General features: G+C 46.2%; 2 protein-coding genes and 6 non-coding genes across 8 annotated transcripts; 3 read left to right on the plus strand and 5 right to left on the minus strand.

The window, feature by feature from the left end:
• The first annotated feature begins 5,814 nt into the window (after positions 1-5,814).
• On the plus strand, positions 5,815-5,903 carry trnar-ucg (transfer RNA arginine (anticodon UCG)). The gene is given in 2 exon segments: positions 5,815-5,851; positions 5,868-5,903. It is a non-coding gene; the product is annotated as a tRNA-Arg (tRNA).
• Positions 5,904-10,807: 4,904 nt separating this feature from the next.
• LOC137363001 (histone H2A-like) lies at positions 10,808-73,961 on the minus strand. The gene is made up of 3 exons (XM_068027120.1): positions 73,596-73,961; positions 70,725-70,829; positions 10,808-10,906 (listed from the first exon to the last, which is right to left on the minus strand). Exons 1-3 carry the CDS (start codon positions 73,959-73,961, stop codon positions 10,808-10,810), a joined length of 570 nt encoding a protein of 189 aa, XP_067883221.1.
• Positions 57,843-57,914, minus strand: trnat-cgu (transfer RNA threonine (anticodon CGU)). The gene has a single exon. It is a non-coding gene; the product is annotated as a tRNA-Thr (tRNA).
• An 8,148-nt stretch (positions 73,962-82,109) lies between the features above and the next one.
• trnal-cag (transfer RNA leucine (anticodon CAG)) lies at positions 82,110-82,192 on the minus strand. Its single transcript has one exon. It is a non-coding gene; the product is annotated as a tRNA-Leu (tRNA).
• A 70-nt stretch (positions 82,193-82,262) lies between these two features.
• On the plus strand, positions 82,263-82,616 carry LOC137363031 (histone H2A-like; the record flags this gene model as incomplete). The annotated part of the gene is made up of 1 exon (XM_068027152.1): positions 82,263-82,616. A coding segment is annotated over exon 1 (354 nt), but the record flags the coding sequence as incomplete, so codon positions are not given.
• Positions 82,617-85,856: 3,240 nt separating this feature from the next.
• On the minus strand, positions 85,857-85,939 carry trnal-uaa (transfer RNA leucine (anticodon UAA)). Its single transcript has one exon. It is a non-coding gene; the product is annotated as a tRNA-Leu (tRNA).
• Positions 85,940-109,023: 23,084 nt separating this feature from the next.
• On the minus strand, positions 109,024-109,114 carry trnak-uuu (transfer RNA lysine (anticodon UUU)). Its single transcript is given in 2 exon segments — positions 109,024-109,058; positions 109,078-109,114. It is a non-coding gene; the product is annotated as a tRNA-Lys (tRNA).
• A 5,331-nt stretch (positions 109,115-114,445) lies between these two features.
• On the plus strand, positions 114,446-114,534 carry trnap-ugg (transfer RNA proline (anticodon UGG)). Its single transcript is given in 2 exon segments — positions 114,446-114,481; positions 114,499-114,534. It is a non-coding gene; the product is annotated as a tRNA-Pro (tRNA).
• Positions 114,535-144,179: the final 29,645 nt, after the last annotated feature.

Genomic DNA, 144,179 nt, shown 5'->3' on the forward strand with positions numbered 1-144,179 from the left:
TTTCAACTGCACAAGCATTTGTGATTTTTTTCTGTGGCTTAGTTGGTTAAAGCACCTGTCCAGTAAACAGAAGAGCCTGGGTTCAACTCCCAGCAGAGCCTCATTTCACATTTGTGATATGCTTTAGAAGTTTCCTTATCAATCATTTGTATCTCTGTTTTGTGAACTTGAACTTGGAATTCAAATTACATGATGAATTTCAGTCACAGGAGAAAACAGCCTTTGTGAAGGATGTGAGTTGGGAATGGCTGTTCCTCCTTGTCCAGAAATTCAGTGCTGATACGCCAAAGGCAACTTCTTTGACACAAATTTGTTCACGGTTACATTCAATCTGGAAAACAGCTCGACATTAATCTCACTGAAGGAAAGTGTGACTGCGTTGTATGTTTCAGAGTGTTTGTGTCGTTATGTGTTGCTTTTAACCGAGACTGGGGACATGACGCGAGTGGGAAGGTTGATCCGAGGTTTGGAATATTTGTCAATCAGGAACAAGAAAAATCAAAGGAACCAAATAAGAAAACCTATGTCTCGTGGGTATTGAGAGACGGTGAGAAGATATTAAACTTTGTTCCATTCAATCCAGCTGCGATGAACTTTGAATTTTTCCGCCTTTTATAAACATTATTTGAAGGGTCTCTGTAACAATGTTCAGTGTTGAGGAGAGTGGGGTCTGGGTGAGCAGCTGCTGAGTGTGACAGGGTCAGGACTGGATGCAGGAAGTTCTCTGACACTCTCTCTCCCTCTCTCACTCTGATGGCTTTGAGTTGATTTTCAAGTGTTTGAATAAATGAAGGAAGTTCCCTCCACCCATTTGTTTGGACAGACAGTGTAGTATAAGGATGTAAAGGGTTAATGCTGAAGATAGTGGGATCAACCCCTCCCACTGTCAGAGTGATGATGTAACAGTCACATGAGATGAGGTTTGGGAGAAGAGAGAGCAGCACCAAGGATGCTAGCTTAAGAGGTTTGATGAATGTGTATATAGTATTGTGTAAATTAGAAAAGAGTTCTTAGTTCTTTCAGCAGGAAATGTGTCCAGAAAATATTCAGGAGTCGGAATGCAGATATTAACTCCAAGTGACAGTTCTGGGTTCATTTAACAAAAAAAAGGTAGCGAATAATATTGCTCACCGATTGAAATCCCCCAGTGAGGAGACAGTTAAACAGGTGATCTGTTGGGGCATCCTTCGATCCAAGGTTGCGGCAGCATTTAATCTCCCTTTTTGGTGAAATTCTCTGTTATTTGCATCTTTTTTTAATCAGCATTCATGGGTGAGTGAAAAACTCAAAAAAACTTAACAGTTCCATTCTTCCTTCTTCCCATCAGTTTCTCTTTTCTGTCTCAGATCAATATAATGATGAGAATCCCAATTTAATCTGCTGTTTCTGGTGTTTTATCCATTCCAATCAAAATTCAACATTCCAATCAAATCTATTTGCTATTCCACAGTGTCTCTCCATGTGTTTTATTCTGTTGTATTCTCTCACAGTCTGTTTGATGATCAATGTTACATCTCAGTCTCTGTTCTGGTGAAGATCAGAAGCAGTGTTATCTGTTTGCACCACCCGACAAGTCGGCCTGAGGCTGTGTCTCATCGATAATGTGGAGTTAGGAACATCGAAACATAGGAGCAGGAGTCGGCCATTCAGCCCATCGAGACTGCCCCGCCATTCAATATGATCTTGGCTGAACATCCACTTCAATGCCCTTTTTCCCACACTTTCCTCATCTTCCCTTATGTCATTTGTATTTACAAATCTGTCAATCTCTGCTTTAAACATACTCAACGACTGAGCTTCCACAGCCCTCTGGGGTAGAGAATTCCAAAGATTCACAACCCTCTGAGTAACAACATTTCTCCTCATCTCTGTCCTAAGTGGCTTCCCCCTTATTCTGAAATTGTGTCCCCTGATTTTCGACTCCCCAACCAGGAGAAACATCTTAGCTGCATCTGCCCTGACTGTCCTTTAAGTATTTTGTGGGTTTCAATGGGATCTCCTCTCATTCTTCAAAACTCTAGAGAAGACAGCCCCAGTTTCCCCAATCTCTCTTCATAGGACAATCCCACCATCCCAGGAACAAGTCTGATGAACCTTCGTTGAACTCCCTCCATGGCAATAATATCCTGCCTAAGGTAAGGAGACCAAAACTGTACACAGTACTCCAAGTGCGGTCTAACCAGGGTTCTATACAATTGAAGCAAGAATTCACTACTCCTGTACTCAAATCCTCTTGTGATAAAGGCGAACATACTATTAGCCTTCCTAATTGCTTGCTGCACCTGCATGTTAGCTGTCAGTGACTTATTGACATGGACACCCAGATCACCCTTATATTCTATAACTCAGTTAATAAAGGAAAGGATTCCATTTACCTGCTGAACCACCTTATTGACCTGGAATGCTACTTCAGGAATCTGTGGACAATCACTCCAACGTCCCTCACTTCCTCTACACCATTCAGTGTTTTCCCATTAATTGTGGATTCCTTTGCCTTTTTTGACGCGTGCTCTTGCTGTTCCCTGCTCTCCGAGTGAACTCTTGCTCCCTCTCTCTCCTGGGCTCTTGATGCTCCACTCTGCTCTCACTGTTTCCCACTCTCTTAATGTATCAATATTTGTTTGACTTGTGTTTAATTTAAAATATGGATTAACTGTATTTTACAGTTGTAGGTTTTATTTGGTAGTCCTGTACAAGTTGTGGATTGGTATTTAATATTTAGCTCTGTGAAAACGATTGCGAATGAAAATATAACTTTCAATCTTATACATGGGCTGGTCTGCAAGCTCCAAGTCCTTCAGTTTGTAGTAATGGAATTGATACTGTATCTTTCAGTCTTAATCTCTGTGGGATTTTTGAACTGGTATGTAATGCATAACTTGGTCTAACGTTCCAATGTACATTATTGGGATTCAAAGGATGATAGGAAATAGGGGCATTAGGCCATTCAGCCCATCAAGCCTGCTCCAACATTCAAACAGATCGTGACTGATCATCTACCTCTACGCCATTTTTCCTGCTATCTCCATATCCCTTGATCTTGTTAGTATTTAGAAATCTATCGATTTCTGTCTTGAATATGTTCAATGATTGATCTTCCACAGCCCACTGGGATAAAGAATTCCACAGATTTCCCACCCTCTGAGTAAAGAAATTCCTGCTCATCTCAGTCTCAAATGGCCTGCCCTTATTCTGAGTCTGTGTCCCCTTGTTCTAGACTCACCAGACAGAGGAAACATCCTATCCATATCTACCCTGTCACACCCTGTAAGAATTTTGTAAGTTTCAATGAGATCACCTTTCATTCTTCGAAACTCCAGAGAATTTCGGCTCAGTTTCTGCAGTCTCTCATCAAAAGACAATCCCACCATCCCAGGGGATTAGTCCGGTGAATCTCTGTTGCACTCCCTCTGTGACAAGTCTATCCTTCCTTCAATAAGGAAACCAAAATAGTACACAATATTCCAGGTGCAGTCTCAGCCAGACTTTATACAATTGAAGCAATACATCTTTAACCATGTACTCAAATCCCCTTTCAATGAAGCCAACATACCATTTGCCTCCCTAATTGCTTTCTGCACCTGCACACTAGCTTTTAGTGTCTCATGAACAAGGACACCTAGGTACCTTTGGACATCGACACTTCTCAACCTCTCACCATTTAAGAAATACTCTGTCTTTCTGTTTATTCTCCCAAAGTGGAGAAATTCACACTTATTCACATTATATTCCATCTGCCATGTTCTTGCCCATTCACTTACCCTGTCCAAATCCCCTTGAAGCCTCCTTGCATTCATTCTGTACCTTTCAATCATGCAAATTTTGTCTGTTCTGTTTCAAGGTTTATATTTAAAATGTAACCATGGTGACAGAGTTTATTTAGATCTAATGATGGGTTTGTTTTTGGACTCTGATTGATGTATCAACCTGTCAGCTGTATTGAATTGGAGTGAAATGGAAACAACTTCTGTCTGCCCTGCTGTTGTTTGACTGTTGGATTGAAAATGTGTCTCTCGACTTTGGGATCAGTGTCTGTCTGACTACTTCTTTTGTTTATTCCAGTGGAACTGATGAGCTGGCAGTATCTCTGTGCTTTGGGAGTGATCCTGTACCGACTGTGTGTTGGAACGAGCTCGCTGCACTTTTCCTTGTGTCCAAGAATCACCACATCCAGTCAGGTTCCTTCATGTATTTTCCGGCAGGAATGAAAGAACTGGTGAGATAGAAGATACAAAAGCGATCAATGTAATCGTCCCAATAATAATCATTATGAACAATCGCGAAATGAAAACCAGGAACACAAACAGTGTCAGTGTCTGACTCCACTGCAGTACTGCAGTATTCAGCTTCTGTTTACCAGGTGTTTGCAGTGGTTTTACAACACGTTTGTGACATTCAGAAACAACACAAGCCCTGCACTGCTCAATGACTGGGACTGTCCGATAGAGCAGTGACCTTTACACAGTCACATTTCTATTTCAACGGAAAACAAGCAGCCACTATTTAAAACGTGCCTTTCACTCTTCTCACCTGGTGTCTGCAATAAACGCTCGTTATTTTGCGGCTATTTTTCCGCCACTGTTCACGATCCAACAAACAGTGAGAGACTGGAACTAAAGCAGGAAAATTCCCTCTCCTTTGGGTGGTGAAATTGTCAGTGATTTTCAATAGTGATTTCTTCCCATTGTGTCTCCCTGAGCCTGTACAGACACTGTCCGAGAATGAACTTTCCCTTCCCCGTGTCCCCGGCTCACTCCATGTTCCGGGAGCAGCTCCTGCTCCACAGTGTCTGTTACAAGCACTCCCCGACTCCCCCTCAACTTCCCACCACTCAATGCTAATCTCTGAGCACATCTGCAGACACGCTCCCAAAGCAGTGGCTGCTGGAAGCAGATGCTGTTTGTTCCCTTCCCCCGGGCCCGGGAAGTCTCCATTAGCAGCTGATTTAAAGCATCTTCCCCTGATTGAGTGAATGGCCTCACAGACTGGGTTGGGGAAAGGATGCGCATGCGCTCCACTCCTCACAGTGACGTCCCACAGGGGGCGGAGCAATACCGCACGTGCGCAGATCTTTGCAGCAACACAGCATTCAAACATCAATGGGAACTTTCCCCATTTCACCCTCATCAAAGTCCCAAAGAAAGTGAAGAGGGGCTTGGACTGGAGGGAGGGAGGGGCGGGGTAGGGGGAACCTAGAACCGAGAAAGCTGCCCACTTGCCCCATTTAGATGCTCAATTTGCGGTCATTCCCTGCAGGGGGTTTGTTATTATTGAGCCCCTCCTGGTAAAACAATCCGGTAGAAAGAGGGGAGAAAGGAGGGAGCCGGTGTGTTTGCTGGGACCTTGCAGAATTCATTTCAGCAGCAAAAGTCCCGGGTTATATTAACCCGAGTGAAACACGCTGTCAGTGAGAGGAAAACCGAACGGCCCTTTTCATCTTTTCATTGGAAACAAAGTAGAGCCGGAAGTGCGGCGAGCAGAGCAGACACACAAGCTCAATGACAGGAGAGCTCGGCCGTCCCTGAGTTTCAGCTCCCGGCTCTTACATTTCCTCATCCACACTGTCTTTACTGTGGATGTTCAGGGATTCCTTGTCGGATCTGAGGACTGTATCCATTAAACATTCTGAGTCAGGAGATCCACACACTCTCTGTTATCAAGATTTATGGGCAGGAATGTTTCAAAACTTTGTCTATTAAATCATTGTATTATTCACAGAACTAATGAGGCAATCGGTTCATTATTCAGGACTTGAACTTGGTTTGGGTAGACCGAATACTGAGAGGTTCAGCACCTCTCCAATCCTTCGCTATTGGCCGTGTGGCCTAATGGATAAGGCGTCTGATTTCGGTGTATTTTATGAAGTTATCAGAAGATTGTAGGTTCGAGTCCTGCTGCGGTCATTTTGGGCGATCAGTGTTCAGCACCGCAGCCTCACAGCTCCAGCGACCCGTGTTCAGTTCTGGCTAATGTCTGTGCGCAGTTTGAGTTCTCCCTGTCACTGCGTGTGTTTCCTCGGACAGCCAAAGACTTGCAGATTGATTGGTAAATTGACTATTGTGAATTGCCCCCAGTGGAGGTCGGTGGTGGGGGATGTGGTCGGAAATATGGGAATAATGTTGTATTAGTATAAATGGGTGGTTGTTGGTCGGCAGAGACTTGGTGGGCCGAAGGGCCTGTTTCAGTGCTGCATCTATTAATAAATAACTGATTTTTTTGATGAAATAACAGAAAAGGTTGATGAAGGGAAAGCAATGGATGTTGTCTATATGGATTTTCAGAAAGCGTTTGACAAACTACCACATAAAAGGCTGGGTAACAAAACTGAGCTCCTGGAATAGGAGGGTCAGTATCTGCTTAGATTTAAAAATGTATGAAATATCAAGAAAAGCGAGTTGTGGTATTTGGTTGTTTTTCAGAATGGAAGATGGTGAACAGTGATGTCCACAAGGGTCAGTGTCAGGACCACCATATATATAAATGACTTGAATATTGGAATCACAGAATTGTTACTACACAGAAGGAGGCCATTTGGCCCATCGTGTCTGCACTGACTCTCCAAATGAGCAATTCACCGCATGTCACTTCCCCGTCTTCTCCCCATAATCCTGCACATTCTTCCTTTTCAGATAACAGTCTAATTCCCCGATGAATGCTTCAATTAAACCTGCCTCCATCACATTCTCAGGCAGTTCATACTTTAACCACTCGCTGCGTGAAAAAGTTTTACCCCATGTCGCTTTTGCTTCTTTTACCAATTACTTTAAATCTGCGCCCTCTCGTTCTCGATCCTTTCAGAAGTGGGAACAGTTTCTCCCTATCCACTCTGTCCACACCCCTCATCATTTTGAATACCACTATGAAATCTCCTCGCCTTCTTTTCTCCAAGGAAAACAGTCCTAACTTCTCCAATCTATCTTCATAACTGAATTTCCTCATCCCTGTAACCATTCTCATGAATCTTTTCCATAATCTCTCCAATGCCTTCACATCTTTCCCAAAGAGTGGCACCCAGAACTGGACGCAGTACTTCAGCTGAGGCTAGTGTCTTATACAAGTTCAACATGACCTCCTTGTTCTTGTATTTTATGCCTCTATTACTAAAGCCGAGGATACTGTATTCTTTATTAACCGCTCTCTCAACCAATGACTTATACCCCCAGGTCCCTCTGCTCCTGCACCCCCTTTAGAATTGTACCCTTTATTCTATATTGTCACTCCATGTTCTTCTGACCAAAATGAATCAATTCACATTTCTCTGCATTGAACTTCACCTGTCATCTGTCCTCCCATTCCACCAACTTGTCTATGTCCTTTTGAAGTTCTACACTATCATCCTTCCAGTTCACAATGCTTCCAATTTTCGTATCATCCATAAACTTTGAAATTCTGCCCTGTACACCAAGGTCTAGGTCATTAATATATATCAGGAAAGGCAAGGGTCCCAACACTGACTCCTGGGGAACTCCACTACAAACCTTCCTCCAGCCCGAAGAACATCCATTGCTCACTACTCTTTGTTTCCTGTCACTCAGCTAATTCCATATCCATGTTACTACTGTCCCTTTTATTCCATGAGTTATAACTTTGCTCACAAGTCTGTTGTGTTGCACTGTATCAAACTCCTTTTGAAAGTCAATAAAAGCAAAATACTGCAGATGCTAGAAATCTGAAATATAAACAAAAAGTGCTGGAAATACTCAGCAGGTCTGGCAGCATCTGTGGAGAGAGAAACAGAGTTAATGTTTCAGGTCAGTGACCATTCAGATGCTGCCAGACCTTTTGAAAGTCCATGTACACCACATCAACAGCATTGCCCTCATCATCCCTCTCTGTTACTTCATCACAAAACTCCAGCAGGACAGTTAAACATGATTTTCCCTTAAGAAATCCATGCTGTCTTTCCTGAATTAACCCACATTTGTCCATGGGACTATTAATTTTGTCCCGAATTATTCTTTCGAGAAGTTTTCCCACCACCGAAATTGAACTGACTGGGGAGTGAGACGAGGTGAGTTGCTTTAGCAGAGAGCCAGCATGGGTTCGTCAGGCCGAATGGCCTCCTTCTGTGCTTTAGCCATTCTATGATTGTATGATTCTAGCAGCAACTGTTGGTGGAGAGGCAGTGATGCAGGAATGGGTTGACAGAAAGGGAAAAGTCTGGGCTGGTGTGTGTTTGCAGCATTTGCAGCTTGTGTTCGGGTTTGTGAATAAAGGTGATTTGGAAGCTGTGTTCCAAATTGAAGTGGTTATTGGAAGGAAGAAGTTGATGTAAATAAAGAGTAAAACGTGTTAAGATGAAGCGTGGTGTGATTGTGGATAGCAGTAAATATAGTGTTGGTGAATTATTTGTGTTCATAAACATCCACTGCACCCTCTGCTGCAGGCTGCTGTTTATATCCAGCTGTGTATTAGTGCTGTGTGTAAGCGAGATAAATGTTTGTTTCAAAGCTGTTTATAAAGCAATAGCATTGCACTCAAACAGTCCCAGACATAGCAACACACGTACAAAAGCAAAATACTGCGGATGCTGGAAATCTGAAACATAAACAGAAAATGCTTGAAATAGTCGGCAGGTCTGGCAGCATCTGTGGAGAGAGAAACAAAGTTAATGTGAGCTGAGGAAACAGACCTGAACTGTTAACTGTTTCTCTCTGCACAGATGCTTCCAGACCGACTGAGCATTTCCAGCATTTTCTGTTTTTATTACAGCAACACCTTTGATCAGCAGTAGCGTTGATAGTGCGAGCCTGGGGGCAGCCGGGAAGGTGCGTTTCACTCTCAAGTACTTACCTGGCGATTCGGCGGACACGGACACGGGGACTGCTGGGTAAGTGAACTTATATATTCGGGCAGTGGCTAAACCCGAAACACTACATGTGTAGTGTCTCCCACCCATCCTCCTCTTCCAACCAAAAAAAAGGACTCTTGTGTGGAGGGTTTGGTAAGGTAAGGTTTTACTTTATATTGTTTTATTCTCTGTTGTCAATTTAGAGCAGAGGGGATGGAAGCTAGGGCAGTTGCATGCTCCTCTTGCAGGATGTTGGAGGAAAGGGTCACCACTTGTGTCCCTGCTGACTTCACCTGTGAGAAGTGCACCCAACTCCAGCTCCTCACAGACCGCGTTAGGGAACTGGAGCTGGAGCTGGATGAACTTCGGATCATGCGGGAGGCAGAGGGGATGATCGAGTGCAGTTATAGGGAAGTACTGACACCGAAGTCACAGGATAAAGGTAGCTGGGTGACCGTAAGGGGAGGGAAAGGGAATAGGCGCACAGTGCAGGGATCCCCTGTGGCCGTTCCCCTCAATAATAGAACAAAGAACAAAGAACAAAGATAATTACAGCACAGGAACAGGCCCTTCGGCCCTCCAAGCCTGCGCCGATCCAGATCCTCTCTCTAAACATGTCGCCTATTTTCTAAGGTTCTGTATCTCTTTTCTTCCTGCCCATTCATGTATCTGTCTAGATACATCTTAAAAGACTCCATCGTGCCCGCATCTACCACCTCCGCTGGCAATGCGTTCCAGGTGCCCACCACCCTCTGCATAAAGAACTTTCCACGCATATCCCCCCTAAACTTTTCCCCTTTCACTTTGAACTCGTGTCCTCTAGTAATTGAAACCCCCACTCTGGGAAAAAGCCTCTTGCTATCCACCCTGTCTATACCTCTCATGATTTTGTACACCTCAATCAGGTCCCCCCTCAACCTCCGTCTTTCTAATGAAAATAATCCTAATCTGCTCAACCTCTCTTCATAGCTAGCGCCCTCCATACCAGGCAACATCCTGGTGAACCTCCTCTGCACCCTCTCCAAAGCATCCACATCCTTTTGATAATGTGGCGACCAGAACTGTACGCAGTATTCCAAATGTGGCCGAACCAAAGTCCTATACAACTGTAACATGACCTGCCAACTCTTGTACTCAATGCCCCGTCCGATGAAGGAAAGCATGCCGTATGCCTTCTTGACCACTCTATTTACCTGCGTTGCCACCTTCAGGGAACAGTGGACCTGAACACCCAAATCTCTCTGGACATCAATTTTCCCCAGGACTTTTCCATTTACTGTATAGTTCACTCTTGAATTGGATCTTCCAAAATGCATCACCTCGCATTTGCCCTGATTGAACTCCATCTGCCATTTCTCTGCCCAACTCTCCAATCTATCTATATTCTGCTGTATTCTCTGACAGTCCCCTTCACTATCTGCTACTCCACCAATCTTAGTGTCGTCTGCAAATTTGCTAATCAGTCCACCTATATTTTCCTCCAAATCATTAATGTATATCACAAACAACAGTGGTCCCAGCACGGATCCCTGTGGAACACCACTGGTCACACGTCTCCATTTTGAGAAACTCCCTTCTACTGCTACTCTCTGTCTCCTGTTGCCCAGCCAGTTCTTTATCCATCTAGCTAGTACACCTTGGACCCCAAGCGCCTTCACTTTCTCCATCAGCCTGCCATGGGGAACCTTATCAAACGCCTTACTGAAGTCCATGTATATGACATCGACAGCCCTTCCCTCATCAATCAACTTTGTCACTTCCAGTATATATATATATTATACAGTAAGTATACTGTTTTGGATACGGTTGGGGGAGGGGGACCTACCAGTGGAAAGCCACAGCGGCCAGGTCTCTTGCACTGAGCCTGGCTCTGTGGCTCAGAAGGGAAGGGTGGAGAATAGGAGAGCGATAGTGATAGGAGATTCAATGGTGAGAGGAACAGACAGGAGATTCTGTTGTTGCGAATGAGACTCCCAGATGGTATGTTGCCTCCTGGGTGCCAGGGTCAGGGATGTCTCAGATCGAGTCTACAGGATTCTTAATGGGGAGGGGTAGCAGCCAGAAGTCGTGGTACATATCGGTACCAATGGCATAGCTGGGAAAAGGGATGAGGACCTGAAAAGCGAATATAGGGAGTTAGGTTGGAAGCTAAAAGGCAGGACGAGCAGAGTAGTAATCTCAGGATTGATACCGGTGCCACGTGCTAGTGAGGCTAGAAACAGAGAGCGAGTGCAGCTGAACACGTGGCTACAGAGCTGGTGTAGGAGGGAGGGCTTCAGTTATGTGGATCATTGGGATACCTTCTGGGGAAGGTGGGACCTGTACAAGAAGGACGGGTTGCATATGAACTGGACGGGCACCAATATCCTGGGCGGGAGGTTTGCTAGAGCTCTTCGGGAGGGTTTAAACTAGTTTGGCAGGGGGATGGGAACCGGAGGTATGGATCAGTGGATGGGGTAGATGTTGAACAGGCAGATACCGAGTGCAGAGAGTCTGTGAGGAAGGTTAGACAGTTGACAGGGCAAAGTTTCAGCCAGTATGATGGGTTGAAGTGTGTCTATTATAATGCAAGAAGTGTCAGGAATAAGGGTGGTGAACTTAGAGCATGGATCAGTACTTCGAGCTACGATGTTGTGGCCATTACGGACACTTGGATCTCACAGGGGCAGGAATGGATGTTGGATGTTCCCGGGTTTAGATGTTTCAAAAGGAATAGGGAGGGAGGTAAAAGATGTAGGGGAGTTGCATTATTAATCAGGGATAGTATCACAGCTGCAGAAAGGGAGGTCATCGAGGAGGATTTGTCTACTGAGTCATTATGGGTGGAAGTCAGAAAAAGGAAAGGAGCAGTCACTTTATTGGGAGTTTTCTATAGACCCCCCAATAGCAACAGAGACACGGAGGAACAGATTGGGAGGCAGATTTTGGAAAGGTGCAGAAGTAACAGGGTTGTTGTCATGGGTGACTTCAACTTCCCTAATATTGATTGGAACCTCCTTAGTGCAAATAGTTTGGATGGAGCAGTTTTTGTCAGGTGTGTCCAGGAAGGTTTCCTGACTCAATATGTAGATAGGCCGACTAGAGGGGAGGCTATGTTGGATTTGATGCTTGGCAACGAACCAGGCCAGGTGGCAGATCTCTCGGTGGGAGAACATTTCGGAGATAGTGATCACAACTCCCTGACCTTTACTATCGTCATGGAGAGGGACAGGAGCGGACGGGATGGGAAAATATTTAATTGGGGGAGGGGGAATTACAATGCTATTAGGCAGGAACTGGGGTGCATAAACTAGGAACAGATGTTCTCAGGGAAATGCACGACAGAAATGTGGAGGTTGTTTAGGGAGCACTTGCTGCGACTGCTGGATAGGTTTGTCCCGATGAGGCAAGGAAGGGATGGTAGAGTGAAGGAACCTTGGATGACAAGAAATGTGGAACAGCTAGTCAAGAGGAAGAAGGAAGCTTACTTAAGGTTGAGGAAGCAAGGATCAGACAGGGCTCTAGAGGGTTACAAGGTAGCCAGGAAGGAACTGAAGAATGGACTTGGGAGAGCTAGAAGGGGACATGAAAAAGTCTTGGCGGGTAGGAGTAAGGAAAATACCAATGCGTTCTACACTTATGTGAGGAACAAGAGGATGGCCAGAGAGAGGGTAGGGCCGATCGGGGATAGTGGAGGGAACTTGTGCCTGGAGTCGGAGGAGGTAGGGGGGTTCCTAAATGAATACTTTGCTTCAGTATTCACTAGTGAGAGGGACCTGGTCGTTTGTGAGGACAGCGTGAAACAGGCTGATATGATCAAACAGGTTGATGTTAAGAGGGAGGATGTGCTGGAAATTTTGAAAGACATGAGGACAGATAAGTCCCTGGGGCCAGACGGGATATACCCAAGGATATTACGGGAAGCGAGGGAAGAGATTGCCGCGCCTTTGGCGATGATCTTTGCGTCCTCACTGTCCACTGGAGTAGTACCAGATGATTGGAGGGTGGCAAATGTTATTCCCTTGTTCAAGAAAGGGAATAGGGATAACCCTGGGAATTACAGACCAGTCAGTCTTACGTAGGTAGTGGGCAAATTATTGGAGAGGATTCTGAGAGACAGGATTTATGATTAGTTGGAAAAGCATAGTTTGATTAGAGACAGTCAGCATGGCTTTGTGAGGGGCAGGTCATGCCTCACAAGCTTTATTGAATTCTTTGAAGATGTGACAAAACACATTGATGAAGGAAGAGCAGTGGATGTGGTGTATATGGATTTCAGCAAGGAGTTTGATAAGGTTCCCCATGGTAGGCTCATTCAGAAAGTAAGGAGGCATGGGATACAGGGAAAGTTGGCTGTCTGGATACAGAATTGGCTGGCCCATAGAAGACAGAGGGTGGTAGTAGATGGAAAGTATTCATCCTGGAGCTCGGTGACCAGTGGTGTTCCGCAGGGATTTGTTCTGGGACCTCTGCTCTTTGTGATTTTGATAAATGACTTGGATGAGGAAGTGGAAGTCTGGGTTAGCAAGTTTGCCGATGACACGAAGGTTGCTGGAGTTGTGGATAGTGTGGAAGGCTGTTGTAGGTTGCAACAGGACATTGACAGGATGCAGAGCTGGGCTGAGAAGTGGCAGATGGAGTTCAACCTGGAAAAGTGTGAAGTGATTCATTTTGGAAGGTCGAATTTGAATGCAGAATACAGGCGCAAAGACAGGATTCTTGGTCATGTGGAGGAACAGAGGGATCTTGGGGCCCATGTCCATAGATCGCTCAAAGTTGCCACCCAAGTTGATAGGGTTGTTAAGAAGGCGTATGGTGTGTTGGCTTTCATTAACAGGGGGATTGAGTTTAAGAGCCACGAGGTTATGCTGCAGCTCTATAAAGCCCTGGTTAGACCACACTTGCAATATTGTGTTCAGTTCTGGTCGTCTCATTATAGGAAGGATGTGGAAGCTTTAGAGAGGGTGCACAGGAGATTTACCAGGATGCTGCCTGGACTGGAGGGCATGTCTTACGAGGAAAGATTGAGGGAGCTGGGGCTTTTCTCATTGGAACGAAGAAGGATGAGAGGTGACTTGATAGAGGGGTACAAGATGATGAGAGGAATAGATAGAGTGGATAGCCAGAGACTTTTTCCCAGGGTGGGAAGAGCTATCACCAATGGGGCATAATTTTAAGGTGATGGAGGAAGGTTTCTGGGAGATGTCAGAGGTTGGTTCTTCACACAAGAGAGTGGTGGGTGCGTGGAATGCACTGCCAGTGGTAGTAGTAGAAGCAGATACATTAGGGACATTTAAGCATCTCTTGGATAGGTACATGGATGATAGTAGAATGAAGGGTATGTAGGTAGTTTTGATCTTAGAGTAGATTAAAGGTTCGGCACAACATCGTGGGCCGAAGGGCCTGTACTGTGCTGTACTGTTCTATGTTCTATCACACAGGTGTTGGGAGGCTCAGCCTGGCTACGCAATGTTACAAGGACACTGAGTAACACCATCGACAACGGGACAGGGAGAAAAACACAGAGGAAACTAATAGACTGTGAGGAAGCAAAAGTGAGGAACGGAGAGAGAGAGACAGACAACGAAACTGAGATGGAGAAACAAGGCATTTGTATGATTGTGTTCTCCCTGTTGTGTCACGGTATTTCCTGTTGTGTAAATATGTTTTCTGTTGTGTAAAGATGTACCCTGTTGTTGTGTCAAGGTTTTCCCTGTTCTTGTTGTATTTTCTGTTCCTGACCGTCTCCTCACTGTGACCATTTGTCCTGGTTTTCTTGTGGCCAACATCACCATCTGTTGGTGGAGAGGGGACTCTGCAGGAAGGGGTTGACAAAGTGGGAGAGACTCGGCTGGTCCGTGTTTTCAGCTTGTGTTCGTGTGAGCAAAAGTGATTTGTTGCTGATTGATGTGTTCACGAGAAGGAAAAAGCTGATTGCAATCGAGCGCATCTTGCTATGATGGGGAAACACTTGATATTTTGAAAGTGAACGGTTGGTGTTACTGCCAAACATAAATAGCAGAAAATGGCTTCGATCCATCGACTTCTGGGTTATGAGCCCAGCACGCTTCCGCTGCGCCACTCTGCTAACTGCTAGCTTAAATTTTAGCTGCCCGTTAGTGAAATATGTTCATTTCCCCAATGTTTTTATAAAAATAGGATTGCGGTCGGATTTCTCAAGAATCCCGGACTCAGCAACACACGTGCTGACGGACTCACCCTCACTGCACAATGACACAAGGACTGAGTAACAGCACCGACAATGAGGCAGGCAGAGAAAGACACACAGAAAACCAGGAAGGGATTATCAGGACTCAGAAAGGAACAGACAGAGAAAGACACAGAAAACCAGGAAGATATAATCAGGACCCAGAAAGGAACAGACAGAGAAAGGTACTGAGCAAACCAGCAAGAGACAGCGAAAGACTGATGATTTATGTAATTGTGTTCTCTGTTGTGTAAAGATGTTCCCTGTGTTCTTTTAAAGATATTTCCTGCTGTGTAATATGTTCTCTGTAGTGTAACTATATTCGCTGTTGTGTAAAGATGTTCTCTGTTATTGTGTAAAATGGTTCCCTGTTGGGTCAAGATCTTCTCTGTTGTGTAAATATGATCCATCTTGTGTAAAAGTGTTCCCGATTGTTTAAATATGTTCCCTGCTCTGTCATGTAGAGCTGAGTCTGCACTAATGGAATTGCTACAGTGTCTTCCAGTCTGATACTGGATGAGGGCTGGAATGTGATCCAACGCACAGTCTATACAAATTGAATTGCTATTGTATCTTTTAGTTTCACAATCCGGGGGAGTTTTAAACTGAATTATCAGTTTGTATCTCAGGTTATACTATCTTTCAGATTCTCTCAATCTGATATCGCATTTGACATTTAGACTTAAGAAAGGATGTACTGGCATTGGAGGAGTTCAAAAGAGATTCACTCAGCTGATTCCTGGGATGAAGGGGTTGACTTATCAAGAACGGCTAAACAGGTTATTCATTCGTGTTTAGAAGAATGAGGGGTGATCTTTTTGAAACGTACAAGATTCTGAGGGGGCTTAACAGGGTGAAGAAGGGTCTCTGACCTGAAACATTAACTCTGCTTCTCTCTTCACAGATGCTGCCAGACCTGCTGAGTATTTCCAGCATTTCTTGTTTTTATTAACAGGGTAGATGTTGAGAAAATGTTTCCACTAGTGGGGGAATCACAAACTAGGCGGCATAGTTACAGAATAAGGGGACACTCATTTAAACTGAGATGCAAAGGAATTTCTTCTCTCAGAGGGTAGTGAATGTCTGGAATTCTCTACCCCAGACAGTATTGGAGGCTAAATCACTGAAAGTATTTAAAGAGGATGTAAATAGATTTTTGAAATATTGGTGAGTTGAGGGCTATGAAGAGCTGGCATGAAAGAGGAGTTGAGGTCTGGGGCAGATCAGCCATGATCTTACTGAATGGCGAGGCAGGCTTGAGGGGCCGAATGGCCTACTCCTGCTCCTATTTCTTCTGTTCTTATGTTATGTTATATCTAATGTATATGTCAGGATGCACTAATGGGAATTAATACTGAAACTTATAAACTCATAATGTGTGTAAATATTGGGCTGATATTTAACTTGAATCTCAGAGTACATTATTGTGGTTAATTCTGTAAGTTTGAAAAGGGAACACTGTGCCATAATGAAAACAAGAAATGCTGGAAATACTCAGCAGGTCAGGCAACAGCTGTACAGAGAGAAGCAAAGTTAACGTTTCAGGTCAGTGACCTTTCAGATGCTGCCAGACCTTTTGAAAGTCCATGTGCACCACATCAACAGCATTGCCCTCATCAACCCTCTGTTACCTCATCAAAAAACTACAGCAGGACAGTTAAACATGATTTTCCGTTAAGAAATCCATGCTGGCTTTCTTGAATTAACCCACATTTGTCCATGGGACTATTAATTTTGTCCCAAATTATTCTTTCGAGAAGTTTTCCCACCTCCAAAATTGAACTGACTGGGGAGTGAAATGAGGTGAGTTGCTCTAACAGAGAGCCAGCACGGGTTCGACAGGCCGAATGGCCTCCTTCTGTGCTGCAGCCATTCTATGATTGTATGATTCTCGCAACAACTGATGGTGGAGAGGCAGTGATGCAGGAATGGGTTGACAGAAAGGGGAAAGTCTGGGCTGATGTGTGTTCGGGTTTGTGAATAAAGGTGATTTGGAAGCTGTGTTCCAAATTGAAGTGTTTACTGGAAGGAAGAAGTTGATGTAAATAAAGAGTAAAACGTGTGAAGATGAAGCGTGGTGTGATTGAGGACAGCAGTAAATATTGTGTTGGTGAATTATTTGTGTTAATAAACTTCCACTGCGCCCTCTGCTGCAGGCTGCTGTTTATATCCAGCTGTGTATTAGTGCTGTTTGTTAGCGAGATAAATGTTTGTTTCAACGCTGTTTATAAAGCAATAGCATTGCACTCAAACAGTCCCAGACATAGCAACACACGTACAAAAGCAAAATACTGCGGATGCTGGAAATCTGAAACATAAACAGAAAATGCTTGAAATAGTCAGCAGGTCTGGCAGCATCTGTGGAGAGAGAACAAAGTTAATGTGAACTAACGAAACAGACAGGAACTGTTAACTGTTTCTCTCTGCACAGATGCTGCCAGACCTACTGAGCATTTCCAGCATTTTCTGTTTTTATTACAGCAACACAGGTGTTGGGAGGCTCAGCCTGGCTACACAATGTTACAAGGACACTGAGTAACACCATCGACAACGGGACAGAGAGAAAAACACACAGAAAACCAAGAATAGACTGTGAGGAAGCAAAAGTGAGGGACAGAGAGAGAGAGACAACGAGACTGAGATGGAGAAACAAGGCATTTGTATGATTGTATTCTCCCTGTTGTCTAAAGGTATTTCGTGGTGTGTAAATATGTTTTCTGTTGTGTAAAGATGTACCCTGTTGTTGTGTAAAGGTTTTCCCTGTTATTGTTTCATTTTCTGTCACTGACCGTCTCCTCACTGTGACCATTTGTCCTGGTTTTATTGTGGCCAACATCACCATCTGGTGGTGGAAAGGAGGCTCTGCAGGAAGAGGTTGACAAAGTGGTAGAGAAACGGCTGGTCCGTGTTTGCAGCTTGTGTTCGTGTGAGCAAAAGTGATTTGTTACTGATTGATGTGTTCACGAGAAGGAAGAAGCTGATTGCAATCGAGTGCCTTCGGAAGCATCTTGTTATTATGGGTAAATACTTGATATTTTGAAAGTGAACTGTTTGTGTTATTTCCCCAATGTTTTTATAAAAATAGGATTGCAGTCGGATTTCTCAAGAATCCCGGACTCAGCAACACACGTGCTGACGGACTCACCCTCACTGCGCAATGACACAAGGACACCGAGCAACAGCACCGACAATGAGGCAGGCAGAGAAAGACACACAGAAAACCAGGAAGAGATTATCAGGACTCAGAAATGAACAGACAGAGAAAGGTACTGAGCAAACCAGCAAGAGACAGCGAGAGACTGATGAACACCACTTGGAGGGAGCACTGAGGGTGGCAAGGGCACAGAATGTAGTCTGGCTGGGGGATTTCAATGTCCATCACCATGAGTGGCTCGGTAGCACCACTACTGACCATGCTATCCAAGTCCCAATGGACACAGCTGCTCGATTGGGTCTGCAGTAGGTGGTGAGGGAACTAACAAGAGGGAAAAACATACTTGACCTCATCCTCACCAATCTGCCTGCCGCAGATGCATCAGTCCATGACAGTATTGGTAGGAGTGACCACTGCACAGTCCTTGTGGAGATGATGTCCCGTCTTCACATTGAGGATACCCTCTATCGTGTTGTGTGCCACTACCACTGTGCTAAATGGGATAGATTTTGAACAGATCTATCAATGTATAACTGGGCATCCATGAGGTGCTGTGGACCATTAGCAGCAGCAGAATTGCAGTCAACCACATTCTATAAACTCATGGCCCGGCATATTCCCCCACTCTAACATTACCAACAAGCTGGGGGATCAACCCTAATTCAATGAAGAGTGCAGGAGGGCATGCCAGGAGCAGCACCAGGCATACCTTGAAATGAGGCGTCAGCCTGATGAAGCTACAGCCCAGGACTACTTTCATGCCAAACAGCAGAAGCAGCATGTAATAGACAGGGCTAAGTGATCCCACAACCAACGGATCATATCTACACCCTGCCACATCCAATGATGAATGGTGGTGGACAATTAAACAACCAACAGGAGGAGGTGGCTCCACAAATATCCCCAACCTCAATGATGGGAGAGCCCAGCACATCAGTGCAAAAGACAAGGATGGAGAATTTGCGACAATCTTCAACCAGAAGTGCCGGGTTGATGATCCATCTCGGCCTCCTTCTCAAGTCCCCAGCATCACAGATGCCAGTCTTCAGCTAATTCGATTCACTCAACGTGATATCAAGAAACGACTGAAGGCACTGGATACAGCAAAGGCTACAGGCCCTGACTATATTCCAGCAATAGTACTGAAGACCTGTGCTCCAGAACTTGCCGCGCCCCAAGCCAAGCTGTTCCAGTACAGGTACAATACTGGCATCTACCCGGCAATGTGGAAAATTGCCCAGGTATGTCCTGTACACAAAAAGCAGGACAATTCCAACCCAGCCAATTACTGCCTCATCAGTCTACTCTCAATCATCAGTACAGTGATGGAAGATGTCATCGACGGGGCACTTGCTTTGCAATAACCTGTTCAGTGACGCTCAGTTGGGTTCCGCCAGGGCCATTCAGCTCCTGACCTGATTACAGCCTTGGTTCGAACAAGGACAAAAGAGCTGAACTCAAGAGGTGAGGTGAGAGTGTCTGCCCTTGACATCAAGGTTGCATTTGACTGAGTATGGCACCAAGGAGCCAGAGCAAAACTGGAGTCAATGGGAATCAAGAGGAAAACTCTCCACTGGTTGGAATCGTACCGAGCACAAAGGAAAATGGTTGTGATTGTTGGAGGTCAATCATCTCAGCTCCAGGACATTACTGCTGGAGTTCCTCAGGGTAGTATCCTCGGCCCAACCTTCTTCACTCCTTCATCAGTGACCTTCCTTCAATCATAAGGTCAGAAGTGGGGATGTTCACTGATGATTGCAAAATTTAGCACCATTCGCGACTCCTCAGATACTGAAGAGGTCCATGTAGAAATGCAGCAAGACCTGGACAATATCCAGGCTTGGGCTGATAAGTGGCAAGTAACATTCGCGCCACACAAGTGCCAGGCAATGACCATCTCGAACAAGAGAGAATCTAACGATCTCCCATTGACATTCAACGGCATTACGATCGCTGAATCCCCCACTATCAACTTCCTAGGGGTTCCCATTGACCAGAAACTGAACTGGAGTAGCCTTATAAATAGTGTGACTACATGAGCTGGTCAGAGGGTAGGAAGCATGCGGTGAGTAACTCACCTCCTGACTCCCCAAGCCTGTCCACCATTTACAAGGCACAAGTCTGGAGTGTGATGGAATACTCTCCACTTGCCCGGATGGGTGCAGCTCCAACAACATTCAAGAAGCTCGACACCATCCAGGACAAAGCAACACGCTTGATTGGCACCCCGTCCACAACATTCACTCCCTTCACCACTGACGTACAGTGGCAGCAGTGTGTACCATCTACAAGATGCACTGCAACAATGCACCAAGGCTACTCAGGCAGCACCTTCCAAACCTACATCCTCTACTGCCTAGAAGGAGAAGGACAGCAGATGCATGGGAACACCACCACCTGAAAGTTCTCCTCCAAGCTACACATCATCCTGACTTGGAACTATATCGCCATTCCTTCACTGTCGCTGGGTGAAAATCCTGGAACTCCCTTCCTAATAGCACTGTGGGTGTACCTACCCCACATGGACTGCAGTGGTTCAAGAAGGAAGCTCACCACCACCTTCTCATGGGCAATTAGGGATGGACTATAAATGCTGGCCTGGCTGGCGACGTCCACATCCCATGAAACAAATAATTAAATACAATAACAGCTCATCTCAATTCCTAGTATTTCTAAATCCCACCAGTCCAACATAAGCTGAACAATTATTGCATGTTGTGATTGACGGTCTGGTCTGTAAACTGCACTGTATCACAGATTGCTGACATTTGCTAACTGGAAGTGAGAACTGCAAAATCGGGACAGTAGTTCACATAGTCTGCCAGTGTGAAAGAATCAGGCAATGTGAGGTAATAGAATTTGTCTGTAAATGTTACACTCATATTGCTTTATAATTTTATATTGAAAATAAAAGTAATCATTTCGTGAAAATAGTGACATGTTGTCCAAACTTTGGTAGCCAGTTGTTTTCGTCTTGCACTCAGCAGGGCAATCCGCAAGAATACCAATTTAAGGGAAAACAACAACTTTCTTCTGTATGAGAAGAGAGTGCTGATTGGTTGGCAAGTGAACTCTGATTGGTCGAGGCATTGCCATTCGGAATGCACCAGTTTATGGTAACTGACAGATAACTGCCCAGCCTTGTTTGAAATTTAAACCAGGCAGCTTGACTCTGATTGGTCAAGGCATTGCCCTGTGGAATGAGCCAGTGAATGGCTGTCACTTATTTTGTTTAGCTGAAACAGGCACAACATGTGTGCATGTTCTTTCTGTCTGCAAAGAACAGGGCCCCGTGTATTAATATATGTAGCTTACAGTACACACCAATGCACCACACTGCGAGCCCTACTGACAGTCTTAAATCAGTTGTCAGTGTAATTCTTAGCACACTAAGAATTATTTAGCAAATGTTGTCCTATTGTGGAATCACATCTCATGTTGGATACTGTGTTTTGAGTTTTGCAAGCACGGGTTGGTTGGGTAGGGCCCATTGCGAACAGCGGAAGGGACATGTTATTTGATACAATCCGCCAGTTTTGGGATGTACGGTCTAGAAACCTAGCATCACACTGGTATTGAAATTCATATATCACGTTACTTATGTGTGTGATAGGCAGGACGTCTCTTTTGCTTGACAGCAGCATCCTGTTAGTGGCGAACACCACACTTGTTGCTCCTGCATAGTAACAGCTGGAAAAAGCGAGCCTCACCTGTTACTCAAATACTGGGGATATATTACCCTTCCAGGGTAATTTGAGGGAGACTGGGCACTTTTCAGGGCTCAAAATGACGGCCTTCAGCCCGTTTGTAAGTTTGTGTGATATACAGTGAGAAATGATCTGATCAGTGTTGCCATTGTAATGCAGGATGTCTTTGATTCGCCCTATTTCAGCATCAAGCTTGCATGGTGAGCAAATGGCTCAGCCCTATTTATGAGGTTGTCGATAAGACCAATCTTATAGCGCGTGGAACTGTAATAATCCCAACGCGTGTATTGATCAGTGAAGGTAGGTTTGCAGTAGACCGTGGTGGAGAACCACTTAGCAGATTTCTCAACTAGTACATCAAGGAAAGGGAGCTCATTTGACAGCTCCATTCCAAAGGTGAATTTGAGTGTAGGATGGAGCCCATGAAGACGTGCAAGGAAATTATTTCATGCAGCTGCAGATTCAAATATAGCAAACGTATCATCTACATATTGGAAATATGCAAGAGGTAGGAGGTTAGGTGTCATTCCCTTAAAAACAGGTTTGTCATGGAATCCAACAAAGATGTTTGTGAGAGCTGGGCCTAGAGGGGATCCCATGGCAACACCAGCGATACATGGTGTCAATAAAACTGAACTCAAAAGTGCAAGTTGCCGAGTTCATAAGTTCAATGAATACGGATTCACACAATGGTGACGGGTCTAGATCACCATGATATAGCACTGCAGTGCAAATATCTATGGCTTCCTGAAGTGGTACATTGGTGAATAGGCTAGCAATGTCAAATGACACATGGACACGGCATTGCTATCGATATGCAAGTCCTGGATGGTCTTCGCAAATGTGAAGGAATCCTTCACTGTGTATGTGGAGAACTTGCTCAAAAACTGGTTGTAACAAATTGCCCAAGCATTTGGCAAATTCATTTCAGGATACTATTTACATTACTTCAAATAAAGAAAACACAACGACACAAAGAATTGAGCACAACGCTGAAAGTTTCACAGCAAATAGTCAAATGGGAAAAGGATGAAATACAGAAAGAAAAAGCCTAAAATACTGAAAACACTCAGCCAGTCCGGAAACAACTGTGGCGAAGAGAAGCTCGGGTTAATGGTCCAGTTCTTTGCATAAAAAATAGGAGTAGGCCATTCGGCCCATCGAAATAGCTCTGCCATTCAATAAGATCACAGCTGATCTCCTACATCAACTCCATCTGACCACACTCGCACATATCCCTTGATTCCCTTAGTATCCAAAAACCTATCGATCTCTCTCTTGGATATAACCAATGATTGAGCATCCACAGCTCTACAGTCACAGAGAGATACAGCACTGAAACAGGCCCTTCGGCCCACCGAGTCTGTGCCGACCAACAACCACCCATTTATACTAATCCTACATTCATCCCATATTCCCTACCACATTCCCACCATTCTCCTACCACCTATCTACACTAGGGGCAATTTACAATGGCCAATTAACCTATCAACCTGCAAGTCTTTGGCTGTGGGAGGAAACTGGAGCACCCGGCGGAAACCCACGCGGTCACAGAGAGAACTTGCAAACTCCGCACAGGCAATACCCTGAACGGAACCGAGGTCACTGGAGCTGTGAGGCTGCGGTGCTAACCACTGTGCGTAGAGAATTCCAAAGATTCACAATGCTTTGAGTGAAAAAAAATTCTCCTCTTCTCAGTCCTAAATGATTGAGCCATTTATACTGAGACTGTGATCCCTAGTTCTCGATCCCCAGCCAGAAGAAACATCCTCCCAGCATTTACCCTGTTAAATCCCTTAAGATGTTTAGGTGCCAGTAAGATTACCTCTCACTCTTCTAAGTTCTGAGGAATATTTTTTTTTTCCAAAATATACTTTATTCATAAAAATCTGCAAAAATTACATTGCCAAACAGTTTCAAACAGCACCAAAAATACAAACATTGCATGGGAGATCAATTTCCTTCAATACTGTCATGAGTTTCTTCACAACCCTTCCGTTTCACAATTGTCATGCCAATTACAGTTTTACATTTACAGCAATTGAGAATATTAACGATACAGTTCAAGGGGTTTCCCATGGATCCAGCCCATCAGTCCAGTTTGGTGGGGGGACCTTACACTGTGGTCTTTCCCCATTGAGCCTTTGCTGCGGCTGCCCCAAGCTTTCGTGCGTCCCTCAGCACGTAGTCCTGGACCTTGGAATGTGCCAGTCCGCAACATTCTGTGGTGGACAACTCTTTGCGCTGGAAGACCAGCAAGTTTCGGGCAGACCAAAGGGCGTCTTTCACCGAATTGATAGTCCTCCAGCAGCAGTTGATGTTTGTCTCGGTGTGCGTCCCTGGGAACAGCCTGTAGAGCACAGACTCCTGTGTTACAGAGCTGCTTGGGATGAACCTTGACAAAAACCACTGCATCTCTTTCCACACCTGCTTTGCAAAGGCACATTCCAGGAGGAGGTGGGCGACCGTCTCTTCCCCACCACAGCCAACGCGGGGGCACTGTGCGGAGGGGGCGAGACTTCGGGTGTGCATGAAGGATCCGACGGGGACGGCCCTTCTCACCACCAGCCAAGCTACGTCTTGGTGCTTGTTTGAAAGTTCTGGTGATGAGGCATTCGCCAAATGACTTTGACGGTCTGCTCGGGGACCCATCCAACAGGATCCACCGTTTCCTTTTCCCGTAGGGCCTTGAGGACATTCCGTGCAGACCACTGCCTGATGGACAGGTGGTCAAATGTGTTTTCCCGCAGAAACTGCTCCACGAAGGATAGGTGGTACGGCACGGCCCAACTGCATGGAGTGTTCCGCGGCAATGTGACCAGGCCCATTCTTCGCAACACCGGGGACAGATAGAAACTCAGCACGTAGTGACACTTGGAGTTTGTGTACTGGAGGTCTACACACAGCTTGATGCAGCCGCACACGAAGGTGGTCATCAGGATGAGGGCCACGTTGGGTACATTTTTCCTGCCCTTGTCCAGAGATTTGAACATCGTGTCCCTCCGGAACCGGTCCATTTTAGGTCCCCAGATGAAGCAGAAAATGGCTCAGGTGACTGCCACGGCGCAGGAGTGGGGTATGGGCCAGACCTGCGCCACGTAGAGCAACAACGTGAGCGCCTCGCACCTGATGACCAGCTTCTCACCCACAATGGAGAGAGATCGTTGCCCCCACATGCCCAACTTTTGTCGTACCTTGGCTACTCGCTCCTCCCAGTTTTTGGTGCACGCCCCGGCCCTTCGGAACCATATCCCCAGCACCTTCAGGTAATCTGACCTCACGGTGAAGGGGACAAAGGATCGGTCAGCCCAGTTGCCAAAGAACATGGCCTCGCTCTTGCCGTGGTTAACTTTGGCTCCCGATGCTAGTTCGAACTGGTCGCAGACGCTCATCAGTCTGCGCACGGACAGCGGATCCGAACAGAAGACGGCGACGTCATCCATGTACAGGGAGGTTTTAACCTGAGTGCCTCTGCTGCCTGGGATTGTTACCCCTCTTATGCTCGCATCCATCCTAATAGACTCAGCAAAGTGTTCAATACAGCAAACAAACAAGACGAGGAGAGAGGGCAGCCCTGTCTGACTCCAGATTGGATCGGCAAACTTTCCGATTCCCACCCGTTGATTCTGAGGAATATCGGCCTCGTCGACTCAATCTCTTCTCACAGGACAATCCCCTCATCCCAGGAAGCAATCGAGTGACACTTTGATACACTTCCTTTAAGGCAAGAACATCCTTCCTTCGGTAAGGGGAACCAAAACTGTGCACAGTGCTCCAGGTGTGATCTCACCAAGGCTCTGTCTAATTGCAGTCAAACTTCTTTATTCTTATAAAAACTCTTCACAATGTTGAACACAACTATTAACTGCCCCATTAACATCTCTGCTCTAAGAACAAGGACCCCAGCTTCACACACCCCAGACCTCTATTCTTTCCACATTAGCTGAATTCCTGCATCTCTGATGCATTCTAGTAAATCTCCTCTGCACCCTCTCTAAGGCCTTGCCATTCCTGCTAAAGTATGAAACATGTAATTAGAAACAATGCTCCAGCTGAGGCCTATAACCAGTGAGATTTATAAAGGTTCAGCCTCAATTCCTTGTCTGTGTCCCGTACTCCCATTTCTGGTTTCTGACTCAATGTCGGCTCTGAGCTGTTGAAACTGCCTGAATAAATATTTCCACCCAATAAAGCGCTCGGAATGTGAGAAGGGACAAAGTGAGTGACCAAGTACATCAACTCCAAGTAAAACTCCACCATGTAGTGAAAACACTCAAAACACAACGGCTCTTTTAAGAGCCACCCACAATCTCTCTGAAAAAGCTGCACCAACATCTCTCTGGAATTGGTTTATTTCATTGGTTTTAATGCTCAGTAACTCTCTGGAACTTTCTCACTGTCTTTGTGTTTTCTGTTTCAATCTGGTATGGAGATTCTGGGAAGATGAGTTTCACTGCCTGGGAGGATCTTTGTGGTTTTCCTGCAGAAACACAAAACAAAGTCTCTTTTCAGAGTCACCCACCGCCTCATAGGGACAGCAGTGACATGGGAACGGGAGCTGGGCTGTGTTTTATGCCGGAAATATCAGTTAATGATTGATGTTGTGCTCTCGTTATCTTCCAATCTCTGAATTGAGCCTTTCCACCGCACCAGGGTTATGGGGAGAGTTTTCATCGTTTCTTTTCTAAACGTACAGACGATGTTATAAAGTTGCTGATTTATCCAGATGTCGGATTCTCCCCTCACAGTGAAAAGTAACATCACACCTTCACATCTGCCCATTGTTTTATAATTGAATAATTAGTCAAATGGAATTATTTGTGATGTTATTTCCCCCGAGACGGTGTTTCCTGCAGTGAAACTGATCAGTTTCAGCTCAGTCATTCAGAGACCTGGAATTCCTGCAGTTTGAGCCCGCTGTGACCCCAGCCCACTTCTGATTGGTCACCCTCTTCTCATAAAGTCAGTGACAACACATGAGGAGGCCATTCGCCCCATTCAGTCGATGTCGGGCTTCCAATCTGTTCAGTCCCCAACTCGATCCCCAAAGCCCTGCATAATCCCTTTGGGTCAAAATGACCATGGCGGGACTCGAACCTGCAATTTTCTAATAACATCATGGAATATATCGAAGTCAGACGCCTTATCCATTAGGCCACACAGCCATTAACTCACATGCATGATTCAATCAGAGAACCTCGAAGCACAAAATACAAAAAATCATTGGTTGAACCTGTCAACCTGGCACAATATTTGAATTTGTGAAAGCCGCCAATTTCACTATGGAAAAGAAGTGATCGAGTGGAAAAGTACATAAAAATCTATTTTCCCGTAGCGGTTTAAATAAACTTTTGAAACACAATTTTGCTTTTACCGACTCAAATTGCTGGTGCTATTTTATGAACAGCTTTATTTTGCCAATTTTTGTCAACTTCTCATCCGTAACTGACAGTAAAAGACTCCGTTCAGCAATCTTTCACACGACAAATAACTCAAACTCGGTGTGGAAGTAATAAATTACAGACTATTGGTAATTCCCCTTCACACAGGCTTCAGGGGGACAGTGAGAAGCCACTGAAATAGTTGCTTCATCCTTTTAAATGGTTCCCATTCTGTCCTGTTATTGACGTGTTGGAATCAGATTTGTATTTAACAAGTTATTTCTGTGAAAATAAAAGGCTTTTGATTGAGAAGACGGGACCTTCTCACCAGCAGCCGGGTTACATTCCCCTCACATCCTTATTCAGTGAGCAGCTCTTTCCCTCGAGAAATAGACAGCAGCAGTTGGAAGTTCAGTAAAAGGATCGGTTAATTGAGACAAGTTTCTGACTGACAGGTGGTGCTGAATATTAATACAAGAAGGTCCTGGAATGGGAAACAAGTGTCCAGAGTGGGGTCTGAAATCAGGACAGGGAAATGGCCAGCACTGACACAGATCATTTCATTATTACATTGATATCTGACTGTCTATAAGGAGAAGCGAGTTAAACACATGATGGTGAAAGGAATGGAAGAGAACACTGGTTGTTCTAGATGAAGAGGGATAGACAGAGGTGTGGGTACAGCAGACTTCAGACAGTAATCAGCCCTTTCAGATACTGTGGGTGGATCTGAAAAGAGCCTTTGGGTATTTGATAAAATCCTGGCAGATTGACTTGGTTTTGGTGCCCGGAGCGTTGGTTTTCTTGGGCAGCAACACGGCCTGGATATTCGGCAGCACCCTGCCCTCAGCGTCCTGGAATCAAAAGCAAGTGTCCAGAGTGGGACCTGAAATCAGGATAGGGAAAAAAGCTCTTTGTTTAAAAACCCTCAAATAGCTACCTTGTAATTGGTCAGGTTACTAATATTTTAGTTAGTGTAATTTATGAATAATTACTAATTAGAAAGTGCTGTTTGGACAGAGTGTAAAGCTGTGAGTTGATGTGTGTGGGACTTCACTGACTAGGGGAAGGAGGTGCTCTTTGGTCTCTCTTTTCTTTTCTGCCTTTTCAGCCTCCATGGTACAGGGGAAGAAGCTGATCGGTGAGTAACTGGTAAATTATTCTACTTATTACAATTATTACACGAGCAATAATGAGTTTGTAAATCTAAGTAATGGCAGGGCAGCTCGAAAAGTAAAAGTTCGAAATTGGGGGAAGGCAAATTTTACAAAACTGAGAGGTGATTTGGTGGATGTGGACTGGATACAACTACTTGAAGGAAACCCAAAGAAGTCTTATCAGTCCATTAAGAGCAAGAGGATAACTAAGGAAAGGGTATACAGGAGTCTGTGCTCTGCGGGCTGTTCCCAGGGACGCACACCGAGACAAACATCAACTGGGGCTGGAGGGCTATCAATTCGGTGAAAGACGCCCTTTGGTCTGCCCGAAACTTGCTGGTCTTCCAGCGCAAAGAGTTGTCCACCGCCGAATGTTGCAGACTGGCACATTCCAAGGTCCAGGACTACGTGCTGAGGGACGCACTAAAGCTTGGGGCAGCCGCAGCAAAGGCTCAATGGGGAAAGACCACAGTGTAAGGTTCCCCACCAAGCTGGACTGAGGGGCTGGATCCATGGGAAACCCCTCGAACTGTATCGTTAATATTCTGAATTGCTGTAAATGTAAAACTGTAATTGACATGACAATTGTGAAACGGAAGGGTTGTGAAGAAACTCATGACAGTATTGAAGGAAACTGATCTCCCTTGCAATGTTTGTATTTTTTGGTGCTGTTTGGAAACTGTTTGGCAATGTAATTTTTACAGATTTTTATGAATAAAGTATATTTTGGAAATAAAAAAAAAACTAAGGAAAGGGTATGGCCTATCAGAGATGTACAAGGGAACTTCTGTGTGGATCCAGAAGATGTGGGTGGGGTTCTTAATGAGTTTTTTGTCTCTGCCTTCACAAAGGAGAGGGATGATGCAGACATTGTAGGAAAAGAAGAGGAGTGTGAAATATTAGATACGATAAGCATAATGAGAGTGGAAGTACTAGAGAGTCTGACATCCTTCAAAATGAATAAATCACCAGGGCCAGATGGTTTGCATCTGAGGTTGTTAAAGGAAGCCAGGGAGGAAATAGTGGATGCGCTGAGGATCATCTTCAAATCCTCACTGAATATGGGGGAGGTGCCGGAGGATTGGAGGTCTGCGAACGTTGTTTTCTTGGGCAGCAGCATGGCCTAGATATTAGGCAGCACACAGCCCTGAGTGATGGTCACCCCTCCCAGCAGCTTGGTGAGCTCCTCGTCATTCTGGACAGCCAGCTGTAGGTGTCTGAGGATGTTGCGGGTCTTCCTGTTGTCCTGGGCCGCGTTACTGGCCAACTCGAGGATTTCAGCGGTCAGATACTCGAGCACAGCAGCCAGATAGACCGGGGCTCCGGCACCCACACGCTCAGCATAGTTGCCCTTTCTCAGGAGCCTGTGAACACGGCCCACCAGGAACTGCAGTCCAGCCCGGGAGGAGCGAGACTTGGCCTTGGACTGAGCTTTCCCGCCGGTCTTTCCTCTTCCAGACTTTTCCAAAAATATACTTGAGGACATTCCGTGCTGACCACTGCCTGATGGATTGGTGGTCAAAGGTGTTTTTCCACACAAACATTTCCACGAAGGCACAGTCCAACTGGATGGAGCGTTCCGTGGCAATGTGACCAGATCCATCCTTCGCAACACCGGGGTCAGATAGAACCTCAGCATGTAGTGACACTTGGTGTTTGCATACTGGGGCTCTACGCACAGCTTGATGCAGCCACATACTAAGGTGGCCATCAGGTTGAGCGCGACGTTGAGTACATTTTTTCGCCTTTATCCAGAGGTTTGAACATCGTGTCCCTCCGGACCCTGTCCATTTTGCGTCTTCAGAAAAAGCGGGAAATGGCTCGGGTGACCGCCACAGCGCAGGAGTGGTGTATGGGCCAGACCTGCGTCACATACAGCAACAACGTGAGCACCTTGCACCTGATGACCAGGTTCTTACCCATAATAGAGAGAGATCGCTGCTCCCACATGCTCAGTTTATGTTGTACCCTGGCTACTCGCTCCTCCCAGGATTTGGTGCACGTCCCGGCCCTTACAAACCATATCCCCAGCACCTTCAGGTAGTCTGACCTGACAGTGAAGGGGACAAAGGATCGGTCAGCCCAGTTCCCAAGGAACATGGCCTCGCTCTTGCCATGGTTAACATTGGCTCCCGAATCCAGTTCGAACTGGTCGCAGATGCTCATCAGTCTGCGAATGGACAGCGGATCCGATCAGAATACAGCAACATCATCTATGTACAGGGAGGCTTTGACCTGAGTGACTCCACTGCCTGGGATTGTCACCCCTCTTATGCTCGCATCCTTCCTAATAGACTCAGCAAAGAGTTCGATACAGCAAACACACAAGGGAGGGGAAAGAGGACAGCCCTGTCTGACTCCAGATTTGATTGGAAACTTTCTGATTACCACCCAATTTTTTGGACTGTGCTACTGATGTTTGTGGAGAGCAGTTTGATCCAATTGCAGATTCCCTCCCCAAACCCCATTTTGGAAAGAACGTCCATCATGTGTGTGTGCGATATCCTGTCAAAGGCCTTCTCCTGGTCCAGGCTGATGAGGCAGGTGTCCACCCTCCTGTCCCGTACGTGGGCGATCGTATCCCTGAGTAGCACGACACTATCAGAGATCTTCCTGCTGGGTACAGTACAGGTCTGGTCAGGGTGAATCACCAACTGCAGAGCAGACTTGACTTGACTGGCGATGACTTTGGACAGAATCTTGTAGTCTACATTAAGCAGTGAGATGGGCCGCCAATTTCTGATTTCTGCCCTCTCCCCCTTCTGCTTGTAGATGAGGGTGATGATGCCTTTCCTCATGGATTCTGACATGCTGCCAGCCAGGAGCATACTCTCGTACACTTCCAGCAGGTCTGGGCTGACCCAGCACCACAGGGCCGAATACAACTCAACTGGTAAGCCGTCGCTTCCGGGAGTTTTCTTCGTCTCAAAAGACTTGATGGCCTTTGTCAGCTTGTCCAGAGTTAGCGGTTTGTCCAGATTCTCCTGCATGCTGTCATCTCAGACCTCTGTGATCGATGACAGGAAGGACTGGGAGGACGTGCTGTCCATAGACTTCACGTCTTACAGCCCAGCATTCAAGGATTTGCTAATCCTTAGTATGTCGGACTGCGAAGTTGTGACCGAGCCATCCTCTTCCTTCAGGCTGCTGATCACAGAGCTCTCTCTGTGTACCTTTTGGAAGAAGAAACGTGAGCACTTCTCATCCTGCTCAATGGAGCGGACTCTGGACCGGAAGATGATCTTGGAGGCCTCCGTGGCAAAGAGCGAGGCCTACTGGCTCTTCACCTCTTGGAGCACCTCCTTGACCTCGACCCCCATCGACTGCAGCCAGAGCAGATTTTGCATTCTTTTCTGGAGTTGGGACATTTCCCTTTGTCTCTCTCACACCCTCTGAACACCTTTGGAGATAAAGAACATCTTGATATTCACCTTGATCACTTCCCACCAGTTCACCGGATACTCAAAGAGGGTCTCACTGTTCTCCAACTTTTTCAATCTCTTTTGAGTTCCTCAATGTTCTCTGGGGTTAGCAGTGTAGCATTCAGCTTCCATGTCTCCCTGCCAACCCGCTGGTCATCCTGTAAGTGACAGTCAGCCAGTAAGAGGCAGTGGTCGGAGAAGAACACCGGCTTGACGTCCGTGGATCTGACCGTGAAAGCAGGGGACACATACAGGAAGTCAATCCTGGAACGGGCAGACCCGTCCGATCTTGACCAGGTGTCTCTCCGCTGCGCTCCGTCTGCAGGTTTGCTGAAGACATTGTGCAGTTTGGCATTTTTTAAGAATCTGTGCGGAGCGTCCAGTTTTCTGTCGTGACTGCCAGATTGTCCAGCTGCATCAATGATGCAGTTGAAGTCACCTCCAAGAATGACCGGCCTGGATGTCACCAGCAGCAGTGTGAGTTGCTGGAGGATGGTCAGCCGCTCACTGTATTGGACCGGGGCATATACGTTGCTTAACTGGAGCGGAGCATTGTTTTACATTACATCTGCTACGAGAAGGCGACCGCCCACCAGCATCTTAACTTCAGAGATGGTTAAATTGCCTTCCCGCAGCAGAATACCCAGGCCGGAGGAACAGGAATCATTTCCCCTGGACCAGATCGATGTCCCATGGGATCACCATCGTGACCATTGCCTGTAAGTGCTGCGGTGCAGGATTCCACACTCCTGACAAAAAAGTACGCCGGCTTTGACCTTTGCGAAGTCATCCAAGGTTGAAACACATCACGTGGTGGATTTAACACAATGCATGTTAATCGAAGCAATCTTTATATCCACTATAAAGTTGGGTGTTGCTCACCACACCAGGTGTCCTTGCTAGTCCCAGTCCTTGAGTATGTTCCTGCATACCCACAGTGTACGCAAGCTGTTTCACATTCGTTGAGCCCAGAAACCCCTCATGGTTATTCATGAGGGTTTTGTTCCACTGGGGTGACATCGGCGGGTGGGGGGGCGGGTCTTGTAGGCAGCAAGGCTTGGGTTGTCCTCTGCTGTTGGTGTCTTTCCCCTCGGTCCCTCCTCAAAGACATCACTGTTCCTGACTTCCGGAGCTGGAGTGCGCAGGACACTTCGCTGCTCTCGGTCTCCCGGAGCTGGGGTGCACTGAGCATCTCCTTGGGTTCCATGCTTTTGGTTTGGGGTGCGCTGGGCGTGTCACAGCTTCCAGTGCCCCGGAGCTGGGGGGCTTTATCTTCCAGCTCCTTTGAGTTCTGCTGCTTCTTTTGGAGGTGCCATCGTTCCGGCCCTTCCTCGTCCAGTGAGGAGGAGCTGCTGTAGTCTGTCTCAGACGGTAGTCTCCTCTTGCCACTGGTTTGGGTGGTGACCTGTTCTTTTTTTGGAGGTTTTTTCTTTGTGGTCTTCCTTTGTACCACCTGCCACTGACCTGTTTGTCCATCTGCTGCCTCCTCCTCCATTAATTCTGTCTGTAGAGGAGGAGTTTCCAGGCACGGAGTAGGTGTTGGGTCTCTGGTTGCAGCTGCTTCCCCTTTCTTCTCTTTCTCAGATAGACTTTCATCGCTGTGGGGAGGATTGCTTGTTTCCCTCCCAGCACCAGACGTGTTCACCGTTCCTTAACCCGGTCTTTCCTTGGTCCTTGCTGCCTGAGCATAACTGAGGCAGCGTTTGGGGCAGGATTTGTAGAGGTGGCCTGCCCCACCTCACAGGTTGCAGTACTTACAATGTTTACAGTCCTTGGTGTGATGGCCTTCCTTCTTGCAGTTCTTGCAGACGACTGTGCTGCAGTTAGCTGCCACGTGACCAGATTTGCCGCAGGTACGACAAACTCTGGGCTGCTCCGCGTAGACCATGAAGCCTCGACTTCCCCCGAAAGTGAAGCTGGAGGGAGGATGGATGATGGCTCCGTTGGCATTGACCTTCAAGGTCACCTTGACCTGACGCTTGCTGGTCCAAATCCAAATGGGTCCTTGACATCAGTGCTGCCGCCGGCCACATCGACGTACCTGGTGAGGAAGGTGAGTACATCCACGACAGGAACATGGAGGTTGTAGAGGTGATTCTCACCACCCAGTCACGTTGCGATGGCAGTGTGAAGAGCAGCTCCACTGTGAGGATCGACAGCGGCGCCTGGTTTCCCTTCTCCTTAAACACCTTCAGGAACTTGATGCATCCGCCACGTTCTTGAACGTCACGTCAAAATATCCACAGCTGGGGAAGTCCTGCAGGCAGAAGATGTTCGCAGCTTGGAATCCACAGCAATCAATAAGGATTTTCTTAATGAAGAAGGTACGATCAACCGGTGCATCTCCATCATTATCCTTCACGACCACCCGAACGGTGTTACACACTCCCTGCCCTGAAGTTACAGAATTGGTTTCAGCCATTTTACTCAAAAACCTACCTGAGACAGGATCATGGTCTCTCCCCTGTTCCTCTTCCAGACATTTCCACAATCTCACAAATACTTTCACAAAGAGTAAGGAATTCCTCCCGCACTTCCCTGCTTTACCTTCTGGAGGAATGCAGTCCGGCTACTTCTGATTGGTTACTGTCTGCTGAATCTCATTGGCTGGTTCATGTCACCAATCAGGTAGCTGCTATTTTGCCGATCATCAAAGGGCAATGAGAAAATGGGGCGGAGATTGGCAGCGGCAAATTGTCAGAGCTGAAACCCATTCACAAATTTGAAAAGCCCGCCAAAATATTTGTAAAACAAGAAACAGCTGAAATATAATAAGTAATAACGTCTAAAGAGTAAAATGTATTTCACTCTCTCCTTATATTGTGTTTCTCCTCATTGTCCGTCACAGATACCAGACTTACTTTCCTTCCGGGAGTGGAGCAGAGAGGAGTGGACCTGTGGGGAGAACGCCGAGAGCAGAACCAATAAATTGAGCACAAGGATCGCGGCCCAGTCACTCACCTTCCGGGAGAGGACTGGACCTGAGGGGAGAACACCGAGAGCGGAGCCAATAAATTGAGCCCGAGGATCGTGGCCCAGTCACTCACCTTCCGGGAGAGGAGCGGACCTGTGGGGATAACACCGACAGTGGAGCCGATAAATTGAGCCTGAGGATCGCGGCCAAGTCACTCACCTTCCGGGTGAGAAGCGGAGAGCTGTCCAGGCACGCCGGAGTTTGAAAACAAAGTGAGCAGTGATGTCACAGGAAGGCTGCAAGGTGATTGGTTTGTGAGTATCTGCTGTTGGGGAGTTACTCTAAATAGCTGGGTCAGTAACTAAAAGTAAAGGGAAAGGTCTACAGTTTTTCCAATAAAGGAGGTCGTGTTTTTTGGGGGAGAATCAAGGTCCCTAGTGTAAATAATTTACTTTTTGGGTAATTTAAGGGGATAAATTAAGGGTATGTCATGGCAGGGCAGCTCAGCAATGTGGAGTGATCCTCCTGTGCAATGTGGGAAGTCAGGGACACTTCCAGTGTCCAGGGCGAACACGTGTGCAGGAAGTGTCTCCAACTGCAGCTACTCGAAATCCACGTTTCGGATCTGGAGCGGCGGCTGGAGATACTGTGGAGCATCCGCGAGGCTGAGATCATCATGGATAGCACGTATAGGGAGGTGGTCACACCGCAGGTAAAGACTGCTCAAGTAGAAAGGGAATGGGTGACCACCAGGCAGAGTAGAAGAACTAGGCAGGTAGTGAAGGAGTCCCCTGGATCCATCTCCCTTTCTAACAGATTTTCTACTTTGAATACAGTTGGAGGAGATAGCTTCTCAGGGGAATGCAGCAAGAACCAAGTCTGTGGCACCACAGGTGGATCAGCTGCACAGGAGGGGCGGAAAAGGAGTAGAAGATCTATAGTGATAGGGGATTCTATCGTAAGAGGTACAGATAGGCATTTCTGTGGCTGCAAACGTGACTCCAGGATGGTATGTTGCCTCCCTGGTGCTAGGGTCAAGGATGTCACAGAGTGGCTGCAGGACAAGGGGGAGGGTGAACAGTCAGAGGTCATGGTACACATTGGCACCAATGACATAGGTAGAAAGAGGGATGAGGTCCTGCAACCAGAATTTAGGGAGCTAGATAGCAGATTAAAAAGCAGGACCTCAAAGGTTGTAATCTCTGGATTACTCCCAATGCCACATGCTAATGAGTATAGGAATAAGAGGGGAGAGCAGATGAAAGCATGGCTGAGGATATGGTGCAGGAGGGAGGGCCTTAGTTTCCTCGACCACTGGGTCTGTTTCTGGCAAAGGTGGGACCTACCTGTACAAGTTGGACGGGTTGTACCTGAACTGGAACGGGACCAACATACTTGCTGAGAGGTTTGCTAGTGTTGTTTTGGGTGGTAGGGGGGGTTTGAACTAATTTGGCAGGGGGGTCGGATACATAGTGGAGGTACAGTAGGGGGTTAAACACAGTCAAATTTAAAAGAGAAACTGAGTCCGTCTGGAAGGCAGAGCAAATATAGACCTGTTTTGGCCCAAGTGAAAAATACAAGGCTGGATTGCATCTATTTTAATGCAAGGAGTCTTACGAATAAGGCAGATGAATTGAGGGCGATGATTAGCACATGGGATTATGATCTTATTCCGATCACAGAGACATGGTTGAGGGAGGGGCTGGACTGGCAGCTCAGTATTCCAGGGTACAGAATCTACAGGCAAGACAGGTGAGGGGGTAAAAGAGGAGGTGGCATTGCACTGTTGATCAAGGAGTCAATTACTGCAGTTAGGAAGGATGATATCTTAGAAATTCCTCAAATGAGGCCATTTGGGTAGAACTTAAAAACAAAAAGGGGACAATCACTTGGCTGGGAGTGTACGACAGGCCTCTAAACAGACAGGAAGAGATAGAGGAGAAAATATGTAGGCAAATCTCAGAGAGGTGGAAGAATCTTCTTCTTTGGCCTCCTTGTCTCGAGAGACAATGGGTAAGCACCTGGAGGTGGTCAGTGGTTTGTGAAGCAGCACCTGGAGTGGCTATAAAGGCCAATTCAAGAGTGATAGACTCTTCCACAGGTGCTGCAGATAAAATTGGTTGTCAGGGCTGTTACACAGTTGGCTCTCCCCTTGCGCTTCTGTCTTTTTTCCTGCCAACTGCGAAGTCTCTTCGACTCGCCACACTTTAGCCCCACCTTTATGGCTGCCCGCCAGCTCTGGCGATCACTGGCAACTGACTCCCACGACTTGTGATCAATGTCACAGGACTTCATATCGCGTTTGCAGACGTCTTTTAAGCGAAGACATGGACGGCCGGTGGGTCTGATACCAGTGATGAGCTCGCTGTACAATGTGTCCTTGGGGATCCTGCCATCTTCCATTGGGCTCACATGGCCAAGCCATATCAAGTGAAACTGGCTCAGTAGGGTGTATATGCTGGGGATGTGTTGGAGATACGGTCCTGCCACTTGATGCCAAGGATTCTCCGGAGGCTGCGAAGATGGAATGAATTGAGACGTCGCTCTTGGCTGACATACGTTGTCCAGGCCTCGCTGCCGTAGAGCAAGGTACTTAGTCACAGGCTAGATACACTTGGACTTTTGCGTTCCGTGGCAGTGCGCCATTTTCCCAAACTCTCTTGGCCAGTCTGGACATAGCAGTGGAAGCCTTTCCCATGCACTTGTTGATTTCTGCATCGAGAGACAGGTTACTGGTGATAGTTGAGCCTAGATAGGTGAACTCTTGAACCACTTCCAGAGCGTGGTCGCCGATATTGATGGATGGAGCATTTCTGACGTCCTGTCCCATGATGTTCTTTTTCTTGAGGCTGATGGTTAGGCCATATTCGTTGCAGGCAGCTGCAAACCTGTCGATGAGACTCTGCAGCCACTCTTCAGTGTGAGATATTAATGCAGCATCGTCAGCAAAGAGGAGTTCCCTGATGAGGACTTTCCGTACTTTGGTCTTAGCTCTTAGACGGGCAACCTGCCACCTGATCTTGTGTGGAGGAAAATTGCTTCTTCTGAAGGGTTGAACGTATGTGAGAGCAGCAGGGAGAAGAAGACCCCAAACAATGGAGGTGCGAGAACACAGCCCTGTTTCATGCCACTCAGGATAGGAAAGGGGTCTGATGAGGTGCCGTTATGCTAAATTGTGCCTTTCATATTGTCATGGAATGAGGTGATGATACTTCGTAGCTTTGGTGGACATCCAATCTTTTCTAGTAGTCCGAAGAGATCACGTCTGCTGACGAGGTCAAAGGCTTTGGTGAGATCTATGAAAGCAACGTAGAGGGGCATCTGTTGTTCACGGCATTTCTCCTGTAGCTGGTAAAGGGAGAACAGCATGTCAATGTTGGATCTCTCTGCTCGAAAGCTACACTGTGCCTCAGGGTAGACACGCTCAGCCAGCTTCTGGAGCCTGTTTAAAGCGACTCGAGTGAAGACTTTCCCCACTATCCTGAACAGGGAGATTTCACGGTAATTGTTGCAGTCACCGCGGTCACCCTTGTTCTTATAGAGGGTGATGATATTGCCATCGCGCATGTCCTGTGGTACTGCTCCCTCGTCCCAGCACAGGCAAAGCAGTTCGTAGAGTGCTGGAAGTATAGCAGGCTTGGTACTCTTGATTATTTCAGGGTAATGCTGTGCTTCCCAGGTGCTTTTCTGCGATCTTCTTGATGGTTGGCCCAAAAGCTCTCTTGATGCCATCATACATTCCTCTGATGTTTCCGGTGTCAGAGGCCAGCTGAATATGACTGCATAGGTGTTGCCAGTAGTCATTTGCACAGTGCCTGGCTGTACTTTGTGCAGCGCTTCTGGCTGCTTTAAGAGCTACGGATGTTAACTCGCTGGGGGCTTTCTTGTAGTTCAACAGTGCAATGCGATTAGCGGCTATGACAGGTTCCAGCTCTTCAAAGTGTGATTGAAACCAGTCTGCATTCTGCTTCACACGTTTGCCATCGGTGATCATAGCTGAGTCATAGATGGCAACTCTGATGTGGGCCCACTTGGTCTCTGCATCCCCTGTAGGAGTGTTTTGAAGGACTTGATCAAGTGAATTTAGAAACTTACGTAACAGCTGTGGATAAGAAATTCTGCTAGTTTTGATGCGCGGGCGGCCCTTCCGCTGGGAGTGATGCAGCTTCTTTGGTTTGAGTCTAACCTTGCTGCATACCACACACTGCACACCACACACATCCTTGTCCACTCAACACAGTATGAGACTGGCAGTAAAGTAAGCTTGCATGCAGCTTGCTGTGAAATGGCATGAGACTGACATCTCTTGGTGTGAAATAGAACTGCAAGAGGGAAATTGATTGATAATAAAAAGCAAGGTGGGAATGTAAGCTGTGAGGGGGATACAAAGGGCCGGATTTTATTTGGTTCACTCCCCCCGAGATTCCGGCCCTGCTCCAATTCTGGTCTTTTGAGCATCGCTGATTTTTATCGCTCCACCGCTGGCAGCTGTGCCATCAGCTGTCCAGGCCCGAAGCCTGAGATTTCCCTCCCTGAACTCTCCGGCTCTCGACCTCTCTTCCCTCCTTTAAAACACTCATGGAAGCCTACTTCTGTGACCAAGCTTTTGGCCATCTGCTCTAATACGGTCTTGTGTGGCTTGGGATCCAATTTTGCTTTCCGACACTCCTGTGAAGTGCCATGGGACGCTGTATTACGTTAAAGGTGCTCTATAAATTTACACACAAGTTGTTGTTGTTTTTGGTCTGGAATGTATTGCCTGAGAGAATGGTGGAAGGAGACTCAATCGTAAGGTTGAAAAGGGAATTTCGATAAATAGTTGAAAGGAAATGAAAGAGCTGCCACAGGCACGATGGGCCGCCCTGGTTGCAGATGTCGTCGTCGTCATCCTTCCTTCGATGTGAGATGATGGACTTGCAGCAAATCCATTGGTGATGGGATAGTTTCCCATGGTGCACTTTGTCTGATAGCTGAAGAGGTCAATCTGTGAGAGGCAGGTTCTTCCACAAGTGCCACATATGAGGTGGGATTATCAGGTGTCGCTGTTTTCCATGTTGGCACCTGCTGTCAAGCTGCTATAGTCACTGACTGTCATGGTGACGCACACACCAGTCCAGGGGTAATATCACCATTTCCCTCTGTTGTTGGCCAGTGTCTCCCATGTGTGAAAATCGATGTTTCGGGCCTTCATGTCCTGCTTGCAGGCTTCCTTGAAGTGGGGCTTTGGGCATCCAACTGCTCTTCTGTCTCCGGCGACCTCCCCATACAGAATACCCTTGGGAATGTGTCATCTTCCATCCTGCGAACGTGCCTGAGCCAGCAAAGTCACCTCTGCTTGACGAGTGTGAGCATACTCGGGAGATTTGCTTTTGAAAGCATTGTTACATTTGTGATGTTGTCCAGTGTTTATTTGTGCAGTGTCTCACTGTCTTTTGCACAACTGCCTTGGCTAATTTCAAGTCATATAATGTTCTGGCTGCTGGTTTCATGTTGTGCGTCAGGTCGGTTCTGCTTTTTGCTTCAATAACAGATGTCATCTCTGCTGAGTAGGTGGGGAAGAGACAGTTGCCCACCTCCTTCTGGAATGTGTCTTTGCAAAGCAGGTGTGGAAAGAGATGCAGTGGTTTTTGTCGAGGTTCATCCCAAGCAGCTCTGTAACACAGGAGTCTGTGCTCGACGGGCTGTTCCCAGGGACGCACACCGAGATAAACATCAACTGCTGCTGGAGGACCATCAATTTGGTGATAGACACTCTTTGGTCTGCCCTAAACTTGCTGGTCTTGCAGCGCACAAAGTTGTCCACGACCGAGTGTTGCAGACTGGCACATTCCAAGGTCCAGGACTACGTGCTGAGGGACGCACTAAAGCTTGGGGTAGCCGCTGCAAAGGCTCAATGGGGAAAGACCACTGTGTAAGGTCCTCCCGCCATAGTGAACTAAGGAACTGGACCCTTGGGAAACCCCTCGGGCTGTATACACCAGATATGGTTTTGCTGTAAAATGTACATGGCAGGTAAAATGGAATGGAAGGGTTGTGAGGCAACTCACTCCTGTATTGAAGAAAACTGATTTCTTTCACACTTTTTGGAATGTCATAGTCATGGAGAGATACAGCACTAAAACAGGCCCTTTGGCCCACCGAGTCTGTGCTGACCACCAACCACCCTATTTACACTAATCCTACATTAATCCCATATTCCCTACCACATCCCCACCTTCCCTCAATTCTCCTACCACCTACCTACACTCGGGGCAATTTACAATGGCCAATTTACCTATCAACCTGCAAGTCTTTGGCTGTGGGAGGAAACCAGAGCACCTGTCTGAAACCCGCGCGGTCACAGGGAGAACTTGCAAACTCCACACAGGCAGTACCCAGAACTGAACCCGGGTCGCTCGAGCTGTGAGGCTGCAGTGTTTTTTTCCAGATTTTTACGAATAAAGTATATTTTGGAAAAACAAAATTCTTAATGAAGTAGGTGCAGTCGATGGGTGCACCTCCTTCACTATCTTTCACCGCCACCCTAACGGTGTTACACACTCCCTGGCCTGGAGCTCTGGTGTTAGTTGCAGCCATTTTTACTTGACGTTTTCCTGGGACAAGTACTAAATCCTCAACTGACAGGGAAACCACCACCACGGTAGATCTATAATCCCAAAGGGCGGAATGCCCTAAATACGGTGCTGAAACCACCTCCCACCCCCAAAAAAACACAAAAACAGCACCTGCATTATCAAATGCCACTGATCACGGTCTCTCCCCTGCCAGCTAGGTCCAAGCATTGAGGTGGAGAAGAGCGTCCTTGGAGCTGCGAAGAAACGAGCACGAGTGTTTACAGCAAAAAATATTTGGGAGCAGAAACACTGTCCAGCAACAGCTAGTAAATTCTATTTTTGATTCATATAATCAGGGGTGAGCGCAAAAGCAGACCCCCAACTATCACAAATTCTGCAGTTGAGTATCCCACATTTGAAGACATCGCAGGCATCAGCAAACCCACAGTACAATAGGTTAGCCTCATCCTGGGAGAACTTTTTTCTTTATTTCCAAAATATACTTTATTCATAAAAATCTGTAAAAATTACATTCCCAAACAGTTTAAAACAGCATCAAGTCAAAAAATACAAACAGTGCAAAGGTGATCAGTTTCCTTCTATACAATCATGAGTTGCCTCACAACTCTTCCATTTCATTGTCATTTTACATTTACAGCACGCAGAATTTTCCCGATACAGTTCGAGGGTTTTCCCATGGATCCAGCCCCTCAGTTCAGCTTGGTGGTGGGACCTTACACTGTGGCCTTTCCCCATTGAGCCTTTGCTGCGGCTGCCCCAAGCTGCTCCCCTCAGCACGTAGTTCTGGACCTTGAAACGTGCCAGTCTGCAACATTTGGTCATGGACAACTCTTTGCACTGGAAGACCAGCACGTTTCAGGCAGACCAAAGGGTGTCTTTCACTGAATTGATAGTCCTCCAGCAACAGTTGATGTTTGTATCAGTGTGCATCCCTGGGAACAGTCCACAGTGCACAGACTCCTGTGTTACCAAGCTGCTTGGAATAACAAAAAGCACTGCATTTTTTTTATTTCCAAAATATACTTTATTCATAAAAATCTGTAAAGATGACATTGCCAAACAGTTTCAAAACAGCACCAAAAAATACAAACATTGCAAGGGAGATCAGTTTCCTTCAATACTGTCATGAGTTTCTTCACAACCCTTCCATTTCACAATTGTCATGTCAATTACAATTTTACATTTACAGCAATTGAGAATATTAACGATACAGTTCGAGGGGTTTCCCATGGATCCAGCCACTCAGTTCAGCTTGGTGGGGGGACCTTACACTGTGGTCTTTCCCCATTGAGCCTTTGCTGCGGCTGCCCCAAGCTTTAGTGCGTCCCTCAGCACGTAGTCCTGGACCTTGGAATGTGCAAGTCTGCAACATTCGGTGGTGGACAACTCTTTGCGCTGGAAGACCAGCAAGTTTCGGGCAGACCAAAGGGCGTCTTTCACCGAATCGATAGTCCTCCAGCAGCAGTTGATGTTTGTCTCGGTGTGCGTCCCTGGGAACAGCCCGTAGAGCACAGACTCCTGTGTTACAGAGCTGCTTGGGATGAACCTCGACAAAAACCACTGCATCTCTTTCCACACCTGCTTTGCAAAGACGCATTCCAGGAGGAGGTGGGCAACCGTCTCTTCCCCACCACAGCCAACGCGGGGGCAATGTGCGGAGGGGGCGAGACTTCGGGTGTGCATGAAGGATCTGACGGGGAGGGCCCTTCTCACCACCAGCCAAGCTACGTCTTGGTGCTTGTTTGAAAGTTCTGGTGATGAGGCATTCCGCCAAATGACTTTGACGGTCTGCTCGGGGAAACATCCGACAGGATCCTCCATCTCCTTTTCCCGTAGGGCCTTGAGGACATTCCGTGCAGACCACTGCCTGATGGACCGGTGGTCAAAGGTGTTTTCCCACAGAAACTGCTCCACGAAGGATAGGTGGTACGGCACCGCCCAACTGCATGGAGCGTTCCGCGGCAATGTGACCAGGCCCATCCTTCGCAACACCGGGGACAGATAGAACCTCAGCACGTAGTGACACTTGGAGTTTGCGTACTGGGGATCTACACACAGCTTGATGCAGCCGCACACGAAGGTGGTCATCAGGATGAGGGCCACGTTGGGTCCATTTTTCCCGCCCTTGTCCAGAGATTTGAACATCGTGTCCCTCCGGACCCGGTCCATTTTAGATCCCCAGACGAAGCGGAAAATGGCTCGGGTGACTGCCACGGCGCAGGAGTGGGGTATGGGCCAGACCTGCGCCACGTAGAGCAACAACGTGAGCGCCTCGCACCTGATGACCAGGTTCTTACCCACAATGGAGAGAGATCGCTGCCCCCACATGCCCAACTTTTGTCGTACCTTGGCTACTCGCTCCTCCCATGTTTTGGTGCACGCCCCGGCCCTTCCGAACCATATCCCCAGCACCTTCAGGTAGTCTGACCTGACGGTGAAGGGGACAAAGGATCGGTCAGCCCAGTTGCCAAAGAACATGGCCTCGTTCTTGCCGTGGTTAACTTTGGCTCCCGAGGCCAGCTCATCAGTCTGCGCACGGACAGCGGATCCGAGCAGAAAACGGCGACGTCATCCATGTACAGGGAGGTTTTGACCTGAGTGCCTCCGCTGCCTGGGATTGTCACCCCTCTTATGCTCGCATCCTTCCTAATAGACTCAGCAAAGGGTTCAATACAGCAAACAAACAAGACCGGGGACAGAGGGCAGCCCTGTCTGACTCCAGATTTGATCGGGAAACTTTCAGATTCCCACCCGTTGATTGAGACTGCGCTACTGATGTTTGTGTAGAGCAGTTGGATCCAATTGCAGATTCCCTCCCCAAACCCCATTTTGGAAAGCACGTCCATCATGTAGGTGTGCGATATCCTGTCAAAAGCCTTCTCCTGGTCCAGGCTGATGAGGCAGGTGTCCACCCTCCTGTCCCGTACGTAGGCGATCGTATCCCTGAGTAGCGCGAGACTATCAGAGATCTTCCTGCCGGGTACAGTACAGGTCTGATCGGGGTGAATCACCAACTCCAGAGCAGACTTGACTTGACTGGCTTTGACTTTGGACAGAATCTTGTAATCAACATTAAGCAGTGAGATGGGCCGCCAATTCCTGATTTCTGCCCTCTCCCCCTTCTGCTTGTAAATGAGGGTGATGATGCCTTTTTTCATGGATTCTGACATGCTGCCAGCCAGGAGCATAGTCTCGTATACTTCCAGCAGGTCCGGGCCGACCCAGTCCCACAGGGACGAGTACAACTCTACCGGTGAGCCGTCGCTCCCGGGAGTTTTACTCGTCTCGAAAGACTCTACGGCCTTTGTCAGCTCGTCCAGAGTTAGCGGCTTGTCCAGTCCCTCCCTCCTGCTGTCATCTAAGACCTCTGTGATAGATGACAGGAAGAACTGGGAGGCTCTGCTGTCTGTGGGCTTCGCGTCATACAGCCCAGCATAAAAGGATTTGCTGATCCTTAGTATGTCGGACTGCGAAGACGTTACCGAGCCATCTTCTTCCTTCAGGCTGCTGATAACAGAGCTCTCTCTGTGTACCTTTTGGAAGAAGTAACGCGAGCACGTCTCATTCTGCTCGATGGAGCGGACTCTGGACCGGAAGATGATCTTGGAGGCCTCCTTGGCAAAGAGCGAGGCCTGCTGGCTCTTCACCTCTTGGAGGTCCTCCTTGACCTCGACCCCCATTGACTGCAACCGGAGTAGATTTTGCATAATTTTCTGGAGTCGGGACAGTTCCCTCTGTCTCTCTCTCGCCTTCTGAACACCTTTGTGGATGAAGAACCTCTTGATGTTCTCCTTAATCGCTTCCCACCAGTGAACTGGAGACTCAAAGAGGGGTTTCACGGTCCTCCAACCTTTGTAATCCCTTTTGAGTTCCTCAACCTTCTCTGGGGTCAGCAGTGTCGCATTGAGCTTCCACGTCCCTCTGCCAACCCGCTGGTCGTCCTGTAAGTGACAGTCGGCCAGTAAGAGGCAGTGGTCGGTGAAGAACACCGGCTTGACGTCGGTGGATTCAACCGTGACAGCACGGGACACAAACAGGAAGTCAATCCTGGAACGGGCAGACCCGTCCGATCTTGACCATGTGTATCTGCGCTGCGCTCCGTCTGCAGGTTTGCTGAAGACGTCGTGCAGTTTGGCATCTTTAACTGTTTCTATTAGGAATCTGGACGTAGCGTCCAGTTTGCTGTCGTCACTGCCGGATCGTCCAGCCGCATCGATGATGCAGTTGAAGTCACCGCCTAGGATGACCGGCCTGGACGTCGCCAGCAGCAGTGGGAGCTGCTGGAAGACGGTCAGCCGCTCGCTGCGTTGTACCGGGGCGTACACGTTGATCAACCGGAGCGGAGCGTTGTTGTACATCACGTCTGCTATGAGGAGGCGGCCGCCCACCACCTCCTTAACTTCGGAGATGGTGAAGTTACCTCCCCGCAGCAGAATACCAAGGCTGGAGGAACGGCAGTCATTACCCCCCGACCAGATCGATGGCCCGTGGGACCACCATCGCGACCACTGCCTGTAGGTGCTGAGGTGTGGTATTCTGCACTCCTGCAGAAACAGTAGGTCAGCTTTGACCTTGGCAAGGTAATCCAAGGTTGAAATACATCGCGTAGTAGATTTAATGCTAAGCACTTTAATGGAAGCAATTCTTACACCCATTTTTTACTAAAAATTAGTTGTTGCTTCCCATACCATTTGTCCTCGCTAGTCCCAGTCCTTCGGGATGTTCCTGCATACCCATCGTGTGCGCAAGCAGTTTCACGTTGATTGGGCTCAGAAACCCCTCCTGATTTTTCATGCAGGGTTTGTTCCGCTCGGGTGACATCGGGGGGGTCTTGTAGGCAGAGAGCATTGGGTTGTCCTCAGCTGCTTCCATCTGTTCCTCCTCGAAAACATCACAGCTCCCGGTCTCCCGGAGCTCAGGTGCGCCAGACGTGTCTTTGCTCCCGGTGTCCCGGAGCTGAGATGCGTTGGCCACGTCGTTATGTGTGGGGCATTGGGGTTGGGCCACGCCGGGCCCATCACAGCTTCCAGTGCCCGGGGGCTGGGATGCTTTATCATCCATCTCGGAGTTCTGCCGCCTCTTTTGAAGGGGCTGTCGTTCCAGCATTTCCCCGTCCAGTGAAGAGGAGTTGTTGCAGTCTGATTCAGAAGAGAGCCTCCTCTTGCCACTGGTTTGGGTGGTGGCTTTGGGATGTTTTTTCTTTGTGGTTTTCCTCTGGACCACTTGCCACTGACCTGTTTGTGTAGATAGGCTGACTGGAGGGGAAGCTATGTTGGATTTGGTTCTTGGCAACGAACATTGCCAGGTGGCAGATCTGTCGGTGGGAGAGCATTTCGGTGATAGTGATCACAACTCCCTGACCTTTACTATCGTCATGGAGAGGGACAGGAGCGGACGGGATGGGAAAATATTTAATTGGGGGAGGGGGAATTACAATGCTATTAGGCAGGAACTGGGGTGCATAAATTGGGAACAGATGTTCTCAGGGAAATGCACGACAGAAATGTGGAGGTTGTTTAGGGAGCACTTGCTGCGACTGCTGGATAGGTTTGTCCCGATGAGGCAAGGAAGGGATGGTAGGGTGAAGGAACCTTGGAAGACAAGAAATGTGGAACAGCTAGTCAAGAGGAAGAAGGAAGCTTACTTAAGGTTGAGGAAGCAAGGATCAGACAGGGCTCTAGAGGGTTACAAGGTAGCCAGGAAGGAACTGAAGAATGGACTTAGGAGAGCTAGAAGGGGACATGAAAAAGTCTTGGCGGGTAGGATTAAGGAAAATCCCAATGCGTTCTACACTTATGTGAGGAACAAGAGGATGGCCGGAGTGAGGGTAGGGCCGATCAAGGATAGTGGAGGGAACTTGTGCCTGGAGTCGGAGGAGGTAGGGGAGCTCCTAAATGAATACTTTGCTTCAGTATTCACTGGTGAGAGGGACATGGTCGTTTGTGAGGACAGCGTGAAACAGGCTGATATGCTCGAACAGGTTGATGTGAAGAGGGAGGATGTGCTGGAAATTTTGAAAGACATGAGGACAGATAAGTCCCTGGGGCCAGACGGGATATACCCAAGGATATTAAGGGAAGCGAGGGAAGAGATTGCCGCGCCTTTGGCGATGATCTTTGCGTCCTCACTGTCCACTGGAGTAGTACCAGATGATTGGAGGGTGGCAAATGTTATTCCCTTGTTCAAGAAAGGGAATAGGGATAACCCTGGGAATTATAGACCAGTCAGTCTTACGTAGGTAGTGGGCAAATTATTGGAGAGGATTCTGAGAGACAGGATTTATGATTAGTTGGAAAAGCATAGTTTGATTAGAGACAGTCTGCATGGCTTTGTGAGGGGCAGGTCATGCCTCACAAGCCTTATTGAATTCTTTGAAGATGTGACAAAACACATTGATGAAGGAAGAGCAGTGGATGTTGTGTATATGGATTTCAGCAAGGCGTTTGATAAGGTTCCCCATGGTAGGCTCATTCAGAAAGTAAGGAGGCATGGGATACAGGGAAAGTTGGCTGTCTGGATACAGAATTGGCTGGCCCATAGAAGACAGAGGGTGGTAGTAGATGGAAAGTATTCAGCCTGGAGCTCGGTGACCAGTGGTGTTCCACAGGGATCTGTTCTGGGACCTCTGCTCTTTGTGATTTTTATAAATGACTTGGATGAGGAAGTGGAAGTCTGGGTTAGCAAGTTTGCCGATGACACGAAGGTTGCTGGAGTTGTGGATAGTGTGGAAGGCTGTTGTAGGTTGCAACAGGACATTGACAGGATGCAGAGCTGGGCTGAGAAGTGGCAGATGGAGTTCAACCTGGAAAAGTGTGAAGTGATTCATTTTGGAGGGTTGAATTTGAATGCAGAATACAGGCGAAAAGACAGGATTCTTGGTAGTGTGGAGGAACAGAGGGATCTTGGGGCCCATGTCCATAGATCGCTCAAAGTTGCCACCCAAGTTGATAGGGTTGTTAAGAAGGCGTATGGTGTGTTGGCTTTCATTAACAGGGGGATTGAGTTTAAGAGCCGCGAGGTTATGCTGCAGCTCTATAAAGCCCTGGTGAGACCACACTTGGAATATTGTGTTCAGTTCTGGTCGTCTCATTATAGGAAGGATGTGGAAGCTTTAGAGAGGGTGCAGAGGAGATTTATCAGGATGCTGCCTGGACTGGAGGGCATGTCTTACGAAGAAAGACTGAGGGAGCTGGGACTTTTCTCATTGGAACGAAGAAGGATGAGATGTGACTTGATAGAGGGGTACAAGATGATGAGAGGCATAGATAGAGTGGATAGCCAGAGACATTTTCCCAGGGTGGAAAGAGCTATCACCAGGGGGCATAATTTTAAGGTGATGGAGGAAGGTTTCGGGGAGATGTCAGAGGTAGGTTCTTCAAACAAGAGAGTGGTGGGTGCATGGAATGCACTGCCAGCGGTGGTAGTAGAAGCAGATACATTAGGGACATTTAAGCGTCTCTTGGATAGGTACATGGATGATAGTAGAATGAAGGGTATGTAGGTAGTTTTGATCTTAGAGTAGGTTAAAGGTTCGGCACATCATCGTGGGCCGAAGGGCCTGTACTGTGCTGTACTTTTCTATGTTCTATGTTCTATAACACAGGTGTTGGGAGGCTCAGCCTGGCTGCGCAATGTTACAAGGACGCTGAGTGACACCATCGACAACGGGACAGAGAGAAAAACACACAGAAAACGAATAGACTGTGAGGAAGCAAAAGTGAGGAACGGAGAGAGAGAGACAGACAACGAAACTGAGATGGAGAAACAAGGCATTTGTATGATTGTGCTCTCCCTGTTGTGTAACGGTATTTCCTGTTGTGTAAATATATTTTCTGTTGTGTAAAGATGTACCCTGTTGTTGTGTAAAGGTTTTCCCTGTTATTGTTTTATTTTCTGTTGCTGACCGTCTCCTCACTGTGACCATTTGTCCTGGTTTTATTGTGGCCAAAATCACCATCTGGTGGTGGAGAGGAGGCTCTGCAGGAAGGGGTTGACAAAGTGGGAGAGACTCGGCTGGTCCGTGTTTGCAGTTTGTGTTCGTGTGAGCAAAAGTGATTTGTTACTGATTGATGTGTTCACTCAAAGGAAAAAGCTGATTGCAATCGAGCGCATCTTGTTATTATGGGGAAACACTTGATGTTTTGAAAGTGAACTGTTTGTGTTATTAAGAAACATAAATAGCAGAGAATGGTTCCGATCCATCGACTTCTGTGTTATGGGCCCAGCATGCTTCCGCTGCGCCACTCTGCTAACTGTCGGTTTAAATTTTAGCTGCCTGTTAGTGAAATGTGTTCATTTCTCCAATGTTTTTATAAAAATAGGATTGTAGTCGGATTTCTCAAGAATCCCGGACTCAGCAACACACGTGCTGACGGACTCACCCTCACTGCACAATGACACAAGGACACTGAGTAACAGCACCGACAATGAGGCAGGCAGAGAAAGACACACAGAAAACCAAGAAGATATTATCAGGACCCAGAAAGGAACAGACAGAGAAAGACACACAGAAAACCAGGAAGAGATTATCAGGACCCAGAAGGGAACAGACAGAGAAAGACACACAGAAAACCAGAAAGAGATTATCAGGACCCAGAAGGGAACAGACAGAGAAAGGTACTGAGCAAACCAGCAAGAGACAACGAAAGACTGATGATTTATGTAATTGTGTTCTCTGTTGTGTAAAGATATTTCCTGCTGTGTAATATGTTCTCTGTTGTGTTACTGTATTCGCTGTTGTGTGAAGATGTTCTCTGTTATTGTGTAAAATGGTTCCCTGTTGGGTAAAGATCTTCTCAGTTGTGTAAATATGATCCGTCTTGTGTAAAAGTGTTGCGGGTTGTTTAAATATGTTCCCTGCTCTGTAATGTAGAGCTGATTCTGCACTAATGGAATTGCTACAGTATCTTCCAGTCTGATACTGTATGAGGGCTGGAATGTGATCCAAAGCACAATCTATACAAATTAAATTGCTATTGTATCTTTTAGTTTCACAATCCGGGGGAGTTTTAAACTGAAATCTCAGTTTGTATCTCAGGTTATGCTATCTTTCAGATTCTCTCAATCTGATATCACACTTGAGATTTAGACTTAAGAAAGGATGTACTGGCATTGGAGGAGTTCAAAAGCGATTCACTCAGCTGATTCCTGAGATGGAGGGGTTGACTTATGAAGAACGGCGAAACAGGTTATTCATTCGTGTTTAGAAGAATGAGGGGTGATCTTTTTGAAACGCACAAGATTCTGAGGGGGCTTAACAGGGTGAAGAAGGGTCTCTGACCTGAAACATTAACTCTGCTTCTCTCTTCACAGATGTTGCCAGACCTGCTGAGTATTTCCAGCATTTCTTGCTTTTATTAACAGGGTAGATGTTGAGAAGATGTTTCCACTAGTGGGGGAATCTCAAACTAGGCGACATAGTTACAGAATATGGGGACACTCATTTAAAACTGAGATGCAAAGGAATTTCTTCTCTCAGAGGGTAGTGAATGTCTGGAATTTTCTATCCCAGACAGTATTGGAGGCTAAATCACTGAAAGTATTTAAAGAGGATGTAAATAGATTTTTGAAATATTGGAGAGTTGAGGTCCATGAAGAGCTGGCATGAAAGAGGAGTTGAGGTCTGGGGCAGATCAGCCATGATCTTACTGAATGGCAGGGCAGGTTTGAGGGGCCGAATGGCCTACTCCTGCTCCTATTTCTTCTGTTCTTATGTTATGTTATATCTAATGTGTATGTCAGGATGCACTATGGGAATTAATACTGAAACTTATAAACTCATAATGTGTGTAAATATTGGGCTGATATTTAACTTGAATCTCAGAGTACATTATTGTAGTTAATTCTGTAAGTTTGAAAAGGGAACTCTGTTCCATAATGAAAACAAGAAATGCTGGAAATACTCAGCAGGTCAGGCAGCATCTGTACAGAGAGAAGCAAAGTTAACGTTTCAGGTCAGTGACCTTTCAGATGCTGCCAGACCTTTTGAAAGTCCATGTACACCACATCAACAGCATTGCCCTCATCATCCCTCTCTGTTTCCTCATCAAAAAACTACAGCAGGACAGTTAAACATGATTTTCCCTTAAGATATCCATGCTGGCTTTCTTGAATTAACCCACATTTGTCCATGGGATTATTAATTTTGTCCCGAATTATTCTTTCGAGAAATTTTCCCACCTCCAAAATTGAACTGACTAGGGAGTGAAATGAGGTGAGTTGCTCTAACAGAGAGCCAGCACGGGTTCGACAGGCTGAATGGCCTCCTTCTGTGCTGTAGCCATTCTATGATTGTATGATTCTAGCAACAACTGTTGGTGGAGAGGCAGTGATGCAGGAATGGGTTGACAGAAAGGGGAAAGTCTGGGCTGATGTGTGTTCGGGTTTGTGAATAAAGGTGATTTGGAAGCTGTGTTCCAAATTGAAGTGTTTACTGGAAGGAAGAAGTTGATGTAAATAAAGAGTAAAAGGTGTTAAGATGAAGCGTGGTGTGATTGTGGGCAGCAGTAAATATAGTGCTGGTGAATTATTTGTGTTAATAAACTTCCACTGCGCCCTCTGCTGCAGGCTGCTGTTTATATCCAGCTGTGTATTAGTGCTGTGTGTTAACGAGATAAATGTTTGTTTCAACGCTGTTTATAAAGCAATAGCATTGCACTCAAACAGTCCCAGACATAGCAACACACGTACAAAAGCAAAATACTGCAGATGCTGGAAATCTGAAACATAAACAGAAAATGCTTGAAATAATCAGCAGGTCTGGCAGCATCTGTGGAGAGAGAACAAAGTTAATGTGAGCTAAGGAAACAGACCTGAACTGTTAACTGTTTCTCTCTGCACAGATGCTGCCAGACCAACTGAGCATTTCCAGCATTTTCTGTTTTTATTACAGCAACACAGGCGTTGGGAGGCTCAGCCTGCCTACACAATGTTACAAGGACGCTGAGTAACACCATCGACAACGGGACAGAGAGAAAAACACACAGAAAACCAAGAATAGACTGTGAGGAAGCAAAAGTGAGGGACAGAGAGAGAGGCAACGAGACATAGATGGAGAAACAAGGCATTTGTATGATTGTGTTCTCCCTGTTATCTAAAGGTATTTCCTGTTGTGTAAATATGTTTTCTGTTGTGTAAAGATGTACCCTGTTGTTGTGTAAAGGTTTTCCCTGTTATTGTTTTATTTTCTGTTACTGACCGTCTCCTCACTGTGACCATTTGTCCTGGTTTTATTGTGGCCAACATCACCATCTGGTGGTGGAGAGGAGGCTCTGCAGGAACGGGTTGACAAAGTGGGAGAGACTCGGCTGGTCCGTGTTTGCAGCTTGCGTTCGTGTGAGCAAAAGTGATTTGTTACTGATTGATGTGTTCACCAGAAAGAAGAAGCTGATTGCAATCGAGTGCCTTTGGAAGCATCTTGTTATTATGGGTAAAATACTTGATGTTTTGAAAGTGAACTGTTTGTATTATTACCAAACATAAATAGCAGAGAATGGTTTCGATCCATCGACCTCTGGATTATGGGCCCAGCACACCTCCGCTGCACCACTCTGCTAACCGCTGTTTCCAATTTCAGTTGCCCGTTAGTGAAATATGTTCATTCCCCAATGTTTTTATAAAAATAGGATTGTAGTCGGATTTCTCAAGAATCCCGGACTCAGCAACACACGTGCTGACGGACTCACCCTCACTGCACAATGACACAAGGACACTGAGTAACAGCACCGACAATGAGGCAGGCAGAGAAAGACACACAGAAAACCAGGAAGATATTATCAGGACTCAGAAATGAACAGACAGAGAAAGGTACTGAGCAAACCAGCAAGAGACAGCGAGATAAAAGCAAAATACTGCGGATGCTGGAAATCTGAAATAAAAACAAGAAATGCTGGAACCACTCAGCAGGTCTGGCAGCATCTGTGGAAATAGAAGCAGAGTTAACGTTTCGGGTCAGTGACCCTTCATCAAGGAGGCGAGGACAAATGGTGTGGGAAGCAACAACTAATTTTTAGTAAAAAATGGGTGTAAGAATTGCTTCCATTAATGTGCGTAGCATTAAATCTACTACGCGATGTGTTTCAACCTTGGATTACCTTGCCAAGGTCAAAGCTGACCTACTGTTTCTGCAGGAGTGTGGAATACCACACCTCAGCACCTACAGGCAGTGGTCGCGATGGTGGTCCCACGGGCCATCGATCTGGTCGGGGGGTAATGACTGCCGTTCCTCCGGCCTGGGTATTCTGCTGCGGGGAGGTAACTTCACCATCTCCGAAGTTAAGGAGGTGGTGGGCGGCCGCCTCCTCGTAGCAGACGTGATGTACAACCACGCTCCGCTCCGGTTGATCAACATGTACGCACCGGTACAACGCAGCGAGCGGCTGACCGTCTTCCAGCAGCTCCCACTGCTGCTGGCGACGTCCAGGCCGGTCATCCTAGGCGGTGACTTCAACTGCATCATCTGGAGGTCTAAAATGGACCAGGGGGGGAGGGACACGATGTTCAAACCTCTGGACAAGGGCGGGAAAAATGTACCCAACGTCGCCCTCATCCTGATGACCACCTTCGTGTGCAGCTGCACCAAGCTGTGTGTGGAGCCCCAGTACACAAACACCAAGTGTCACTATGTGCTGAGGTGTTGCGAAGGATGGGTCTGGTCACATTGCCGCGGATCGCTTCATCCAGTTGGACCATACCGTACCAGCTATCCTTCGTGGGAATGTTTCTGCGGGAAAACACCTTTGACCACCAATCCATCAGGCAGTGGTCTGCACGGAATGTCCCCAAGGCCCTATGGGAAAAGGAGACGGGGGCTCCTGTCGGATGGTTCCCTGAGCAGACTGCCAAAGTCATTTGGCAGAATGCCTCATCACCAGAACTTTCAAACACGCACCAAGATGTAGCTTGGCTGGTGGTAAGAAGAGCCCTTCCTGTCAGATCCTTCCTGCATGCCCGAAGTCTCGCCCCCTCCACACGCGTCCCTCGAGGTGGCTGCGGTGGGGAAGAGACAGTTGCCCACCTCCTTCTGGAATGTGTCTTTGCAAAGCAGGTGTGGAAAGAGATGCAGTGGTTTTTGTCGAGGTTCATCCCAAGCAGCTCTGTAACACTGGAGTCTGTGCTCTATGGGCTGTTCCCAGGGATGCACACCGAGATAAACATTAACTGCTGCTGGAGGACCATCAATTCGGTGATAGACACTCTTTGGTCTGCCCTAAACTTGCTGGTCTTCCAGCGCAAAGAGTTGTCCACGACCGAGTTTTGCAGACTGGCACATTCCAAGGTCCAGGACTACGTGCTGAGGGACGCACTAAAGCTTGGGGTAGCCACTGCAAAGGCTCAATGGGGAAAGACCACTGTGTAAGGTCCCCCCGCCATAGTGAACTGGGCAGCTGGACCCATTGGAAACCCCTCGTGTTGTATACACCAGATATGGGTTTGTTGTAAAATGTCCATGTCAGGTAAAATGGTGTGGAAGGGTTGTGAGGCAACTCACTCCTGTATTGAAGAAAGCTGATTTCCTTTGCACTTTTTGGAATGTCAACTTGGTGCTGTTTTGAACTGTTGTATAATGCATTTTTTACAGATTTATATGAAGAAAGCATATTTTTAGGAATAAAATCCTGGGGATTCATATGCATAGTTCTTTGACGGTGGCAGGACACATTGAGAAAGTAGTTAGCAAAGCATATGGGATCTTGGGCTTCATAAATAGAGGTACTGAGTACAAAAGTAGGGAAGTTATGCTGAACCTGTATAAATCTCTAGTTGGGCCACAACCAGAGAATTGCATCCAGTTCTAGTCAACACACGTTTGGAGGGATGTGAGTGTCCTTGAGAGGGTGGAGAAGATTTATCAGAATGGTTCCAGACATGAGGGATTTTAGCTGTAAGGTTAGGTTGGAGAAGGTGGGGTTGTTCTCCTTGGAGCAAAGGAGATTGAGGGGAGATTTGATAGACATGTACAAGATTATAATAAATATGACAGGTTTAGATAACTTATAGGGCTATGGGGATAGAGCGGGGGAATGGGACTGAATGGATTGATTTACATGGGCTTGATGGGCAAAATGACTTCCTGTACTGTAGTGACTCCAGGACTCAATGACTCTCTCTCCTTCTCTCTCTCTCTCTCTCTCTCTCTCTCTGTCTATCGCTTTACCTCTCTCTGCCTCTCTCTCTCTATCTGTCTTTAGCTGGTCCTCTAACTTTCTATCGCACTCTCTCTCTCTCTTTTTTCACTCTCTCTCTCTCTCCATTACACACATATTTGTCAATCACATGTCAAAGAAGGAAGCGTAATGAAGGAATGGCTGCGCTCTTGAAAATGTTTCCAGCAGAATAGTTAAATGTTTAAAGTTTCTGTAGGGAATTTGACCTGAGATGGTGAGACACAAGGATGTGAGGTTATTAAAGTCTTCACCAAATGTAATAGGGAATAATTTTCTTCACTGGTGAACCCAAAGGAACAAATATGGCACAAGAATGAGAAAAGTCAGAGGATTGAGAAACATCCAATGGTTCTTCACATCTACAAGTCAGCAGACCCACAGAAAAACAGTAGGTTGAGAGTTCAGATCCAGTGATAGACTGGACAAATATCGAGCCAGTGCTTTTTTCTTTATAAACCTGACATCTGTCCACTTGGCTATTGCACCTCGTCTCGATGTATCTGATAATACTGATACTATTTGTATTCCACAGTTGCTTTGAAATCACAGGCAATATAAATGGATTGGGAATGTCAATGGTCAGGAACCATTAATGGATTGGGAAAGTCAATGGACAGGAAAATATCAGTGGATTGGGAAATTCTATAGACTGAGTTATATCAATGGATTGGGACAGTTCAGTACATTGTGAAACATCAATGGATTAGGAAACAGGAATTAAAGGGACAGATGGAGTTCAACCTGGAAAAGTGTGAAGTGATTCATTTTGGAAGGTCGAATTTGAATGCAGAATACAGGCTTAAAGACAGGATGCTTGGTAGTGTGGAGAAACAGAGGGATCTTGGGGTCCATGTCCATAGATCGCTCAAAGTTGCCACCCAAGTTGATAGGGTTGTTAAGAAGGCGTATGATGTGTTGGCTTTCATTAACAGGGGGATTGAGTTTAAGAGCCGCGAGGTTATGCTGCAGCTCTATAAAGCCCTGGTTAGACCACACTTGGAATATTGTGTTCAGTTCTGGTCGCCTCATTATAGGAAGGATGTGGAAGCTTTGGAGAGGGTGCAGAGGAGATTTACCAGGATGCTGCCTGGACTGGAGGGTATGTTTTACGAAGAAAGGTTGAGGGTGCTGGGGCTTTTCTCATTGGAACGAAGAAGGATGAGAGGTGACTTGATAGAGGGGTACAAGATGATGAGAGGCATAGATAGAGTGGATAGCCAGAGACTTTTTCCCAGGGCAGAAAGGGCTATCACCAGGGGACATAATTTTAAGGTGATGGAGGAAGGTTTCGGGGAGATGTCAGAGGTATGTTCTTTACACAGAGAGTGGTGGGTGCGTGGAATGCACTGCCAGCGGTGGTAGTAGAAGCAGATACATTAGGGACATTTAAGCGACTCTTGGATAGGTACATGGATGATAGTAGAATGAAGGGTATGTAGGTAGTTTGATCTTAGAGTAGGTTAAAGGTTCGGCACAACATCGTGGGCCGACGGGCCTGTACTGTGCTGTACTGTTCTATGTTCTATGTTCCAGATGAAAGGATTGCATTAATCAATGGATTAGAATGTGGAGAGGCAGGAGAAAATGATGCCATTTTAAGTAGGGGGCCGGGGGTTAGTAGAAACAGACCAGGGCTATTTTACTCTCTATCTCACTCCTTTCTTCTATCTGGCTCATTATCACATCCTCTCTCTCTAAGAGCAGTAGGAATCACTGGAACCCACACTTGCTGCTCAGATTGTTTGGTTCCGGGAAAATACAACTTCCACATCAGATTGACAGGAAGGATAAATGTGATCAGAGCCAATCATATTCCTTTTGGTGATGTGTGCTCAGCTTTGTTATATCAGCAAAGGCAGCAGGAAATGCAAATCCTGAAGAGTTTTGATAGAGTGAAGAAGGAGAAAGTGTTGCCAGTGACAGAAGGGTCAGTAACCAGAGGAAACACATTTAAAGTAATTGACAAAAGAATTCGAACTGTGATGAGGAAGTTGTTTTTTCAGCAGTGTGTTGTTCTGGTCTGGAATGCAATCCTGAAAGGTCAGTGGAAGCAGATTCAATGCAAACTCTGAATGGAATTGGATATTTACCTGACATGGAAAATCTAACAGGGCAATGGGGGAAAGGACAGGAGTGCGGGATGTGGGATTAATAGAATAGCTCTGTTAAATATCAAGCAAATGCACAGTAATAAGGTTCAGTGCTTGGACCTCAGTTATTTTCACTCTATCAATGGCAGAAAAGGCTCGAGGAACCATGTGGCTACTCCTCATGTTCTTCCCAGTGTCCAGGATAAAGTGTAACATCACACTGATTTCCAGATGGCCGAAACAAATGCAACTGACATCTTTTGTGGAAACATCACATTTAAAGTGAGAAACGAATCATAAGGCACGCACGGGGATTGAACCCGTGATTTTCATTTTACGAGACTGACGCCTTACCACTTGGCCACCATGCCTTTGCGTAATGGATACCTGAGGCTCCAGAGGAGGATTTGTGATTCTTTTTCAATTTGGTTGAAACAGCATCGAGAAACATGCACAGAAATAAAGAGGGGAACAGATCAGCCTCATTTACATCATCAGCATCATGAAATCTTCATTCAGACGTTCCATTCCCATCCTCAGCTTTTCTCACATCTGTACAATAATATAAGAGTGGACATTGGGTTGTTACTGGGCAGATTATATAAATAGACTATGTGCATCATCACAGGAAGTGATGTAATATAATCTGTACGGCACCTCATGGAGAGTTGCCGATGAAACCTTCAATGCAAGGTGTATAGAGTAAACTCAGGTTATTTTAACCGTCAGATTCTTATAAATTCTGTACTAAGCCTTGACAGATATCAGAATATTATATGGGGGCCACAGTAAACCAAAGTGAAGATGGAGAAATCTTTGCCTGCACCTTTGAAAAGGTCACTGGACTGAACCAAGCCGAGGAGTGGCCGAGATGGTTCCAGAGGTTTGCAAGGTATCGTACTGCATCGGGTCTCGTGCAGAAGCCAGACATGGAGCAGGTCAGTACGCTATTGTCTGCAATGGAGGGATTGTGCAGGCAACATCCTCATGAAGAACAGAAGGCTACATGTGAAGAAGTTATTAAGGCACTCAAGACCTATTTTAATTGAGGAAAAAAATGTCATCGTGGAGCCAAAGTTAAAACGCTGCATTTGCTGACAACGCAACCACCAGGTGACGCTGTACTAGCACATGCGCAAATGCAGCCTCTTCCACTGAAACGTCACTGTCTGTGACATTCAGGCAGCTGCCAGGATTAAAGATGGAGCTACTCAATTTATCACAGAAAACAACTTCGACCCAAAAATCCACTCAAAGGTTGCCATCACCGCCTCCGTCCCACCCCAACAGTCCCCCGCTACCTCTTGCGCATTCGCCAGTTATATAGTACCAAGTCATCTTAATTCACCGAAAGTGAATTACTTTAGGAGCAGTGACTGTCGTTTCATAAGCAAATATGGCACATATCTACACAATGGACATGTTTTGGTTGATACTCGGAGAACGTTGCGCTATTTGAAGTCTCATTAGAAGGACAGCACCTCTGACAGTGCTGCACACCCTCTGTAATTCAGTGAGGTTTCATAGAGTCATAGAGTTATACAGCACAGAAACAGGCCCTTCGACCATCATGTCCGTGCCGGCCATCAAGTACCTATCTATTCTAATTCAATTTTCCAGCACGTGGCCGTAGCCTTGTATTCTGTGGCGTTTTGAGTGCTCATCTAGATACTTCTTAAATGTTGTGAGGGTTCCTGCCTCTACCACTCCTTCAGGCAATGTGTTCCAGATTCCAACCACCCTCGAGGTGAAACATTTTTTCCTCAAATCCCCTCTAAACAGTGCCATCCCATTCTCCGGACGATCATTCCCCGCTTTCCCCATCCCACTCTCTGACTGCTCACTCCCCGCTTCCCCCACCACCACCCCCATCCTGCTCTCTGGCCGCTCACACTCCAGGCCATGGGCTCTGCCGCTTCCCTCCTCTCGGCCACTCGCTCCAACATTGCCCCATCACCTCTCGAGGCTCGCCTTGCTTTATCGGGTGGTGCGGTGAAGAATGATCGAATGTTGGAGCGAGAGGCCGAGAGGAGGGAAACAGCATGGCTTAGAGCTAGTGTCTGGAGGGACGTGGGGGGGAAGCGAGGCTTGAGTGGACGGAGAGAAGGCAGTGCGGGGGTGGGGGGGGTAGCAAGTGGCCGGAGGGCGGGGGAGCGGGGTAGCGAGGAGCGTGCAGTGAGCGGCCTGGAATGAGTGGCTGAGAGGGGGGAGAGAGTTTTCCCGCGCATGCGCCACTTCGTCCTGAAAGACGTAGGCTGAGCATGCGCAGCATCTCAGAGCGCAGGAGACTGTTTGTGCATGTGCGAGCTTGGAGCGCTCTGATGACGTCGGCTGGCTGCTGCATTGTCAGGAATCACTTTGAATTTAATAAGCGTACAAAACAGAAAGGGGAGAGTATTCATTCATTTATCAATGACTTTTACAATCTCACGGAGGATTGTGAATACCGCAACTTAAGAGAAGAGCTGAATGGAGACAGGATTATGTTCGGGGTATTAGACAACACCATTTCAGATCATCTACAGTCCAGGGCTGATCTCACATTAACGAAAGAGTTTCAATTGAGCAGACAAACAGAGGTTAGAAAGTTTAACCAATCCGTTGTTCGAGGGGACAGGGAGAGTCTGATCTCGAGAGTTGCAGACTCAATTGAATTTGTTCAGAAAACAAAAGGAAAAATTAGTGGTAAAAGACAAGAAAGACGGGAAGAGCATCTAGTGGTAGCTGCAACCAATTGCAGTACGTGTGGCTGAGAGAGACACAAGTGGGAAAACTGCCTCGCCAAAGAAGCTGAGTGTTTTTCCTGCAGCAAGATGGGACACTTTCAGTCAGTGTGTGGCAGTAAAATACCAGCACTGAATATAATTAAAGGGAAATCCCCAGACAGCAAAAACATTAATGAAGTACAGGATATCCAGTGTGGAAATACATTTTTTAGGTGAAATCCAGGAAATAAAGTGAGAGTTGCTGGACGACAGAAATTCTGAAATATTTTAAGATCGAGGTAGATAGATTCTTGATAAACAAGGGGGTGAAAAGTTATCGGGGGCAGGTGGGAATGTGGAGTTGAGGTTGCAATCAGATCAGCCATGATCTTATTGAATGGTGGAGCAGGCTCGAGGGGCCGAGTGGTCTACTCCTGCCCCTAATTGGTATGTTTGTATGTAAGAAAAGATGTTCTAGATACAATGAGAACTATCATTTGTTTGGAAATGGATTTGAACCCCCTTTTATCAAAAGGTTATAGAGCTTTAATTTTTCTGCAATTAACAGGCAAATCCTTGTGGAGTTGAGATTGACAGAAACAATGGGCTGGATTCTATAGAGCCCTCGACGTCGAGATCTGTGGTGGGGGTGGGGTGGGAGCCGCTTGAAGATGGCCCCGGATGAGACCCGCCACGAACCTCAACGCCGGCAGCGCCTGGCTCGATATTGCCGGCGACGGCGAGGCCTTGTGGGGCACCTCCACCGCTCGGCAACGGGACCACAAACCTGCATTAATTATTATCCCATCACTTCCTGATATCCAGCTGCGATCTTCAGCCCAGTGGCCAGCACTGCCGTGCCTTCGGAGCCCCATCCGGGCAAATGAGGTGCAACACTGGTGGGGAGGGGGGAGAAGGTAAGTTTCTCAGTGTGGGGGAGGGGGGGCGGAGTCAAATTAATGTCATGGGTGTCGGGGATGGTGGGAAGGGTTACAGTTTACAGTTTGTGCAGTTTTGGGCGGAAGGTCAGATGGTAAAGGTAGGTTTTGGGAGGGAAGGGCAAATAATTAATTTAACTGTTATTGGGGGGATGGGAGAGAGGCAAAAGCAATGTATTTATTTTATTTCATTTAATCTTCCTTTAAATATTTTCCAGTCGGACTAACAGCCCTTTAAAAATGGCTGACACTCCAGTACAGTACGAAGGCAGTGCTGCACTATCAGAAATGCTGTTTCTCAGGTGAAACAGAAAACTGAGGATCCCTCTGCCCTCTCAGGTGGATGTTAAAGGTACCATGGCACTATTTCAGAGAATAGAAGGGGAATTATTTCTGGGATGCTGGTCATTGTTTAACCCTGAATCAACATCACTTAAAAACAGATTATCTCGTTTTTATCACGTTGTTGTTTCTGGGAGCTTGCTGTGTGCACATTGGCCACCATGTTTCCTACATGACTACAGTGACTACACTTGGAAAGTCCTTCATTGGCTATAAACGGCTTTGCAATGTCCTGTGGTCGTGAAATGCAAGTCTTGCTTTTTCCATTGTTATCAGTGTCATTGTGATCAAAAGATAGGATTCGTGAACACAAAGTTTAAATCAATTTTGATTAAAATAATGTAAAAGCATCGATATTCTTGCACTGTACTTAATAATCTCCATCTTCCTATCCTTACAGAGTGCAATGTCGTCGACCCTGAAATTGATTCCAGAATCTCATAGAATCTTAGACTCAAAGAAAGTTTAAGGCACAGAAAGAGGCCACTTGGCCCACAGACAATTTCAGCCCAGTTCTGATGAAAGGGCACAGACCACAAACGTTAACTCTGTTTCTCTCTCCACAGGTGCTGCCAGGCCTGCTGAGTATTTCCAGCATTTTCTGTTTTTATTTCAGATTTCCAGCATCTGCAGTATTTTGCTTCTGTGTTAATTTGAAAGTTAAAACTGAACCACCTGTTTACAATTCACACTGGGGTCTCCCATGAAATGATTCTGTATAATATTGATATAATGAAAACAGATTCCGACACAGAGCTTCCTGTGGGGAATTGAGGATTTGAAAATCAGCAGACTCTGCAGGAATTTCCACTGGGAGCACAAATTCACAAAATCTACCTTTTATATATCGATTCATTTTAATTGTCCTTCTGGAAAATTATTTTGCAACAATTTAAACATCAACCCACAGCTCCATGACTGGGTCAATTATGAGGTCATCCTCTGACAGGTCATGTGACAGCTGGAGCCACAAGACATCAGAACCAGATTTGTGACTGGATTAAAACCCGGAATCCTGTCCCAATGGCTTTTCAAATAAAGCTGTTGCTGTTTGAAAACACAGCAGTTAAACTTTCTGCCTGACCATGAGGGGAGCTAGGGAGAAATTTACAAAACTAAATCCTTTTACAAAATAGTTCAAAAATCATTAATATAGAAATCATGTGAGGATTTATATGCAGTCGAGAAACAAGCAGATACAGAAAGTACAGAGGAGAGCTGAAAAAGGAAATGAGATCAGCAAGAGAATGTATGAGAAAAGATTAGCAGGTCACATAACTGGGAACACTGAAGTCTTTTACCAACATATGGACAGTCAATGAAAGGGTGGGTCAATTAGAGATCCTGTGGAGGCAGAGGGTGTGGCTGAGGCACTAATTAAGTATCACAAAATAAGCAGATGCTGCAAATGTCACAGTGAAGGAGGAGGAAGTGAAGAAATTGGACAGGATGAAAATAGATAAAGAGGAGACAATTACAAGGTTGGCAGCACTCACAGTAGAAAAGTCACCCAGTTTGAATGGGCTGCATCCTGGGTTGCTGAGGGAAGTAAGGGTGGAAATATCAGAGACTCGAACCACAATCTTTCAATCCTCCTTGAATATGGGAATGATGCCAGAGGACTGGAGGATGCAGGTAAGCTTGGGTAGTTCGATCTTAGTTTAATTTGACCATTTTTATCATGTATCCATTGTAATAACCAACAAGGTCAAGAAAGCCATTTTATAATTAACACATGACCAAAGGAGCCATTTTGTGTTCAATACTAATGTGCCGTGTAGAGGACACTATTTGTGCTTAAACATTAGCACAACACGGGAAGAAACGGTTACCGATTCTAAGTTCTCACTCAATTGGTGCAGAGTATGAGCACCAGGGGTTACTTCTGACAGTTGAAGAGATCATCGCATCTCATTGGATAGCTACCACCCACTCCAAGCTGGGCAGCCCCCAATCAGTTAGGTGCTGTCCTGCCACAACCTGCTTGCTTCAATGGGTGCTTGGAGCTTAGAGAGTCATCTCTCAACAGGCGGATCGATAATCAATGCACCAAGAAAAACAAGCTCAACAAAGAAGACACCAGTCCTTCGCATCACAAGCTGGAATGTGAGGACCATGTGTCCTGGCCTTACTGACACCCTTCTGCAGGTTGATGACACACACAAGACAGCTTTGATGGACAAAAAACTCACAAGGCTCAATGTGGACATTGCTGTGATGCAAGAAACTAGACTCGTCCAAAGTGGATCCCTCAAAGAGAAACACTACACCTTCTTCTGGCAGGGGAAAGCCCAAGAGGCAACTCGTGAGCATGGAGTGGTTTTCACAGTAAAAAACACGCCACTTGAGATGAGTGAACCAACCACAGTAGGCTCAGAGAGACTTCTTACTCTTCACTTGTCAACAAGCGTGGGCCCAGTTAATCTCATGTGCATCTATGTCCCGACACTCACCTCCACCCCAGATGTCAAGGATTAATTCTTTGTGACACTTGACACTGCCATCAGTAGAATTCCCAGCACTGAGGGACTGTACATTCTAGGAGACTTCAACACAAGCTTGGGTACTGACTACACAGCTTTGCCAATGTGCATAGAGCACCAGGGGATTGGCAAGATGAATGAAAATGGACAGAGGTTGCTGGAGCTATGCTGTCACCATGGATTCTGTGTGATGAACAGCTACTTCCAGGTCAAGCTGTGCCACAAGGTGTCCTGGAGACATCTGAGATCACGCCACTGGCCCCAGCTAGACCTTATCATCACCAGACATACCACCCTCAGCAGTGTCCTCATCACTCACAGCTATCACAGCGCTGACTGTGACACTGAGCACTCCCTGGTGTGTAGCAAGGTCAGGCTTCAGCCAAGGAAGCTTCATCCATCCAAGAAGAACGTCGTCCTCAGATCAACACTTGACGAACCACCGATCCAGAACGGACCCAGGAGTTCCTCAACATCCTCGATCAGGCTCTTTCAGACAACAATGCTCAAGGTCTCAGTGCGGTGTCAAAGTGGAATCATCTGTTAACAAGCAGATGGAAAGGTGAGTGGAGCATTCCCTTAAACTCTACATAACGGAGAATATTGTCATTGAAGTGGCTCTCAGCGCCATTCCAGACTTCCCTGTCATGGAGGAGCTGGACAGTGACCCTACCATAGTGGAGCTCAACAAAGCCATTGACCATCTTGCCAGTGGTAAAGCCCCGGGAAAAGATGGTATTCCACCTGGAATCATCAAGAGTGGAAAAGCGGCTCTACTGCAGCATCTCCATGATCTTCTGTGTCTCTGTTGGAAGGAAAGATCTGCACCTCAAAACATGCGTGATGCAAACATTGTCACCTTGTCCAACAATAAGGGGGAATCGCAGTGACTGCAGCAATTAGCGAGGCATCACCTTGCTAAGTATTGTGGGGAAGGTCTTTGCTCACATTGCACTGACCAGATTGCAGACCCTGGCATCACACATCTATCCTGAGTCTCAGTGCAGCTTCAGAGCTGGTAGATCGACAGTCGACATGATTTGCTCACTTTGGCAGTTGCAGGAGAAGTACTGTGAACAGTACAGACCACTCTACATTGTCTTTACATATGAACATACGAATTAGGAGCAGGAGTGGGTCACTCGTCCCTTCGAGCCTGCTTCACCATTCAATAAGCTCATGGCTGAACTGATTACTCCACATTTCCATCTACCTCCGATAACCTTTCACCCCCTTGCAGATAAAGAATCCATCCATCTCTCCCTTAAAAATATTCAAAGACTCTGCTTCCACCGCCTTTTGAGGAAGAAAATTCCAAAGAATCACGACCCTCTGAGGGGGAAAATTGCTCCTCATCTCTGTCTTAAATGGGTGACCCCTTATTTTTAAACAGTGACCCCTCGCTCTAGATTCTCACACAAGGGGAAACATCCTTTCCACATCCAACCTGTCAAAACCCCTCAGGATCTTGTATGTTTCAATCATGTCGCCTCTTTCTCTTCTAAACTCTAGTGGATACGAACCTAGCCTGTCCAATCTTTCCTCGTAAGACATCCCACCCATTCCATGTATTAGTCTAGTAAACCTTCTCTGTACTACCTCCAATGCATTTAAATCCTTCCATAAATAAGGAGACCAGTACTGTACTCAGTGTTGCAGAAGAGGTCTAACCAATGCCCTGTCTAGCTGAAGCATAACCTCCCGACTATTGTATTCAATTCCCCTGGCGATAAATGATAACATTCAATTAGCTTTCCTAATTACGTGCTGTACCTGCAGACTAACCGTTTGTGATTCGTGCACTTGGACATCCAGATCCCCTGCATCTCAGATCTCTGCAATCTCTCACCATTTAGATAATATGCTTTATTATTCTTCCTGCCAAAGTGGACAATTTCCCACTTTCCCACATTATACTCCATTTGCCAGGTCTTTGCCCAGTCACTTAACCTATCTATATCCCTTTGTAGCCCCCTTATGTACTCTTCACAACCTACTTTCCTACCTATCTTTGTCATCAGCAAATTTAGCAACCATACTTTTGGTCCCTTCATCAAAGTCATTTCGAGAATTGTAGAAAGTTGAGGCCCCAGCACAGATCCCTGTGGACCACTCGTTACTTCTTGCCAACCAGAAAATGACCCATTTATGCTGACTCTCTGTTTCCTGTTCGCTAGACTATCTTCTATCCATGCCAATATGTTACCCCTGACACCATGAGCTTTTATTTTCTGCAATAACCTTTGATATGTCACCTTATCCTTCTGGAAATCGAAGTACAATACATCCACCGGTTCCCCTTTATCCACAGCACATGTAACTCCCTCAAAGAACTCCAATAAATTGGTTAAACATGATTTCCCTTGCACAAACCATGTTGACTCTGCCTGATTACCTTAATTTTTTCTAAATGCCCTGCTATAACATCTTCAGTAATCGCTCCTAACATTTTCCCTAAGACAGATGTTAAGTTCACTGGCCTGTCGTTTCCTGCTTTCTGTCTCCCTCCCTTTTTGAATAAATGAATTACATTCGCTACTTTCCAATCTAACAGAACCTTCCCGAAGCGAGGGAATTTTGGAAAATTAAAACCAGCGCATCAACTATCTCACTAGCCACTTCAGGACCTGGCGACTTGTCAGCCCGCAGCTCCAACAATTTGTTTAGTACCACTTCCCTGGTGATTGTAATTTTGTTGAGTTCCTCCCTCCCTTCCATTTCCTGACTTACAGCTGATAATGGGATGTTATTTGTATCCTCAATAGTGAAGACCAATCCAAAGTATCTGTTCAATTCATCTGTCATCTCTTAATTATCCATTATTAATTCCCCAGACACACTTTCCATAGGACCAACACTCACTTTGTTAACTCTTTTCTTTTTAAAATATCTATCGAAACTCTTACTAGTTGTCTTTATTTTTCTTGCTAGCTTTCTCTCGGACTCTAATTTTACCTTCCTTATCAATCTTTTAGTCATTCTTTGCTGTTTTTTATATTCTGTCCAATCTTCTGACCTGCCTCCCATCTTTGCACAATTATAGGCTTTTTCTTTAAGTTTGATAGTATCTTTAACTGTTTTCATTAAACATGGATGGTGAGTCCCACCTTCGGAATTTTTCTTTCTCGTTGAAATGTATCTATTCTGTGTATTCTGAAATTTTCCTTAAATGTCTGCCACTGCATCTCTATTGACCTATCCCTTAACCTAATTTGCCAGTTCACTTTAGCTAGCTCTGCTTTCATGCCCTTATAATTGCCCTTATTTAAGTTTAAAATACTAGTCTGGGACCCACTCTTCTCTCCCTCAAACTGAATGTAAAATTCAATCATATTATGATCGCTACTACCTCAGGGCACCTTAACTATGAGGTCATTAATTAATCCTATCTCATTGCACAATGCCAGGTCTAGTATAGCCTGCTCTCAGGTTGGCTCCAGAACTTATTTTTCCAAGAAATTATCCCAAAAACATTCTGTGTACTCCTCATCGAGGCTACCTCTGCCCATCAGAATTTTCCATTCTATATGGAGATCAAAATCCCCCATAATTATTGCTGTACCTTTCTGACAAGCTGCCATTATTTCTTTTTTTAAACCCCATCCAACAGTGTGGTTAATGTTAGGGGGCCTGTACACCACTCCCACAAGTGACTACTTGCCTGTATTATTTCTCATCTCAACTCAAACTGCTTCTACATCGTGATCTCCTGAACTCAGGTCATCCCTCTCTATTGCGCTAATACCATCATTAATTAACAGAGTTACCCCACCACCTTTTCCAAGCTTCCTGTCCTTCCTAAATGCCATGTAACCTCCAGTATTCACATTCCAATCTCTGTCGCCCTGCAGCCATGTCTCTGTATTGACTATCAGATCGTACTTATTTATTCTATTTGTGCTCTCAGTTCATCTGTTTTGTTTCGAAAGCTCCATGCATTCAGATACAGATCATTTAGTTTTATACTTTTATTATTTTTGTAACCTCTAGCCTTATCTGTCGATTTACTCTTAGATTTGTATGCTCTGTCCGTTCCTGTCACAGTCTGTTTATCATTTCCCATATTTATACCTTTCTCTCTTGCCTTGCCTCTCCTCCTTGATTCACCATATCTTCCCAAACTTGATCCCTTGCCCCCACTATTCAGTTTAAAACTGTCTCTACTTCCCCAGTTATGTGGCTCGCGAGAAAACCGGCACCAGCACGGTTCAGGTGTAGACCGTCCCAACGGAACAGCCACCACTTTCCCCAGTACTGGTGCCAATGCCCCACGAACCAGAACCCACTACTACCACACCAGTCTTTCAGCCGCACATTACTTTCTCTAATCTTATTTGTCCTATGCCAATTTGCACATGGCTCAGGTAATAATCCAGAGATGATTAACTCTGAGGTTCTCCTACTTAATATGGTGCCTAGTTCCTCATACTGACTATGCAGAACCTCTATCCTTGTCCTGCCTATGTCGTTGGTACCGACATGGACCACGACAACTGGATCCTCCCCCTCCCATTGTATGTTTCTCTCCAGCCCTGAGCAGACGTCCTGAATCCTGGCACCGGCAGGCAACACAACCGTCTGGACTCTTGCTCTTTGCTGCAGAGAACAGTGTTAATCCACCTGACTATACTGACCCCTACTACCACTACATTCCTTTGTTCTCACTCTTTGAGCCGCAAACACTTGTTTTTAATTTTCAAAATATACTTTATTCATCAAAATCTGCAAAAATTACATTGCCAAACAGTTTCAAACAGCACCAAAAAATACAAACATTGCAAGGGAGATCAGTTTCCTTCAATACTGTCATGAGTTTCTTCACAACCCTTCCATTTCACTATTGTCATGCCAATTACAGTTTTACATTTACAGCAAAAGAAAATATCAACGATACAGTTCGAGGGGATTCCCATGGATCCAGCCCCTCAGTCCAGCTTGCTGGGGGGACCTTACACTGTGGTCTTTCCCCATTGAGCCTTTGCTGCGGCTGCCCCAAGCTTTAGTGCGTCCCTCAGCACGTAGTCCTGGACATTGGAATGTGCCAGTCTGCAACATTCGGTGGTGGACAACTCTTTGCGCTGGAAGACCAGCAGGTTTCGGGCAGACCAAAGGGCGTCTTTCACCGAATTGATAGTCCTCCAGCAGCAGCTGATGTTTGTCTTGGTGTGCGTCCCTGGGAACAGCCCGGACAGCACAGACTCCTGTGTGATAGAGCTGCTTGGGATGAACTTTGACAAAAACCACTGCATCTCTTTCCACACCTGCTTTGCAAAGGCACATTCCAGGAGGAGGTGGGCGACCGTCTCTTCCCCACCACAGCCAACGCGGGGGCAATGTGCGGAGGGGGCGAGACTTCGGGTGTGCATGAAGGATCTGACGGGGAGGGCCCTTCTCACCACCAGCCAAGCTACGTCTTGGTGCTTGTTTGAAAGTTCTGGTGATGAGGCATTCCGCCAAATGACTTTGATGGTCTGCTCGGGGAACCATCCGACAGGATCCACCGTTTCCTTTTCCCGTAGGGCCTTGAGGACATTCCGTGCAGACCACTGCCTGATGGACCGGTGGCCAAAGGTGTTTTCCCGCAGAAAGTGCTCCACGAAGGATAGGTGGTACGGCACCGCCCAACTGCATGGAGCGTTCCGCGGCAATGTGACCAGGCCCATCCTTCGCAACACCGGGGACAGATAGAACCTCAGCACGTAGTGACACTTGGAGTTTGCGTATATTGGATCTACCCACAGCTTGATGCAGCCGCTCACGAAGGTGGTCATCAGGATGAGGGCCGCGTTGGGTACATTTTTCCCGCCCTTGTCCAGAGATTTGAACATCGTGTCCCTCCGGACCCGGTCCATTTTAGATCCCCAGACGAAGCGGAAAATGGCTCGGGTGACTGCCACGGCGCAGGAGTGGGGTATGCGCCAGACCTGCGCCACGTAGAGCAACAACGTGAGCGCCTCGCACCTGATGACCAGGTTCTTACCCACAGTGGAGAGAGATCGCTGCCCCCACATGCCCAACTTTTGTCGTACCTTGGCTACACACTCCTCCCATGTTTTGGTGCACGCCCCGGCCCTTCCGAACTGTATCCCCAGCACCTTCAGGTAATCTGACCTGACGGTGAAGGGGACAAAGGATCGGTCAGCCCAGTTGCCAAAGAACATGGCCTCGCTCTTGCCGTGGTTAACTTTGGCTCCCGAGGCCAGTTCGAACTGGTCGCAGATGCTCATCAGTCTGCGCACGGACAGCGGATCCGAGCAGAAAACGGCGACGTCATCCATGTACAGGGAGGTTTTGACCTGAGTGCCTCCGCTGCCTGGGATTGTCACCCCTCTTATGCTCGCATCCTTCCTAATAGACTCAGCAAAGGGTTCAATACAGCAAACAAACAAGACCGGGGACAGAGGGCAGCACTGTCTGACTCCAAATTTGATCGGGAAACTTTCCGATTCCCACCCGTTGATTGAGACTGCGCTACTGATGTTTGTGGAGAGCAGTTGGATCCAATTGCAGATTCCCTCCCCAAACCCCATTTTGGAAAGCACGTCCATCATGTAGATGTGCGATATCCTGTCAAAAGCCTTCTCCTGGTCCAGGCTGATGAGGCAGGTGTCCACCCTCCTGTCCCGTACGTAGGCGATCGTATCCCTGAGTAGCGCGAGACTATCAGAGATCTTCCTGCCGGGTACAGTACAGGTCTGATCGGGGTGAATCACCAACTCCAGAGCAGACTTGACTCGACTGGCTATGACTTTGGACAGTATCTTGTAAGCAGAAACTAAACACTTTTTTTTTCCAAAATATACTTTATTCATAAAAATCTGTAAAAATCACATTGCCAAACAGTTTCCAAACAGCACCAAAAAATACAAACATTGCAAGGGAGATCAGTTTCCTTCAATACTGTCATGAGTTTCTTCACAACCCTTCCGTTTCACAATTGTCAAGTCAATTACTGTTTTACATTTACAGCAATTCAGAATATTTACGATACAGTTCGAGGGGTTTCCCATGGATCCAGCCCCTCAGTCCAGCTTGGTGGGGGAACCTTACACTGTGGTCTTTCCCCATTGAGCCTTTGCTGCGGCTGCCCCAAGCTTTGGTGCGTCCCTCAGCACGTAGTCCTGGACCTTGGAATGTGCCAGTCTGCAACATTCGGTGGTGGACAACTCTTTTCGCTGGAAGACCAGCAAGTTTCGGGCAGACCAAAGGGCGTCTTTCACCGAATTGATAGTCCTCCAGCAGCAGTTGATGTTTGTCTTGGTGTGCGTCCCTGGGAATAGCCCGTAGAGCACAGACTCCTGTGTTACAGAGCTACTTGGGATGAACATCGACAAAAACCACTGCATCTCTTTCCACAAAGTTAACTCACATAGCAATAGCAGAAACAGTCACAAACCAAAAACTGAAACATACAGAGTAAAAACCCACATTCTCACACCAGAAATTCACGGCTCAAAGTGAAGCTGACTCTCTCCTCCCAGGCACTGACAGGTACAAAAGAAAACACGCACTAACATACCAGGAAATGAAATTTAGGAAATAAAACCTGATTATCATGTCAGAGATTGGCATTAATGACAGTTGTGGTACCTAGAATGCTCTGCGCTCCAGAATTTGCCTTGTCTCTGATAAGGAGCAGGCGCAGCAGTGGCTGAGCTCCATCTGCAGCTGGAGCAGAATATTCACAAAGTGCAGGGAGACCGCGCCCGTAGCAGGTGCACACAGCTGGAGCAGGGCGTCAAGGCCACAATAGGATGGAACAATCCCGTTTGTGTCCCTGCGGGTGGTGGTGAAGCTTTTCCCTGTGAGGCTTCCCGAAACTGCCCGCCAGCAAGGTCAACTGGTCAGAGAACGTCTGTAAATGGATAGGAATTGGGGCTTGGGCAGGGAGCATCTCTAAATGAATAAGATTTGGGGACTGGGCAAGGAGCGTCTTTAAATGGATAAGAATTGGGGATTTAGCAGGGAGCGTTTTTTCGTCCGTTCGTGGGATGTGGGCGGCGCTGGCTCGATCTCAGCTGCAGCAATGTGTCCAGTTCTGGGCACCAGGTTTCAGAAAGGACATCAAAGCTTTTGAGACAGTTCGGAGGAGATTTACGAGAATGATCCCAGAGATGAGGGGTTTCAGTTCTCTGGACAGGGTGGTGAAGCTGGGATAGTTGGCCAAAAATGTCAAGGGGAGGTGAGGAGCGATCTTTTTACCCAGTAACTGATTCGGATTTGGAATTAATTGTCTGACAGGGTGCTGGAAACAGATTCAATTATAACTTACATAAAGGAATTGGACAAATATTTCAAAGTGAATTTCTCCAGGACTATGGGGAAATAGGCAGGGGGTTGGACTAATTGCATCATTTTTTTCACAGATTCAGCACAGGCACAAAAGACCGATTGGCCTCCTTCTGTGCTGTATGATTCTATGAAATAGTGACAGTCAGGGCAAGTCTGTATAAGAAGGAGAAATGGAGACAGGTCAGGGAGAGCACATCACCAAAACTGGGAGATACTACATTGGACAGGGAGGGTCGGAGGGGGAGAGAGCATGTACATACAGTCAGAATCAGCACCTTCAGGGGAAGAGAGAGAGAGGAACCAGTGAGTGTCGAACTGAACCCAGCCAGAGTCAACCTGCTGAAACACCAGGGAGTTCACACTGGGGAGAGATCATTCACCTGCTCCGTGTGTCGGAAGGGGTTCACTCAGTCATCCAACCTCACTGAACATCAACTTGTTCACACTGATCAGAGACCTTTTTAATGTCCTGACTGTGAGAAGAGCTTTAAAAGCAGTAATGATCTGCTGAAACACCAACACACTCACTCTGGGGAGAGGCCGTTCCCCTGCCATGTGTGTGGGAAGGGATTCACTCAGTCATTCAATCTGCTGCAACATCAGCAAGTTCACATGTAACTGCAGGGGTTGGATTCTGCTGTTGTTGCTGCTATTCATCACTTTCAGAGACAAAGTTGGGTCTTACTTTATAACCAGTGTAGTCCAGAGCAAAAGCGTCTTCTTAATGTTGATATAAACGGGAGAAGAAACCGGGAAGTGGAGGCGAGGATGGGGGAGGTGCTGCACCATCACTTTAATGGTGCACCCTCCCTTCCCTGGGTCCTTGCTGCACGCCCGCCAGGCCTGGCGGCTCTGATTGGGGTCCTGAGAGCCCCTGAGACTCGGTGCAGCTGAGGCTGCGCTCACCCCCGCTCAGCTCTGTTGTGATATTTAAAATACGAAAGGCCTGTTGGACTGAGAGCTGAGCTGGAATTTAGAAAGCAGCATTACTGGAGGCTCATTGCTGCTCAGCACAATCTCACCCACGATCCTGGGAATTGTTGATTCTACACCCTGCAGTTCAGTTCTTCACTTAACTAGAGGGGGAGATGTGTGAGCAGAAAAACAGAGCAAATTAAAAAACACAGCTGGACAGATGTGCAACAGGTCAATCCACTGTTAAAATAACTCCATCACTGACTCCCTCCTGACAGTAACCAGCCCTTTCACAGAGACTGTGGGTGGCTCTGGAAAGAGCCTTTGGTTTATTAGATGTCATTTCGGCTGCTTTACTTTTTCTGGGAGCTCTGAGCGCTGGTTTTCTTGGGCAGCAGCAAGGCCTGGATATTGGGCAGCACCCCGCCCTGAGCGATGGTCACGTTGCCCATCAGCTTGATGAGCTCCTCGTTGTTGCGGACGGCCAGCTGCAGGTGTCTGGGGATGATGCGGCTCTTCTTGTTGTCCCGGGCCACGTTACCGGCCAGCTCGAGGATTTCAGCGGTCAGATACTCGAGCACAGCAGCCAGATAGACCGGGGCTCCGGCAACCACACGCTCAGCATAGTTACCTTTTCTCAGGAGCCTGTGATCATGGCCCACCAGGAACTGCAGTCCAGCCCGGGAGGAGCGAGACTTGGCCTTGGACCGAGCTTTCCTGCCGGTCTTTCCTCTTCCAGACATTTCCACAATCTCACAAATACTTTCACAAAGAATGGATAATTTCTCAGCTTTTGTCATAAACATGAAGCAGTTAGGATATCCGAGTGGTCTAAGGGGCTGTGTTCAGGTCGCAGTGTTTTCTGGAGGCGTGTGTTCAAATCCCAATTCTGCGAAATTGTGTTTTGACTGAACTGGAGGGATTTGGGAGCAGCGGTGAAGGGAGAACATGGAAGAATATTGGCAAGTAAAATGAAAATGGACCCAAAGATGTTTCTTCAATACATTCGAGAAAGAGGCAACTAAAGAAAGAGGAGTGCACTGAAAAGACCAAAAAATCACAGTGATTTTTGACATCTTGCCAGGATTGAGAGGCGCGTGCACGGGATGATGTCATTTTGCAGCGCCAACATCATCACATTTCCGCAACAAATCCATCTTCGTGCATGCGTGATAAAGCGTCATTGGGTATCTAGCCACCCCATCCCCCCACCACTTGGCTGGAGGAAGTGGCTGAATGGGAGATTTTGAAGCTGTAGCTCTCCCCCCTCGGCAACTCACTCCAGGCCTCGACGATTCTCCCCCCTCAGCCACTCGCTCTAGACCTCGCTGCTCCCCCACCCCCACACTCCCCTGGCCAGTTGTTCCTCGCTTCGCACCACCCCACTGTCTGGCCACTCGCTCCAGGCCGTGCCGCTTCCCTCCTCTCAGCCACTCACTCCTACGTCGCCCCGTCACTCCTTGCGGCACTCCTGCTTCTACAGGTGGCGCCTGGTGAAGAAATGTGGGAGTGAGTGTCACGGCCAGAGCTAGCAGCTGTGGGCTGGGCTGGGATAGGGTGGGGGGTGGGGGTGCGGAGAGCGAACAGCCAGAGTGCGGAATTTCGCCAGTAGGGATGGGGGAGAAAGCGAGTTGCAGAGGGGGGAGAGTGGTCAGTGAGGTGGGAGCTAGTAGCTGCGTTCGGGTGAAGTCAGTCCTGGTCAGTTAGATAAACAAATCACAATAACGAATTGGCAGCACATTTTATCCTCTGCCCGATTTTCCTTTCCATCGATCGGGGTGCTAATTCACTATCTTCCAATGGAAATTCAATCATAAAATTCCTTTTGTATTTAATAGGATTACTGAAATGTTAAATGGATCTGAGGATTACAGTTAGTATTAGCAAACGCACCCGAGTGAATTAGCACCCCAATCGATGGAAAGGAAAATCGGGGAAAGTATAAAATGTGCTGCCAATTCGTTATTGAGATTCGTTGAGTCATTCGATTCTGCCCAACACTGAAATTGGCGGCTTTTTTGAATTCAACCTTTCTGCCAGGACGACATTTTAAGCCAATGATTTGCTGTATTTTCTAATTCGAGGCTCGGCAATTGGTTAAGACATGCGAATGGGAAGAGGGTGACCAATCAGAAGTGGGCTCTGGAGAGCGCGGGCTCAAACTGCGGGAATTCCAGGTCCCTGAATGATTGAGCTGAAACTGATCAGTTTCACAAACCCTGTCAGTTTCAGTGCAGGAAACACCGTCTCGGGAGAAATAACAGCACAAGTGGGTCTGGTTCCAGTGACCGATTCAACGGCTGCTGCAAAACTCCCGGATTCCCTCATTGCAGCGAACTCATTTTGAAATTCTATGAAAACAATGAGTGATTCTGGAGGAGTGATGTGGCTTTTCACTGAGGGTATGTGTCGACTGGGGAAATAACTAACTGTAGAGTCTTGGGCACTGTTCACACAGCCCGTTTAGAAAATCAAATCCACTGCACATCCTTGCTACAAATGAAATGACAAATTTGGGGATTCCAGTTTTGTATCTCGAACACAGCACAGATTTATTCCAGACAGTTCTAAACAGCCTATCCCAGCTCCCGTTTCCAGGTCACTGCTCTCTCTGTGAGGCGGTGGGTGGCTCTTAGAAGAGCCTTTGTTGTGTTTGCTGGAAAGGGTCGAGTTGTTCAGCCGCTGAATCCGTAGAGAGTGCGGCCCTGCCGTTTCAGAGCGTACACCACATCCATGGCAGTGACCGTCTTGTGCTTGGCGTGCTCAGTGTAGGTGACCGCATCCCTGATCACATTCTCCAGGAAAACCTTCAACACCCCGCGAGTCTCCTCATCGATCAAACCCGAGATCCGCTTGACCCCGCCACGGCGAGCCAGGCGGCGGATTGCTGGTTTGGTGATGCCCTGGATATTATCAGGAAGCACTTTGCGGTGTCGCTTTGCTCCGCCTTTGCCCAGTCCTTTCCCTCCTTTACCTCTGCCAGACTTTCTTTTATTAACTTCCAAAATATACTTTATTCATAAAAATCTGTAAAAAAAAATACATTACAAAACAGTTCCAAAAAGCATCAAGTCAAACAATGCAAAGAGTGCAAAGGAGATCAGTTTCCTTCAATACAGGAGTGAGTTGCCTCACAACCCTTCCATTTCATTGTCATGCCATGTACATTTTACAGCAAACAAATATTTTCTGGCAACAGTTCGAGGGGTTTCCCATGGATCGAGCCACTCAGTTCAGCTTGGTGGGGGGACCTTACACAGTTGTCTTTCCCCATTGAGCCTTTGCTGCGGCTGCCCCAAGCTTTAGTGCGTCCCTCAGCACGTAGTCCTGGACCTTGGATGTGTCAGTCTGCAACATTCGATCATGGACAACTCTTTGTGATAGAAGACCAGTATGTTTCGGGCAGACCAAAGAGCGTCTTTCAACGAATTGATAGTCCTCCAGCAACAGTTGATGTTTATCTCGGTGTGCGTCCCTGGGAACAGCCCGTAGAGCACAGACTCCTGTGCTACAGAGCTGCTTGGGATGAACCTCGACAAAAACCACTGCATCTCTTCCACACCTGCTTTGCAAAGACACATTCCAGAAAGGGGTGGGCAACGTCTCTTTTCCACCACAGCCACCTCGAGGGCCGCGTGTGGATGGGGTGAGACTTCGGGTGTGCAGGAAGGATCTGACGGGGAGGGCTCTTCTCACCATCAGCCAGGCTACATCTTGGTGCTTGTTTGCAAGTTCTGGTGATGAGGCATTCTGCCAAATGACTTTGGACTTCTGCTCAGGGGACCATCCGACGGGATCCACCATCTCCTTTTCCCGTAGGGCCTTGAGGATATTCCGTGCAGACCACTGCCTGATGGATTGGTGGTCAAAGGTGTTTTTCCACAGAAACTTTTCCATGAAGGATAGGCAGTATGGCACAGTCCAACTGGATGGAGCATTCCGTGGCAATATGACCAGGCCCATCCTTTGCAACACCGGGGACAGATAGAACCTCAGCACGTAGTGACACTTGAAGTTTGCAAACTGGGAATCTACACACAGCTTGATGCAGCCGCACACAAAGGTAGCCATAAGGATGAGGGCGACGTTGGGTACATTTTTCCCGCCCTTATCCAGAGGTTTGAACATCGTGTCCCTCCGGACTCGGATCATTTTGGATCCCCAGATGAAGCGGAAAATGGCTCAGGTGATCGCCACAGCGCAGGAATGCGGTATGGGCCAGACCTGCACCACGTACAGCAATGTGAGCGCCTCGCACCTGATGACCAGGTTCTTACCCATAATGGAGATAGATCGCTGCTCCCACATGCTCAGCTTATGTTGTACCCTGGCTACTCGCTCCTTCCAGGTTTTGGTGCACGTCCCAGCCCTTCCAAACCATATCCCCAGCACCTTCAGGTAGTCTGACCTAACGGTGAAGGGGACAAAGGATCGGTCAGCCAAGTTCGCAAAGAACATGGCCTCGCTCTTGCCGTGTTTAACATTGGCTCCCGAGGCCAGTTCGAGCTGGTCGCAGATGCTCATCAGTCTGCGCACAGACAGTGGATCCGAGCATAAAATGGCGACGTCATCCATGTACAGGGAGGTTTTAACCTGAGTGCCTCCGCTGCCTGGGATTGTCACCCCTCTTATGCTCGCATTCTTCCTAATAGACTCAGCAAAGGGTTCTATACTGCAAATAAACAAGACAGGGGAGAGAGGACAGCCCTGTCTGACTCCAGATTGGATCGGGAAACTTTCTGATTCCCACCCATTGATTGAGACTGCACTACTGATGTTTGTGTAGAGTAGTTTGATCCAATTGCAGATTCCATCCCCAAACCCCATTTTGGAATGCACATCCATCATGTAAGTGTGCGATATCCTGTCAAAAGCCTTCCCCTGGTCCAGGCTGATGAGGCAGGTGTCCACCCTCCTGTCCCGTACATAGGTGATCATATCCCTGAGTAGCGCAAAGCTATCAGAGATTGTCCTGCCTGGTACAGTATAGGTCTGATCAGGGTGAATCACCAACTCCAGAGCAGACTTGAATCGACTGGCTATGTCTTTTGACAGAATCTTGTCGTCAGCATTAAGCAGAAATTGGGCCACCAATTTCTGATTTCTGTCCTCTCCCCCTTCCGCTTGTCGATGAGGGTGATGATGCCTTTCCTCATGGATTCTAACATGCTGCCAGCCTGGAGCATCCTCTTGTTTACTGGCAGACATGTTGATTCTTGCCTCAAATCAGTGCACAATGAAAGAGACTGATTCTGTCAGGCTCCTTTTTATACAGGCCACCCGGACCTGGCTGAGAAAGGCAGAGTGAGAGCAGGGAGGGGAGGAGACAAGAGTGAAGATTAAACAGAGAGCTAGATGGAGGAGACACCCAGAGTGACAGACAGAGAGAGAACGACCCCTCATCTTTCAGCTCCATCTCCAGTTTCCTCTGGGCTGCCAATTTCAAACCCTTTATTTACAGTCGAACCGAAACCCAGCACTCCACACAAACCCTTCCAGACTCGGCCTTCATAGTCAATGCTTTCCAGAAAGCCGAAGCTTTTAAATATGGTCCCGATGCAATTAACACTCAGTAATATTCCCACCTAAACACAGTCCATTCTATACTAAGAAACCTCCTCAGTAACATCACCATTTCCACACACATCCGCTTCCAGCAGTTTACAAACACCTTACTGCAGCTGTTTGGGGAATCTCCTGTGTTAAGATTGGAGTTGGAAAGCGGCCTTTACCCGGCAGTGTTATTGTCTCACACTGAATCTGCTAGACATCCTGTTCTCTTTATTGTGAGAGAGACAGCACGGATTTAGGAAATGTTCATTTGAAATGATCTCTATTGAGAACGAGCCCGGCCGTGGGACAGGTATTCCAGTGCAAAGAGCTGTCCATGACCGAGTGTTGCAGACTGGCACATTGCAACGTCCAAGACTATGTGCTGTGGGACGGCATTAAAGCTTGGGGAAGCCACCATGGAGACTCAATGGGGAAAGGCTGCAGTCTGAGGCCCTAGTAGGCCATAGTACTGTGAGGGGCTGGAACCCGTGTAAAACCCCTCGGACTGTTTGCACCAGAGAATGTTTGATGTGTAATGTAAATACTGTAAATATAACCTGTGCAGGCAGGGACTGTGAGATACATCATGTACATTATTGAAGGAAACTGATCTTTATTGTACCTTATGTAATATTAAATTTGAACTGCTTTGCAATGTAATTGCACAAATTATATGAATAAAATACATATTGTGCAAAAGAAAGCAGCTTTCCTGTCAACATACACCTTGTCTCAGGGCACAACGTTCCTGTGATCTTGTCATACCCAACTTCACTCTATATCTTCTGACACACACACTTTACAGTCTGTCATTTCCAAAAACAAGCATTCTAAAATCAAAAGACCTTTTGTTTGTTTTTCCTTTCTTTTCATTTCTCCTCTATTCTTCTCAATCACTCCCTTCAACAGTCCTATTCAGATCAAGGTGGAATGTGAATAGTGTCACAACTCACCTCTGACACTATTATTACCCTTCTCTTCTCTTGTCTTATTCAATGGGAAAGTTTTATTCACCAGTCTGTTGCTGTTTTACACTCTTGCCATACCGTCTGGTATTGCATCCATCTGAATTCTGTGCTTTCATGGCCTTATATTTCTTTTCCACTTCTGGATGATTTGTTTGCTTCAGTTCCATTCAACCAGGCTGAACCACAGGGAAGCTTAGAACCTTTGCCTTGGACGGGTCCACGTTGATCCATTACATTCACAATCACCTCCTTGAAATAACTCCATAGTACAACTACAGTAACCACACAGCATCTGCTTCAAACACTCCTCCACATTTTATCTGTTCTGACCGTCAACACCACCAGCTCTTTTGTTTAAGTGCAACCCATCAGGTGTGTATAGGCTCCTTCTATTCGGAAAGCTGTCGCACTGGTTCAGGGAATTCCGCCCTGTTTCTCTACTCGAAAGGATCGGCCATTTTTTTTTTCTTTATATATATTTTATATGTCGAGGGGGCCTTTATTCCTCAGGCCCCCATTACATACACACTTATATTTTTAAAATAACTTTATTAAAACCAGATAAATAAACAAAAAAACTCAAATTAAAATGCCATTCTCGGCGTTGACAATGCTTTCCAGTCCCTGCGGTGCCCACCGGTCGCGGAAGGCCTCAAGCGTACCGGCAGACAACGCATGCTCCTTTTCCAGGTACACCCGGGCGCGAACGTCACCGCGGAAGAGGGGCAGGCAATCGGGGAGGACGGACCTCCCGACGGCCCGCAACCTGGACCTGTGAATTGCCACCTTGGCCAGGCCCAGGAGTAGACCGACGAGGAGATCCTCCTCCCGGCCCAAGCCCCTCCGCACCGGGTGCCCAAAGATCAGGAGCGTGGGACTGAAGTGCAGCCAGAATTTGAGGAGCAGCCCCTTCAGATACTCAAAGAGGGACTGCAACCTCGCACACTCCGTACAAATGTGGAACACGGACTCGTCCAGGCCGCAGCAAGTACAGGTGGCCTGGGAGTCCGTGAACCTACTTAAAAGCCTATTGCACGGGACTGCTCTGTGCAGCACCCTCCACCCCTGGTCCCCGATGTAAAGGGGGAAGACTCCCGCGGAGAGAGACCTCCATTGGGGTTTCCCCTCGCCGCCAGATGGCAACGCGGACCGCCAGGGCGTGTCCGGCCGGCTGACGAGAGCGAGGAAGTGGAGAGTGTGCAGGAGCAGCCCGTACAGGAAACCCCTCCGCGCCGATTGGAATGGCACGGAGGGCATTTCCGAGAGGCGGCTCGGGTTGTGCGGGACCGGCTCCCGAGGAGGGTTTCGGGGCCTGGGTCCGATGAGCAGTTCCGGCCGAGCGGGGGTCAGCTCGGCCGGGATCACTCCGCACTCCCGAGCCCCCTCGCCACCTGCAGTGAGGGACGTCCCGGGGGTTTCGGCTACTCCCCCGCCCGCCGGACCGTCCCCGGAGTTAGCCGCCCGGACAGCCGAGGCGCTCTCCTCCGCCGGCGGGGGAGCGCCCTGACTGGAGGCGACCATGTTCCAGACTCGGAAAAGATCCCGGTAAAAGACAGGCAACTCCCTCAGAGAGACGCGGCTAACGGACTCCACCGGGAGCTGCGTGTAGTCTTGAAGGCAGTGACACTGGCGGAAAAAATACGTCGCCAACGCACACCATCTGGGAGGACGCTCGACGTGCAGGTATCTCTGCAGGGTCCGAAGGCGGAGAGTCGCAGCCTGGGTGCGGACGCACACCAGCGACTGACCGCCCTCCTCGATCGGGAGACTCAGGACCGCGGCAGAGACCCAGTGTTTCCTCTTGCCCCAGAAGAAATCGACGAGTTTCTTCTGGATCTTGGTGGTAAATAAAGGATCAGCCATGCTTGATCTGCCTCGTATTTTGCTTTCATTGCAACGTAACAAGACCTCCAATCCTCTGGCACCACACCTGTATCCAGTGAGGGATTGGAAAATGATGGTCAGACCTTCCACTATTTCTTCCCTGGCTTCTTTCAACAGCCTGGGGTACATTTCATCTGGTCCTGATGATTTATCCACATTCAAGGATGCTCATCCCATTTATACTTCCTCTCTCCTTAAGTTATCACGTCCAATACTTCACACTCCTCCTCCTTAATAACAATATCTGCATCACCCTCTCATTCGGGAAAACAGTAAAGTATTCATTAAGGATATTGGCACCCCGATACAAAGGTTACATTTTTGATCTTTTCTGTGCCCTGCTGTTTGCTAAGTTGCCTCTTACTCGAATGTTTTGATGCAACATCTTTGGGTCCATTGTTATTTTGCTTGTCCATGTTCTTTCCTGCTTTCTCTTTGCTCTTCACCGCTGCTCCCAAACGCCTCCAGTTCAGTCAAAATATAACTTGTCAGAAGTGGGATTCGAACCCACGACGCCAATGGAGCCTGCGACCTGAGCGCAGCGCCTTAGACCGCTCAGCCATCCTAACTGCCTGCGATGTGCTAGCAATGCGAAGGAAATTATTCATTCTTTGTGAAAGTATTTGTGAAATTGTGGAAATGTCTGGAAGAGGAAAGACCGGCGGGAAAGCTCGGGCCAAGGCCAAGTCTCGCTCCTCCCGGGCTGGCCTGCAGTTCCCAGTGGGCCGTGTTCACAGGCTCCTGAGAAAGGGTAACTATGCTGAGCGTGTGGGTGCCGGAGCCCCGGTCTATCTGGCTGCTGTGCTCGAGTATCTGACCGCTGAAATCCTCGAGCTGGCTGGCAATGCGGCCCGGGACAAGAAGAGCCGCATCATCCCCAGACACCTGCAACTGGCCGTCCGCAACGACGAGGAGCTCAACAAGCTGCTGGGAGGGGTGACTATCACTCAGGGCGGGGTGCTGCCTGATATCCAGGCCGTGCTGCTGCCCAAGAAAACCAGCGCTCAGAGCTCCCAGAAAAAGTAAAGCGGCCAAAATGTCATCTAATAAACCAAAGGCTCTTTTCAGAGCCACCCACAGTCTCTGTGAAAGGGCTGGTTCCTGTCAGGAGGGAATCAGTGATGGAGTTATTGTAACAGTGGATTGACCTGTTTCACATCTGTGCAGGTGTGTTTTCAGTTCCCTCTCTGGATTTCGCTCTGTTTCTCTGCTCACACATCTCCCCCTCCAGTTAAGTGAAGAACTGAACTACAGGGTGTCAGAATCAACAATTTAATAAATCCCGCTGCCTTCGATTTGATAAATCCCGAGATTATCCCGGTAACTTAACGGGAAATGGTTCGGAGCTGATGAATTCATTTAATAATGGAAGTGTCCGGGTTAATTCTCTGTTTTTCATTTAGACAGTTTGAATTGTGTTTTTTTTTCTCTCTGGTGATCTGAGCACCGCTTCTCAATGAGAATCTGCTCCCAGAACAGAGTAAATGCAGGAAGAAAGAGGCCATTCTCGGGCTGTGTGTTTCTCTCCTAACCTGATCTGTTTCGACCGCACTGTTCCCAGAGGACGGAATCAGTGAGAGTTGTTCACACACAGGAGCTGAGTCCATTGCAGCGCTTTCAGATGTGCCTTCCCCCTGGCCCTCCCTATTCTCCGGACACAGAGCTGTCTGTTTCCCCCGGCGGCGGGATAGAGTCGGGGATTCTCTCCCCGCAGTGTCAGGGTCTGCAGCGCCGGGGAACTGGCGGTTTCAGTCAGAGTGACCGAGCTGCCTTACATATCCTGTGTACTGATCTCCAATGGATTCAAATATTAGTTTAAGTAAACATTGGGTAATGTTTGTAAATAACCCTCATGTGAATGGACCCGGCTCCATTAATGCCTTCCAAATAAAACTGGGATCCATTTCTTTTCCCCAAATGCCAGCTAACGGATCCCAGGAGCGGGGTTGAGATTGTGCTGAGCAGCAATGAGTCTCCGGAAATGCTGCTTTCTAAATTACAGATCAGCTCTCAGTCCGACAGGCCTTTCGGGAAAGTGATGTGACAAAACAGAAACCATGTGACCGCCCCTCCAATCTAATGGGTTTGATGATGAACAGAGATGGCAGCTCTTTCCTTTGCTGATTTGGTGGCTCTGAAAAGAGCCCTTGTTACACTTGTTACTGAAGCTGGGTTTTAGCTGCGTTCCCCGCGGATGCGGCGGGCCAGCTGGATGTCTTTGGCCATGATGGACCGGGATCATTCTGGTGAATCTGCTCATTTTCCGGCAGAAGCATCAGTCGCTGTTTGAACTGTTTAAAGTCAGGGGTGTATTAGCAGCCAGAAAGTGAAGGGCAGTTCATTGCTCCCTGTAGCATTATCCGCCTCTTTCAGGAGAAAAGATCAGAAACCGCTCGTTTCTGTCAGTCCCCGAGAAGCCTGTGAGAAGCGGTTAGTCGCTAATTTGTTCCTTTTACAGAGAGGAAGCTGATATTTGTCCCGTTTTAAATTGCTGAACCGGACCTTCCTCCCGCCGCTTACAGTTAACAGATTGACAAATGAAAACGATTCCTAAAATCGCGTCAGGATTTTGTGACGGTAAATACAGTAAAACAGAACATAAAATGAGAGATTCTAAAATTGTTGCCTGAAAATTGAAATTTTCCATCACTTCAATTCCTTCCTGCTCTGGAATTGCCAGGCTTTTTCCAATTGGAAAATCTAAGCCAATGAGAACTTTGATTTACTTATATGTGATTCTCCTATTGGTTAAGAATTGGATTGAGAAGCGGGTGACCAATCAGAGACAGAGTCAAACTGCGGGGATTCCAGGCCCCCAGTAACTGAGCTGAAACTGTTCAGATTGACAAACCCTGGCAGCAGCTTCACACATTGGACACTTCACACTGAGTCATTCAAGGGCTGGTGTGAGAGAAGCTTCAGATCCTGTCATTACTCTCTGACTCATTATTCATCTCGAACCAAACAATTAGTAAATGTGAAGCAGTGAAGAGACTTTTCACTCTCACTGCAGAATGTGTCATCTGGGGAAATAAGGAACTATTATATTCGGAGATTCCAGGTACATTCCTCCCTGAACAAATCCATTCCTAACATTCCCGATCACAGCCTATCCCAGCTCCTGTTGTCACCCGACTCCAGCTGAATTGGAGAAACTCATGTGTTGGGGTTTGAGTTGTGAGGTGGGGTTTCTCCGCCAGTGTTACTGTCTTACAAACTCTCCCCCTGAATTTGTGAACTGAGACTGCACCGAACACATCTCCAGTCAGAGTGAGGGCCGGATATTACGGTTTTATTACAGAGAGTGGGGAAAGGGCTGGGTGGAGGGGATGTCAGCGAGTCACCAGGGATCCTGGATTTACTCCAAATCATTTCCATGTGGAATCTGCAGGCGGGGCCGGGACAGGGATCATTTGATCAGGGGATCAGCTCTTTCCTGAGAGATGTGGGTGGCTCTGAGAAGAGCCTTTGTGTTCAGATGTTTACAAGTTTCCCGCGCTCTTTCACTTCTTTCCAGACCCTGCTTTCTGAGCCTTCGCTGCTTTCGGCTTGACCTTGCTCTTCCATGTCTGCACTTTCTTCAGCGCCTTTACGCCCGCCGCACTCTTGCCTTTTTTGACCTTCTTCGCAGGAGACTTTTTCTGAAGCGCTGCTTTCTTCACCGCCTTATTTGGCGTTGCCGCCGCCTTGCTGCTCATTTTCTTGGCTGTTACTTTCTTTGTTGTCACTTTCTTGTCTGCTGGTTTCTTCACCTTCTTTCCCACTTTTCCCTGGGTTTTCCTTCTTGCTGATTTTGAAGGAGCCGGAGGCTCCCTGTCCCTTGCTCTGCACCAGGGAGCCTTTGTTAACATTCATCTTGATACTTTGCTTGATATGGGTCTTGAGCTTCTCCTGAGCGGTGGCAGACCTGCAAGGAATCAACTACCAGCTAGCGTATAAAGCGAGACCAAGGCTCAGGGCCTTCAGTTACCTGGAGGGGAGTCGGAGAGGCAGCAGATCCTGTGAGGAACCACAATCCAGGAAGGATGAGAAGATCATTGTCTGGGTACAGAGGAGATTAAGTTAAAGATTTACCAGTTTATACGCAAGCGCAGAGCCAAGGAACGGTGCTGGGGCAGATCAAATAATAGGAAGCTGTGATCAGTTGGAAGGCAAGAGTGATTAAATGACAGAAGAGATGATGGTGCAAGGAAAAAGTCAGGGACAGAATAAGTAACATTTTGTTAGCACAGATACCAGGAGTGGGGTTTGAACCCACACAGACACATGTCTATTGGATTTTAAGTCCAACGCCTTAACCACTCGGCCATCCTGGTACTTTAACTACCATTGAAAATGATATTTAATGTGATCCGGGTGCCATCTGGCCTTTGACAATATCAAGTTGTGACTCCTCTCCCATGCTAAATTGGACCCTTCATTATTTATGAACCTCAATCGGATCACCCCTCAGTCTAGGTTTCTCTAAGGTGTAGGGTCCCAACTCTTTTAGTCTAACTTGATAACCAAGATGTCTTATACTGGGAATTCGTCGAATGTCTCTCCTCTGTACCCTTTCCAAAGCCTCAATATCACCCATCATGTGACGAGACCAAGACTGGATACAACATTCCAAGTGAGTCCTGACCAAGGTTTCATAAAAGGACAAATTCGGGACATCTCGGATACTGAAGGAGTCCGTGTCCAGAAGCAGCAAGACCTGGACAACATTCAGGCTTGGCCTGCTACGTGGCACGTAACATTCACACCACATAAGTACCAGGCAATGACCATCTCCAACAAGAGAGAATGTAACCATCTCCCTTTGACGTTCAACAGCATTACCATCGCTGAATCCCCCCAGCATCAACATCCTGGGGGTTACCATTGACAAAAGCTTAACTGGACCATTCATATACATACTCTGGCTACAAGAGTAAATCAGATAGTGGGAATTCTGTGATGAGTAACTCAGCTCAAGGCACGTGGTGAAATGCTCATTAGTAGAGCTGGAGAAATGGACTGGTCAGGTGGGCAGAAAAGTGGCAAATGGAATTCAACTTGGAGAAGTGTGAGGTGATGCCTTTGGTGAGGTCAAACACAGCAAAGGAAGACACAATTAATGGGTGAATGCTGAGAGGTGTAGAGGAAGTGAGGGACCTTGAAGTGAATGTCCACAAATCCCTGAAAGTAGCAGGACAGGTTGATAAGTTGGTTGAGAAGGCTTATGGAATCCTTTCCTTTATTAGCCGATGTATAGAATATAAGAGCAGGGAGGTTATGCTGGAACTGTATCAATCATTAGTTAGGCCACAACTTGAGTTCTGTGTGCAGTTCTGGTCACCTCATTCCAGAAAGGATGTAATTGCACTAGAGAGGTTACAGAGGAGATTTACGAGGATGTTGCCAGGACTGGAAAAATGCAGCTATGAGGAAAGATTGGATAGAAAGGGGTTGTTCTCCTTGGAATAGAAGAGGCTGAGGGGAGATTTGATTGAAATGTACAACATTGTGAGGGTTCGGGATAGAATGGATGGGAAGGGTCTATTTACCTTAGTAGGGAGGTCAGTGACCAGGGGGCATAGATTTAAAGTGATGTGTTGAACAATTAGAGGGGAGATGAGGAAAGGTTTTTTCACCCAGAGGGCTGTGGGAGTCTGGAACTCACTGCCTGTAAGGGTAGCTGAGGCAGAAACCCTCAACTCATTTAAAAGGAGTTTGGATGTGCACCTCAAGTACCTGAATCTGCAGGGCTACGGTCCAAATGCTGGACAATGGGATTCAGCTGGGTGGCTCGTTTTCTGGCCTGCCTGTGCTGTAAAATTTCTATGTTCGATGATTCTATGCAGACACAATGTGCCGAATGGCCTCCTTCTCCACTGCAATAATTTTGTGATTTTTGACTCTCCAAAACTTGTCAACCATCTACAAGGCACAAGCCAGGATGAGTGCAGCACCAACAATACTCTAGAAACTCGACACTGTTCAGGACAAAGCAGCCGCCTTGATTGTCACCCCATTCACCACCTTAAACATTCACTCCCTTCACCACTGACGCACAGTGGCAGTAGTGTGTACCATCTACCAGATGCACTGCTGCAACTCACCAAGGCTCCGCAGACAGCACCTTCCAAACCGAAGACCTCCACCACCTTGAAGGACAAGGGCTGCAGATGCATGGAAACACCACCATGTGCAAGCTCCCCTCCAAGTCACACACCATCTGATCTGCAACAATATCGCTGTTCATTCACTGATGCTGGGTCAAAATCCTGGATCTTCCTTCCTAACAGCACTGTGGGTGTACCTACACCACATGGAGTGCAGCAATTCGAGAAGGGAGCTCACCACCACCTTGTCAAGGACAATTAGGGAAGGGTAACAAATTCTGGACTTGCCAGTGTCGCTCACATCCCATGAAAGAATATGCCTCATTTTATACTCAATTGTCCTCTGAATGCAGCCCAACCCTCTATTTGCTCCAACTATCACTACACAGCATTGCTGCAGTACCTTGAGAGATCTGTGCACGAGAACATCCAGATCTCTGCTCAAAATTATTTTCTTTTTTCCACCTACTTTAATGTTTTTCCCTGAAGGGTGTATGAATCTTGAGCATTCGCCCTGTCCACATGAATAACACTGCACTTACCCAAATTAAACATCATTTACCAGTCATGAACCCAATCTCCCAACACATTAAGATCAGCCTGAAACAGTCGAGTATCGTCTACAGTCTGAACACTCGCACAGATCTTCAAATCATCTGTAAATTTACAGAAGGTGCCCCCTACACCTACATCCAGATCATTAATAAAAATAGTAAAGAGCAACAGTCCCAACACCGATCCCTGTGAGATACCATTGGTAACTGGTCTCCAAACAGATCCAGATCCATCTGTAACTACTTTCTGCCTACGTCCTGCCAGTCAGTTCCCAATCCAGATCAATATATTACCACTGATACCAGGGACTTTAATCTTATAGAGAAGCCTCTTGTGTGGAACCTGATCAAAATCTTTTGGATGAGATCAGCTAATTGAACACAGGCCGGGGATGAGGCCAGGCCTGTCCTGCTTTGTGTGTGGGTCTCAGGACCACACAAGGTGAGATCAGCTCACTGAGCACAGGCCCATCCTGCTCTATATAGTGCTCAGTACCTCACCAAATGAGAATAACTAACACACCACAGGCCATGGAGCCTCGGCCCATCCTCCCCTGATTGCGGTTCAGTGCCAACCAGGTCAGATCAGCTAATTCAGCACAGGCCGGAGATGGAAGCTGGATCTTTCCTGCTCTGGGGACTCCGTACCATACCAGGTGCGATGAAGTAAAATACCACAGGCCGGGGATGGAGCCTGAGATTTCCATTTTCTGTGTGGGGCTCTGTCCAACAATGTGTGAGAAGAACTATCATCCCTCAGGCTGAGGAAGGAGCCTGGGCCCATTCTGTTCTGTGTGGCTCCGACCACACTGAGTGGGATCAGTTAACTCAACACAGGCCATGAATGCAATCAGGCCCTTTCCTGCTCCGTGTGGCTCAGTATCACACCAGGTGGCATCAGCTAACACAGCACAGGCTGGGGCTGGGGCTGGAGCCTGGGCCCGCCCTGCTCTGTGGGCTCAGTAACAACCCGTAAGATGAACTTTTTTCAAAAGACTTCAGTGTATTTATCTCTGTCCAACACTCGGAGGCAGCTTTCTGTGTTTATGAAGAGTGTAATTTATTGACTGGTCTCTTGGATCAAACAGGGTAACAGACAGAGGTCTGTGTGCAGAGGGTTTGGGAGTGAGCTCTGATTCCTAACTCTTTCTGGACTGTGAGGTATAAAGAATGAATGAGAGAGAGAGAATGTGGGAGAAGGGATGATGGAAGAATTTGTCCGTGAACCTGATTAAAAGTGGCTCAAACGCAAGATAATATTAAGATATCAAGAGCAGAACATTAACATAATCTGAGTTCCGCGATCTGGTCGGGTCCCATTCCCCTGAAGTGAGGAATGAACGGGTGGGGAAATTCCGCCTGGAGTTATATTTGTCTGGAATGAAGATGAGTTCCCAGTGAGGATGGAATAGCTCAGTTGGGAGAACACTAGATTGAAGAACCAGGATACAATCCCTGGTTTCATCAGTTTTAATTTGGTGTCTCCATCAGTTTAAGTAGAGAGAATCAGAGGGGAGATTTTCCACTCTTGACCCCATGGGCTGAATTTTAAACAAACGTTGCGGCTCTCGGCAGAGACACCATGAGTGGGTGCCGTCACCACACGAGTGAAATGTGGCCGGCCGACCCCGATCACGGAGCAGCTGACCAATTAATGAAGGGGAGGCGTGGGGCCCATGTAAACAAGGACCAGAGGCAGGGAACGAGGCAGCGATGGCACCGACATCTGACACAACGGCAGGTGCTGGCGCCATATTGAAAGGACTGCCAGACCTGTATTCACTGCTGCCTGGTTTAAAGGAGTGTCTTCCTGAGAGCCCTCTGCTGTCCCAGAACCCGTTCTGCTGCCTCTGCTGTCCCAGGTCCCGTTCTGCAGCCTCTGCTGTCCCAGAACCCGTTCTGCTGCCTCTGCTGCCCCAGGTCCCGTTCTGCTGTCCCAGGACCCGTTCTGCTGCCCCTAGACCCATTCTGCTGCCTCTGATGCCCCAGGACCCGTTCTGCTGCATCTGCTGTCCCAGAACCCGTTCTGCTGCCTCTGCTGCCCCAGGTCCCGTTCTGCTGTCCCAGGACCCGTTCTGCTGCCCCAAGACCCATTCTGCTGCCTCTGATGCCCCAGGACCCGTTCTGCTGCATCTGCTGTCCCAGAACCCGTTCTGCTGCCTCTGCTGCCCCAAGACCCATTCTGCTGCCTCTGCTGCTCCAGGACCCGTTCTGCTGCATCTGCTGCCCCAGGACCCGTTCTGCTGCCCCAAGACCCATTCTGCTGCCTCTGATGCCCCAGGACCCGTTCTGCTGCCCCAGAACCCGTTCTGTTGCCTCTGCTGCCCCAGGACCCGTTCTGCTGCCCCAGGACCCGTTCTGCTGCCTCTGCTGCTCCAGGACCCGTTCTGCTGCATCTGCTGCCCCAGGACCTGTTCTGCTGCATCTGCTGCCCCAGGACCTGTTCTGCTGCCTCTGCTGCCCAGGACCCATTCTGCTGTCCCAGGACCCGTTCTGCTGTCACTGATGCCCCAGGACCCGTTCTGCTGTCTCTGCTGCCTGATAGGTAAGGAGATGAATGCGAGCCTGCAGTGACCATGGTCCAATAGTTTAGCGATGCCTTCCTGCAGGTTCGCCTCCAGGTGACAACAGATAGGTGGAAGATCCTCTTCCCCAGGGATGGGAGGTGGAGACCTGTCCACCTGACCAAGCAAAGCTGCTTTGAGATAGTAGGTGAAGTCAGCAGCCGTGGGGTCACCCCCAAGACATGGATCCAGTGCAAGAAGTGGGTCAATGACCGGATCCGGGCTGCTCAGGCGCAAACTCAAAACACTTTGGACCCTTCGGACATTGCGCATGGCAGAGTGAGAGGGAGTGTTTGGTGGAAAGGGAGTGACCACCCAGTCATGTGTATTGGGGAAGTACCGCAGGACATGCTGCCTGAGGCTTGACTGCATCTCGCTGGGAGGTGCACATCAGTCATTGTATAAACTCACACAGTCCCTCGAGAGGGGCCACATGCAGGAGGAATATGTGTGTCCACATCATGGACTGCTGGACTATCACCATCAGAGATATTGGGTTTGTCCCCGCTGGGAGACTAACTTTGTTGATCATAGTGGCTGCAGGAGAAGACAGCCCACAATCGGAAAGAGCATGTCAAGACTGGCAGTGGATGCCTTATCTCCATGTCCTCATCCCGATGGAGGAGGAGGCCATGGAACAGGCCGGGCAGCAAAGCAGCTGCTCCATAGCTGATGGAGAGACAGGGACACCTACCTAAGAGAGTGAATGAACATCTCCTGGGGCACAAGGGTGCATCCGCTGCAAAGGAGCCACACTGCTCATCTGTTCACCACTGCATCAATGAAGCTGCACAGTAGGGGTGGTTGGAATGTCACGATGGGCAGACCCTAACACGTCAATGTCCCTGTTTTCACATGCAGGCTAGGATGAACGACAAGAGCGAAGAGCTGGAGAGACTGTGGGACAGCCAGACACCTCTGAGGAGGAGGAGGGAGCCTCAGAGGGTGCACCGTCACATCATTCCCCTGCACCCTCCATCAGCACAGAAACCCTCACTCGGTGGGTATCCACTTGCTGTTAGATTTGGGCACACAAGCTGGTGAGCACGTCACAGACAGGCCCGGGCAGATGACGGAGGCAGTGACAGCCGAGGCCACTGGCAGTTGGAAGTCTGTGGGAGGCCAGGCCCATGCTGAATCCCAGGCTGATGACGTGCCTCTGGTGTCACCAGCAACACGGGAAATGCTGAAGCTGCAGCAAGAGGTCAGGCAACATCTGGCAGAGTTGCCAGAGGTTATGTGTACCCAAGTTCGGATGATGGAAGAGTCCATCCAGGCCTTGCATGCTGCACTGTCTCTGATGGGGGTGTGTCTAGCTTCCTTCCTTGAGAGATTGGTGACTCTGATTGAGAGCCAGATCCAGCCGACCAATCAGTGGCTGCCGGAGATGTGTGCAGACTTGAACTCCATCGCTTTGTCCATGAGCTCCATCCAGCGGTGACAAGGTGAGAGGGGGGACGAGGCACCTGAACTCTTCACCAGGTCCACATCCCTCTCAGGTCAGCAGCGAGTTACAAGTGTGTCTTATAAGGGGGAGGAGCAGCTGGCTGCTACATCTGGGGTCTCCTCTCAGGGTGCTCCTGGTGTGGACAGTTGCTCCAAAGCCCCTCTGCCAGTGACACAAGTGATGCCAGTGCCTGCCTCCATCATCCTCGATGACAGAGGGGGGGTCCCTGTACCTGTGCAGGAGGCCCTCAGTGTGCCGGGGCCCTCCAGGCCTCAGGCAGCAAGAGGACGGCCACCAATGTCATCCCAAGCCATGGGGCAGCAAGGTCAGCAGCCTGTCTCCACCTCAGCTGACAGAGCAGGGGGAGCACCACGTAGGAGCATGCGGAAAAGATTTCAGAAGAGCACCTAGATTCACTTGGGTTCATGGTGAATGTGCATTCCAGATGGATAGGGTTGCATTTGATGTCACACGGAAGAAAGAAATGATGTTCTCTCACTATGTCTCCTTCCTACTGTTGATGCCCTTTGGGACTTCATTTAAACCCTTCCTCCCAAGGGGCTGGAAGTGAGGGACCAAGCCCTGAGTTCTCAAAGCTTCGGCCTTGTCACTGTGCGATGTGTACCTGGACGCTGCAGTGCAGAAGGAAGGAGGCGACAACAGGGCTGCTTAAAGCTAAGACTTTATTGCTGTGGTTCCAGAAGGTGGTAAGGCTCAAAGGAAACTTGAATGTATAAGGGTGTCTCATGTCTCCCTTGTGTGTATCTCATTGCCCCTTTCCTGCTGTGCCTGAGGTTCTTCATCAGGCACTGCTTGGGCAGCATCCTCCTCCACATCCTCATCATCAGAGGAGACATCACACTCCACGATATCCTCACTTGTCAACACCTCACCCCTCTGTAATGCCAGATTGTGCTGTGCACAGCAAACCACCACGATATGTGAGACCCTCGCCGGGGAATACTGAAGGGCTCCACTGGATCGATCTAGGCACCTGAATCTCATCTTCAGGAGACCAATGGCCTCCTTGATGGTCGCTCGGGTTGACCCGCAGCAGGTGTTGTACCTCTCCTCTGCATCCGTGCGTGGGTTCCTCACAGACGTCAGCAGTCATGTCCTCAATGGGTAGCCCTTGTCTCCAAGGATCCATCTCTGAAAGCGGATGGGGCCGCGGAAAGGTTCTGGCACCTGGGAGTGCCTTGGTATGCAGGCGTTGTGGCTGCTTCCCGGGATTTGTGCACACACATATGGGATCCATTTGCAGTGGTTGCAGACCAATTGCACACTGAGCAAGTGGAAGCCCTTCCTGTTGAAGGCTGCTGGCTGGTCTGCAGGAGCCTTGATGGTCACATGGGTTGCACCCTACACCTGGGGGAATCCAGTGATGGCCCCGAATCCTATAGTCCTCTCAGCTTGACTGTTTGGATCGATGTGCACATAGTCACCAGCCCTCCTGAACAGGACATTGGTGACCTCCTTGATGCACTGATTCACCACAGACTGTGAGATTCCACACATATCTCCAGTGGATCCCTGCAATGATCTGGTGGTGCAGAAGTTCAGTGGCACAGTGACCTTCAGTGACACTGGTATCAGGTGCTCACCAAGTCCCATGGGGCACAGCTGCATCATGGCAGAGAGATCAGTGACGACCTCCGTGCAGAGGCGCAGTCTGTGGAGACACTGTCACTCGGACATCTGCAGGTAGTTGAACCTCAGCTGACGTGTTCCTCTGCCTCCTTCTCCAGCCTCCTGTTCGAGGCTGGCCTTCCTGTGGGCCCCCAAGCTGCTGTGCTGCCCCTGCTGGTGCCTGCGCCTCCCTCCCTTCCTCTCTACTCCTCCTCCTCCTCAATGTGAGCCTTGAATGAGGCCCATGACAGGTTGCCCCTCCCTGAGTGCAAGGCCTTCACAGTAAACAACACCCAGCCACATTTACCTCACTTGTCACCCTCAATGAGGTGGCACTGCCCCAATGGTACCCTGGTGTGGCTCCCCCTGCAGAGCTGGCACATTGGCCCCCACTCCTGACAGTGTTTCCCGATGCCCTTTCCCCCTCCACCCTTACTGCCACGTTACGCTGCCTCACCCGATAGCTTCCCAGTGAAGCCAACACTCAGCTCCCACCTCCCAGTCACCTCCTTTAACCAGGCGAGGCTCTGAAGCCCCGTGGTTCCCGTGCACTATTAGTTCAATTGGATCCAGTGAATAAAATTGCTAACAATTGGACTCATAAATACTTTAAATGCCTTCTTGCCGAGTGGATGTGCGAAGTCTGCCCTCCATGTCAGCCGCCGACAGAAAAATCCGGTCCGACGTCTTCCATCCCTATTTTGCACACCCCACCTTCCCCTCCCCAGCCTCCATTCCCGTCTCCAACGGTCCCTTAAAATTCTGGCCCATGTCTCTAAGACTAATGGGAGTGAAACTACATCTGCTCCTTGGCCTGAACAGGGAGAGCTGCTCTCTCTGTGTTTAAAGTGAATGAATCTGATCTTTACCTTGTCTTACTGGAACGTTCACTGTCTGGAAATGTCTGTTTGAAAATGTTTTCCTGTTATATTAATGGAGCAGAGGAGCAGATGTGAGGTACTGTTCAACAGAGAGGTTTGGAAGTGGGTGAAGGGGTGGAGTGACGGTGTGTGTGAGAGGCGCAGTGAGTTGGCCATTCTCAATAGAGTGTCAGGAATGAAGGTCAGAGGAACAGACCAGGCTGGAAACACAGAAAGAGCGAGGAGAAGCTGGTGTGAAAAACAGAGATTGAACAACGGGCTTGTTCATTTGGTTTGGGTCTGGTGTTCAGAATACCCGGAATCTGGGTTCACTTCCCTTCCAACTCAGCGAATTGTATCAACATTATGTTCATAAAACCATAGACTGATACCCAAAGAAGGAGACGATTTGGTCCATTGTGTCAATGCTGTCTCTTTGGTTGTGCTATACTATTAGTCCTGCTCTCAGCTTTTTCCTGTAATCTGTACATTTTTCCTTCCAGTATTTATCCCAATTGCTTTTCAAAGTTACTACTGAATCTGCTTTCAAGTCCTGATCAGACAGTGCATTCCAGATCACAGCATATCACTGCATAAAAAATCATTCCTCATTTCGCCTCTGGTTCTTTTCTCAATCACCTGATAAATACATCCTCTGGTTACTGACCCTTTTGCCACTGGAAACAATTTCTCCTTATTTAACTTATTGAAAACCTTCTTGATGATGTCACATACTAGACTGCCAGTAAAACTGAAGCCCATGGAATAAAAGAGACAATGACAGCATGGATATGAAGTTTGCAGACTGACAGGAACATAGAAGCAGGAGTAGGCCATTCAGCCCATCGAGACCACCCCGCCATTCAATATGATGATGACTGATCATCCACTTCAAAGCCTTTTTCCCACACTATCTCCATCTCCCCTATGTCATTTGTATTTAGAAATCTGTCAATCTCTGCTTTAAACATACTCAATGACTGAGCTTCCACAGCTCTCTGGTGTAGAGAATTCCAAAGATTCACAACCCTCTGAGTAAAGAAATTTCTCCTCGTCTCTGTCCTAAGTGGCTTTCCCCTTATGTTGAAATTGTGTCCCCTGGTTCTAGATTCCTCAACCGGAGGAAAAACTTCATCTACCCTGTCTATCCCTTTAAATATTTTGTAAGTTTCAATGAGATCACCTCTCATTCTTTGAAACTCTAGAGAATACAGTCCCAGTTTCCCCAATCTCTCTTCATAGGACAGTCCTGCCAACCCGGGAACAGGTCTGGTGAACCTTCATTGCACTCCCTCGATGGCAATGATATCCTTCCTAAGGTAAGGGGACCAAAACTGCACACAGTATTCCAAACTGCAGACCAACCAAGGTTATATACAATTGAAGCAAGATTTCACTACTCCTGCACTCAAATCGTCTTGTGATAGAGGCTAACATATCATTCGTCTTCTGAATTTCTTGCTGCACCTGCATGTTCGCTTTCAGTCACTTATTGACAAGGACACCCAGGCCCCTTTGTACATCTACACTTTCTAATCTCTTACTATTTAAGAAATAATCTGCACATCTGTTTCTCCTACCAAAGTGGATAACCTCACATTTTTACACATTATATTCCATGTGCCACTTTCTTGTCCACTCACTAAGTCTGTCCAAATCCCCTTGAAGCTGCTTTGCATCTTTCTCACAACACACATTCCCACCTAGTTTTGTGTCATCTGCGAACTTGGAAATACGACATTTGGTTCCCACCTCCGAATCATTGATATATATTGTGAACAGCTGGGTCACAGTGTGGTGGTGAACAGTTGTATTTCTGTCTGGAGGAAGGTTTACAGTGGGTTCCCCATGGTTCCTCATAACTTCAGTTATGTGCAGAGACTGGAAAAGCTGGGGTTGTTCTCCTTGGAGTAGAGCAAGTTCAGAACAAGTTTGACAGAGTTAGAATCAAGGAATCAAATGGTTACAGTACAGAAGGAGACCATTCAGTCCATCATGTCCATGACAGCTCTTTGCAAGAGCAAATCAGCTAATTCCACTCCTCTGCCCTTTCATTGTAACCCTGCAAATTTTCTCTATTTAGGTGTTTATCCAATTCCCTTTTGAAAGCCATGATTGAATCTGCCTCCAGCACACTCTCAGGCAGTGTATTCCAGATCCGAACCACTCACTCTGTCCCACACCCCTGGTACCATTGCAGAAAATCTCTTCTGTTCATTTCATCCCTCATAAATAATTGAAATGAAATGTTTATTAGGAAATGCACAATATAAAAAAGAGAGAGAAATAAATGCTGAGAAAAATAGAAGTCAATGTTTGGAAGGTAAAAAGAGCAAAAGATGTAACTTTTATTCTGGTTGAGTGAGAGGAATATATCACACTCTGGGGCTTTTTAAGAGGATTTACTGATAAACCTGGGATTTGAGAGGAAGCTGGTTCATGGTTTACAGAACAAATTCAGTCCCTGGGGTGGAGCCAACAGCTGCACCGTCCAATAACAGACAGGATGGGGACACTGTCTCAGGCCTGGTGAGCTCAGTCGATGAAAGCATGAAACTCTGAATCTCAAGTTTTTGAGTTTGAGCCCCACGGTGGGTGTCTTTTATTTCCTTTTTAGGCTGATTTTACAGCCATTCTCCAGCTCTGAATTCCTCGGCAGAGAGTTCAAGGAGTGTTTGAAATGAGATTCAACAGCAGTATGAGAAAGTCTCTCCTTGATTCAGGACTCTTACCTCTCTGCAGCATTTCACTGCTGAAGACTGAACTTTATCTCATTTCATTCTCAGCTCATGGTCAGTGTGGATCACTGGGACTTCTGGCTGTCTCCCACTTCACAATCCATCAGTGCTGAGAAATCAATGGGGAATATTACTCACATGTTGTAATGTTTTATAAATACTTGAATGTATTTCACACTGTGTCTAACAGTGTGAATCTCCCCTGGTATATCAGCTCACCAACACTTCAACAGAACATTCACATAATGTGAGCTCTGAGATCTATTCAGATCCCATTCCCAAGACCTGGAAAGTGGGATTGGGCTGGATCGCTCTTTTTCAGCTGGCACAGGCACGATTGCTAAATGGTCTCATTCTGTGCCATAAATTTTCTCCATTTTCTATGTTCTATGAAGTGAGGTGTGATTGGGAGGGGCAATTCCACCAGGGTTATATTTTCTACCAAAACAATGACACAAGGGATACTTCACTTTTTTATTCATTCATTCATGCGATGTGGGCATCGCTGGCTAGGCCAGCATTTATTGCCCATGAGAAGGTGGTGGTGAGCTGCCTTCTTGAACCATTGCAGTCCATGTGGGGTAGGTACACCCACAGTGCTGTGAGAAAGGGAGGTCCAGGATTTTGACCCAGCGACAGTGAAGGAACAGCGAAATAGTTCCAAGTCAGGATGGTGTGTGGCTTGGAGGGGAACTTGCATGTGGTGGTATCCCCTGCATTTGCTGCCCTTGCCCTTCTAGGTGCTAAAGGTCACTGGTTTGGAAGGTGCTGTCTAAGGAGTTGTGGTGCATTGCTGCAGTGGATCTTGTATACGGTACACACTCTGCAACTGTGCGTCGATGGTGGAGGGAGTGAATGTTTGCAGATGGGGTGCCAATCAAGCGGGCTGCTTTGTCCTGGCGGTGTTGAGATTCTTGAGTTGGAATTGCACCCATCCAGGCAAGTGGAGAATATTCCATCACACTCTTGACTTGTGCCTTGTGGATGGTGGACAGGCTTTGGGGAGTCAGGAGTCATGGATGAGTGAGAGGAATATATCACACTTTGGGGCTTTTGTAAGAGGATTTATTAATAAACCTGGGATTTGAGAGGAAGCTGCTTCATGGTTTACAGAACAAATTCAGCCCCTGGGGTGGAGCCAACAGCTGCACTGTAATTACTCACCTCAGGATTCCAAGCCTCTGACCTGCTCTTGTAGTCACGTTATTTGTATGGCTACCCATGGTAACCTCCATGATGTTGATGGTGGGGGATTCAGTGATTGTAATGCTATTGAATGTCAAGGGAAGATGGCTAGATTCTCTCTTGTTGGAGATATTCATTGCCTGGCACTTGTGTGGTGCGAATGTTACTTGCAACTTATCATCCCAAGCCTGTGAGACTGAAATAGCTCAGTTGGGAGTGTGTTAGACTGAAGATCCCTGGTACAATCTGGGGTTTTGGCAGTTCTCCTTTATTCTGCATCACCCTTTGGTTTTGACTCTTGAGCTGCACAATTTACACTGAAATTATCTACCCAACTCTGAAGGTTGGATTGGAATAGAGAGATATCAAGGATGGGAAATATTTACATTGTCTGCTTTAGCTTATTCTCTACCTCCCTGTGTCCTTTCCCCCAGTTTTTGACTCTCTCGGGGCCGGGTGAACATTTGATTTGCTGCATATGTCCCAAACTGAAACCTTTTCCACATCTCTGGGTGGTCAGAATCGCTCTGTCTGTTTTTGCTGCTCGTGACCATTAACGAGAACAGGCCACGAGTTCAACGTTTATCAGCAAACGGAAGATAATTGGAAAGAATTCTGTGTTACTCCAGACCAGTGACAAAGATACAATGGATGTTATTCAAAATAAATTCCCTTTGACATTTTTTGTAAACTTGTTTGCATCCAAAAGTTGGATTTTAAGTGTAACAAAAATGTGTCAAATTATTGACTGACTATGTGACAGCGCACATGGGGATCAAATACACAGCCTTGTTGTTATCAACACTGCGTCCTAACCAACTGAACTAAGCGGCCTATGGACAGAGCCAGGTATGGGTTTGAGCCGCACGCTGGGCGGTTTGTGTTTTATTTCTCACACTGGGTGACAGAGCGATTGGACAAACAATGGACACATCACATCCCTGAAACATTGTTCTGATATAAAACAGTGTGAAATAAGAACTGAGCATGGAAATGGAACGGAACCAGAAATCAGGACTTTAATCTATTAAAGGTGACCTTGAAATTCAACCATTCACTAAACATTCCAAAAGATCGAACTCTCTTCTGATATAAAATCCAGTAACTTGAGCTGCTGCTAAACACAATTGAGCCTGACGTGATTTGAACATGCAACCTTCTAATCTGGAGTCAGACGCGCTACCGTTGTGCCACAAGCTCACAGATAAAGCAAAGTGTTCCATTCCTGACAGATTTACTTCTTTCTTAGATTCAGTGATTGAAATTAATTCAATCCTCATCTGACCTCCACTCTGTGAAGGCCTGCAATCCGACCTGAACCTGACGGGACCCGACGACCTGTGTCGGGTTCGGGTCATGTCGGGTCGCTCTTCCGGTTCTGGCTTTCGGGCTCGGGTCAGGTTGGGTCAGGTTCAGGTCAGGCTGGGTCCAGGTTGGACTGAGTCCGTGTCGGACACACACAGGAAGTATTACATTTAACTTTGCTGGGAAGTTGAGTTTAATAAGTGTCAAAAGTTGAAAAGCCAACCAAAGCCGGGAGTCCGGGTCATCAAGGAGGGAAACTCTGAGTCTGCGCAGTGAGCAAGTGAGCATCTCTATGACGTCATTGCGCTCATGCTGCAGCTTCCTGCAGATTCGGAATCGGGAGGGAGATAAAGTGAACATTCCGGTGGTCGGGTAAGTCTCGGGTTAGTTTGGGCATGGGAATAAATGGAGATACTCGGGCCGGGTCGGGCTCGGGTCCAATGTGGTTCTGTCAGGTTCGGGTTGGGTATTTTTTCCTGACCCGAGCAGGCCTTTACCGCTCTGTCAGTTCAGTGCCTTATTTAAACTATTACTTGGAGTTCTGTTTTGCAGGGTCTCGGCTGTTTAAGTATTTCCCAGATCCACTACTCTGATTAATCAGACATTTTGCTGCGAACTGCTGCTGCTACAATTGAAATGTAAAAAAGAATTTCCAGTGACCTGCAACCAATGGACAAATACATTTCAGAAAGATAAAGCTCATTCACCAATCCACAAATGTGTTTTTCTGCTTATATTTATAAACAACTCCTTCTCTCCACTATGAGAACTATACAATCACTGCAGTTATTTGAAAGTTAGTATAAGATGTTCCAGTTCATCAATTTTAAAACTGCAGCAGTGATTTTCCAGAAAACTTCTCTGTTGGAACCTCAGTCCCATTTAGATTGAAAGTGGACAATTAATGTATTCACTTGTTCATTGTGGACAGGTGTCTGACTTGGAATAAATCTCATTAACTTTCAATGAGGTGGCAGTATTTCTGTGCTCCCATTTTACACAGTCTGTCCTGTTCATGCACCATATTTTTATTCTCCTCTCCCATTCTCCACAGGATACAGATTACAAGCATCATCAATCTAGCTGTTGAAAAGCATTGGAAGAATCTGGTCACACAGGTATTGAAACATTCATTTTCTGCCATTTTCCAAGTTGGTTGCTTTAAACACAGTACAATGTGCAATCATCTTGAAAAGAGATTCTCTTCAATATCCAATACAAACTGAATTACAAACCTGACAGACAAACACAGGAGAACAAGTGACGAGTGAACACAAACCTCATGGTGCTCATTTTCAGATTTATTGCAGTCATCCCACAAAACAAGTGAAAGAATATTCCAGTGAAATGATTTGGAAAGTAGGTGTGACTTTTGTTGGTGCCTTTCTTTGCTCTGTTGGTGAAACTTTCTTGCACCTGACTCCTGTTCATGTCTCTGTTTCCTCTATTGAATGAGGAAGGAGGTATTTGATCAGAAATCAACTGGATTGTGTACCTTTGAGAGGGGATTTCTGCACCATCAGGGCTGGAAACAGGAGTGAGTGAAAGACAATGTGTGGAGTTTGATTTTGTACAGAGGGAGAGCAAATCTAACAGGACTGTGAGATATTGGCCTGGATTTTACAGCCCCAATAGTGGTGAACTCTGAGACTTTCAATGCTATTGAGGGTCTGAACAGCACTGCAACTGCTGGTACATGCACACACTAACACCAGCATCTGGAAGTTGTGGTGGTGAGAAATGTGCTTAGAAGGAGCCTCTGATCATAATCGCACCAGCCCACTCTTTAAAGTGACAGGGACCTGTAGTTCAGCAATTTGGGCTCATTGCCCACAATGTACCCTGATTTTTACCTGGGTTGGATTAAAGCCGGTACCAACAGGCTCAGGGCTGCTCGGGAAGGACTTTTCTGTTGACACAACAGCTCCACTATTCCAGGAAGACACCGGCAGCAGCAGTTGTCAACTTTAAGAGGGAATTCAGACATTTTAAATGTTGTATTTTATTTCTTAATTGTATGTAACTTTTTAGCATAGCCTGATCAGAGTTCTTAAATTTACATCTGACTTCTTATTAACAAGATTGAAGTGCTTTCAAAAGATCTCTAAATGCATATGACTTTTTATCAAGATTTACTTGGCTTCTTTGAAAAGACTCTTGAGCAAGATTGAAGTGACTTTTAAAAACTACATCTTATCCTTTAAAATCCTGCTTCCATGTAGATGACATTGGAAGATGACTTCAGAATAGCTTAGACTATCTTTCTAACAGGTACTGCAACAGCTTAAGACCTACTTTTCTGCAAAAGCTGGTGAATTACCTTCCGGCAGCGGAGAGGAGCGGAGCAGACCTATCTGGACCGATATGAGGAGAACGCCGAGAGCGGAACCTATAAATCCAATCCGAGGATCGAGGCCCAGTCTCTTACCTTCCAGGAGTGGAGTGGAGCTCTTCCACTGTGCTGGAGTTTTGAAAAAAAAGAAGCCAACTGTGGTGTCAGAGGAGAGCTGCAAGGTGATTGGTTGGTGAGTCACTGCTGTTAGTGTATTTAAATATCTTAAAGAAAAGGGCAAAGTTTTTTACTTGAAAAAAAACCTCTGCTGATAAGATGAGTACTACTAAAGTGTTTTTTTATTCAGTGTAGCTTATTAAGGACTTTAGATTGTCGTGGGTAGAACAAGGCCCCTAGTGTCATTAGTATTTTTTCATTAAGGGAGTAACTAATTAATCTAAGGGTAAGTCATGGCAGGAGAGCTCAGCCCCATGATATGCTCCTCCTGCGCTATGTGGGGATTCAGGAACCCTCCCAGTCTCCATGACGACCATGTGTGCAGGAAGTGTATCCAGCTGCAGCTACTGGCTACTCGCATTATGGAGCTGGACCTGCGGGTGCTTTCACTGTGGAGCGTCCACGAAGCTGAGGGCGTCATGGATAGCATGTTTAGTGAGGTGGTCGCACCGCAGGTAATGGGTGCACAGGCAGAAAAGGGATGGGTGACCACCAGATGGAATAGTAGGAGCAGGCAGGTAGTGCAGGAGTCCCCTGTGGCCATCCCCCTCTCAAACAGATACACCGCTTTGGTTACTGTTGGGGGGAAGACCTCCCAGGGGAAAAGAGCAACAGCGCGGTCCGTGGCACCAATGAGGGCTCTGCTGCAAAGCAGGGGAGGAAAAGGGGTGGAAGAGCTATTGTGATAGGGGATTCTATCATAAGGGGTGCAGATAGGCGTTTCTGTGGCCGCAAACGAGAATCCAGGATGGTATGTTGCCTCCCTAATACTAGGGTCAAGGATGTTTCGGAGCAGCTGCCGGAAATTCTGAAAGGGGAGGGTGTGCAGCCAGAGATCGTGGTCCATATTGGTACGAACGACATAGGCAGGAAGAGAGATGAGGTTCTGCAAAGTGAATATAGGGAGTTAGGCAGAAGGTTAAAGAGCAGGACCTCTAGGGTTGTAATCTCAGGATTACTCCCTGTGACACGTGCTAGTGCGAGTAGGAATAGGAGGATTAGGCAAATGAATGCATTGCTGAAGACTGGCGAAGGCGGGAGGGCTTCAGGTAATTGGATCATTGGGATCTCTTCTGGTGCAGAGGTGACCTGTACAAGAGGGACGGGTTGCATCTGAACTGGAAGGGGACCAATATCCTTGTAGGGAGATTTTATAGTAATACACTGGAGGGTTTAAACTAGTCTTGCAGCGGGGGTGGGACCCAAAGTAGTAGTCTCTCCGATGAGATAGTTGAGGCAAATGGAGAGGTTAAAGCAAGCAAGTCCAGTAGGCAGGCCAGGCAGGGGCAGGACAGGGAGCGTGGAAGGTCTGGTGGGCTAAACTGCATTTACTTTAATGCAAGTATCCTGACAGGTAAGGCAGATGAACTCAGAGCATGGATCGGTACATGGGATTGTGGTATTGTAGCTTTTACGGAAACGTGGTTGAGGGATGGGCAGGACTGGCAGCTCAATGTTCCGCGGTACCGATCCTTCCGGCGTGACAGAGTTGGAGGGAAGAGAGGAGGGGGAGTTGCACTATTGATTAGGGAGGACATCACGGCAGTACTTAGAGAGGATATCCCGGGGTGAATGTCCAGTGAGGCCATACTGGTAGAACTTAGAAATAATAAAAGGGTGATCCCTTTGATGGGATTATACTATAGGCCCCCCAATAGTCAGAGGGAAGTGGAGGAGCAACTATGTAGGGAAATCACAGATAGGTATAGGAATTATAGGGTTGTAATAGTAGGTGATTTTAACTTCCCTAATATTGACTGGGACTGCCTTAGTGCTAAGGGATCAGATGGGGAAGAATTTGTTAAGTGAGTCCAGGATTGTTTTCTGAAGCAGTACGTGGATGGCCCGACTAGAGAAGGGGCTACACTCGATCTCCTCTTAGGAAATGAGAATGGGCAGGTGGTTGATATGGCAGTGGGGGAGCACTTTGGGACCAGTGACCATAACTCTATTAGATTCAAGATAGTTATGAAAAAGAATAGGACTGGTCCTCAGGTTGAAGTCCTAAATTGGGGGAAGGCTAATTTCCATGGCATCAGACAGGAACTCTCAAAAGTTGAATGGGAGAGGCTGTTTACAGGTAAAGGGACGTCTGGCAAGTGGGAGGCTTTTAAAAGTGAGATAGGAAGAGTTCAGGGCCAGCATGTTCCTGTTAGATGGAAGGGCAAGGCTGGCAAGTTTAGGGAACCTTGGTTGACGAGGGATATTGAGGGTCTGGTCAGGACAAAGAAGGAGGCATACGTCAGGTATAGGTAGCTGGGATCAAGCGAGTCCCTCGAGAAGTATAGGGGATATAGGAGTATACTTAAGAAGGAAATTAGGAGGGCGAAAAGGGGCCATGAGATTTCCCTGGCAGATAAGATAAAGGAGAATCCTAAAAGATTCTATAAGTGTATTAAGAGTAAAAGGGTAGCTAGGGAGAGAGTAGGTGCCCTGAAGGATCAGTGTGCAATCTATGTGTGAAGCTACGCGAAATGGGCGAGGTCTACAATGAATATTTCTCGTCTGTATTTACCGTGGAGAAGGTCATGGAAGCTAGTGAGTTCAAGGGAGGGAACAGCGATATCCTGCAGCATATCAACATTACAAAGGAGGAGGTGTTGGAGGTTTTGAAGCGCATTAAGGTGGATAAATCCCCAGGGCCTGATCAGATGTATCCTAGGATGCTATGGGAAGCAAGGGAGGAGATTGCTGGGGCGGTGGCAGAGATTTTTGTATCATCGTTAGCCACGGGTGAGGTACCGGAAGACTGGAGGATAGCTAATTTGTTAATTAATAAATTGAATAAAAAATCATGTCGCCTCTTTCTCTTCTAAACTATGGCGGAGACAAGCCTAGCTTGTCCAATATTTCCTCGTAAGACAGCCCACCCATTCCATGTATTAGTCTCGTAAACTTTCTCTGTACTACCTCCAATGCATTTACATCCTTCCGCAAATAAGGAGACCAGTACAGTACTCAGTACTGCAGAAGAGGTCTCACCAATGTCCTGTATAGCTGAAGCATAACCTCCCTACTATTGTATTCAATTCCCATGGTGATAAATTATAACATTCTATTAGCTTTCCTAATTACGTGCTGGACCTGCATACTAACCTTTTGCAATTCATGCCCTCGGACACCCAGATCCCTCTGCATCTCAGAGCTCTGCAATCTCTCACCATTCAGATAATATGCTTTTTTATTCTTCCTGCCATAGTGGACAATTTCCGACTTTCCCACATTATACTCCATTTGCCAGGTCTTTGCCCAATCACTTAACCTATCTATATCCCTTTGTAGCCCCCTGATGTCCTCTGCACAACCTACTTTCCTACCTATCTTTGTGATCAGCAAATTTAGCAACAATACCTTCGGTCCCTTCATCTAAGTCATTTATATAAATTGTAAAAAGTTGAGGCCCCAGCACAGATCCCTGTGGCACACCACTCGTTACTTCTTGCCAACCAGAAAATGACCCATTTATGCTGACTCTCTGTTGCCTGTCAGCTAGCCAATCTTCTATCCATGCCAATATGTTACCCCCGACACCATGAGCTTTTATTTTCTGCAATAACCTTTGATATGGCACATTATCCTTCTGGAAATCGAAATACAAATCATCCACTGGTTCCCCTTTATCCACAGCACATGTAACTCCCTCAAAGAACTCCAATAAATTGGTTAAACATGATTTCCCTTTCAAAAAACCATGTTGACTCTGCCTGATTACCTTAATTTTTTCTAAATGCCCTGCTATAACATCCTCTGTAATAGCTCCAAATATTTTCCCTCAGACAAATGTTCAGCTAACTGGCCTGTCGTTTCCTGCTTTCTGTCTCCCTCCCTTTTTGAATAAATGAGTTACATTCACTCTTTTCCAATCTAACGGAACCTTCTCGAATCTAGGGAATTTTGGATTATTAAAACCAGCGCATCAACTATCTCACTAGCCAATTCAGGACCTGGCGACTTGTCAACCCGCAGCTCCAACAATTTGTTTAGTACCACTTCCCTGGTGATTGTAATTTTCTTGAGTTCCTCCATCCCTTCAATTTCCTGATATACGGCTAATACTGGGATGTTATTTGTATACTCAATAGTGAAGACCGATGCAAAGTATCTGTTCAATTCATCTGCCATCTCTTAATTATCCATTATTAATTCCCCAGACACACTTTCTATTGGACCAACAGTCGCTTTGTTAACTCTTTTCTTTTTAAAATATCTATCGAAACTCTTACTAGTTGTCTTGAAATTTCTTGCGAGCTTTCTCTCATACTCTAATTTTACCTTCCTTATCAATCTTTTAGTCATTCTTTGCTGTTCTTTTATATTCTGTCCAATCTTCTGACCTGCCTCCCACCTTTGCACAATTATAGGCTTTTTCTTGAAGTTTGATAGTATCTTTAACTGTTTTCGTGAACCATGGACGGTGAGTCCCACCTTTGGAACTTTTCTTTCTCGTTGAAATGTATCTATTCTGTGTATTCTGAAATAGCCCCTAAAATGTCTGCCACTGCATCTCTATTGACTTATCCCTTAACCTAATTTGCCAGTTCACTTTAGCTAGCTCTGCTTTCATGACCTTATAATTGCCCTTATTTAAATTTAAAATACTAGTCTGGGACCCACTCTCCTCTCCCTCAAACTGAATGTAAAATTCAATCATATTATAATCGCTACTACCTAGGGGCACGTTAACTATGAGGTCATTAATTAATCCTATCTCGTTGCACAATGCCAGGTCTAGTATAGCCTGCTCTCTGGTTGGCTCCAGAATGTATTGTTCCAAGAAATTATCCCCAAAACATTCTATGTATTACTCATCTAGGCTACCTCTGCCCATCTGAATTTTCCAATCTATATGCAGATTAAAATCCCGCATAATTATCACAGTACCTTTCTGACAAGCTGCCATTATTTCTTCCTTTATATCCCATCCGACAGTGTGGTTAATGTTAGGTGGCCTGTACACCACTCCCACAAGTGACTTCTTGCCTTTATGATTTCTCATTTGTTCTCAAACTGCTTCTGCATCCTGATCTCCAGAACTCAGGTCATCCCTCTCTATTACGCTAATACCATCAGTAATTAACAGAGCTACCCCGCCACCTTTTCCTAGCTTCCTGTCCTTCCAAACTGCCATGTCACCTCCAATATTCACATCCCAATCCATGTCGCCCTGCAGCCAAGTCTCTGTAATGACTATCACATAGTACTTATTTATTCTATTTGTGCTCCCAGTTCATCTGTTTTGTTTCAAATGCTCCATGCATTCAGATACAGAGCATTTAGTTTTGTCCTTTTATTATTTTTGTCACATCTAGCCTTATCTGTCGATTTACTCTTAGATTTGTACATTCTGTCCCTTCCTGTCACAGTCTGTTTATCATTTCCCATATTTATACCTTTCTCTCTTGCCTTGTCTCTCCTCCTTGATTCACCATATCTTCCCAAATTTGATCCCTTGCCCCCACTATTCAGTTTAAAACCGTCTTTACTTCCCTCGTTATGTGGCTCGCGAGAACACCGGCACCAGCACGGTTCAGGTGTAGACCGTCCCAACGGTACAGCCACCTCTTTCCCCAGTACTGGTGCCAATGCCCCATGAACCAGAACCCACTACTACCACACCAGTCTTTCAGCCGCTCATTACTTTCTCTAATCTTATTTGTCCTATGCCAATTTGCACATGGCTCAGGTAATAATCCAGAGATGATTAACTTTGAGGTTCTGCTTCTTAATTTGGTGCCCAGTTCCTCATACTGACTTTGCAGAACCTCTATCCTTGTCCTGCCTATGTCTTTGGTACCGACATGGACCACGACGACTGGATCCTCCCCCTCCCATTGTATGTTTCGCTCCAGCCCTGAGCAGATGTCCTGAATCCTGGCACCGGCAGGCAACACAGCCGTCTAGACTCTTGCTTTTGCTGCAGAGAACAGAGTCAATCCACCTGACTATACTGTCCCCTACTACCACTACATTCCTTTTTTCTCCCTCTTTGAGCCGCAAACACTTACTGCAGACGTGTTTGCCCTGGATCACACTGGCATCCAGGAACTCCCACATGCTGCAGCTGTGACACATCACCTGTCCTGTCATCCTCAACGTGTTTCAATTAACTACTTAAATATTTTATTCAATTATTCATTTTATTGCATACTTTATTAAACTTACCACTAGTTTGTTTACTATTTTAAACGTTAGGACTAAAATGGATCTGAATCACTTACCAGATGCGCATCAAGCAGGTCGGTTCTTCCAAACCAATCAACTACCTGCTTGCCTGTGATGTCACAGCTTACCAGATCCTCACCAAACAACTCCTTCCACTGCACCGAAGAAAGAACCAAATCCTGTATCCTCACCCCAGCGGCTCTCTGTTTCCATGCTCTCACTCTCCATTGTGATGTCACTCCTCGATTTTTTTCCCCTGCTCTGCTCCTCTCTCTCTCGCTCTGTCTCCGATTCTGTGCTTTTGGCGCATTTCTTCATTTGTTGTTCCGTTGTGCTCCTCTGTTTCTGGTCCAAAATCGGACTCTGGTGGGATTTGAACCCACAACCTTGGAATAGCGTCTTAATCATTATTGAAAAGTCCAACACGCTATCCATTGCGCTACAGAGCCTCACACATTTTTATTGACATCACTAAGGCCTTTGATCTTGTCAGCAGAGACGGCCTTTTAAAACTGCAATGGAACAAAGGCTGCCCTCCTGACCTCTTGGGCATCATCTCTTCTTTCCACGAGAACATGCACAGTTCCATCAGTTACAATGGAGCAACATCAGACGCTTTCAAGATCAGCAGTGGGGTAAAGCAGCGCTGCGCGCTGGCGCCAACTCTCTTAGGAACAGAGGAACATCGGAGTAAGCTATTCAGCCCGTCGAGCCTGCTCTGTCATTCAATTCGATCATGGCTGATCACCTACCTCAAAGCCCCTTTCCCATGCTATCCCCATATCCCTTGATGTCATGAGTATCAAGATTTCTGTCAATTTCTGTCTTGAACATGCTCAATGATTGAGCTGCCACAGCCCTCTGGGGCACAGTATTCCAATGATTCACCACCGTCTGAGTGAAGAAATTCCACCCATCTCAGTTTTAAATGGCCTACTCCTTATTCTGAGACGATGACCTTTGGTTTTAGACTCACCAACCAGGGCAAACATCCTGTCTACATCCACACTGTCACGCCCTGTAAGAATTTTGTCAGTTTCAATCAGATCACCTCTCATTCTTCGAAACTTTAAGGAATACAGGCCCAGTTTCCTCATAAGACAATCCCACCATCCCAGGGATTAGTCTGGTGACATAAAAACAAGAAATGCTGGAACCACTCAGCAGGTCTGGCAGCATCTGTGAAAAGAGAAGCAGAGTTAACGTTTCAGGTCAGTGACCCATCTTCGGAACTGACATATATTAGAAAAGTCACAGGTTATAAGCAAGTGGCGTGGGGGTGGGGCAAGAGATAACAAAGGAGAAGGTGTAGATTGGACAAGGCCACATAGCTGACCAAAAGGCCATGCAGCAAAGGCAAACAATATGTTAATGGTGTGTTGAAAGACAAAGCATTAGTACAGATTAGGTGTTAATGGACTGAATATTGAACAGCAGGAAGTACAAACCTGAAAAAAACAGTAGGTAAGCAAACTGAACAAACTGAGATGAAATTAAATAAATGCAAAAAAAAGAGTAGTCTGTTGACCCTCTGTTTCACCCCCTCTATGGCAAGTGTATCCTTCATAAGATGAGGAGACTAAACTGTACACAATACTCCAGTGCGGATTCACCAAGGCTCTATACAATTGCAGCAAGACATCTTTACTCCTGTACTCATGACCCCTCGTGTGGGTACAACATACCATTTGCCTTCCTAATTGATTGCTGCACCTGCACAAGAGCTTTTAGTGTCGCAGGAACAAGGACACCCAGGTCCCTTTGGACATCGACACTTCCCAACCTCTCACCATTTAAGAAATACTCTGTCTTTCTGTTTATTCTACCAAAGTGAATAACTTCACACTTATTCACATTATATTCCATGTTCTTGCCCATTCACTTAGCCTCTCCAGGTCCCCTGGAAGCCTCTCTGCATCCTCCTCACAACTCACACTTCACCGAGCTTTGTGTCATCTGCAAACTTGGAAATATTACATTTAATCCCCACATCCAAATCATTTATATAGGTTGTTCACAGCTGTGGCTCCAACAATGATCCTTGCAGTACCCCAATAGTAACAGCCTGCCATCCTGAGAAGGACCCGTTATTCCTGCTCTCTGTTTTCAGTCTGTTAACCAATTCTCAATCCATATCAGTATATTATCCCCAAGCCTATGTGCTCTAACTTTGTTTACTCACCTCCTGTGTGGGACCTTACCAAAGGAAAATACAAATACCACACATCCACTGGTTCTCCTTTATCTGTTCTATCGGTAACATCCTCAAAAATCTCAACAGGTTTTTCAAACCTGTTTTCCTTTTCATAAATCTATGTTGACTCTGCCCAATCATGTCATCATTTTCGAACTGTCTAGTTATCACATCCTTTATAATTGGCATATTCTTCTCCATGCTGCTATTGTACACTTTCAATTACTCAGATATAGGTGTTCACCTGCACATCAGAGCTGACGACAAGCTGTTCAACTTGGCAAGACTGTGCGCCAAGACCAAAGTGGATAAATTTCTAGTCTGTGAGTTGCTATTTGCTGATGATGCTGTGCTGACATCCCATAATGAAGTTCAGTCACAGCAGCTTGTAGATCGGTTCTCCCTGGCCTGCAAAGAGTTTGGACTGACAATCAGCATCAGGAAGATGAAAGTTACGGGCCAGGACGTAGAGACTCCACTTTCCATCAACATCGACAACCTCACTTTGGAGGTTGTCAACAGCTTCACATACCTTCAATCAACAATCACCAGCAATCTGGCCCTTGATGCTGAAATCAGCACCAGGATTGCCAATGCTGCAGCTGTCATGTCAAAGTTAAGAAGACAAGTGTGAACCGACAGCAAACAAAGCTCCACGTGCACCAGGCTTGTGTTCTCAGCACCCTCCTTTATAGTAGAGAAGCATCAACAACTTATACAAGCCAAAAAAAGCGGCTGAACACCTTCCACCTCCACTGCCTCAGATGGATACGGGGCATCTCCTGGCAGGACAGAGTGCCGAATGCGGAAGTACACCAGCGTGCAGGGATCCGCAGCATGTTTGCCCTCTTGAGTCAGCGGTGACTCTGTTGACTGGGCCAAATGGATGACGGTCACATTGCCAAATACATGCTCTATGGTGAGCTTGCTATCAGCATGAGATCAACAGGTCAGGGAAAAAAATCAAGTCCTTTGGAGAGGTTTGAGTTTATTCAGGAGAGTGGGCATGGATTTATCAATGGGAGTTCATGCTTGACGAATCTAACTGCATTTGTTGATAAACTATCTGAGAATACTGATGAAGGGAATGCAGTGGATGTTGTTTATATGGATATTACGAAAGCATTTTATAAAGTACCACATAAAAGGGTGGGTAACAAAATTGGGGTTCATGGATTAGGAGGGTCAGTGTCCATTTGGATAGTAAATTGTTTTAAAGACTGAAAACAGCGAGTCATATTAAATGGTTCTTGGTCAGACCGGAGGATAGTCGACAGTGGTGTTCCCCAAGTGTCAGTGCTAGAACCACTGCTTTTTTTGCTAAAGGTAAGTGACTTGGATCTTGGAATACAGAGTAGAATCTCAAAATATGCCGATGACACCAAACTTGGCGGAGTGGCAAACAGTGAGGTTGATATGAACTGCCTGCAACAGGACAGTGATAGGCTAGCAGAATGGGCAGACAGGTGGCAGATGGAATTTAATAGTGACAAGTGTGAGGTGATGTATTTTGGCATAAGGAATAGGGAGAGGCAACATATACTTAATGGCACAGTTCTAAAGAGTGTGCTGGAATAGAGGGACTTGGGGTTCATGTGCAACAATCTTTGAAGGTGGCAAGACATATTGCGAGAGTGGTTAGCAAAGCATATGGGATCTTGGGCTTTATAAATAGAGGCATTGAGTACAAAAGCAGGGAAGTTATGCTGAACCATTATAAAACTCTGGTTAGGCCCCAATTGGAGTGTTGCTTCCAGTTCTGCTCAGCAGACTTTCGAAAGAATGTGAGGGTCCTTGAGAGGATGCAGAGGCGATTTACCAGAATGGATCCAGGGATGGGAGATTTTAGTTACAAGGTTAGGTTGGAAAAGCGAGGGTTATTCTGCCTATATCAAAGGAGATTGAGTGGAGAATTGATAGAGGTGTATAACACCTCAAGAGAACAGGCCATCCTAGACTGAGTATTGTGCAATGAGAAAGGATTAGTTAACAATCTTGTTGTGTGGGGTCCCTTGGGGAAGTGCGCCCATAATATGATAAAATTCTTCATTAAGATGGAGAGTGAGAGAGTTGATTCCGAGACTAGGGTCCTGAATCTAAACAAAGGAAACTATGAAGGTATGAGGCGGGAGTTGGCGATGATAGATTGGGGAACGTTACTTAAAGGGTTGACAGTGGATAGGCAATGGCTAGCATTTGAAGAGCGCATGGATGAATTACAACAATTGTTCATTCCTGTCTGTGCAAAAGTAAAACAGGAAGGGTGGCTCAACTGTGGCATACAAAAGAAATTAAGGAAAGTATTAGATCCAAGGAGGAGAAATATAAAATGGTCAGAACAAGCAGCAAACCTGAAGATTGTGAGCAGTTTGGAATTTAGCAGAGGAGGACAAAAGGATTGATTAAGAAGGGGGAAATAGAGTATGAGAGTACGCTAGCAGAGAACATAAAAACTGACTGTAAAAGCTTCGATAGATATGTGTAGAGAAAAAGATTAGTGAAGACAAATGTGGGCCCCTTACAGTCAGAAACGGGGGAATTTATAATGGGGAACAAAGAAATGGCAGACCAATTAAATACATACTTTGGTTCTGTCTTCACAAAGGAGGATACAAATTACCTCCCAGTAATGTTGGGGAACATAGGGTCCAATGAGAAGGAGGAACTGTATGAAATCTGTATTTGTAGGGAATGTTTGGGAAATTGATGGGATTGAAGGCCGATAAATCCCCAAGGCCTGATAATCTACATCCCAGAGTACTCAAGGAGGTGGCCCTTGAAATAGCAGATGCATTTCTGGTCTTTTTTCAAAATTCTGTAGGCTCTGGAACATTTCAAATGGATTGGACGGTAGTTAATGTAACTCCACTATTTAAAAAAAGAGGCAGAAAGAAAACAGCGAATTATATACCGGTTAGCCTGACATCAGTCGTGGGGAAAATGCTGGAGTCCATTATAAAAGATGTAATAGCAGAGTGCAATAATAACTCGTCTCCACTCCTAGTATTTCTAAATCCCACACATTCACTATTATGTGAACAATTATTTCCTGTTGTGTCTCTCTCAGATTTGTAAACTTCACTGTATTGGAGTGAGGTGACATCTACTGGCAGGAAGCAAGAACTGCAATTAAGCAGCAGAAACTCCACAGTCTGTCAGGGTTAAAGAAACATTGCAATGTGAGGAGACAGCGAAGTGGTTTGATTGGGTAGATGGAGACATGATTCCACTTGTGGTGGTGTCTGAAGCAAAGGCCAGAAATACAAAATTGTCATTAATAAAAGAAATGAGGAATTCATGAAAAATGTAGTAACATAGTGAATGGTTAGAATGTGAATAGAATCGAAAGTGAGATTGGATGGACAGAAGCAGTCTGAAAGGATGGCTGAAACAAAAGGTGAGTTCCCTGAAACGTTTACTGTGTTTCTCTCAGCACAGATGCTGCCAGAGCTGCTGAAAATTTCCAGCACTTTCTGTTTTTATTTCAGCATTTGCAGGATGTTGCTTTGATCTGAAAAAATCAGGATGATTGGCTGGGGGGTTCCAGTGAAATTCCACAGCAGCTAAAGAAACCTGACTGGTCAGTGGCTCGTTAGTCTAGGGGTATGATTCTCGCTTTGGGAATATGGTTAATTAACATGCGAGAGATCCCGGGTTCAAGTCCCGGACGAGCCCTGGCCTGCTGGCATTTTTAGATTAAGGTTATCTATTGGTTTCAGCCTTGCAGAAGGTGGAATTGACTTCCATTCGGAGCTGGCTTGAGGACCAGACAATTGTATTCAAAGAGCTCGTCGACAAAATTGTAATTAACTAAATGTACAGATTGCCAAGTGGGAATATAAAGTTGTTGCAGTAATTGAGACCTGTCTCCAAAAACAACAGGACTGGGTTCTGGAATGGAATGGAATTCTTCAGTGTTTCTGTTGTTTGGCTTGCATTGACTCATCGATTTTCTTGTTTTTCACTTTTTCGATGCCTTTGAATAATTGTGGATCCTTCTTCAGGGTGTCTTCTTTCACCAGGTAGTTCTGACCTCTGATGATGTTGATTGTAATCAGCTTCAATTCACTGATAGTTTTGGAAGTGAGCAGATTTCCTTTGCTTGAGTCTACAACATGGAACTCAGTCTGACATGTGGTCCCATGGGAGAATTTGAATGCCATCCGTGCGTTGGAGTTGCATCCATCCAATAAGAGACCGAGTAGAAGTGACAGTTCTGTCAGTCGAATATGAGACTTTTAATGGCAGGGTTGTGAGTTTGAGTGCCATTCTGTTTTTCCCTTTTGTAAGACTTCATGAGCAGAGAGTACAGGGAGTGTTTGAAATGAGCAAGTCTCGCTTTGATTCAGGACTCTTACCTCTCAGCAGCATCTCACTATGAAAGATTGAATTTGATCTCATTTCATTCTCAGCTCGGGGTCTGTGCGGCTCAGTGGCACTTCTGGCTGTCTCCCGCTTCACAATCCATCAGTACTGAGAAAGCAATGGGGAATATTACTCACATGTTGTGTTCTTTAATTTTTTGGAAAACTTGAATGTATGTATTTTCTTCCAAAACAAGGAAACCAAGCCGCTGTTAATGTCGGGCTGAAATAGCTCAGTTGGGAGAGCGTCAGACTAAAGGTCCCTGGTTCAATCCCGGGTTTCAGCAATTTTGCTTCCTTCTGCGTCCCTTGCCTTGGTTCTGATTTTCCGGTAGCACAATTTACTTTGAGATTATTTCCCAAGTACCAGTGGATTGAATTTGAGAAACAACACAGAGTCATTTACAACATAGAAGGTGGTCATTTGGCCTATCACGTCCATGCCGGCTCTCCCCGGAGCAATCTAGTCAGTTCCACTCACCAGCTCGATCCCTTTCCTCCTGCAAGTTTCTTTCCTTCAAGAATCCATCCAATTTCCTTTTCAAATCATTGATTGTCTCTGCTTCCACCACACTCGTGGGCCAAGACATTACCACCCACAACATAAAAAATTCCACCTCATCAAGGATGGGAAATACTTACATCTTCTATATTTGCTTATTCTCTATTTCTATGAGAATAGACTGGCAGTCAACATGAAAGGAAACCCAAAAATCTTCGAGCAGCATGTAAATGATAAGTGGGTAGTAAGAGGTTGAGTCGGGCCTATTAGGGATAAAAAGGATAATATAAGCTTAGAGGTGCAGGGCAATGTTAATCTACTTAATGAGTACTTTGCATCAGTGATCACTAAGGAAGTGGAATTTGACAAAATATCAGTTGAAGTGAAGAGAGTAGAGGCAATGGAGAGAGTACAAATTAGGAGAGGGAGGAACGAAAAAGGCTGGCTGTGCTTAGGGAAGATAAATCACCTGGTCCGGATGGCTCACATCCCAGGTTACGAAAGGAAATGCGGATGCAGATAACGGAAGGGCTTGCTATAATCTTCCAATCTTCCCTGGATACGGGGGAGGTGCCAGAGGATTAAACAGTGGCAAATGCGACACCCTTATTCAAGAAAGGGTGTAAGGACAGTCCGGGTAACTACAGGCTAGTTAGATTAACAGCAGCGGTGGGTAAGGTTTTAGAAAGAATAATCAGGGTAAAAAATCAACAGTCACTTGGAGAGGTTCGAGTTAATTAAGGAGAGTGAGCATGGATTTATAAATGGGAGTTCATGCTTGACTAATCTAACTGCATTTTTTGATGAACTAACAGAGCAGCTTGATGAAGGGAATGCAGTGGAAGTTGTTTATATGGATTTTAAGGAAGCGTTTGACAAGGTACCACATAAAAGGGCGGTTAACAAAATTGAGGTTCGTGGTATAGGAGGGTCAGTGTCCAATTGGATAGAAAATTGGTTGAAGGACAGAAAACAGCGAGTCTTATTAAATGGTTCTTTGTCGGACTGGAGGATAGTCGACAGTGGTGTTCCCCAAGGGTCAGTGCTAGAACCACTGCTTTTTTTGCTCAAGGGAAGTGACTTGGATCTTGGAATACAGAGTAGAATCTCAAAATATGCCGATGACACCAAACCTGGAGGAGCGGCAAACAGTGAAGATGATATGAACTGCCTGCAACAGGACAGTGATAGGCTAGCAGAATGGGCAGACAGGTGGCAGATGGAATTTAATAGTGACAATTATGAGGTGATGTATTTTGGCATAAGGAATAGGGAGAGGCAATATATACTTAATGGCACAGTTCTAAAGAGTGTTCTGGAATAGAGGGACATGGGGTTCATGTGCATCAATCTTTGAAGGAGGCAAGTCATATTGCGAGAGTGGTTCGCAAAGCATATGGGATCTTGGGCTTTATAAATAGAGGCATTGAGTACAAAAGCAGGGAAGTTATGCTGAACCATTATAAAACTCTGGTTAGGCCCCATGTGGAGTGTTGCTTCCAGTTCTGCTCAGCAGACTTTCGAAAGAATGTGAGGGTCCTTGAGAGGACGCAGAGGCGATTTACCAGAATGGATCCAGGGATGGGGGATTTTAGTTCCAAGGTTAGGTTGGAAAAGCTAGGATTATTCTGCCTTTCTCAAAGGAGATTAGTGGAGAATTGATAGAAGTGTAAAACACCTCCAGAGAACAGGCCATCCTGGACTGGATATTGTGTAATGAGAAAGGATTAGTTAACAATCTTGTTGTGTGGGGTCCCTTGGGGAAGTGCGCCCATAATATGATAAAATTCTTCATTAACATGGAGAGTGAGAGAGTTGATTCCGAGACTCGGGTCCTGAATCTAAACAAAGAAAACTATGAAGGTATGAGGCGGGAGTTGGCTATGATAGATTGGGGAACGTTACTTAAAGGGTTGACAGTGGATAGGCAATGGCCAGCATTTAAAGAGCGCATGGATGAATTACAACAATTGTTCATTCCTGTCTGTGCAAAAGTAAAACAGGAAGGGTGGCTCAACTGTGGCTTACAAAAGAAATTAAGGAAAGTATTAGATCCAAGGAGGAGAAATATAAAATGGCCAGAACAAGCAGCAAACCTCAAGATTGTGAGCAGTTTGGAATTTAGCAGAGGAGGACAAAAGGATTGATTAAGAAGGTGGAAATAGAGTATGAGAGTAAGCTAGCAGAGAACATATAAACTGACTGTAAAAGCTTCGATAGATATGTGTAGAGAAAAAGATTAGTGAAGACAAATGTGGGCCCCTTACAGTCAGAAACGGGGGAATTTATAATGGGGAACAAAGAAATGGCAGACCAATTAAATACATACTTTGGATCTGTCTTCACAAAGGAGGATACAAATTATCTCCCAGAAATGTTGGGGAACATAGGGTCTAGTGAGAAGGAGGAACTGTATGAAATCAGTATTAGTAGGGAATGTTTGGGAAATTGATGGGATTGAAGGCCGATAAATCCCCAGGGCCTGATAATCTACATCCCAGAGTACTTAAGGAAGTGGCCTTTGAAATAGCAGATGCATTTCTGGTCTTTTTTCAAAATTCTATCGACTCTGGAACAGTTCCAATGGATTGGACGGTAGTTAATGTAACTCCACTATTTAAAAAAAGAGGCAGAAAGAAAACAGCGAATTATATACCGGTTAGCGAGGCCTGGACAAGGTATGCCAGCCAAGAGCGACGTCTCAATTCATTCCATCTTCGCTGCCTTCGGAGAATACTTGGCATCAGGTGGCAGGACTATATCTCCAACACAGAAGTCCTTGAAGCGGCCAACACCCCCAGCTTATACACACTACTGAGTCAGCGGCGCTTGAGATGGCTTGGCCATGTGAGCCGCATGGAAGATGGCAGGATCCCCAAAGACACATTGTACAGCGAGCTCGCCACTGGTATCAGGCCCACCGGCCGTCCATGTATCCGCTCTCAAGACGTCTGCAAACGCGACATGAAATCTTGTGACATTGATCACAAGTCGTGGGAGTCAGTTGCCAGCATTCGCCAGAGCTGGCGGGCAGCCATAAAGACAGGGCTGAATTGTGGCGAATCGAAGAGACTTAGTAGTTGGCAGGAAAAAAGACAGAGGCGCAAGGGGAGAGCCAACTGTGCAACAGCCCCAACAAACAAATTTCTCTGCAGCACCTGTGGAAGAGCCTGTCACTCCAGAATTGGCCTTTATAGCCACTCCAGGCGCTGCTTCACAAACCACTGACCACCTCCAGGCGCGTATCCATTGTCTCTCGAGATCAGGGGGCCCAAAAGAAGCCTGACATCAGTCGAGGGGAAAATGCTGGAGTCCATTATAAAAGATGTTATAGCAGAGTGCAATAATAACTCGTCTCCACTCCTAGTATTTCTAAATCCCACACATTCACTATAATGTGAACAATTATTTCCTGTTGTGTCTCTCTCAGATTTGTAAACTTCACTGTATTGGAGTGAGGTGACATCTACTGGCGGGAAGCAAGAACTGCAATCAAGCAGCAGAAACTCCACAGTCTGTCAGGGTTAAAGAAACATTGCAATGTGAGGATACAGCGAAGTGGTTTGATTGGGTAGATGGAGACATGATTCCACTTGTAGTGGTGTCTGAAGCAAAGGCCAGAAATACAAAATTGTCATTAATAAAAGAAATGAGGAATTCATGAAAAATGTAGTAACGTATTGAATGGTTAGAATGTGGATAGAATAGAAAGTGAGATTGGATGGACAGAAGCAGTCTGAAAGGATGGCTGAAACAAAAGGTGAGTGCCCTGAAACGTTAACTGTGTTTCTCACAGCACAGATGCTGCCAGAGCTGCTGAACATTTCCAGCACTTTCTGTTTTTATTTCAGCATTTGCAGGATGTTGCTTTGATCTGAAAAAAAATGGATGATTGGCTGGGGGGTTCCAGTGAAATTCCACAGCAGCTAATAAAACCTGACCTGTCAGTGGCTCGTTGGTCTAGGGGCATAATTCTTGCTTTGGGAGTTTGGTCAATGAACATGCGAGAGATCCCGGGTTCAAGTCCCGGACGAGCCCTGGTCTGCTGGCATTTTTAGATTAAGGTTATCTATTGGTTTCAGCCTTGCCGAAGGCGGAATTGACTTCCATGCGGAGCTGGCTTGAGGACAAGACAACTGGATTCAAAGAGCTAGTCGGCAAAATTGTAATTAACTAAATGTACAGATAGCCAAGTGGGAATATAAAGTTGTTGCTGGAATTGTGATCTGATTCCAAAAACAACAGGACTGGGTTCTGGACTGGAATGGAATGGAATTCTTCAGTGTTTCTGTTGTTTGGCTTGCATTGACTCATCGATTTTGTTGTTTTTCACTTTGTCGATGCCTTTGAATAATTGTGGATCCTTCTTCAGGGTGTCTTCTTTCACCAGGTAGTTCTGACCTCTGATGATGTTGATTGTAATCAGCTTCAATTCGCTGATAGTTTTGGAACTGAACAGATTTCCTTTGCTTGAGTCTACAACATGGAACTCAGTCTGACATGTGGACCCATGGGAGGATTTGAATGCCACCCCTGCGTTGAAGAATACAGTTGCATCCATCCAATAAGAGACCGAGTAGAAGTGACAGTTCAGTCAGTCAAACATTAAACTTTTAATTTCAGGGTTGTGAGTTTGAGTGCCATTTTGTTTTTCCCTTTTTTAAGGCTTCATTAGCAGAGAGTACAAGGAGTGTTTGAAATGAAATTCAGCAAAAGTATGAGAAAGTCTCACTTTGATTCGGGACTCTTATCTCTCTGCAGCATCTCGCTGTGAAAGATTGAACTTCATCTCATTTCATTCCCAGCTCGGGGTTGGTGCAGCTCAGTGGGACTTCTGGCTGTCTTCCGCTTCACAATCCATCAGTGCTGAGAAAGCAATGGGGAATATTATTCACGGCTCTGCAACCAGAGGACACTAATTTAAGGTGAATGGCAAAAGAACCAAAGGCAACATGAGGAAAAACTTATTTTGCACAGCGAGTGGTTAAGATCTGATATGCACTGTTTGAGAGTGTGATGGAGGCTGATTCAACCATGGTTTTCAAAATGGTATAAACTAATTATCTGAAGTGAAAAAAATTGCATGTACAGCAACCTCTGTACATTTTCGTTCATCTTGCAAATCCCCTGGTGCTCTATGCACATTGGCAAAGCTGTGTAGTCAGTATCCAAGATGGTGTTGAAGTCTCCTAGAAGGTACAGTCCCTCAGTGCTGGGAATTCTACTGATAGCAGTGTCAAGTGTCACATAGAATTGATCCTTGACATCTGGGGTGGAGGTGAGTGTCGGGACATAGATGCACATGAGATTAACTGGGCCCACGCTTGTTGACAAGTGAAGAGTAAGAAGTCTCTCTGAGCCTACTGTGGGTGGTTCACTCATCTCAAGTAGCGTGTTTTTTACTGTGAAACCCACTCCATGCTCACGACTTGCCTCTTGGGCTTTCCCCTGCCAGAAGAAGGTGTAGTGTTTCTTTTTGAGGGATCCACTTTGAACGAGTCTAGTTTCTTGCAGCTCAGCAATGTCCACATTGAGCCTTGTGAGTTCCTTGTCGATCACAGCTGTCTTGTGTGTGTCATCAACCTGCAGAAGGTTGTCGGTAAGGCCAGGACACATGGTCCTTACATTCCAGCTTGTGATGCGAAGGACTGGTGTCTTCTTTGTTGAGTTTGTTTTTCTTGGTGCATAGATAATCAATGCGCCTGTTGAGAGATGACTCTCGAAGCTCCAAGCACCCATTGAAGCAAGCAGGTCATGCCTTCACAGCACCTAACTGACTGGGGGCTGCCCAGCTTGGAGTGAATGGTCGCTATCCAATGAGACACTAAGAGCTCTCCCACTGTCCGAAGTAACCCCTGGTGCTCATACTCTCCACCAATTCAATGAGAGCTTATAATCAGTAACTGTTTATTCCCGGGTTGTGCGAATGTTTAACCAAGAAGCTGGAGTGTCCTCTCCAGGGCACAGGCCTGGGCAAATAGTATGGAGACCCTGAGCATCAGGACCCCCTCTCAGCATTGCTAGTATTGTCCAAAGGAAATGAAAAACCAGTACTGTTTGTTCCCAGCTCTGCTGTTGGAGTTGCTGGAAAACTGCCTGATAAGCAACAGGTAACTGCCTCCAGGACTCCACTCCGGATTTACTCTCCAGGTTTACTCCCTCAGCCTTCTTATTCATTTATTTAGAGATACAGTACTGAAACAGGCCCTTCCAGCCCACCGAGTCTGTGCCGACCATCAACCACCCATTTATACTAATCCTACATTAATCCCATATTCCTACCACATCCCCTCAATTCCCCTCCCACCTACCTACACTAGGGGCAATTTACAATGGCCAATTTACCTATCAACCTTTGGCTGTGGGAGGAAACCGGAGCACCCGGCAGAAACCCACGTGGTCACAGGGAGAACTTGTAAACTCTGCACAGGCAGTACCCAGAATCGAACGCGGGTCACTGGAGGTGTGAGGCTGCGGTGCTAACCACTGCGCCACTGTGTCTTCTCGAGACACCCATCGAGAAGTGAGACTTTTTGCCCAGAGATGGGGCTCTGTTTCTTGGCATCAGGATGGAACCACACACCAGTGGGCCTGTATGACATGCACAAGGATATCACACACTGCCCCATCCCTGGTACAGATCAGAGTCAGACACTGAACAGATTGCAACCCACAAGGACATCACAACCTTCCCGCTCTCTGGGACAGGTCAGTGTGATACACCAAACAAACAGCACCCCACAGGGACCTCATAAATGCCACGTCCCTGTGACAGATCAAGGTCAGACACTGCAAATATTGCAACCACAGGAACATCACAAATTGCCCCATCCCTCGGACAGCTCGGGGTCTGACATTGAACATATTGCAACAACAAGGACATTACTATATAACTCCCTCCATTCTGAAAAACAAGCATTCACCCTACTTTTTATCCTGCAGCCAATTTTGGATCCACACTGCCACTGCCCCTTTAATCCCTTCTGCTTGAATTTTGTTAACAAGTCATAGAGAGATGCAAAACTGAAACAGGCCATCCGGCCCACTGAGTCTGTGCTGACCAACCACCACCCATTTATAGTAATCCTACACCAATCCCATATTCCCTACCACATCCCCACCATTCTCTTACCTACACTCGGGGCAATTTGCAACAGCCAATTTACCTATCAACCTGCAGTCTTTGCTTGTGGGAGGAAACCGGAGCACCCAGCAGAAACACACACAGTCACAGGGAGAACTTGTAAACTCTGCACGGGCAGTACCCAGAACTGAACCTGGGTTGCGAGAGCTGTGAGGTTGCAGTGCCAACCACTGTGCCATTGTGCTGCCCCAAGTCTAGTTTATGGTACCTTTTCAAACACAATTTTGATGTCCAGACACGTACCATTAACCTCACCACCCTCGTCAACTCTCTCTGAAACTTCATCAAAGAAATTAATTCATTAATTATTTCAGACACAATCTTCTGTTAACCAATCTGTACTGGCTGTCATTTATTAGCCCATGTTCTACCAAGTGACAGTTAATTTTCTCCTGGATAATTGTCTCTAAAAGTTTCCCCACCATCGACATTAGACTAATTGGTCTGTAGTTCCTGGGTTTATCTCTCTTTTTAAACAGGGCTGTAATATTCACAACCCTTGCAGACTTATCTTTTAATTCTGGAAAGTCTATTGCAGACAATCACTTTGGGCATGACTTTAACCAATTAAAGCAACAGGATACTTGATTAATAAGTCCAGAACTTTTATTGAGAGTAAAATAATACTTAATAATTGAAAGTAAAATTATACTTAACAAACTTGGGGAATATAACTTTACAGCTCTGGGGACTGGTCGAGCTTGGTCACAGAGTGTCACGGTCCTCTTTGTCCAGTCTAGATCCCTCATCAGGTGGAGAACTTGGTCGATGATCTGAGCCTTTACCCCTGAGGCCTTCCAGTGTTCCTGCACACTGAAACCTGACAAGCTCCCTACTTTTAACCCCTGGATGGCCATCACACCACCATGTAAAATAATAATTGGTCCTAGCTGTTGCTAGGTACATTTAATTTGTTCTTAATAATGTCTTCCACTAACAGTCACCTGTCCTCAGAATCTCAGACATGAGTACAATGGAGTGGTTTCACACTGTCTCCCAATCTGATCTGAAACAAGTTTCCTGTTCATTAAATCTAGACTCTTGAAGGTCTCGATGTAGCATACCATGGGTTTTATCAGGGGTCCGAGAAAGGTCCATTGTTTGAATACATTTAGCTGAAACTGTCCTTTCCCACACAAACACAGAAACTCACAGTAATTAGATTGAACTACCTTGAAATGAAAACCCATTCTCTCTAAAATGTTTATTGATTCATTAATTATAACTCAATCAAGGTTCATTACTTTTACAATCATCTGTTTCAGGATGGGTAGCTACTCATTAATTATACAGGATATAAATGTCAGTACTGAACACAAAATGGTTCCTTTGGTCATGTGTTCATTATAAAATGGCTTTCTTAACGTTGTTAGTTATGACAATGGATACATGATAAAAATGGTCAAGTTAAACTGAGATCGAACTACCCAAGCTTACCTCCATCCTCCAGTCCTCTGGCATCATTCCCATATTCAAGGAGGATTGAAAGATTGTGGTTCGAGCCTCCGCTATTTCCACCTTGACTTCCCTCAGCAACCCAGGATGCAGCCCATCCAGACCGGGTGACCTTTCTACTGTGAGCACTGCTAACCTTGTAATTGTCTCCTCTTTATCTATTTTCATCCCCTCCAAATTCTCCACTTCCTCCTCCTTTACTGTGACATTTGCAGCACCCGTTTGTTTTGTGATGACAGATGAAATGTACTTAATTAGTACCTCAGCCACACCCTCTGCCTCCACAGGATCTCCGAATTGACCCACCCTTTCATTGACTGTCCATATGTTGGTAAAAGACTTCAGTGTTCCCAGTTTTGTGACCTGCTAATCTTTTCTCATACATTCTCTTGCTGATCTCATTTCCTTTTTCAGCTCTCCTCTGTACTTTCTGTATTCTGCTTGTTTCTCTACTGCATATGAATCCTCACATGATTTTTCAGTGAATGGTTTTTGAACTATTTTGTAAAAGGATTTAGTTTTGTAAATTTCTCCCTGGCTCCCCTCATGGTCAGGCAGAAAGTTTAACTGCTGTGTTTTCAAACAGCAACAGCTTTATTTGAAAAGCCATTGGGACAGGATTCCGGGTTTTAATCCAGTCACAAATCTGGTTCTGATGTCTTGTGGCTCCAGCTGTCACATGACCTGTCAATGGATGACCTCATAATTGACCCAGTCATGGAGCTGTGGGTTGATGTTTAAATTGATTCAAAATAATTTTCCAGAAGGACAATCAAAATGAATCGATATATAAAAGGTAGATTTTGTGAATTTGTGCTCCCAGTGGAAATTTCTGCAGAGTCTGCTGGTTTTCATATCCCCAATTCCCCACAGGAAGCTCTGTGCTCGGAGTCTGTATTCATTACATCAACATTATACAGAATCATTTCATGGGAGACCCCAGTGTGAATTGTGGACAGGTGGGTCAGTTTTAACTTTCAAAGTAACACAGAAGCAAAATACTGCTGATACTGGAAATCTGAAATAAAAACAGAAAATGCTGGAAATACTCAGCAGGTCTGGCAGCATCTGTGGAGAGAGAAACAAAGTTAACGTTTCAGATCTGTGACCTTTCATCAGAACTGAGCTGAAATTGTCTGAGGGACTGAGATTGTGGAATCAATTTCAGGGTCAAAGACATTGTACTTGGTAAGGACAGGAAGATGGAGATTATTAAGTACAGTGCAAAAACATAGTTACTTTTACATTATTTTAATCAAAATTGATTTAAACTTTGTGCTCATGAATCCTATCTTTTGATCACAATGACACTGATAACAATGGAAAAAGCAAGACTTGCATTTCACGACCACAGGACATTGCAAAGCCTTTTACAGCCAATGAAGGAAGGACTTTTCAAGTGTAGTCACTCAACAGTACAATAGAGTACCCTACAATAAAGATGTGTAAGATTCTCACCACACAACTGCCAGACAATGACCATCCCAAACAAGAGAGAATCTAATCATCTCCCTTTGACATTCAATGGCATTAGCATCGCTGAATCCCCCACTCTCAACAACCTGGGGGTTACCATTGAGCAGAAACTGAACTGCAGTAGCCATATAAATATTCTGGCTACAAGAGCAGGTCAGAGACTAGGAATCCTGCGGCAAGTAACTCACCTCCTGACTCCCCAAAGCCTGTACACTAGTCAGGGGTATGATGGAATACTCTCCACTTGTCTGGCTGGGTGCAGCTCCAACAATACTCAAGAAACTCAACAGGACAAAGCAGCCCGCTTGATTGGCACCCCATTTACAACATTCATGCCCTCCATCACTGGCACACAGTGGCAGCAGTGTGTACCATCCACAAGATGCACTGCAGCAATGTGCCGAGGCTCCTGAGACAGCACCTTCCAAACCCGCGAACTTTATCACCGAGAAGGACAAGGGCAGCAGATGCATGGGAACACCACAACCTGCAAGTTCCCCTCCAAGCCACACACCATCCTGAATTGTAACTGTATCACCGTTCCTTCACTGCTGCTGGGTCAAAATCCTGGAACTCTCTTCATAACAGCAGCACATGGACTGCAGTGGTTCAAGAAGGCAGCTCAGCACCACCTTCTCAAGGCAATTAGGGATGGATAATAAATGCTGGCCGAGCCAGCGACACCCACCTCCCATGAATGAATAAAAAAAAATGGTAATATCCTGTAATCCTCCAAAGTAGAAAATACAGATGGAAATGAAAAATAATAAAACACAGTCAGCATGGATTTCACAAAGAAAGACTTGATTAACCTTATCTTTGAAAAATCAACAGCAAGAGTAATATAGCAGATGTAGAAGAGTTTAAGTTAAAAAAGCCTCATCTATTTATGTGCTTGAACCATCAAATTGTGGGTTAACAAACAAACACACTAACTGACAGAGCTGCATGTTGTGCTTTCTAAATTACCCTAAAGTAGGGTGTTAATGAGTTAAAGCTTCAGGTTGCTGCAACCAGAATAGCCATTGTCCACTATCAGTTTTACTGTTATAAATAAAGGGTGGAACATTCATTGTGAATCTATAGAAACAGCCTGGTCCTGCACACTGCAGACACATCCACATCATCACCAACCAGCTCTCCTATAATTGGTGCAGTTATTTGACTTTGCCCCATTCGCTCCATGGAATTAATTTTAAAAGATTTTAAATTACAAGCAGTTTTGTTAATGTTCAGCCTTTGAGAAGAAATCATTCCCTGGCAACAGTGGAGAGAGCATTGAATATAAAACAGTAGACTACCAGGTAACACAGTGAAAGCTCATCAGCTAATCTATAATTACTTACTTTTCTTATTTTTGCTCTTGCTATTCGGTTTTTCATCATTTTCAGCTCCTGACTGTGGATATTATTGTGATTAAATGTGAAAAGATGCACTGTGTCTCAGCCCCAGTATATTGACTCTTTCTCTGTACAGTGCTGTATACACTCAGATACTGACACTGTCTCTCCCTCCCTCAACTTTCCAGCCCTGACATTGCAGAAAGCGCCGCTCAAAGTTACACATTCTGACTGTTTGCAGTTGATTAGTGAGAGATTATGAACGTATCCTCCTGCAGCACTGCCTCGGTTAATAACAGCAGATCTGAGTCACATTTCAGATACAGAAACAGACGCATCAATTATTCACTCTTTCCCAGAGTGAGTGAGGCCGGGACAAGCAGCAACATTCCGGCCCCACACTCTGCAATTACCCAGCACCAGCGGAAAGCAGTGAATACAGATTAAATCAGTGGGTTAATGTCCATTACAGGGATGCAAGATTCCACGGCCCAGGACAAACATCCCCATACACCGAGAACAAGCTCAGGAAAACCCGGGGGAGTTAATATCCCAATCACTGAGCATTCCAGTAACATTGAACAAGTTCCTGAACTGAGTGAACCTTTCAAAGTACAGAAGTGATGACGAGGTCAAAAAGGTCTGAACAGTTGAGGTGACTGAGCGGTTTCAGCTTCTCTGTTCAGGTTGCAGCTTTCACTGGAGGCATGTGCTCAAATTCCACTTCTGACAACTTGATTTTCAGTTACTTTGCAGAGCTTCCTTGAAGGTTAGAGGGAGAGTAAATACTGAGGAACTGTTTCTAACTGCTGAAAGGTCAATAACAGAAGGTTATAGATTTAAGGTGACTCACAAAACCAGAAGGAACTTGAGGAAAAATTCCTTTCTGCAACATGTGGTTAGAATTTCAGTTATGTGGATAGATTGGAGAAGCTGGGGTTGTTCTCCTTAGAGAGGAGATTTGATAGAGGTGTTCACAATCATGAGGGGTCGTGACAGACCCGATAGAAACTGTTGGTGGAAGGATTGAGACTCAGGTAAAAGCTGTGGCTCAGTTGGTCACACTCACCTCGAAATCACAAGCTTCTGGGTTCAGATTTCACAGCTGACACTCCAGTACAGCACTGAGGGTGTTGAAGGTGCTGCCTTTCAGGTGTGATGTTAAACCAAGACCTGGTCTGCATGTTTGGGTGAATGTAAAAGATCCCATGCTGCAATTTCAAACAAGTGAAGAGCAATTCTCCCTGGTGTTGTGATCAATATTTGTCCCTCAATCAGATCAGTTGGTCACTATCACATTGCTGTTTGTGAATATCAGCTGCTGCATTTCTGACATTACAACAGTGATTACACTTCAAAAGTATTTCATTGTCTACAAAGTGCTTTGATATGTCCACTGGTCTTGAAAGGTGCTATATAAATGCAAGTCTTTTCTTTCTTTATCACAACACATTACTGTGTAAAAATGGTTCCTCATGTCATCTCTGGTGCTTCTGCCAATCACCTGATATCTGTGTCCTCTGCTTACTGACCCTTTTACCACTGGAAACAGTTTCTCCTTATTTAAACTTTTGAAAACCTCCATGATTTTGAACAAATGTGTCAAATCTCTTCTGAATTTTCTCTGCTGCAAGGAGAATAACCCCAGCTTCTCCAATCTCTCCACATAACTGAAATCCCTCACCCTGCTACCATTGTGGTAAATCTCTTTTTTATTCTTTCCTGGGATGTGGGCACTGCTGACACAATGTGATTCCTTTCAACGGAGCGGCCCGCTGACATCATCGGACTGTGCCAAGCTGTGCATAGGCACAGCTACATCTTGCCAGGATTAAGTGGCACATGCGTAGGATGATGTCATTGCACAGCGCCAACATCATCGCATATCTGCGCCTGGTCCATCTTCGCACATGTGCGCGAAAGCATCATCAGGTATCCAGCCCCTCACTCAGCTGGAGGAAGCGGCTGAATAGGAGACTTTGAGGCTGGAGCTCTCCCCCCTCGGCAACTCGCTCCAGGCCTCGACGCTTCCTCCCCTCAGCCGCTCGCTCCACACCTCGATGCTCCCCTGGACAATTGTTCCCCACTCGCGTCATCCAGCTCTATGGCCGCTTGCTCTCTGCTCCCCAACCCCCGCTCCAGCCGCTAGCTCTAGGCCGTGCCACTTCCCTCCTCTGGGCCACTCACTACTCACTCCTACGTCACACTTTGCAGCCCACCTTGCTTCTTCGGGCGGCACGTGGAGACTGGACAAACGTGGGAGCAAGTGGCCGAGAGAAGGGAAGCAGCGCAGCCTAGAGCTAGCGGCTGGAGGGGAGGGGGGTGGGGAGTGAGCGAACGACTGGAGAATGGGGTGACATGATCGGGAGACAATCGGCCAGGGAAGTAGGGGGGGTGGAGCAGCGAGGTCTGGAGCGAGCGACTGTGGAGGGTGGAAGCGGCCGGTGCAAAGCAGGGGGAGAAAGCGAGTTGTGCCACCTAGTGGTTGCGCTCTCAGCAAACGCAGCCTTTATTGTCCATCCTTAATTGCCCTTGAGAAGGCGGTGGTGAGCTGCCTTTTTGGAGCTGCTGCAGTCCATGTGTTGTACGTAAACCCACAGTGCTGTTAGGAAGGGAGTTCCAAGATTTTGATCCAGTGACAGTGAAGGAATGGTGAAATAGTTCTCAGTCAGGACAGTGTGTAACTTGGAGGGGAGCTTGCAGATGGTGGTGTTCCCATTCATCCAATATCCTTCTAGGTGGTCGAGGTTGGGGGTTTGGATGGTGCTGTCGAAGGAGGCTTGGTGAGTTGCTGCAGTGCATCTTGTAGATGGTACACACTGCTGCCACTGTTCACTGGTGGTGCAGGAAGTGAATATTTAAAGTAGTGGATGGAGTGCTGATCAAGTGATCTCCTTTGTCCTGGATGGTGTTGAGTTTCTTTGGTGTTGTTGGAGCTCCACTCATCCAGGCAAGTGGGGATTATTACATCACACTCCTGACTTGTGCCTTGTAGATGGTGGACAGGAGGTGAGTTACGTGCAGCAGAATTCCCAGCCTCTGACCTGCTCTTGTCGCTACGGTATTTATATGACTGATCCAATTCAGTTTCTGCTCATTGGTAACCCCCCGGATGTTGATTGTGAAGGATTCAGCAATGGTAATGTCATTGACTGTCAAGGGGAGATGGTTAGATTCACTCTTGTTGGAAATTGTCATTGCCTGGCATTTTTGTGGCGTGCATGTTACTTGCCACTTATCAGTCCAAGCCCAATCTTGCCCAGGTCTCTTTACATGTAGACACGGACTGCTTCAGTATCTGAGGAGTTACTAATGCAACTGAACATTTTGCAATTATCAGTGAGCATTTCCACTTCTAACCTTATGATGGAAGGAATTTTATTGATGAAGCAACTGAAGACGGTTGGGGCCGAGGACACTACCCTGAGGAACTCCTGAGCGATGTCTGGTACTGAGATGATTGGCCACCAACAACCAGCACCATATTCCTTTGCGCAAGGTATGCCTCCAACCAGTGGAGATTTTTCTCCTTGATTGCCATTGACTTAAATTCTGCAAGGGCTCCTTGATGCCCTTGGCAAGAGCAGTCACTGTCACCTCACCTCACCTCCTGAATTCAGCTCTTCTGTCCATATTTGAACCAAGGCCATAATGAGGTCAGGAACCGAGTGGCCTTGGCGGAAACCAAAATGAGCATCGGTGAGCAGGTTATTGCTGAGTAAGTGCTGCTTGATAGCACTGTCAACGACACCTTCCATCACTTTACTGATGATCAAGAGGAGGCTGACGGGGCAGTAATTGACCGGGTTGGATTTGTCCTGCTTTTTGTGTACAGGACATACCTGGGCAATTTTCCACATTGCCGGGTAGATGCCAGTGGTGTAGCTTGGCAGGCGGCGTGGCTAGTTCTGGAGCACAAGTCTTCAGCACTGCAGCCAGGATGTTGTCAGTATCCAGAGCCTTCAGCCATTTCTTGATATCATGTGGAGTGAAGTGGATTTAGCTGAAGGTTGGCACCTGTGATGCTGGGGATCTCAGGAGGAGGCCGAGATGGATCATCTACTTGGCACATCTGGCTGAAGATGGTTGCAAATGATTCAACCTTGTATTTTGCACTGATATACTGGTCTCCCCTATCATTAAGGATGGGGATATTTGTGGAGCCTCGTCCTCCTGTTAATTGTTTAATTATCCACCACCATTCAGGACTGGATGTGGCAGGACTGCAGAGCTTTGATCTGATCTGTTAGTTGTGAGATCACTCAGCTCTGTCTATTGCATGCTGCTTCCGCTATATGACATGCAAGTAATCCTGTCTTGTAGCTTCACTCATTTTTAGGTCTGCTTGGTGCTGCTCCTGACATGCCCTCCTGCACACTTCATTGAAGCACTATTGCTCCCTTGGCTTGATGGTAATGGCAGAGTCAGGGATATGTCAGGCCATGAGGTAAGATATTGTGTTTAAATACAATTCTGCTGCTGCTGATGGCCCACAGTGCCTCATGGATGTCCAGTTTTGAGCTGCCAGTTCTGTTCATTTCTTCCCTCAGATATAATTGACTACTCCGCCCCCGCCCCCTCCCAGTGTGGTTGACAGGACTCTCAACCTCTGCCTTCCCCCTTCCCCTCCCTCCCAGAACTGCGACAGGGTTCCCCTTGTCCTCACTTTCCACCCCACCTGCCTCCACATCCAAATGATCATCCTCCACCATTTCCGCCACCTCCAGCGTGATGCCACCACCAAACGCATCCTCCCCTCCCTTGTCAACATTCTGAAGGGATTGTTCCCTCCGCGACACCCTGGTCTACTCCTCCATTACCCCCGATACCTCGTCCCCTTTCCAAGGCACCTTCCCATGCAATCGCAGGAGATATAATACCTGCCCTTTTCCCTCCTCTCTGCTCATTATCCAAAGTCCCAAACACTCCTTTTAGGTGAAGCAGCGATTTACTTGTACTTCTTTCAATTATGTATACTGAATTCACTGCTCACAATGTGGTCTCCTCTAAACTGGGGAGACCAAACGCAGATTAGATGGAACACCTCCGCTCAGGCCGAAATCATGACCCTGAGCTTCTGGTTGCTTGCCATTTCAACACTCCCCCCTGCTCTCATGTCAACATTTCTGTCTTTGGCCTGCTCCAGTGTTCCAGGGAAAATCAACCCAAGCTCGAGGAGCAGCACCCGACCTTTTGATTCGGCACTCTACAGCCTTGTGGATTGAACATTGTGTTCAATAACATCAGAGCATGACTGGTGTCAGGCAAGCACAAGCATTAACACACTCTTTGCCTTTATCCCAGGACAGCTTTGTTATTTAATCTCTCCTGCCCTCTGCTCTATCAAACACCTTCCCTTTTGTTCTCTCCCACATGCCCCTCCCCTTCACTTGTTTAAAACCTAATTCTTTTCTAACCTGTGTCAGTTCTGATGAAAGGTCACAGACCAGAAACGTTAACTCTGTTTCTCTCACCACAGATGCTGCCAGAGCTATTGAGTATTTCCAGCACTTTTTGTTTTTATTTCAGATTTCCAGCATCTGCAGTATTTTGCTTTTATTGTGTCAGAAAGTCATTCCTTGATTCAGGACTCTTACCTCTCTCCAGAATCTCTCTGCTAAAGATTGAACTTATCTCATTTCACTCACAGCTCAGGGTCAGTGTGGCACAGTGGGACTTCTGGCTGTCTCCCACTTCACACTCCATCAGTACTGAGAAAACAATGGGGAATATTACTCACATGTTGTGTTCTGTAACTTTTTACAAACACTTTAATGTATATATTGTCTTCCAAAGCAGTGACAGAATGGTGGCTTTAGTGTGTTGTTGAAATAGCTTTGTTGAGTTCGTGCTGTACTAACAGTTAAACAGTTCTTGGTTCAATCCCAGGTTTTGGCACTTTCAAACTCTCCTGTGTCTTTTTCTTTGGCTCCAATTGTCAAGCTGCATGATTTACTCTGAAATTAGCACCAGAGAACCAAGGCACCAGCGAGCATGAGGAGCTGAAATTAGCACAGATCAAATCCACTTAATATTTCTGACTGAAGATGGTTGCAAATGCTTCAGCTTCATCTTTTGCACTGACGTGCTCAGCACCACCATCATTGAGGATGTGAATGTTTTTGGAGCCTCCTCATCTTGTTAGTTATTTAATTATCCACCACCATTCACGACTGGATGTGGCAGGACTGTGGAGCTGTGATCTGATCCTGAGGGAGATATCCGTGCGTGGAATGGCGGGATGTATGGAGAGTGATCCTGAAGAGGGTGTCCGAGCCTGGAGTGGAAGCTTTCCGTGGAGGTACAGGAGTAGGTCATTCAGCCCCAGTGTTTTACTAAGGTTTAGCATAACTTATTTGCTTTTACTCTATGCCTCTATTAATAAAGCCAAGTGTCCTGTTTGCTCTTAGCAACCTTTTCAAACCTTGATCAAAAAAGATTGGTGTACATTGTCTCATTCTTCCTCCCAAACTGTATCACTTCACAATTTTCTGTGTAAAATTTTATCTGCTGTGTGAAAGCCCATTTTACCAGTGTGTTGAAGTTCCTCTGAAATGTGTTACTGTCACTGGCATAGGACGAAATTCACGAGCATTCTTTGATGCTATCTCCGTGGAAAGAGCAATCTTACACACTAGCTCAAATTGGGATTTTGTGTGTTTAGTATCTTTTCTCATCCACCAATATAAGCACAAATCTGTCTCATAATGTACAGTCTAAGAATGTGCCAATGTTGCAATGTGGTGATAAATTCTTCAGTGTCACAATGTACTCACCAACTGTTTCACTACTTTTCTGATTTCTGAATCCATGTTTGTAGCTTTCCGCGATCTCTAGTGGATTAGGGTTGAGCCTCACTTCAACGAAGAAACGGAAAATTATGATTTAAAGATTACACTGTCAATCATTCACATCTCTGTCTTCTCCTGAACTTCGAGTTCAAATTTGTTTGTGAAGTTGAGTCACACGTTAAGCCTTTGTCTTTGTGAAGGAAGTGATTTGGGAATGGCTGTTTGAAACTGTCCCTTCTTGCACAGAAATTCAGTGCAAATACTCGATCACTCACAATTTCCTTGAGAGAAATTTGTTCACAATCGCATTCGACACGGAAACTGCCTCAGCATTAATCTCACTGAAGCAGAATGTGACCGTGTTGTATGTTTCAGAATGTTGTTGCCGTTATTTGCTTTTAACCGAGACTGGGACACAGGGCAAGGTTGATCCGAGGTTGGAATATGTTATCATTCAGGAGCAAGAAAAATCAAAAGGAACAAAATAAGAAAACCCAGTCTCCAGATTTGAGAATCTGTCGATCCGCTTTGGGAAAGTGAATCAGAGCAGAATGAAGGGTGAACTGTCCAGAAGAGATGAAGACACAGCTCAGTCAACACGTTCCCCTGGTTTATGATGCTGGAATATTCCTCACACAGAAATGATTCAACCCAATGACAAACATTCTTACAGCTGATAATTTATGCTACTGATTTAAGGACTGTCTCATGTGGTTACCGAGTGACGACGAGAAGATATTAAACTTTGTTCTATTCAATCTAGCTGTGATGAAGTTTGGATTTTTCTACCTTTTATAAACAGTATTTGAAGGGTCTCGGTAACAATGTTCAGTGTTGATGAGAGTGGGGTCTGGGTGAGAAGCTGCTGAGTGTGACAGGGTCAGGACTGGATGCAGGAAGTTCTCTGACAGTCTCCCTCTATCTCTCTAATGGGTTTGAGTTGATTTACGACTGGTAGCTTTTATTTTACTTTTCTTATTGAGAGATACAGCACTGAAACAGGCCCTTCGGCCCATCGAGTCTGTGCCAACCAGCAACCACCCATTTATACTAATCCTACATTAATCCCATATTCTCTACCACATCCCCACCATTCTCCAACCACGTACCTACACTAGGGACAATTTACAATGCCCAATTTACCTACCAACCTGCAAGTCTTTTGGAGGTGGGAGGAAACCAGAGTACCCGGCGGAAACCCACACAGACACAGGGAGAACTTGCAAACTCCACACAGGCAGTACCCAGAACTGAATCCTGGTCGCTGGAGCTGTGAGGCTGCGGTGCTAACCATTGCGCCACTGTGCTGCTGTTGGTGTTTTGATAAATGAAGGAAGCTCCCACCACCCATTTTTTTTGGACAGACAATGTGGTATGAGGATGTAAAGGGTTAATGCTGAAGATAGTGGGATCAACCCCTCCCACTGTCAGAGTGATGATGGAACAGTCACATGAGATGAAGTTTGGGAGAAGAGAAAGCAGCACCAAAGATGCTAATTTAGCAGGCTTGATGAGTGTGTATCGAGTATTGTGTAAATTAGAAAAGAGTTCTTAGTTCTTTCAGCAGGAACTGTGTCCAGAAAATATCGAGAAACTCACAATTTTATTATTCAGGAGTCGGAACACAGATATTAATTCCAAGTGACAGTTCTGGGACCAATTAACAAAAAAAGTAGAGAATAATATTGCTCACTGATTGAAATCCCCGAGTGAGGAGACAGTTAAACAGGTGATCTGTTGGGGCATCCTTCGATCCAAGGTTTCAGCAACATTTAATCTCCCTTTTTGGTGAAATTCTCTGTTATTTGCAACTTTTTTAATCAGCTTTGATGGGCGAGTGAAAAAACTGAAAAAAATTGAACAGTTCCCTCCTTTCTTTTCTTCCTTCTTCTCTTCTTTCCATCAGTTTCTCTTTTCTGTCCCAGATCAATATAATGATGAGAATCCCACTTTAATCTGCTGTTTCTGGTGTTTTATCCATTCCAATCAAAATTTCAACATTCCAATCAAATCTATTTGTTATTCCACAGTGTCTCTCCATGTGTTTTATTCTGTTGTATTCTCTCACAGTCTGTTTGATGATCAATGTTACATCTCACTCTCTGTTCTGGTGAAGATCAGAAGCAGTGATATCTGTTTACACCACCCGACAAGTCGGCCTGAGGCTGTGCCTCGCTGATCATGTGGAGTTTAAGCAATTCTTCCAGTCAGTTAGTTCAGTTGTAGTTTCATGAGAAATTCGGTCATCATGACTTCGTCAGTGACCTGATGGCTCAGGTGTCTGAGTGATGTTAATCATGATGTGTTGAAATGATTGTATGTTCCAGTCTTTCCGTGGTGGGTTTTCACACTGAGTAGAAACGTGTTTGACATGGTCTGGAAATGTTTCACACCGCTCCATTCCCAACTTCATTTACTGACAGAAGATATATTTCCATCATTACACAGCTGGCTGCACAGCCAGAAACTGTGCTGAAGGTGACAGCTATTACTATGCAATTGACAAGGTGGCCGAGAGGTTAAGGCGATGTATTGCTGAACCATTGTGCTCTGCACACGTGGGTTCGGATCCCATCCTTGTCGCTAGTTTATGAACTGTTTAGTGTATTGTTTATGTTGGGGGAGTTTATGTGTGAAGTCAGCCTCGAAACCTGTTCTTGTCCATGTCCAGACAGTGATTCCAGAATTGGTTATACTTTATTAAAATTGAGACAGACAATTGGAATTCTTCACCCAAACTGCACTGGAATGAAGATCAAATAGGGATCACGAAACGGAGCAGGATTTTTCCTCCCCTCCTTCCTTCCATCTTTACTTTCTCTCGATTTGCACCAAGTGAAAGACAAATGGGAAAAGCAAATGGTGAGGGAGCAGATACAGAAAATTATCCTTTGGCAAGAAATTTATTTTCAAATCTTCTTGATGGATTAAGTGAGTGAGCAATGCTTTGGCAGATGGAGTTTAAAATGAGGGGTCATTTAGTACCTACGATAGATCAGAGTGTTTTTTTGTAAGAGGTGAGATGTTAGAAACGGCGGAGGAGCAGAGATGCGAATACTGAATTAATAAAAGCTCGTGGACTGGGAGAAAATAATGTGAAAAGTGAACAGAATATGAAGATTGGAACTCATGTTGCAGTGATATAAAGCTCTGTGCTCCTGAAGTAAATGTCCAAGCCCAGATTGTGGGGAATCTGTGGAGAGTGATTTGGTTTTTATTCATTCTTGGGTGTGAGTATCGCTGATAAGGCGAGCATTTATTACCCATTCCTATTGCCGTTGAGAAGGTGGTGGAGAGATGCCTTCTTGAACTGATGCAGTCCATATGGTGCAGGAACACCCACAGTGCTATTGGGGAGGGAGTTCCAGGATTGTGACCCAACAATAGTGAAGAAATGGCGATATCGTTCCAAGTCAGGATGGTGAGTGTCTTGGAGGGGAACCTGCAGGTAGTGAGTTCCCATGCATCTGCTGCCCTTGTCCTTCGAGGTGGTAGTGGTCACGAGTTTGGAAGGTGCTGTTGAAGGATACTTGGCGAGTTGCTGCAGTGCATATGGAGATGGTACACACTGCAGCCACTGTGTACTGGTTGTGGAGGGATTGAATGTTTAAGGTGGCGGGTGAGGTGCCGATCAAGTGCGCTGCTTTGTCCTGGATGGTGTTGAGCTTCTTGAGTGTTGTTGAGTGGGATGTATTCCATCCCTCCTGACTTGTGCCTTGGAGATGGTGGACAGGATTTGGGGTGTCAGGAGGTGAGATACTTGCTGCAGAATTCGTAATCTCTGACCTGCGCTTATAGCCACAGCATAGATGTGACTGGTCTAGTTACGTTTCTGGTCAAGATATTGATGGTGGGGGATTTAACTATGATAATGCTTCTGAATATCAAAAGGTAGATTTTTTTTCTCTCTCATTGGAGATGTTCACTGCTTGGCACTTGTGTGGCCAGAAGGTTGCTTGTTACTTATCAGCTCACGCCTGAATGTTGTTCAGGTCTTGCTGCTTGCAGGCACAGACTGCTTCAGTATCTGAAGAGTTGTGAGTCATCATCTAACATTCCCACTTCTGACTTATGTTGAAGAGAAAGTCGTCAATGAAACAGCTGGGATGTTTGGGTCGACGACACAACCCTGAGAAACTCCTGAGGCAGTGTCCTGGGCTGAGATGATTGGCCTCCACTAACCACAACATCTTGTTTTGTGCGAGGTATGACTTCAACAAGTGGAGAGTTTTCCCCCGATTCCCATTGACTTCAATTTTGCTAGGGATCCTTGATGCCACACTCACTCAAGGGCAATCACTCTCACCTCTCCTCTGGAATTCCACTCTTTCGTCTCTGTTTGGACCAAGCTGCAATGAGATCATACAAACAGAAGATCAGAAGAACTAGTAGCAGGAGTAGGCCATTTGGCCCCTCGAGCTTGCTCCGCCATTCAATAGGATCATGGCTGACCTGATCATGACCTCAACCCCACTTTCTTGCCTGCCCACATAACCCTTGGCTCTCTTGTAGATAAAAATCTTGAAGACATTCAATGACCCAGCCTCCACTGCTCTCTGCGGTAAAGAATTCCAAAGATTAATGACCCTCTGAGAGAAGAAATTCCTTCTCAAATGAAAAACCCCTAAATCTGAAACTGTGTCTCCTAGTTCTAGATTCCACCATGAGAGGAAACATCCTCTCAGCATCTACCCTGTCAAGCCCCCTCAGAATCTTATATGTCTCAATACGTTCACCTTTCATTTTTCTCAACTCCAATGAGTATCGGTCCAACCTGCTCAACTTTCCTCATAAGACAACACCTTCATCACAGGAATCAATCCAATGAACCTTCTCTCAACTGCCTCCAATGCAAGTATATCCCTCCTTAAATAAGGAGACCAAAACTGGACACAGTACTCTAGGTGTGGTTTCACCAGCACCATGTACATTTGCAGCAAGACTTCTCTGCTTTTATACTCCATTCCCCTGCAATAAAGGGTAATATTCCATTTGCCTTCCTAATTATTTGCTGTACCTGCATGGTAACTTTTTGTGATTCATGTACGAGGACACCCAGATCCTTCTACACCGCAGCATTCTGTAATCTCTCACAATTTAAATAATATTTTCCTTTTCTATTCTTCCTACCAAAGTGGATAACCTCACATTTTCCCACATTCTACTCTATCTGCCAAATTATTTCCTGGAGCTGAGAGACCCTGGCAGAATCTAAATTGAGCATCGATGATCAGATTATTGCTTAGTGCGTGGTGCTTGATAGCACTGTTGGTGACATCTTCCATCACTTTGCTGATGATTGATAGTAGACTGATGGGGTGGCAATTGGTCAGATTGGATTTGCCCTGCATTTTTTTTATGGAGAGGGCACACTTGGACAATTTTCCACATTGTCAAGTAGATGCCCGTGTTGTAGCTCTACTGGAACAGCTTGGCTGAGAGCGCAGCTAGTTCTGGAGCACAAGTCTTCAGTACTAGAGCCGGAATGTTGTTCGGGCCCATAGTCTTTGCTGTATCAAGTGCCTTCAGCTGTTTCTTGCCATTATGTGGAGTGAAGCGAATTGGCTGAAAACTGGAAGCTGTGATGCTGGGGACCTCAAGAGGCCGAGATGAATCATCCACTGAGCAATTTCTGGCTGAAGATGGTTTCAAATGCTTCAGCTTCACCTTTTGCACTGACGTGCTCGGCTCCACCAACATTGAGGATAGGGATGTTTTTGGAGCCTCCTCATCTGGTTCGTTATTTAATTGTCCACCACCATTCATGACTGGATACCCAGTTTTTCAGGGCAGTGCCCTCGGCCCAACCATCCTCAGCTGTTTCATTGATGGCTTTCTCTTCAACATAAGTGAGAAGTGGGAATGTTCGCTGATAATTCACAACTCCTCAGATACTGAAGCCGTCTGTGCCTGCAAGCAGCAAGACCTGAACAACATTCAGGCTTGAGCTGATAAGTGACAAGCAACATTCTTTGATCTGATCCTGAGGGAGATATCCGTGCGTGGAGCGGCGGGATGTATGGAGGGTGACGCTGAAGAGGATGTCTGAGCCTGGAGGGCAGAATCTGTGGAGAGTGGTCCTCAAAGGATGTCCATGTCTGGAGATTTAGGATCTCTGAAGAGGGTCTCCGAGCCCATAGTGCTGGGATCTATGGAGAGTGATCCTGAAGTGGGTGTCCGAGCCTGGAGTGGCAGGATCTGTGGAGAGTGATCCTGATGAGTGTGTGTAAACCTGGAATGGAAGCTTTCTGTGGAGGTACAGGTGGAGGCCATTCATTCCCATTACTTTATAAAGGTTTAGCATAACTTATATGCTTTTACTCTTTGCCTCTATTAATAAAGCCAAGTGTCCTGTTTGCTCTTCGCTACCTTTTCAATCCTTCTAACATTGGTGTGCATTGTCTCTCTGCTCCTGCACCCAGTTTAGAATTGTAACTTTTCATTTATATGGCATTCTTCCTTCCAAATTGTATCACTTCACACTTCTCTGTGTAAAATTTCATCTGTTCTGTGAAAGCCCATTTTACCATTTTTTTTTTAAGTTCCCCTGAAGTGTGTTACGATCACTGGCATCGGACCAAATTCCTGAGCATTCTTTGATGCTATCTCCATAGACAGAGCAATCTTTTACGCGAGCTCAAATGTAGGATTTTGTGTGTTTAGTATCTTATTTCACCCACCAACATAAGCACAAATATGTCACGTAAATCTTGTTCACTGCAGTCCCTGCTGCTGTTTTCTGCCTATATTTACAGACTTTTATCTCAACCTCGTCACCATGTTCTCTAATATATTCAAGGGGCATCAACAGAGAAAATGTTCACCAAGCATGGCAAGTGCAAGGACATGTTTATTTATGTCATTATGTCATGAACATAATATACACATTTTTACATGTGTGAATCATCAAGATGTGTCTTCATAAATGGAACCCCGTCACAATAAACACTGTCACCTTTCAATGTTTAGCAGACAGGTTTGACGGCCTGATGTGTGTGATTCCCATATTAATGTGTTTGTGCAAAGTTCGGGGAAAGATGGAGATATGAATAATTTACAGGGAACTCTTTTAAACATATTATCACATCTCTCACTCACAAAGATCTGCAAACACATGGATTCCAAAAGAACCTGAGTACAAAATCACCGAAAATAAACACAGCCAGAGAGACTTGCAATTACCTGTAGCTTAGGGAAAGTACATGATGTTATGGAAGGGATTTTGTTTCTTTTTAAATATTTTTTGAAGAAGTCATAATCAAACTGAATAAATGTAGGACCAGTTCTTTTTCAAGAGGGCACCAAAAGAACCAATTTGGCAACGATGTTTCCTGGTTGTCACATAATTCAAGTTAAATATAGAGCAGAAACCCTGGTAACAGGGAGAAATGTGGTTAGTGAAGTCAGTCATGCCCCTTGATTGGACAAGCTTGGCAGCAGCAGCGCAAACCTAAGAAGGCAGAAAACTCACAACCTTTGGTTGTCGCAGTCAGTGTGTTTTACCTGCTGGAGTGAGCAGCTGAGAAAGTTAGCCTGAAGAATCGTCAAGGAAGGAGAGAAGACCACAACCCAGTTTGTTTTCCAGAAAATCTTTAAAAGACCCTGAGAAGTCTACTGAGTTAATTCATCTTGTCGCATGTCTTTGAAGAAGGCCTGCTAAAATTAATTCTCAATGCCTTCTGAAAAGAACTGATCTAAAATACCCGAGTGACCTGTCTACGTATACTCGGAAGTTAGACTGTATTCCAGTTTTGGAGCAACATATCTCATCTGATGATTTCTTCAAAAATGAGCAAATAAACAGCCCAAGAGGTTTTGTTTGTCTGTAACAGAGTGCTGAATTTTTAAAAAAATCCCTTTTATTTTTTCAGCTATCCAGTGTGTGTGTGTGTGCGTGTGGCTCGAAGATAAAAGAAAGGACTTTAAAAGTTGGTAAAGGTGAAAAAGGAACTTTTAAAATTTCCACCTGTGTGTTTATGCTTTACTTCATGACTAGTTAAAACTTGTTTGACAATAAATGGATAATTTTGTTCTTCATTAAAGAAACCTGGTCAGTGTCTTCTATTCTGGGAAAATAGAGTACATGATTGACTGTATCAGTATGTGGGAAAAGTTCACATAGATGTTGTGACCTGTGGAGAAGTGGGATGAGAATAAAGAGTGCCCTCCTCTGCCCTTAGTTGTTACAGCACTTGTGATCTGGCTCAGTAGCTTAATTGGTTCGAGTGTTTGTCTAATCATCAGAAAATCTTGGATTCATATCCTTGCTTCAAAAGTTTAGCTATCAATCATTTACATCCATTTTCTTGTGAACTTTAACTTTTCTTATGAATTTCATTCACGAAAGAAAACAGCTCAGTGGTTGCCTTTGTGAAGGATGTGAGTTTGGAATGGCTGTTCCTGCTCGTACAGATGTCCAGTGCTAATATTTCAACGGCAACTCAATCCCCTACAATTTCTTTGAGAGCAATGTGTTTGCAATTGCATTTAACCTGGAAAACAGCTCAACATTAATCTCACTGAAGGAAAGTGTGACCGTGTTGTATGTTTCAGACTGTTTGTGCCGTTTTGTGTCTCTTTTAACCAAGACTATAACACGACGCAAAGGGGAGGGTTGATCCGAGGTTTAGAATATATTATCATTCAGGAGCAAGAAAAATCAAAAGGAACAAAATAAGAAAACCCAGTCTCCAGATTTGAGAATCTGTAGATCCGCTTTGGGAAAGTGAATCAGAGCAGAATGAAGGGTGAACTGTCCGACTGCCCAGAAGAGATGAAGACACAGCTCAGTCGGCACGTTCCCCTGGTTTATGATGCTGGAACATACCTCACACAGAAATTATTCAATCAATATTCATCTGCCAAGTCGGTCTGAGGCTGTGCCTCTCTGATCACGTGGAGTTAAAGCAATTCTTCCAGTCAGTTAGTTCAGTTGTCATTTCATGAGAAATTCGAAGTCATCATGACTTCGTCAGTGACCTAATGGTTCAGGTGTCTGAGTGATGTTAATCATGATGTGATCAAATGATTGTATGTTCCAGTCTTTCCGTGGTGGGTTTTCACACTGAGTAGAAACGTGTTGGACATGGTCTGGAAATGTTTCACACCACTCCATTCCCAACAGGCCATGACCTGATGTGATGGAAATGTCATTTACTTACAGAAGCTACATTTCCATCATTGCACATCTGGATGCACAGTCAGGATCTGAGCTGAAGGTGATCGTCCTGCCCAAATTTTCATAGAGGCAAAAAAGACATGTGATGGGTTGCTGGCACAAAGCTGGGTGATGAAGTGTTTGAGAGGTTAAGGTGATGGATTATTAATTCCTTCTGTTTTTCAAGTATGAATTTGAATTCCATCTGCATCAACAGTTTATAAAATGCTCAATACATTGTTTCTTTGTAATTCACCAGCTTTTGCAGAAAGTAGGACTAAAGCTGTTGCAGTACCTGTTAGAAAGATAGTCTAAGTTATTCTGAAGCCATCTTCCAATGTCATCTACATGTAAGCCAGATTTTAAAGGATAAGATTTAGTTTTTAAAAGTCATTTCAATCTTACTCGAGTCTTTACAAAGAAGCCAGGTAAATCTCGATAAAAAGTCATACATATTTAGAGATCTTTTAAAAGCACTTCAATCTTGTTAATAAAAAGTCAGATGTAAATTTAAGAACTCTGATAAGGCCTTGCTAAAAAGTTACATACAATTAAGAAACAAAATACAACATTTAAAATGTCTGAACTCCCTCTGAAAGTTGATCCCTGTTGCTGCCGGTGTCTTCCTGGAATAGTGGAGCTGTTGTGTCAACAGAAAAGTCCTTCCCGAGCAGGCCCTGAGCCTGTTGGTACCGGCTTTAATCCAACCCAGGTAAAAATCAGGGTACGTTGTGGGCAATGAGCCCAAATTGCTGAACTACAGGTCCCTGTCACTTTAAAGAGTGGGCTGGTGCGATTATGATCAGAGGCTCCTTCTCAGCACATTTCTCACCACCACAACTTCCAGATGCTGGTGTTAGTGTGTGCATGTACCAGCAGTTGCAGTGCTGTTCAGACCCTCAATAGCAGTGAAAGTCTCAGAGTTCACCACTATTGGGCTGCAAAATCCAGGCCAATATCTCACAGCCCTGTAAGATTTGCTCTCCCTCTGTACAAAATCAAACTCCACACATTGTCTTTCACTTACTCCTGTTTCCAGCCCTGACGGTGCAGAAATCCCCTCTCAAAGGTACACAATCCAGTTGATTTCT

The sequence above is a fragment of the Heterodontus francisci genome, unplaced genomic scaffold, assembly GCF_036365525.1.
Source record: "Heterodontus francisci isolate sHetFra1 unplaced genomic scaffold, sHetFra1.hap1 HAP1_SCAFFOLD_51_2, whole genome shotgun sequence".
NCBI classification, from domain to species: Eukaryota; Metazoa; Chordata; class Chondrichthyes; order Heterodontiformes; family Heterodontidae; genus Heterodontus; species Heterodontus francisci.

Excerpts from the sequence above, each read along its gene's own strand:
- LOC137363001 (XM_068027120.1), bottom strand. The coding sequence starts at position 73,961 with ATGTCTGGAAGAGGAAAGACCGGCAGGAAAGCTCGGTCCAAGGCCAAG. Across the intron at positions 70,830-73,595 it reads TGCTGCCCAAGAAAACCAGC|ATTTTTATGAATAAAGTATA; the intron begins GCTCAGAGCTCC and ends TGATTTTTACAG. Across the intron at positions 10,907-70,724 it reads TCAAGTCTGCTCTGGAGTTG|GTCCTCATCCCTTTTCCCAG; the intron begins GTGATTCACCCC and ends TTCGCTTTTCAG.